This window comes from Carcharodon carcharias, chromosome 1 (assembly GCF_017639515.1).
Source record: "Carcharodon carcharias isolate sCarCar2 chromosome 1, sCarCar2.pri, whole genome shotgun sequence".
Lineage (NCBI taxonomy): Eukaryota > Metazoa > Chordata > Chondrichthyes > Lamniformes > Lamnidae > Carcharodon > Carcharodon carcharias.
In genome coordinates this window covers 232503594-232647772 of record NC_054467.1, presented here as the reverse complement: position 1 = coordinate 232647772, position 144179 = coordinate 232503594, and the positions used below count along the sequence as shown (strand labels likewise).

At 45.8% G+C, this 144179-nt stretch overlaps 2 protein-coding genes across 4 annotated transcripts; both read right to left on the bottom strand.

The window, feature by feature from the left end:
* Positions 1–28915: 28915 nt before the first annotated feature.
* On the bottom strand, positions 28916–45712 carry LOC121275862 (transmembrane emp24 domain-containing protein 11-like). The gene is made up of 5 exons (XM_041183611.1): positions 45583–45712; positions 44096–44196; positions 42965–43090; positions 31545–31691; positions 28916–29065 (listed from the first exon to the last, which is right to left on the bottom strand). The coding sequence occupies exons 1-5, from the start codon at positions 45710–45712 to the stop codon at positions 28916–28918; spliced, it is 654 nt and encodes a 217-aa protein (XP_041039545.1).
* A 7298-nt stretch (positions 45713–53010) lies between these two features.
* spon2b (spondin 2b, extracellular matrix protein) lies at positions 53011–88492 on the bottom strand. Of its 3 annotated transcripts, none has more exons than XM_041192008.1 (6): positions 88409–88492; positions 85790–86008; positions 81267–81490; positions 56670–56861; positions 55513–55690; positions 53011–53787 (listed from the first exon to the last, which is right to left on the bottom strand). In XM_041192008.1, exons 1-6 carry the CDS (start codon positions 88473–88475, stop codon positions 53609–53611), a joined length of 1059 nt encoding a protein of 352 aa, XP_041047942.1. In that variant the 5' UTR covers positions 88476–88492; the 3' UTR covers positions 53011–53608. The 3 variants fall into 3 exon arrangements, with proteins under 3 accessions (XP_041047942.1, XP_041047959.1, XP_041047949.1); XM_041192025.1 differs by lacking the exon at positions 88409–88492 and adding an exon at positions 86780–86799; XM_041192015.1 differs by lacking the exon at positions 88409–88492 and adding an exon at positions 86492–86653.
* Between the last annotated feature and the right edge of the window lie 55687 nt (positions 88493–144179).

The window sequence follows — 144179 nt, the reverse complement described above, 5'->3', positions numbered from 1 at the left end:
TAGAGCGCTTTTCTGTTTGTTTTGTTCTTTTTAGCTTTTCCTCATACATTACTTCTTCTGGCTGAATAGTGCACAATTTTTTTTTCTCCTTTTCTTTCATAATTATTGTTTGTCTGTTTAAATAAAAAAGTGGTAAATACTTAACATTTTGTAAAGATTCCAATTAAGGATTAAGGAAAGGAAGAAAAATTCACAAGGGGCACAACTGCACCTGAGACATTTTCTTGGCATCCACCGTTAGCCTGTGATCAATATTTATAAATCTGTACCTAGACAAGTCATGAGGCCTATTAACGGCCTCGACTTCACATGGATCACAGAGCTGTGATATCTGCTGCAAATTAGCAGGCAGGCATTATATGGCCTCGAATGGAGTCTTGTGTCCAGTTCAGGGCATCATACTTTAAGAAGAACATGAAGGCATTACAGAGGCTGCAGAAAAGATTCACAAGTATGGTTCCAAGGATGAGAAACCTCAGTTATGTGGACAGACTGGAGAAGCTGGGTGGTTGGAGGGGAGAAGATTTTTAAAAAGTTCGATAGGGGCGTTCAAAATCATGAGGGTTCTGGACAGAGTTGTTAGCAAGAAAATGTTTCTGTTGGCAGAACGATCCACTGATTTAAGGGGATTGGCAAAGATGCAACGGCAACAGGAGGGAAATCTTTTTTATGCAGTGAATTGTTAGGATCTGGAATGCACTGCCTGGAAGTGCGGTGAAGGCAGATTCAATTAATGCCTTCAAAAGAGAATTAGATAGTTACCTGAAGAGCAAATAATGTCAGGGCTAAGAGGGGATGGGAGTAGGTGAGCCAGCATGGACATGATGGGCTGAATGACCTCCTTCTGTGCTGCAATCATTCTATGACTGAACTAGTAAAGGGACAATTCCTTTAAAAGGAAAGTTTACCATAGCTTGAAGTTTTTGTGCAATTGCACAATTGCAATGTTACAGAGTGACCATCAGCCCCATCAGGCACATCTATATCGAAAAAGTGACGTTACAATTGCTAAGGCAAGGCCTTCATCACATTTCCTGTGAAAAGAAGACATTAGCTGATATGGCACACAGTAATGTAGATAGCACCTATGCGGTCATCAGGGTTCTTCATATCAACCACATGGCTACATGAATGGAAATGGTTGAACTCAATTACTGTTCTGCTGGTATCGACTCCAGTCTTGAGGTCCAATGATTGAACAGCTCACACAACAGAAACAAAGCACTGGCAGAGTTAAAATAGTTGCAGTGAATTTATTGCCTTGTTCCCGCTCCATATTTAAAGGGATCTTCCTTAGGGCATCACAGGTGCCCACCTGAATCAGGTAGCAGCCTCATTACTGTATGCAAAGCAAGGTCCTATGATACAGGAACATAGGAGTAGCCAGGTGGGAGTAGGAGTAGGCTATTTGGCCTCTTCAGTCCGCTTCGCCATTCAATTAGATCATGACATTACCTCCTACTTCAATGCCATTTTCCCACACTATCCCCTTAATGTCTTTACTATCTAGAAATTTATTGATCTCAATCACTGAGCCTCCACAGCCATCTAGGGTAGAGAATTCCAAAGATCTACCATCCTCTGACTGAAGAAATTCCTCCTCACCTCAGTCCTAAATGGTCTATACCTTATTCTGAGACTGTCCCTTAGTTCTACACCAGTCAGCCAAGGGAAACATCTTTCCTGCATCTACAGGCATGGGAAGCGGCTGCAGAGCTAGGGCTGTACTGGGGAAGTGGGGTTTCCCAGGGCGTGTGCATAGGCACATGTTGATCTGTGCAAATGGCCTCAAGACGGTGAGGGTTGAAGAGGCAGTCTCTAGAAGAGATGAGCCCAGATGGAAATGTGAGGGCGTGTGTAAGAGAGAGTGGTGATGTCCCTTGAGCTGGCAGTGAGTGAGATGCCAGTGCCACTTGCTAGTGAATATAGAAACACAGAGATAGAGCAAATAAATGTTTGGGATGGAGGAATGGTGCAGGAGGGAGGGCTTTAGATTTCTGAGGCACTGGGATTGGTTCTGGGGCAGGTGGATCCTGTACAAAATGGACAGATTATACACCTTGGCAGGACCAGGACCAATTTGCTAGTGCTGTTGGGAAGGATTTAAATTACCCGCAGTCACAATGGTAGCTTTTCATGCCGTAGCGTCCTAGTCCCGCCTCATTGAATGTGCAGCGACAGGAAACATGCCATCTCGCTGGCAGGTGCCTTCTGAATTATCCGCCACACCATTACCTCGTCGTTTCCTTACACAGGATGCCATACCTAAACTGCAGCTGTCCACATAGTTCTCAACGCTTGCCGCCCATGACTGCTCCAGTGACGACATAGCCCTGAGAGCCAAGAAGAGTTCAGTGACCTGTCACTTGAATGCCTTTCAGAGGCCTCCTGTGATATCCTCCACCCCCACTCTGACTGCAGGAGATCCAGCAGTCTCACCACTTCAGCTTGGGATGCAGTGGCATTGGTGGTCAGTGTCAACGCTGCACTGAAGAGATTGGCCATCCAGTGAAGAAACAGAATGAACGATCTCACCCGTGCCACTTAGGTAAGGCAACCATTTCAACACTCTAAACTCACACATTCACAAGCCCATTACACATTAACTGGCATCCACATAAGTAATCCGGCACTTGGGCAGGACAAATAAGGCACGGGAATACACGATGAATGGTAGGACCTTGGGAAGTACCGAAGATCAGAGGGACCTTGGTATGCATGCCCATCGGTCCCTTAAGGGAGCAGGACAGGTAGATAAGGTGGTTAAGAAGGCATATAGGGTACTTGCCTTTATTAGCCGAGGCATAGAATATAAGATCAGGGCGGTTATGCTGGAACTGTATAAAACACTTGTTAGGCCACAGCTAGAATATTGCGTGCGGTTCTGGCATTATAGGAAGGATGTGATTGCACTAGAGAGTGCAGACGAAATTTACCAAGCCCGGGCTGGAGAGTTTTAGTTATGAGGAGAGATTGAATAGACTGGGGTTATTTTCCCTGGAGCAGAGGAGATTGAGGGAGGACATGATTGAAGTGTATAATATTATGAGGGGCATAGATAGGGTAGACAAGAAGGAACTTTTCCTCTTAGTGGAGGGATCAATAAACAGGGGGCATAGATTTAAGGTAAGGGGCAGGAATTTGGAGGGGATGTGAGGAAGAATTATTTCATCCAGAGGGTGGTGGGAATCTGGAACTCACTGCCTGAAAGGGTGGTAGGGGCAGATACCCTCATAACATTTAAGAAGTATTTGGATGTGCACTTGCGATGCCATGGCATACAAGGCTACGGGCCTAGTGCTGGAAAATGGGATTAGAATAGTTAGGTACTTGTTTGGCTGGCGCAGACTCAATGGGCCAAAGGGCCTTTTTCTGTGCTGTAGACCTCTATGACTCTATTTTAGTAAACAAAATTAAAATGCAGGGGATTAGGGATAATATACTAATATGGACTGAGAATTGGTTAAGACAGAAAGCAGAGAGAATGAATAAATAGGTCATTCTCAGGATGGCAGGCTGTTAGTAATGGGCTATCACAAGGATCTGTGCTAGGCCCACAGCTGTCACAATCTATCTAAATGATTTGGATGTGGGGACCAAATGTAATATTTCCAAATTTGCTGATGACACAAAACTGGGTGGAAATGTAATTTGTGAGGGGGATGCAAGGAGGCTTCAAGGGGATTTGGACAGGCTAAGTGAGAATGAGCAAGAATATGGAAGATGAAATTTAATGTGATTAAGTGTAAATTTATCCACTTTGGTAGAAGAAACAGAAAGACAACATTTCTTAAATGGTGAGCGGTTGGGAAGTGTGGTATCCAAAGAGATCTGGGTGTCCTTGTTTATGAGTCACTAAGGGCAGAATTTTCATCTCGGCGGGCGGGCGTGTGCCCGACCTGCTTGAGCGTAAAATGATGCGCACTGATGTCAGGCAAGCATCCTGACATCAACACGCAGTCATGCGATAGTTTGATCAATGGGCGCGCGCGGGAATCTGCAGCACGTCCGCTGACAATTAAAAGGCCTATTATGTCCATGAAAAGTATCAATTAGCTTAAATTTTCTGCTGCCCGTCCAACTTTAAGGTTGACGGGCAGGTGAATAGGCCAAGCGGCCTTTGCATTGTTTTGGAAACCTCATCTACATTCAACTAAAAATAAAATAAAACTTCTTAAATTTCACTTATAACATGTCCCTACTCATGTGACAGAGTCACATGAGGGGACATGTTTTACAACATATTTCAAGTCTATTATTTTCTTTGAAAACCCTTCATCGCTCCGAGGTAGCTCTGTGTCTCAGGGAGATTCTCAATCGCGTGCTCGCATGAATGCGCAAAGTTCACACTTGCCCCACTCACCCTCCTCCACCCCCCCACAAAGCACCGTGGATCGCTGCCACTCGTGTTTCACGCTGGGTGGGCCTTAATTGATCAACAGCGTGAAATCGCCTTCCAGCCTCAATTACAGGAGGCGGTTGGCTTCCTAACTGCCGAGGTCAAAATTCTGCCCTACAAGTTAGCATGCAGATGCAGTAATCAATAAGGAACGCAAATGGTACGTTGGCCTTCATTTTCTCTTTACCTGTATTATTTCCAGAAATTCCTCCACCTCTGTTCCCTTTACTCTAATATTATCCCAGCTGATATTTGGGTAACCAAAGTAGCAGTCGTGGGTTTGAAAGGTGCTGTCTATGGAGGCTTGGTGATTTTCTGCAGTGTAGTGCAGGGCCTGGATTTCATGGGGTGCTGTGGTTCCCGCTCCACAGTCCCCAGCTAAAAATTCAGAGGTGAGCTCATCCCAATCCCTGTGGCTGTGCCGCAGCTACTTAGCACTGGGAGCAACGTCAACTGCTCTAAGGACTTCTGCCCCTCACGCAGTAACAAGTCCTGCCTTAGATAACTTCTAGTCAATTGGATGGCTAGCTGGTCTGTAGTCCCAATGGCACCACTGGAAATAGCGGCCTCTGCTAGGACTGCAGGCAGTCCTACCACACTGAGAAGCGCAGGTATATCTGAGGTAGGGGGTCTCCTTGGGGCTTGCCAAGGAGGGTGGTGGGGGAGGCAAGCTCAAGAAGCCGGGGAGTGGGGGTAGGTTAAGTGGGGGAATGATCTTGATGGGGGTTGCCTCCGATGTGCCCAAGGGGGCCACAAAGGAGGATTCCCCCAGCCCTTGCCTAACACCAGCCCATGCAGCTAAAGCTGCCAGGCAATCTGTGTTACGTGGGCATCCCACCACCACCAATATTTTACCTGTAGCCTTTAATTGGCCACTTAAGGGCCTCAATACGCCCAAAAGCTAACCAATGTCTCACCTGCGCCCCCACAAAATTTCAGAATGGTCGGGCGCAGGCAGCCAGATGGCTAGAAGGCCACCATTGGATTTTACATGCCCCTCCCCACCTTCAAACCCACTGGTGAGGGGCATAAAATCCAGCCTAAAATATTTCCTTCCCTAAAGGATATGATTGAGCTAGTTAGATTGTTCTAACAAGATTCTCATCTGGCGTATCAGTTTAAATCTCTGGATTACTAGGTAACAAAATCACTACACAGCCATACCCAAGGAAGCATAGGGAAATCCCACTAGTGTCCTAACAAATATTTATCATTCAACTAACATAATTACAACAAATTAGCTTGTCATCTATCGCATTGCTGAGTTTGGGACCTTGCTGTGTGCAAACTGGCTGCCACATTTGCCTACATCCATAATTTCCAAAGTTGGCCATGAAGTACATTGGAAAGTCCTGAGGAAGTGAAAGCTCTTCTTACGTAACAGTTACCATACTTCCAAAATAATACATTGGATGTGAGATATTCTGGGATGTTTCCGAGGCCTGTAGCTACAATAAATGTTAGTTCACTCTTGACAAAACAAATTTCAAATTTAATTAATATGATAATTAAGAGTTAGTCCTATTTAGATCTGCACATCAACTGTGCATTTCAAACAGTAAACCCCCTCTTGAGAACGTACTTCCGTAATCCATTCCTACCTTTTTTGAGACAGGCTTCACAGACAACATGTCCACAAGTAGTCAGGGAGAATCTGCAGCTATTTGCTTTGGGCTGTTGAAAGCAGTAGTTACAAAAAACCCAGAGGGCCATGTCATCTAGATAGCCTGAAAAAGAAATTTCAAATAACATTTTTGACTTTTTTTATTTTTAAATGTAATAGTGTTTCTTTGACAGGAGCAGCAATATAATGAAATTAAGCTAACTATAAGAAACAAAAAATAAAACATTTAATATAGTTGCTAACAAGATTCTCTCTGATAAAATCTTAATTGGTAAAACCAATTAGAAATGCTTACAATCTATAAGGATCATGGGCTTTTCATGCTGATGAACGCCATGCATTAAACAGCAGTCCAGGATCAAAGAATTCTGCAATTTTATTACCTTATTATATCTCTCAAAGATGTGCCAAGATGCTTCAGGTACAATGGATTGCAGGCATCTGCATGAAGGTAACTGCAGCAACATTTTACACATAGTACTGTCCCACAAATGTAATGAGATGACCAGGGTCAGGATTTTGGGTTTTAGATTAGGGCTAATTGTCCGACCCTTAGATTGCCATAAAAATAGGGCCAGTAGCCTTACTGCCATGCTAACACCAACAAATCAGCATCTGCCAATTTAAAAGGGTGCCCAAAGTGCCACATGCTTTCATGGTAGGTCCCATTTAATATGCAAACTGGGGTTCCATAATGAATTAGGATACTGTGGGTTATGGGTAATAAGGGCACAGATAGGAAAGTGGAGTTGAAATCACAACCAGATCAGTCAAGATCTTATCAAATGGCAGGGCGAGCTCGAAAAGCCAAATGGTATACTCGACCTCTTAGGTCCTATGTTCTTATCCTGTCATGTAAGTTGGGCACTGGTTGAAGACTGCGCAGTGCATGTTTCGCTGTGGTGAGTCTGTAACACCAGTTCCTTGGGCAATGAAGAGGCCCAGCAAAGGCGAGTCTTATTTTTATGGGCTTTGAATTGCTTTTGACAACTCAAATTAGAGTGTCCACCTGCATACCAGAGCTGACATTAAGCTGTTCAAAACTGTGCACCAAGATCAAAGCACATAAAGTCTTAGTACGTGAGTTGCTGTTTGCTGAGGATGCCACGCTGAGATCCCACTCTGACATCCATTTGCAGCAGCATGTAGGTCAATTCTCCTGGGTCTGCAAGGAGTTTGGACTGACAATCACTATCAGGAAGAGCAATATGGGTCAGGATGTAGAGCCTCCACCTTCCATCAACACTGATAATCTGGCTCTGGTGGTCATTCACAGCATCACATACCTATGATCAACAATCAGCAGCAACCTGTCCCTTGATGCTAAAATCAGCACCAGGATTGCCAAGGCCACAGCCGTCAGTTCAAAGTTGAGAAGTCGAGTGTTGACCAACAGCAAACTAACTGAAAATACAAAGCTCTGAGTGCACCAGGTTTGTGTTCTAAGCACCCTCCTATACAGTAGTGACGCATGGACAAGCTAAGAAAAGCAGCTGAACAGCTTCCACCTCCGCTGCCTCAGACAAATATTGGGCATCTCCTGACAGGATAGAGTGTCGAATGTGAAAATATACCAACATGCAGGTATCCCCAGCATGTTTTCCCTCTTGAGTCAGCAGTGACTCTATTGTTTGGGCCATGTGAGCTGAATGGATGACAGCCACATTCACAAAGACATGCCCTATGGTGAGCATGAGACCAACAGGTCACCCATGTCTGTGATACAAGGATGTCTGCAAGCGAGACCTCAAGTTGACCGGGATCAGATTCAATACATGGGAAGTCATCACTGCTGACCAGAGTGCGTGGAGGCAAGCAGTCAGTAAGCGTGTGGAAAATGCAGAGGAGAAATTAAATGACCAGATGGCGGAAAAGAGAGCCTGCTAGAAGGAAAAAACATCAGTCAACCTCCGGCCAAGGCTGTTCATCTGTGCCAGCTGCAGGAGGGACTACTACCCATGAATTGGCCTATACAGCCCAAAGATGATGTTCAACCCAGAAGTGGCATACATCCTGGGCACAGTCCATCATCTCCTGTGACAGATTGATGTTTACTGCTAATTTTCCTACCCTTAGCCTGGTGTAAACAAAAACAGAAAATGCTGGAAAAACTCAGTAGGTCTAACAGCATCTGTGGAGAGAGAAAAAGAGTTAACCTTTCAAGTCCGTATGGCTCTTATTCAGAGCTAAAGAGAAGTAAAATGTGATGAAATTTACACTATTTAAGGGGGGGTGGAGCAGTTGAAGCTGGATAGAAAGCCAGTGATAGGTGGAGGCATCTATCACTTTTATCTTGGATTTGTGTAATTGGCCTCAAAATAGGACAGCAGCCTTACTGCTATGTTAACACCAATGATGGTGTCTGGTGCCAATTTAAAAAGGGGTCCAAAGTGCCACATGTTTTCAGGATAGGCCTGATCTAAAATGCAAATGAGGATTCCATCATGAAATAGGACACTGATTGTCATGTTGGTTGGGCACTTTGTTGGAGACGACATATTGCATGTCTCGTTGTGGTGAATCTACGACACCAGTTCCTCAGGCAATGGAGAAGAGTCCCAGCAAAGTGAATCTTAAATTATTTTCATGGGCTTTGAAGGAATGTACCTCCAGGCTCCACATCGATAATCTGGGCTTCTACAGTCCCCTTTACCCCCACACTCCACAATGGTAAATTCCCGCCCCACAACTTTTCCAGGAGGCAGCTCCAGACCATTTTCCTTTGCTGAATCTGGCAAGCTGCATCAGGAAGCTTGTTTGGGGTGTTGTGAATGTAAATGAGGTGGGAGCCTCAAAATCACAGGGCAGGGGGGACACTTTGCCATTGGAATGGCAACCAATCCATGCACTCTTCTGCCATAAAGTCAAAACAGATTCCAGATTCTCCCCTCTGGGAACCTCATATAATGTCCCTTATGAGCCAGCATGCACCCTTCCATGCCCAATATCAAGATAATGTTTTTAATTCATTCATGGAATATGGCTGTCACTAGTGAAGCCAGCATTTATTATTCAGACCTAATAGTCCCCAAGAAGGTAGTAATGAGGCACTTCTTGAATACAACTGTGTGGCTTGTAGGTGATTTCGGAGGGCATTTAAGAGTTAAGCATATTGCTGTGAGTCTGGAGTTACAGATAGGCTACTGGCCAAGGATAACAGGTTTCCTTTCTTAAAGGACATTAGTAAACTATTTGGGTTTTTAACGACAATCCAGTCATTCCATAGTCATATTAGTGATACTTGCTTTTTATTCCAGATTTTATTTTAATTATTTGAATGATAGTATGACCCAGAGTAGACAAAACCCCTGCTCTGTCCACCAGTTACAGGAATGAATTTTGAATCACAGTATGAATGTTCCTCTTTCTCTGAAAAGAGGACTAGATAAATAATCTTATCACTTCAATTCAAACAAGGAATATGTAACTTGCCTTCACTCCAAACATTGATCTTTAACAGAAGACCACTTATAAACCCGCTCTGGCCAGGTCAGAACTAACTTATAACACTCAGTCATTTTGCCACAATCTTTTTAGCAGTGTCGGTTGAGGGATGTGTGTTGGCACAGCATGAAGTGAGGTCTCAGCTCTTTCTCAAATAACCCCATTTCCTTGTTAACAAACGATGAACCATTGGAAAATTTGTGGCACTATAGGGAAAGATCAGGAAAATGATGAATTGGATAATTTTTTAAAGCACACACATGATGGGCCGAATGGCTGCCTGCTGTGATGTTTGATTCCATAGTTTCAAAGAAAAACGAGGAGGTTATGTTGCAGTTGTATAGAGCATTGGTCTGTACTGGTCTTGGAGGTACATAAAGCAGGTTGGCCACAAAGATACAAGAAGGTTAAATTATGAGGGCAGGTTGCATAAACATGGCTTATAGAATCATAGAAAGTTTACGGTACAGAAAGACGTCACTTGGCCCAAAATGTCTGTGCCGGCCAAAAATCAAGCCACCCAGCCTAATCCTTTTTTCCAGCATTTTGTCTGTAGCCCTGCAGGTTACGGCACTTAAGGTGCATATTCAGACACCTTTTAAATGAGTTGAGGGTTTTCTGCCTCTGTTACCCTTTTAGGCAGTGGGTTCCAGACCCCCACAACACTCTGGGTGAAAAAGCGCTTGCTCATCTGCCCTCTAATCCTTCTACCAATCACTTTAAATCTATGCCTCCTAGTCACTGACCTCTCTGCTAAAGTAATTAGGCGGTTCCCATCCACTCTATCTAGTTCTGTCACAATTTTGTCCATCTCAATCAAATCTCCCCTCAGCCTCCTCTGTTCCAGGGAGCATAACCCCAGCCTGCCCAATCTTTCTTCATAGCTGCAATTTTCCACCCCTGGCAACACCTTCATATATCTCTTCTGTATCCTCTCTAGTGCAATTACGTCCTTTCTGTCATAGGTGACTAGAACTGCATGCAGCACTCAAATTGTGGCCTAACGAATGACTTATACAGTTCCAGCATAATCTCCCTGCTCTTATATTTTACGCCTCAGCTAATAAAAGAAAGGATTCCTTATACCTTCTTAGTCACCTTAACGACCTGTCATGCTACTTTCATGATCTCTGGACATTCAGTTCCAGGTCCTACACTTCACAGAATCACAGTGCAGAAAAGGCCCTTCGGCCCATCAAGTCTGCACCGACACATGAGAAACATCTGACCTACCTACCTAATCCCATTTACCAGCACTTGGCCCTAAGCCTTGAATGTTATGACGTGGCAAGTGCTCATCCAGGTACATTTTAAAGGATGTGAGGCAACTCTCCTCCACCACCCTCCCAGGCAGTGCATTCCAGACCGTCACCATCTGGGTAAAAGAGCTTTTCCTCGCATCCTCCCTAAACCTCCTGCCCTTCACTTTGACCTTATGCCCCCTCGTGACTGACCCTTCAACTAAGGGGAACAGCTGCTCCCTATCCACCCTGTCCATGTCCCTCATAACCTTCCTCTGCACCTCTCAGTATCCTCCCATTTATTGTATATTCCCTTGCCAGTTTGATCTCTCCAACTGCATCACTTTACACTTCCCTGGTTCAATTCCATTTGCCACTTTTCTGCCCACCTGACCAGTCTATTGATACCTTCCTGCAGTTTACAGCAATCCTCCTCCCTATCAATCAGACTGCCAATTTTTGTGTTGTCTGCAAATCTCTTGATCATTCACCCTACATTTACATCCAAATCATTAATATATACCACAAAAAGCAGGGGACCTAGTACTGAGCCCTGTGGAACCGCACTGAAAACTGCCTTCCAGTCACAAAAACACCCATCAACAATTACTCTTTGTTTCCTGGCACCATATTCCCTTGAGTTTAGAAAGAGTGAAAACCAGAAGCACTTTTTCACAGAAAGGTTAGTTGGAACTCTCATCCTCTAAAAGGCTGGGAATACCAGGACAATTGTAGTTTTCAAGACTGCAATAGTACTTTTTTAGTTAAGGGTTCAATGGATATGAACAAAGGCAGGAAAATTGAGCTGATGTGAAAATTACACACAATCTAGCTGAATGGCGTACAGTTCCTGATTCTTATTCATGTTCTAGATATTTTTGCTCTTGCATCACTGGCATCAGAAAATTCAAACTACCCAGACCTTCATGAATATCTATCCTGTGTTAAGTTCTAGGGTAATATGCTTTGAGAATGAACATAGAAACATAGAAATAGGAGCAGAAGTGGGACATTCAGCCCTTCGAGCCTGCTCCGCCATTCAATATGATCTTGGCTGATCTTCTATCTCAATGCCGTACTCCTGAGCTCTCCCCATGCCCCATGACACCTTTAGAGTCCAAAAATCTATTTATTTCCTTCTTAAATATATTCAGTGACTTGGCCTCCACAGCCTTCTGTGGTAGACAATTCCATAGGTTCACCACCCTCATCTTGATCCTAAATGGTCTACCCCATATCCTGATATTATGACCCCTTGTTCTAGACCCCCAACCAGAGGAAATATCCCTGTCAGAATTTTATGTTTCAATGAGATCTCCTCTCTTTCTTCTAAACTCCAGTGAATACAGGCCTAGTTGGCCAAATCTCTCCTCATATGACAATCCTGCCATCCCAGGAATCAGTCTGGTGAACATTCGCTGCACTCCCTCTAGGGCAAGTATAACCTTTCTTAGCAAATACTGTCCAGTAGTTGCTTTTACCTACTGCTTCTACCTATGCTTCAATAAGTTTCCACTCCAATTTTTAAAGGTACAATATCAGACCTTATTTAATTTTAATAGCCCAGGTTTGTGGTAGGAATAACGGTGAAGCAGTCATCTTTCGCCATCATTACTCTACTGAAACTAACAGCAACTTCAGGAATTGCATTTTCGCAAAATAACATGACATAAAGTTTTTACCTCAGCAGGCAAGCGTGTGTCCGAGCCTGCTCAAGCATAAAATGACACACATTGACGTTGGGCAAGCGTCCCGACATCAACGTGTAGTCACACGATATTTCGGTCGACGAGTGCACGCACAGGAATCAGCAGCGCGCCCACTGACAATTAAAAGGCCTGTTAAGGCCAGTGAAGTCTCAATTGACTGAAATTTTTCACTGTCTGTGCAACCCTGCAGTTGGCAGGCAGACGAAAAGGCCAAGCAGCCTTTGCATTTTTTAGGAAACCTCATCCCGCCCTTTTAGGAAACCTCATCCATGGGCAGGATGAGGTTTCCTAAAGCAAATAAAAATAAAAAAATGTTAAATTTAAAAAAGAACATGTCCCTGCTCATGTGACAGAGTTACATCTGGGGACATGTTTTATTACATTTTTCATATTTTTTTTTGAAAATTCTTCATCTCCCTGAGGCATAGTTTGCGCTCGCCCTGTTCGCCCTCCTTCACCCCCCGCCCCCGCCCACCCCCCCGGCTTGCACAGGCAGTGCTGAGGCTGCCACTCATGCTTCATGCTGGGCGGGCCTTAATTCCCCCGCCAGTGTGAAATTGCAACCCAGCCCCGATCGCGGGCAGTGGTCGGCTTCCCAACTGCCCCTGCCCGGTCCCACAGAGCTCGCCCAACAAGGACTAAATTCTGCCCATGGAAATCCAGAAATTGCTGTTTGTGATTCCCCACTCCTGCAGAGGATGCAATATTGAGGTGCCCCAGTGTCCAATTCTAAAGCAGTGAATTGACATAAACTTCCACTTATACACTGTTAGTCTCACGGTGAAAACACCTGGTTACATCTTGTTAATGCAGTGTAACTGAGTCTTTAATGGCACACTAACTTCGTAGTTACCGGTAAAACCCCAATTTCCCTGAAAGGCTAGTTTCATATTTGCAGAATGTCAAATTTTGCCATTATGATAAAAAAAATTCTGAATATTTTTTAAATAATAAATGTTCCTGAAAGATTATTTACGATATTGTAGTCTCTATCTTAATCCAATCATAATCATTTATTTCTCTATTTAAACATACAAATTAGAAGTGAAAGATAGTCAGCATTCTTAACTTCCTGATTTGCAGTTTGTGAGAATACTTCAATAGGCTACTTAGCCTACTTAATAGCATCACTGCTACTGAATGCCTGGAGATCTTCTTGATCTGGCACCAGATTTGAACTGCCAAAGAGAAAGGGGAAATTCATGCCATGGAGATTGCTAGACCTCAATGGGAGGCTTTCTTTAGTGTAAGTGGCAAACGCCATTGCTTTGTCACAGATTGCAATATTCACCCCATTATAGTATAAACATATATAACACAGATGCTGCAACAAGCACAAACGAAGGAAGAGAAATGGAGAAAGAATGAAGAGAGACAGGTGCAAAGGAGTGGAATAACAGGAGGAATCGACTGATAAGGTTAACAATAGAGCTAACATGGGGAAATAAGGCCAAAAGAGATTGTTCTTGAAGTATAAAGCCAGAGGAACATGGTGAACAGAGGCAAGTACAAGTTAAGAAGGTTAAAGAGGGTTAAAATTGAAAATGAAGGTAGGATGACTGGAGATATTAAAAGAAATGCCAGACATATCAATAATTCAGATTACAAAGGACATGTTAGGTCCCTAGAAAATCTTCAAAGATAGCATGATAGTAAGTGACAAAAGGTAGCAAATATTCAAAAAAAACTTATTTATCAAGTTCAACCGTGGATTTTAACCATGGATTTTGAGTCAGCATCCCCATCCAGCATGAAAACTCCGGCATTTCTAGTAGGAACTAGCTAAACTGTTCTTTGCAGAGATGCGGTAGAGACTCAGTGGACCAAATGGCCTCATTCTGTGCTGTAACCATTCTATGATTCTAAGGAGACTTATTTATTGCCTATCCATAATTGCCCTTGTTCAACAACATTGTTGTGAGCTTGAACTCACATGTAGACCAGACCAGGTAAGGTGAACCAATGGGTTTTTACAACAATCAGCAATGGTTTCATGGTGATAAAAACAAAAAACTGCGGATGCTGGAAATCCAAAACAAAAATAGAAACAGAAATACCTGGACAAACTCAGCAGGTCTGGCAGCATCGGCGGAGAAGAGCACAGTTGGCGTTTCGAGTCCTCATGACCCTTCAACAGAATTGAGTAAAAATAGGAAAGGGGTAAAATATAAGCTGGTTTAAGGGGGGAGGGGAGGGGGGGTTGTTGGGACAAGCAGCCCGTGATAGGAGGAGATAACCAAAAGATGTCACAGTCAAAAGAACAAAGAGGTGTTGAAGGTGATGATATTATCTAAAGGAATGTGCTAATTAAGAGAGCAGGACAAGAAAGGTACAGATAGCTCTAGTGGGGGTGGGATGAAATAATACTAAAAGGGCATCAAAGGTCTAGATACACAATGGGTGGAAATACATTTAAAAATAATGGAAATAGGTGGGAAAAGAAAAATCTATATCAATTATTGGAAAAAGCAAAAAGGAGGGGGAAGAAACGGAAAGGGGGTGGGGATGGAGGAGAGAGTTCAAGATCTAAAATTGTTGAACTCAATATTCAGTCCGGAAGGCTGTAAAGTGCCTAGTCGGAAGATGAGGTGCTGTTCCTCCAGTTTGAGTTGAGCTTCACCAGAACAATGCTGCAAGCCAAGGACAGACATGTGAGCTTGAGAGCAGGGTGGAGTGTTGAAATGGCAAACAACAGGGAAGTTTGGGTAATGCTTGCGGACAGACCGAAGGTGTTATGCAAAGCTGTCACCCAGTCTGCGTTTTGTATCTCCAATGTAGAGGAAACCGCATTGGGAGCAATGAATGCAGTAGACTAAGTTGAGGGAAGTGCAAGTGAAATGCAACTTCACTTGAAAGGAGTGCTTGGGCCCTTGGATGGTGAGGAGAGAGGAAATGAAGGGGCAGGTGTTGCATCTTCTGCGTTTGCATGGGGAGGTGCCGTGGGAGTAGGGGGTGATGAAGGAGTGGACCAGGGTGTCACGGTGGGAACAATCCCTATGGAATGCTGCCGGTAAGGGGGAGGGGGGGGGGGGGGGTTGAAGGAAAGATGTGTTTGGTGGTGGCATCATGCTGGAGTTGGCGGAAATGGTGGAGGATGATCCTTTGAATGCGGAGGCTGGTGGGGTGATAAGTGAGGACAGGGGGGACGCTATCATGTTTCTGGGAGGGAGGAGAAGGCGTGAGGGCGGATGCGCGGGAGATGGGTCGGACACGGTTGAGGGCCCTGTCAACTACCGTGGGTGGAAAACCTCGGTTAAGGAAGAAGGAGGACATGTCAGAGGAACTGTTTTTGAAAGTAGCATCATCAGAACAGATGTGATGGAAGCGAAGGAACTGAGAAAATGGGATGGAATCCTTACAGGAAGCGGGGTGTGAGGAGCTTTTATGCAAATGCAGAAGATGCAACACCTGCCCCTTCACTTCCTCTCTCCTCACCATCCAAGGGCCCAAACACTCCTTTCAAATGAAGCAGCATTTCACTTGCACTTCCCTCAACTTAGTCTACTGCATTCGTTGCTCCCAATGCGGTTTCCTTAACATTGGAGAGACCAAATGCAGACTGGGTGACCGCTTTGCAGAACACCTTCGGTCTGTCCACAAGCATTACCCAGACCTCCCTGTCGCTTGCCATTTCAACTCTCCACTCTGCTCTCATGCCCACATGTCTGTCCTTGGCTTGCTGCATTGTTCTGGTGAAGCTCAATGCAAACTGAAGGAACAGCACCTCATCTTCCGACTAGGCACTTTACAGCCTTCTGGACTGAATATTGAGTTCAACAATTTTAGATCTTGAACTCTCTCCTCCATCCCCACCTCCTTTCCGTTTCTTCCCCCTCCTTTTTGATTTTTTCCAATAATTGATATAGATTTTTCTTTTCCCACCTAGTTCCATTATTTTTAAATGTATTTCCACCCATTGTGTATCTAGACCTTTGATACCCTTTTAGTATTATTTCACGCCCCCCCCCCCCCCCCCCCCCACGAGAGCTATCTGTACCTTTCTTGTCCTGCTCTCTTAATTAGCACATTCCTTTAGATAATATCACCACCTTCAACTTTTGTTCTTTTGTCTGACATATTTTGGTTATCTCCTTCTATCACGGGCTGCTTGTCCCAACAACTACACCCAACCCCCCCCCCCCCCCCCCCCCCCCCCCACCCCCCCCCCCACCACCTTCCCCCCTTAAACCAGCTTACATTTCGCCCCTTTCCTATTTTTACTTAGTTCTGTTGAAGGGGCATGAGGACTCGAAATGTCAACTGCGCTCTTCTCCGCAGATGCTGCCAGGCCTGCTGAGTTTTTCCAAGTATTTCTGTTTCTGTTTTTGTTATGGTTTCATGGTCATCATTAAGACTTTAAATTCCAGATTTTTTTTATTGAGTTCAAATTCCACCACCTGCTGTTGGAACCCCGGTCCCCAGAGCTTTACTAGTCCAGCAAAAATATCACAATGCCATCGCCCCCCCCCGTTGCTACTATCTCCAAACAAGATCAAATAGTATTTTAAAATTACAGAGTACAACTACAGATTTTCAGCTCTTGCAGTGTTTTGCTATAACTTCCCGACATCCCTCACAGACACACAGAGCCAGAGGCCCACCTGCCCCTTCCCCAAACTGAGGCTCCATACAGCACACATGTCCTCAATGACTAAATAAGCAAAACAAGCGAATTGATTCAAAGGCACTGATTCCATGCATGAACACCACGCCTCGTTCGCACAATTGTTTGGTTTACCTGCTTCTTCACACCGGCGGTTGCTCTTGGAGACGGTTTCTTCTCACCCTAAGCCACACATGCTCCGTCCAACGCATGTGCGTCTGCTTACGCAGTGCTTCCCCGCCCCCTCAACCAATGTTTGAAATCGCATGCGCAGTCACATGGCCTCGGGCCGCTTACGCAATTCCGTTTCCCTCCAACCGCATGCGCAGTCACACGAAATGCGGGCCCCTGCGCAGTCCTGTACCTCTTCCCCCGCATGCGCGAGCACCACCTAGACCGCATGTGTACACTCACCAAAGCAGGTTCCTGTGGGCACATAAGGACGTCCAGCGGGTACATGGTTATCACCTAGTGGTGTATTTACAGTTCTAGAAGAGTATGAAATTCAATAGAAGCCACTTTGAGAAGGAAGAGCGTACCAGGTAATGTTATTTGCCAAATTATCTGTGTACAATCTTGAAAATTAAAGGTGTGCATTTAAAGTACGCATAGACATTACGGCGTGAAGGCCTTGCAATAATACCTGAACCATAACGTTCCTCAATATGTTTCCTCTTTTTTACAATAAATAATCATATTGACTACTAATGAAGAGAATCATAGAATGGTTGCAGCATAGAAGGAGGCCCTTCAGTACATTGCCTCTGCTGGGTCTCTGAGAGATAAATCTACCCAGTGTCATTGCCCCACTTTCTCCTGTAGCCCTGCACATTCTTCCATTTTAGAGAATAATCCAATTCCCCCTTGAGTGCCATAGACAGTGCAATCCAGAACTGAACTACCTGCTGTGTGTGAAAAAGTTTTTTCCTATGTCGCCATTGCTTCTTTTGCCAATTATCTTAAGTCTGGTTCTCAATCCTTCCACCAATGGGAACAGACTCTCGCTATGCGTTCTGCCCAGGCTCCTCGTAATTTTGAATACCTCTATCAAATAACCTCTCAACCTTCTCTTCTCCAAGGAAAACAATGCCACCTTCTCCAATCTGTCCATCTAACTGAAATTCCTCATCCCTGGAACCACTCTTATGAATCTTTTCTGCACCCCCTCTAATATCTTCACGTTCTTCCTAAAATGTGGTGCATAGAACAGACTCCTTTTGAGGCCAAACCAGTGTTTTATGCAAGTTTAACATGACTTCCTTGCTTTTGTACTCCATGCCCTTCTTGATAAAACCCAGGTTGCTATATGCTTTATTTAGTGCTTTTACTCCTGTCCTGCCACCTTCAATGATGTATGCACGTATACACCAAGGTGCCTCTGCTCTTGTCCCTCTCTCCTTTAGAATTGTACCTGTTATTTTATATTGTATAAGAGAGGAAGCCTTTTTTAAAATTTTAATATAATTTCCCCCCATTTTTAATGACATGCTGCCTCATTCCCACCTCCTGAATGTTGATTGCTTTCTGGATTAAGGCTCCAGTTGTCTTCTGGTTTGTCAGCCAAATACCATCACAATCGCTTAATCCCAGCAGTGGTCAATGGACATCAGTGATAGTAATGAGGAAAAAAACTAGACTATAAGATTACAAATTGTGATGGTATACAGTTCAGCTGCGAATTGCCCACAGTAGTTTTTCACTTCTCGATCTGTCCTTAGTGTATTCTTCTTAGCATAGTGATATTGTTACACTACATAACGGAGGATGTTCCCAGAGTGAAGATAAGACTCTTCATGTGGCTTGTGTCATGGTCACTTCTACCAGTGCTATTGTAGTCCTGTCTTCATCAGGTAAGTTAGTAAAGATTAAACAAACTAAGTCTATTGACGTCCTCAAATAAAGAGACTCAATGCCAGGAGGGCTGTTGATTTGAAAGAGAAACCCCTCAGCAGGATTGGTTTTTGAAATATTTTGTCACTTCTTAACAGTTAAGAATACACACACAGCCATCTGCTTCTGAACTCCAACTTCCTGTATGAAAAATAGAAAGTTCCTTTATTCCTTATTCTTCACCAGGGGACAATACATCCAGGACTTAGCACACCCACGGCAATAATCATGGGTAATTTTAATATGCATATAAACTGGACTAATCAAATTGGCAAAGGTATCCTCAAGGGAGTGTTCATAGAGTTATTAGAGATTGTTTCTTCGGGCAATATGTTGTGGAACCAACCAGGGAGCAAGCTATTCTGGATCTGGTTTTGAGTAATGAGATGGGATTAATTAATAATCTCATAGTAAAGGATCCTTGAGGGAAGAGTGATCATAGCATGCTAAAATTTCAAGTTCAGTTTGAGAGCAAGAAACTTGAGTCTCACATTAGTGCTCTGGAGGTAAACAAAGGTAACTACATTTGGCCCTAGTGGACTGGGCAGGAAGACTACAAGGTAGAACAGTTGATGAACAGTGGCAGATATTTAAGGAGATATTCAATTCCTCCCAATTAAAATATATTCCATAGAGGAAGAAAGATGGTAAGAAGCGGGGGGTGGGGGGGTGGGTGGTGGGGGGAAGCAACCATGGCTAAGCAAGGAAGTTAAAGATAAAATAAAGACAAAAACTAAGTCATACCAAATTGCAAAGGTCAGTGGCAGGCTGGAAGATTGGGAAACTTTTAAAGATCAACAAAGGGTTACTAAAAAAAATAATAAAAAGAGCAAAGGTAAATTATGAAAGAAAACCAGCGCAAAATGTAAAAACTGATAGCGAAAGCTTCTACAAGTATATAAAAGGAAAGAGAGTAGCTAAAGTGAATGTTGGTCCCTTGGAGGATGAGACTGGGGAGTTAATAGTGGGGAATGCAGAAATAGCAGAGATGCTTAATCAATATTTTGCCTCAGTTTTTACAGTGGAATACCACCCCAAAAATAACAGGTAGGGCAAAGGGTATAGAGAAGGAGGAACTTAGAACAATCACCATCAGTAGAGCAAAAGTACTGAGCAAACTACTGGGATTAAAGGGTGACAAGTTCCCAGGACCTGAAAGCCTACATCCCAGAGTCTTAAAGGAAGTGACAGCAGAGATAATGTATGCATTGGCTATAATATTCCAAAATTCCCTGGACTCTGGAAAGGTTCCAGTGGATTGGAAAAATGCTAATATAATGCCCTTATTCAAAAAAGGGGGAGGCAGAAAGTAGGAAACTATAGACCGGTTAGTTTAACGCCTGTCATTGGGAAATTATTGGAAACCATTATTAAGGAAGTAGTACAAGGGCATTTGGAAAGTCAAAATGCAATCCATCAGAGTCAGCATGGTTCTATGAAGAGTAAATAGTGTTTGACTAATTTGCTAGGGTTCTTTGAAGATGTGACAAACAAAGTGGATAATGGGGATCCTGTAGATATAATATATCTGGACTTCCAGAAAGCCTTTGATAAGGTGCCACACAAAAGATTAATACACAAGATAAGATCACACGGAGTTAGGGGTAGTAAATTAGCTTGAATAGCGGATTGGCTAACCAACAGAAAGCAGAGAGTCAGGATAAAAGGGTCTTTTTCTGAATGGAAAGCTGTTACAAGTGAGGTGCCACAGGGTTCAGTCCTTGGGCCCCAACTATTTACAACCTATATTAATGACTTGCATTCAGGGATAGAAGGTACTATAGCTAAATTTGCAGATGACACCAAAATAGGTGGGAAAGTAAGTTGCAATGAAGAAATAAGAAATTTACAAATGGATATGGACAGGTTAGGTGAATGGGCCAAAATTTGGCAGATGGAGTTTAACGTGGATAAGTGTGAGGTTATCCATTTTGGTCAGAAGAATAAAAAGGCGACTTATTATTTAAATGGAGAGAAACTTCAGAATGCTTCAGTGCTGAGGGATCTGGGTGTCCTCGTGCATGAATTGCTGAAAGCTAATATGCAGGTACAGCAAGTAATAAGGAAGGCAAATGGAATTTTAGCATTTATTTCCAAAGGAATAGTGTGTAAAAATAGGAAGTGTTGTTGCAACTGTAAAAGGCATTGTTGAGACTGCACCTGGAGTACTGTGCACAGTTTTGGTCCCCTTACTTCAGGAAGGATGTAGTTGCATTGGAGGCAGTTCAGAGGAGGTTCACTAGATTGATTCCAGAGATGCGGAGCTTGTCTTATAAGGAGAGATTGAGCAGTTTACTCGCTAGAGTTTAGAAGGATGAGAGGAGATCTAATTGAGGTATATAAGATGGTAAAGGGGATAGACAAAGTGGGCATGGAGTGGATGTTTCCCCTTGTGGGGCATTCTAGAACAAGAGGCCATAGTTTTAGGGCATGGGTTGGAAGATTTAAATCAGAGATGAGGAGGAATTACTTTTCCCAAAGGGTCGTGAATCTGTGGGATTCACTATCTCAAAGTGCAATGGTTGCCAGGACACTGAATAAATTTAAGGAGGAGATAGTCAGATGTTTAATTAGTAATGGGTTGAAAGGTTATGGGGAGAGGGCGGAAAATTGGAGTGGAGGCCGAAATGAGAGCAGCCATGATCGTATTGAATGGCGGGGCAGGCTCGAGGGGCTGAATTGCCTACTCCTGCTCCTAGTTCTTATGTTCACCCTGCTGGCAGGTTTTATATAATAATTCTTTTTAACTAAAATACCCTTTATCAAAAAAGCATAAACATTAAACACAAACATCACAGTTTTGGATGTGGTTGTGGCCTTTCATCCCCGTGGACCTGTCACTGGGGCATGGAGCCTCTGGTTCTGATGACCACTCAGCTGGCTGCCAGGATTGAACTGGCAGCCACTGTACAGGGCAGGGGCTGCTCCAATGGAAAGCAAATACCAGCACCATTGTGAAATGGCCCCCAAGCGAGTTGTTAATTGCCTGGCTGCCTCCATGGAGCGGGAAGCCAGCCTGGTTTCCAACCTGCTGTCCTTTGTTTTCTTGGTTGTTCCCCATTCCCACAATGCCCACCCTCCCCCAGCCAAGTTCAACCTTGTCTCCATGGGCCAGGAAAATTCAATCCTATTTGTTTGGTTGCTGGTCGGTTTCTTAAATTTAACAGTCATTTAAATCTTCTTGTTTGGTGGTTCTTTTGAAAGTGTTCAATAACATGTTTTGCTCAAATCTGTGAAGACTGCCTGCAGTTTTCAAACAAACATAGTCAGGCCTGATACCTTCTTTGGCTGATGAAAACATGATTTTTTTCTTATATTAAATATATTATATATTATATTAATAAAACATCAGTGAAATATTTATCGTTCTTTACACAGGGAGATAGCAAAGCCTAACAACTGCTGTAAGAACATTAGTTATGTTTTATCTTTAATGCGTAATAAATTTGTTGAAGCCTAAGTCAAAGTCTAATGCAGTGTTGTCCTGCCACCTTCTGAAGATGAAGAGGATTGCAAAAGGGCAGTCACTGAAATAAATTGGAAGAAGCCTTTGTTTATTCCTGAGCATTGTTAGAGGGCCTTATCATCAGGGAGCTTTCTTTCTTTCACAAACAGCAGTCCTGGATCAATCCAAGTTTTAAGCACCTTCATTTGATACACCTAACACGCAGCAAGATCCCACAAAATGTCTTCTAACTCTTCAACTCCTAGCCTTTACTTCTCCAAAACTCTTCCTTTAGGTGCTTACACTGGCTGGGGAAAGTCTTCTCCCATTCCAGGCATTTCTACTCCAGATGCAACTGTCATTAAAGGGGAGGTTATTAAACAGAACATTACAGGTTTACATAGATACCTGAGCAAGCGAAAACTCTGATGGATATAGGAACTAACTTATGTGAGATACATACCTAGAGTAAAAGAAGAGGAATGAAATTCAGAACTATAACAGTCCCTTTCTATATTATCTCGTTTGTAGTTAAAGCATAGTACTGATCATGCTGGGCATTATGTTAACACAGTCATGTATTAGGTCTTATAAACACTCTATCACATAAAAAAGTATTTTTATTTAGCACAGTCTAAACTGCCAAACAAACAAAGAGTTGTCAGTATTTTTTCCAGAAGTAAAATGCTGTACAGTAATATTGATGTGTTTCGCTCTTAAAGTCCATCCTGCATAGGTTGCTGTAGCTGCTGGCTAGCTTTAGAATTATATCCCTCTGTTCCGCTGCAATTGCTCACTCAATCTATGTCGTTGAATTTCCATGGGGAATTCACCTGATCACCTTCTGGTTTTTCAGGGTTTCTGTACGATTATGTTGTTACATAAAAGACCGATTTTTCAGTCCTAAATCATAGAAACAGATATGCATAAGCAGGAGAATCTTTACAAAGATGCATTCCCCATATATTTACTGCATCTTCTGATCAATTGCATGTTCCATATTCACATATAGCAGGTGGAACTTCCAAATTATAAAACAGTAATTTCCACTCAACAGGACAGATTGCATTTTCTATTCCAAAAAATGTACTAAATGTGTATTATAAGTTTTAAATTTTGTCGTATTAAATTTAATTTAAGATTAAAATACAAAAACATTTCATGATAATATTTCAAAAAAGAGATGGTGGCTAACATAAAAGGGAATCTCAAAGTCCCCCAAAGGTATGTAAATAGTAAAAGGGTGATAAAAGGAGTGGAGCTGATTAGGGACCAAAAAAAAGGGATTTACACATGGAGGCAGGAGGTATAATTGAGGTATTAACTCAATAATTTGCATCTGTCTTTATCAAAGAAGAAGATGTTGTGTAGGATGTTGAAAGTGGAGGTAATTCAGACACTAGAAGAATTTGAAATTGAGGAGGATGTATTGAATAGGCTGTCAATACTTAAAGTTGATAAGGTTATCGAACCAGATGCATCCAGGGATACTGAAGAAAGTGAGTGGAAATTGCGAGGCACTGGCCATGATTTTCCAGTATTCCTTAGGCTCAGGGGTGGTGCCAGAGCACTGGAAAATTGCAACTGTTAAACGCTTGTTCCAAAAAGGGTACAAAGATAAGTCCAGCAACTGCAAACCAGTCAGTTTAGCCTCAGTGGTGGGGAAGCTTCTAGAAAAGATAATTCAGTACAAAATTAAGTCATTTGATCAAATGTTGGTTAATTAAAGAAAGCCGGCATGGATATGTTAAGAGAAAATTATGTTTAATTAATTTGCATGAATTTTTTGATGAGGTAACAGAGAGGGTTGATGAGAGTAATGCTATTTTTTATATTTGTTCAAGGGATGTGGGCATCATTGTTGATGTGGTGTACATGGATTTCCAAAAGGCATTTGATATGATGTCTCAAATGGATTTGTGAAAAAAGTTAGAGCTCATGGAATAAGTAGGAACAGTTGTAACATGGATACGAAATTAGCAGAATACGAAATTGGCTGATTGACGGTAACAGAGAGTAGTAGTTAATGGATATTTTTTGAACTGGAGGAAGGTTTGCTGCAGAGTTCCCCAGGGGTTGTGTTAGGACCCTTGTCCTTCCTGATATATATTAATGACCTACACCTTGGTGTACAGGGTACAATTTCAAAATTGCACACGATACAGAGCTTATAAGTATTGTGAACCATGAGAAGGCTAGTAAAGAGCTTAAAAAGAATATAGACAGGTTGGTGGAATGGGTGAACAAGTGATAGATGAAATTTATGCAGAGGAGCATTAAGTGATTCACTTTGGTCGGAAGAACGTCGGGAGACAATATAAAATAAAGAGCACAACTCTAAAGGGAATGCAAGAGCACAGGAACCTGGGTGTATGTGTGCATAAGTCATTGAAGGTGACAGAACAGGTTTGGCAGAGCGGTTAATAAAGCATACTAAATCCTGAGCTTTATAGACAGGAGCATAGAGTACAAAAGCAAGGAAGTTATGTTGAATTTGTATAAAACATCAGTCCAATATCAACTGGAGTATTGTGTCCAGTTCTGGACAGTACACTTTAGGAAGGATGCAAAGGCATTAGAGAGGGTGCAGAAAAGATTCACGAGGATTATCCCAGGGATGACGAACTTGAGTTACATGGAAAGTTCAGAGAAGCTGAAACTATTCTTCTTGGAGAAGAGAAGGTTGAGAGGAGATTTGATAGAGGTTTCAAAATCATGAGGGGTCTGGACTGAGTAGATATGGAAAAACTGTTCCCATTGTTGGGAGGATCGAGAACCAGCAGGTACACATTTAAGGTAATTGTCAAAAGAAGCAATGGAGACATGACGGGAAACTGTTTTCACATAATAAGTGGTTAGGACCTGGACTGTACTGTCTGAGCATGTGGTAGAGGCAGGGTCAATCCTGGCTTTAAACGAGGAATTGAGTTATTATGTGAAAAGGAAAAAAAATTGCAGGGGTATAGGGAAAAAGTCAGAGAATGGCAATGGGTGAATTGCTCCTTCAGAGAGCCAGGACAGAATGACCAGCTGAATGCCCTCTTTCAGTGCTGTAATCATTTTGTGATTCTGAACAGGCTCACAATTCTTAACATGACCAGGTACTTTTTTCAGATGCATTAATGAGTAAGCTTTGGAACACTGGAGAGAGAGATTTTCTAAACATTGCCTGAAAAAGCATGTTGAGGTTTGGCTTTCTGAAGTTTTGAAATGCAAAGTATATGGTAGAATTGCCATTTCATTTTTAATACAGTTAGAGAATGTATCTATCCACTGGAAACCAAATAATAAAATTACAGAAGACATTAATTATTTTCAGGCCAGTACTGTTTTATATATGTGGTTTATTAAATGTAAATTAAGAAATAAAAACTGTTAACACCTAATCATAATTTTATTTAAATTAGTATAATAAATCCACACAAACAAGCATGTTACATTATTAAAGAATAATTGAAAATGTTACATAATTTATGTTGTTCATTCAGCTATAGGTTTGTATTTTGGAAATATCCAATTTCCATCCACCAGCTGACAATCTGGGATAAAATCTAGAGCAAGCACGGATTTCAATCTTTGCCTTGTATTTCTTGACTGGAAAAGATGTTGATATCCAATTGGTGCAAAAGCCAATTAGCTGCACTTGTTCTGTCTATACCAAGTTAGAAAATATTGTGGTGGTTAGATGTTTCTGATTTGCATTTAAGCGGAAGTGGCACCTAAACTTACACGCATTTTAACACCAATCTTGTCAATTAAAAGTGTTCAGTCGTACATGAGCCATTTATACTTTATTTTAATTTTATTATCTTAACATTTAAAGAAGGGTGATTTACATAATTGGTCTGATATTCAGCTTTAATACCGATCTCATTCAGTCCATATGCACGTGGGGTGAATATTTCAGCCTATTACTTCATAAAATATTTTCTTTTTTCCTATTTTTTAAATCTTCTTTTAACTTCCATCACTGTATTTCTTGAACATAGAGCAGGTAGCCCAGCTTGCCTTTTCTGTAAGTCATGTACCCTGGAATACTTAGTTCACAACTTTGATCACCCCACAACCTCGTCTCAATAATGCTAGTAGATCAGGTAATGGGAAAAAAATGACTTGCTTTTATATAATGTCATTTACAACTTCAGGATATCCCAACATGCTTTATGTTGGCAGGTGAGCACTTCTTATTTATCTTATCTAAACTAATGAATTTCAAACAGGGTAAGCAGGACATGAATTGAAATAATAATATAAGCACAAGCAGGACTGGTGGCATTAATTAAAATTTAATTAAGAAAATAATTAATTTGTTAATTAAAATGCATTAAAATGGCTGGGAAGGTGATGAGGTGCAGCTGCAGTACGTAGGGTCTCATGGACATCTATGTGCTCCATAGCAACCACATCGGCAGTGAGTGTCTTCAGCTCAGAGTTAATGAGCTGAAGGCAGAGCTTCGAACACTGCATTGCATCAGGGAGGGGGAAGGTTACCTCAGCACTTCATTCTAGAAGGCAGGCACACCCCTCAGGCTAGGGTCTCCTAATTTGGTCAATGATCAGGGACAGGAGGGTGTGACTGCGAGTGAAGCAGGTATTTAGATTGAGAAGCTAGAAGCGGAGGAGTCTCAGCCTTTGCAATTGTCATACAGGTTCGAGCTTCTGTGGATAAGAGAGTGGTCACTATGGTAGAGGAAGCCATTCAAGTAGGGAAGGGGACTAAATAGGAATGTAGTGGTAGTAGGGAACAGCTTAGTCAAGAGGATAGAACCAGATCTCTGTAGCTGAGAGCGAGAGCTCTGAAGGCTGTGTTGCCTGCCTGGTACCATGGTTCGGGTCTTCTGCTCAGAGATGAAAAGGAACTTGCAGTGGGAGGCGAAGGATTCCATTGTAGTGGTCCATGTAGTTACCAACAACATAATTAGGACTAGAAGAGAAGTTCTGCTTGGAGAATATGAGCAGCTAGGGGCTCAGTTAAAATGCAGAACCTCAAAGGTAAATCTGTGGATTTTTATCTGATTCATGAGCAAATTGACATAAGTTAAATAAGATCAGGGATTTGAATGCATGGCTAAAAGATTATTGTGGGAGAAATGGGTTTCAATTCATAGGGCACTAGCACCAGTGCTAGAGGAAGTGTGAGCTATATCATTGGGTTGGTCTTCACCAGAACCATGCAGCTACCACACAAATTCACCTATTATCCATCATGGGCAGACCTCAGGAGCCAGTCAAAGATGAGATAAAAATAAAGTTCTATAAAATCAAGTTTTAAGTGTCAATTGCAGAGATCACTATATCGAAAAAAAAAACCTCATTCATAAAAACCCATTTACTACATTTACTAAGTAAAGCCTTATAACAAAAACACTTCATTCAAGTGTACAATCTCTATATAACAATAAGCCTTGGAATTCATAGTGCCACATCAAAGAGCCTATACCCAGCTGTAGCTGTCAATCAAACTATGAAATAGCAGGCACAGGACTGTGATATTGAATGTTGTGAAATCTGCCAGACTTATGTCAACAGACAGAGTGAAATAGCAAGCAATCTTTTTTTTTAAACGCTCCAGATTTCTTTTCAAAGACTTAAAGGGCAAGACATTTAAATGCCTTGACTCTTTTGACAGCTCTCTTTGACAAGTTCCATTGACACTTTTTACAGCCCCCTTTGACAGGTCCCTTTGACCGGGGCTTCTGATGGTTTTGACAGCTGACTTTGACAGGCCTGTTGACAGTTCCAATCAGCTAGTTAGTAATGAGTTTATGCCCTTTTTATGTACAATTTTGCCTACTTTTTAACAGTTCCAAAGGGCACCTGACATCCCCCAAAAGTGTCCCAGAACCAGATCCAAAGGGGTATCCTGGCTATCCAAACAAATCCACCAAGTTTATACCTGCTCTTGCCTGTTTAATCTGCAACACTTCGCAAATCACACTACCAAAATCCCACTTCAGTAGAGGCAGTTGACGATTTACATAGGCAGCTGCCTTCATAAACCTCGCATGAGCAAAACATTCTTGCCCCCAATCGCACTCCCAGGAACATGAGGAGTCCCTTGTTTGGGGGCAGGACTTGCAATTTCCAGGTAGTTCCGCTACTTTTGTCACAATGGAGATGATCAAATGCTGTGGCAAAAATCTGGGCCTTCATGCAGAACCTCCCAGAGTAACAGAAATCAAATCATTCCTCATACCTGACCTTGAAGCGTGCTGAAAGCTACTGGGACATTCTGGGATGAGAATATGCTATTTTTAGTCATTTATAAAAAATGATAAACAGTTTGAAAGAATATCATTTGGGTGGTGAGATCCAGTAATTAACTATTAAGAATAATTAGAAATTAAAATTATTCAATAAATTTCCAAGGGGCATTTCTTATCATCCACTATGACCTTGGTCAAAGATCCACAGAAATCCCAAGAAAATGACAAACTGTATTTACGTTGTTTCGCTATGTTTTCATGGATCTTTTGCAGAAATAAGGGTGGACAATTGTGAATCATTCCCCCTGGGAATTTAATGCCTTATTATACAGGTCCTTTAAGCATACATTCCACTCATACTAGTTTCTTGGCTATCAAGAAATTTTTCATGTGCCTCATTTGCCAAACTCCCATTGAGAAGAGGATAACGGTTTGAATGATTGCCCACGATAAGACACTGCTATTAGTTTCTTCACTCATTTGACGAAATTCTTCTTCACGTGACTAGATCAGAAAGAAAATTTAAAGTTGTTAATTAAATGATCATACCTTTCAGGACTTTATCTGAAAATTCTACTCAATTATCTGAATATCATAAGAGCATTGGTTAAAATGAATTTGTGCAAATAATTTCATTTAAAGTTATGTTTAAAAATAGACTCCAAATAACTTTCAAGTAATCTTTTATATACCATGCTCATCTAAAAATGTAAATTTGATTTAGGAAAAAAAGTTCAAAAACCTCCGTTGGCTAAGCTGCACAATAGATTCCTGTTTTAAGGCTAAATCAGTCAGTGTTTGTGAATTACAGAAGTAGGTGTGTTCTAATACATCATCAAAATAACATAAGGCAAGCACTTTTACATAACTTGGCAGGAAAAAAGTGAGCTAATTTGTTTTGATTCATAATTATCATTTAAAAACTCCATTCAGCAATTCCAGCTGAAGATGGCTTCAAATGTTTCAGCCTTGTCATTTGCACTGATGTGCTGGGCTTCCCCATCATTGAGGATGGGGATGTTTGTGGAGCCTAATCCTCCTGTTAGTTGTTTAATTGTTCACCACCATTCACGACTGGATGTGTCAAGACTGCAGAGCTTAGCTCTGATCAGTTGTTCATGGGATTGCTTAGCTGTTTATCATGTGCTGTTTGTGCTGCTCAGCAAGTAGTCTGTTGTTGTAACTTCAAGTTGACACCTCATTTTTAGGTATGCTTGCTGTTGCTCCTCACATGCTCCTTTGCACACTTCATTGAATCAGGGTTGATCCCTTGGATTGATAGTAATGCTAGAGTAGGAGATATGCCAAGCCATGAGGTTTCAGATTGTGGTTGAATACAATTCTGCTACTGCTGATGGCCCACAGCACCTCATTATACCCAGTTTTGAGCTGTTCTGAATCTGTCCTATTTAGCACGATGGTAGAGCCACACAATACGACGGACAGTATCCTCAGTGTGAAGACAGCACTTTGTCTTCACATGGACTGTGCATTGGTCACTGCTACCAATACTGTCATGGACGGATGCACCTTTCTCAAGTAGATTGATGAGGGTGAGGTCTAATAGGTTTTACCCTCTTGTTAGTTCCCTCACCACCTGCTAAAGACCCAATCTGGCAGACATGTGCTTCAGGACTAATTCAATAGTAGCGCTACTGAGCCACTCTTGATGATGGACATTGAAGTCCCCCTCCCAGAGCATATTGTGTGTGCTTACCACCCTCAGTGCACCCTTCAAATGGTATTCAACATGAAGGAATATTGATCGGAGGGCAGTAGGTGGTAATCAGCAGGATGTTCCTTGCCCATGTCTGATTTGAAGCCATCGGACTTCATGGGATCCTGAGTCAATGTTGAAGTCTCCCAGAGCAACTTCCGCCCAACTGTATACCACTATGCCACCACCACGTCTGGTGTGTCTGTCGTGTTGGTGGGACAGGGCATACCCAGGGATAGTGATGGTGGTGTCTGGGACATTGAATGTGAAGTATGATTCAATGAGTATGACTATGTCCAGGATGTTGCTTGAATAGTCTGTAGGACAGTTCTCCCAATTTTGGCACAAGCCCCCAGATATTGGTAAAAAGGGGCAGCAGGACTGGGCATGCTGTGTCATTTAAGATCATAAAATCAAAATACATAGGAGCATGAATAGGCCGTATGGCACATCAAGCCTACCCTGCCATTCAGTAATACCATGGCTTTAATGGCACTTTCTTCCCTGTCCTTCAAAACCCTTGACTCAAAAATCTGACTAACTCAGCCTCAAATGTTTTCGTGACCCAGCCTCCACTGTTCCCTGTGGAAGACAGTTCCAGAGACTAACAACCCTTTGAGAGAAGAAATCTTTCCTTATTTCTGTCTTAAAAGGGAGACCCTTTATTTTTAAACTGTGCCTCCTAGTTCTAGATTCCCCCAAGAGAGGAAACTTCCTCTCAGTATCTACCCTGTAAAGTGCTCTCAGAATCTTATATGTTTCAATAGGATCGCCTCTCATTCTTTTAAACTCCAGTGAGTATAGCCGTGGGCCTGGAGTCACATGTAGGTAAGGACAACAGATTTCCTTCCCTAAAGGGCATTTGTGACTCAAATGTGTTTTTATGACAATTAATAATAGTTCTGTGGTCACCATCACTAAGAGTAGCTTTCAATTCCTGATTTTTGTTATTAATTAGTTGGTTCCACCAGCCGCCCTAGTGGGATTTGAACCCATGCCCCCAGGGCATTAGCCTGGGCCCCTGGATTACTAGTCCATTGACATTACCATATGCCACAGTCAACTTCTCTCTTGACATGGAAGTATGCCCCATGGGTATGCCACAGCAAAAATCCACCCTCTTTTTTGGCAGCACACACTTGGCCAGAGAGCCCACCTCCAATATAATGAGAAACCCAAAGGTCAGGAGTTCAGTCAGATTAGGAGAGGCATATCTGTAAAGCAGAAAGCCTAGTCATTCTTCTTTGCATATAAATACTAACATACCCTCTGGTAGTTTTGCTGTTTGCTGATGTATTGCATTTGGTATATCAAATACAGGATTCTTTCCTTCAATTCATTTATCTTGTCCTTGGTTTCACCAAAAGACACGTCAATAGGATTTTCACCAACCTGAATATCCAAATTTATGCGCTGTAAAACAGAAACCCACAGTGAACTGAGAGGGAATGGGAATGGTATCAAAAAATGAAAAGTATAGCACCTCCTGAAAAGAAATAGCTTCATGTATTCAGTATTGAGTTTTGAATTAAGCTGAACTTCCATGGAGATCCTGTCAATTTCTCAGTATCGTTATAATAGGTGATTAGTAGAAGTTCCAAAGAAATTCTATATTTTGAGTATGAAGTTATGTTATGGCTACTTAAAGCAGGAACAATATTAAGCAAATCTAGGGCCTGAATTTTCCCGTCGGCGATTTGGGGGCGGGGCCCACCCACCAACCAAGGGCAAAATTCTGCCCTAGGTCTCAGAAAAGAAATGTCATTGCTATGTGATGGTATAATTACACCATATATGCTCCATCTGCACCTACAGTCAGAGAAGGTTTTCTACATTATATCAGTGGTTACACTTAAAAAGTACCTCTTTGGCTACAAAACTTCTTAGAATGCCCTGAGACCAGGAAAAGTGTTTTATAAATGCAAGCTCACCTCCCTGTAAAAATTTACAGCACAGCAGGAAACCATGTAGCCCATTGTGCCTGCCCACTAATTCTACTAATAAATCAAAAATAAAACTATTTCCTTATCCAACACCGTAACTCTGTATCTTCTGCTTCAAATATTTATACTTTTTTTTCTTAAAAGATAAACGATTTTTACAGGAACAACTCTCTGTAGCAAAGTGTGTCATGCTCCAACAACCCTCACCTCTTTTTTCACTCTCCACTTGACAATTTTAAATTAATTCTCCACATTAGGACAATAGGCTTTCCCTGTTTTTTCTATTAGAAACCTTCTTAGTTATAAAACCTGCATTAAATCTCTGCGTCTCCTTCTGTTGTCCTGTGGAAAGTCCTTGGATCAGATTTTTGTCTGCCAGTGGAGGCAGGAATGGAGTTAGAGAAGCAAACAATTTAGGATCTTTGACTTAAAATTCCATTTTGCAGTGCCTTCCTGACCCTGCACTAATTTCATATGGCATTTTCACAGGTTGGGAAGGCCTTGAGTACAAACCCCACACTCACCTCTTCTGAGCTCAGAATCGCCATTGTGAGGACCATAGGAAATTTGCATTTCCTTCCCAAAGCTATTTTCATTTGCTGGCAGGGGTTTTGAAAGCCCTAAAAAAATATCAGGTTTGGAAGTTCATGGCCACTGGGGAAAGCCTGTTCAGGAATTTAGAACATTCTGACAGGAAAGGGTTAGATGTGTTGACACCTTCAAATATCACTATTAAATGTTCACATGTATTACAGTACTTTTCCCAATGGAAAAAGTGATATAATGCATGCAAAATTGTGGAAAATATTCTGGGAATCTCTCCTGTCATGAGCTGGACCGAGATTTAAAGATCCAGTGATGTTTATCTTGGAAAAAAATGGTCCTGTTGTTAAAGGTAAAAATAAGCCTATGCACCTGCTACATTCCATTGATGGGCAGACAATCTGCTTTGAAATGGAAATGAACACCACCTGCGGCTTTAAAAAAAGGCCCTCCGTTGTTTCAATTTCAATGGATTGTATTGTTGATATTTCCCAAGGTTAGTTTTGGTACCTGGGGCTTTTATGAATGCTTCACTGAGTTTCAAAAAGTCCAGAGCCACTTCTCTTAGCAGGGGGGCAGTGTTCACATTTTTATTAACAGGTTTAGCAGGTTATTGAAGAATTATCTGTCTTTGATGTTGTAAGCGAATAAGTGTTTATTTTTACAACATATTGACCACTTGAGAGGATGTACGTTTTCTGAACGGGCTTTATGGAAGAAAGTCTTTTTCAGTATGAAGTGTCTTTGAATATGACAGCTCCATAAGATTGTTAGAAGCATATTTTTTTAATACCCACTTCAAAGATATTATAATGGTTCCTAGGACAGGTTATGGAAAGGGAATGGGGCTATGAGAGGGCATGGGGTTGAAGAGACATAGATGAGGCATTGAGGTAGGTGGGGGTTGAGGGGTAAAGGTTAGGGAACATAAGAGCTATGTTGGAGAGCTGGGCCAATGTACCAGTGAACCTAGGCGGGCTCTAACCAGCCTGCCTGGGCACCCGCACTCCTCCGACACTGCCTTTCGACTCAGAAGATCCAAACCCTGCCTGACCACATCTCCTGGAAGTGAGAATACGGAGGCTACGGGCAGAGGTGACGGGCTCTGGTTTCTGAACTCGTGAAATGGCCTGAGTCACATTTCTCGAACCCAACATGAAAATCCAGCCCTTCCAGTTTCAAATCTCTCCTCATAACTATAGTTTCTCATTTATGAGCTGGACTTTTCTGGCCCCGTTGGCCTTGGGTGTCATGGCGGGCTGCGGGAGAGGGTGGGTACAAAATGGCGAGAAAGCCACAAATCGGTTTTACGTCGTCGTGAAACCATTCGGCTCCACCCATCAATGGCGGGCCGTGTTGCCCACCACTGGACATCGGGAGAACCATTTTAATACATTTGCATCTTATTGTAAGCCCTGTTCACCAGAATCGCCCTCCCCACATCAAAATACTGCCCATGTCGGCATGACTTCAGAACGGCGTGCTTCGTGACTGCCTTTAAAAGGTGTGCACCCAGCGACCAGATCTTCATGAAGAACTCGGAAGTGAGCGTACACAACCTTGTGCAGCACTCATGAGCATCGGCTGTAGGACATCAAGGATGAGGCGCAGCGCATTCGTGGGGGGCACAGGCAAATCTAATTTTTCCAGCTGGCTTTCAGTGTGATGCCAGGGCAAGGGCTCCAGTGTGGGTCAGACCTGGGGTGTAGGGGGCAAGGCAGCACAGACAGACTTAAGGAAATACTCAAGCACATGCCGGGGAAGTAGGGGGGGGGCGGGAGCAGCCATGCACTTGGAAAAGTTTGTCAAAATTATTTTGCTGCATCTCCATTGACATGCTTGGAGTCGGGCCTCTAAAGCTTTTCACTCAGGCAACACAAAAGCATGAAAGTGCCACCAAATGTTCCAGAACCTTTCACCCCTCAGGCACAGACTGCAAATTAATGTGCACTTTAGGGAGCAGCAGAGCAACTGGCCACTGGGCAAGTTGTACAATCCCCTTGTGAGGGGATGCCATGGTGCAGTCACTGGTTGAGGAGCTCACAGCCACTTGCAATGTCTTCATTAAGGTTTGGAACAGTATCCTTAATGATTCAAGCTAACAGAGCAGCCATGCATTGTGGGTTAGAAGAATGCCTGCGCTTGAGCTGAGAGCACAGCATGCAGTCCAGTGGGCAAAGCTGCTGCCAATCAGTCAAGTGGAGTGGGCGGAGGTGCGTGGCATTTCGGACAGCCAATGAGCACACTACACACCAGCCAGCACTCTCCTGCATGCATGCTTAACCAAAAGAGGTTCTTAGTGCACTCTCTCTCTTTGATTCTGCAGGAGGAGAACATCAGGATCATGGACACTAGCGATTTAGCGGTATGCCCCATGGCTTAGAGAGACCAGAGAAGATGAAGAAGGAAGCGGAAGCGGTGCCTTACTCAGCAAAGGGAGGGCACCTCCCTCAAGATGAAGGGGCGGCAAGCCCTGCTGTACATGCAGGTGAAGATCCACAGCGAGCTATTATTCATAGGTGCCTCGCTAGACCTAGGGTCGATAGAAGGTGCTTGTCATTCCTGCAGATGACTGAGAACCAATATCGCCGAAGACTGCACGTTTTGGGAACTGATCGGTCGCTTATGCCACCTGCTGGAAGATTTGGGGACATGGAAGGCATCCACTGCTGGTGGCCGTGAAAGTGACCACAGCACTCAATTTTTATGCCAGTGATCTCTTCCAGGGCTCCACAGGTGACCTTTACGGGATCTCGCAAACTCCCACATCCAACTGTATCCAAGAAGTCATGGATGCCATCTTCACGAAGGCACAGAACTTTGTGCATTGCGCCCTGGATCAGGAAAGCCAGGAAATAAGAGTGCTGGGATTTGGGCACATCTCATTTTCCCACAGGCGCAGGGTGACATTAACTGCACTCACGTGGTGCTTAGATCTCCATTGCAACAAGCAGTCAACTACATCAACTGCAAGGGCTTCCACTTGCTGAATGTTCAGCTGGTGTGTGACCACCACAAATACATCCTTTAGGCCTGTTCACAATTCCAGGCAGCTTCCACAACATCTACATCCTTATCAGGTCTCAGATCCCTGACATCTTCCAGGTTCCAGAAAGGCTGCAGAATTGGCTCCATTGGGACAAGTACTACCCACAGAAGATGTAGCAGGATGATGCAGCAGCCTCAGACAGCAGCAGAGCGACTATACGACGTGGCTCATGGACCTGAACTTTGATGGAGCAAATGATAGGCATTCTGAGAATGAGGTTCTGGTGCCTCTACAGGTCAGCTGGAGCACTGCAATTCAGTCCCTGAGGGTGTCGCGCATCATCGTTGTTTGCAGCGCGCTCCACAACCTGGTGCTACAATGAGGAGAGGACCTGGCTGAGGAGAAGATGGAAGAACTGCACGTCTCCTCCGATGAGGAGGACGTCGAAGGGGATGAGGTCCTCAAAAGCGAGAACGTCGGCGATGAGGCCATCGCACAAGACAATCGAGGCAGGCGTGCTTGGGAGGCCCTCATAGCCACAAGATTCGTGGAGGATGATGACGAGATGCAGAAAGGACAGTCCTGACGTCCTCACCTTGTATCTGTGAATGTTTGACTCCTGTGTGGCTGATGGCAGCGCACATACCCTCAATGCTCAGGCTCATATCATAAAGATGCTGTAGAACCCCTAAAGTTGCTCGATTCCAGGAGGATGATGACAACATACAGTGAGGACACTCCATAGATCTTCACATTGCCTCTGTGAACATCTGACTCCTGTCTGGCTGAAGGCAGCTCGCTTGCACTCTGTGACCAGGATCATATCATAGAGACGCAGCCGTGAAACTTTAAATGCACCTAATCCTTTGTCAGCCTTCAACATTTGACCCCTTCAGGAGCACACCGTCACTGGTCACAGATGCTGAAGAGAAGGGGACCAACCCCACCTCAAAAGGTGTTGAGAGCACACAGAGAGAATGATGGAATTCTATGACACCTGGCCATGACATTCTAGCAGCAATAACAAGCACCATCAAGGTGCGGGCATCGGTGATGTGTCCAGTGAGTGTGAAGCCAGACCATCACTTTGGTCCGACAATTACACACTGCACAGCGAAGAAGCCCTGGACTGAGACACTTGCCTTGATCTTGTGCCAGAACCAAGGGTTCACATCTGAGTGACATGAACACTGCCCATCATAACAAGGAGCCATAGGCAAGGAGACATTCTTGGGAATTTATATACAATAGTGAACATTAAGTACTAGTGATTAATGTCCATGCCCAGGCTGTGCAGCTGCATCTTCTTAACTTCCCTAACCCTGCTGTTACATCTTGGGCCTCCTGTGATAGCCACAGCAGAGGTGAAAGCAGCCTCCTCCTGTCTGTGATGACCTTGATGGGACTCCTCTGGAAGGCCAAGACCTGGATGGCCCCAGCCTGCTTTTAGGGTCCTGCTGTGTGGCAGTTGCACCCTCCTCGGCCTGTGGAGCTGGAGCTGCTGGGGTCATAGGCAGAGGGATTCAAATGGGCTCGCACTCCAAGAATCACCTGGGTAGATGGCCCCAAGGTATGCACCTGTTGTTCCTCCTCCAAGGACCCCTGGCTGACTCCTTGAGGAGAAGGGGAATCTGGAGTCAGATCAAGCTCCCTCTCACCTCTCTCGTGTTGACACTGTCGGAGGTCAATTATGGTATTGGCGATGGAGTTCAGCCCTTGCAGCAATGCTGAACCAATGTCCTGGGCCAAGGCCTCCACGGTGGTGCCATGCTTCCAGTGTTGACCTTGGTGCATTGGCATGCCAGCGCTATCACCTCAGACTGAAGGTGGATGGACTCCTCCATCGTGCCTTGCAATCTGAGGAGTGCAGCAGGCATCTCTTCCTGATGTTCCCATGCTTGCGTTTGCAGCTCTAGTAACTGAGGTATGACCAAGTCCAGAGGTTCCTCATCTGACTCGAACGCAGTAGATTTCTGGCCTCCAGCAGTCTTCCAAGTGCTGGAAACCTGGGAAGTCCCTGCCACCTACTTTGGATTAGGGAGTGTGATGTGCTCACCTGATTGTGACTCCAAGGCTACTCTAGAACTAGGACCCTTTGAGGTGTGTGTCCCTGCGCTGGTGGAGTTGTGAGTGAGCGCTGTGATGGGTCTTCAATTAGGGTGTCATCAGATTCTTCTTCCAAGGTGCCTTTAGGGTTTGAGTCGAGGACCTGGGTCACGGACCGTCTTGGCTGCTTCCCAGATGTGCCTGCAAAAGCAAGGAGACATATTTAGTACATGACAAGGGATTGCAGAACAGGCAAACGGACTCACAGTATGGTTGTCTGATGGATTTTGCTCTGCTGGACCCTCAATTGATTGAGCACTGCCAACCTCACTGTCAGCATGGGAATGGTCCAGATCCTCACTGGCCAGCTGGATGGCTATATTTTCAAAGTCTGTGAGGACCTTGATATCCAGCATTCCTCCAGCAGTCTGCGACCTCTGCCTTTTGTGGTGTTCCAGCTTGTCCTGCATGATTACAGATAGAGGGAGTGGAAGTAGGATGCCTGCCAGGCCAGGTGTTAGAGATGCCTGGCATGTGTGGGTGGTGAGTGGTGCCATGGGCAGGATGAGGACACAATCCGCAGGGCAGATGAAGGTGTGGGTGAGGCGCTGAATGGTGATGTCCCTTGAACTGGCAGTGAGTGAGATCCCTGTGGATTGTGATGTGAGTGTGAGAGTTGAGAGTGATGAGAAGAGTGACTTACCCTAGCATTCATCATCTTTTGGCACAGGGTGGATGTCCACTTTTGCAGGTGTTTACACTGGCCACTGCTGCCACCGCCTCCCATGCTTACTTGCTGATCTTCACACAGAGTGGGGGTTGAGGACTACATGGCGGGCCTCCACAGCATCCAGTAGGTGCCCAAGGGAGGCTTGGCGACCTGGCGTGTTTCCCAGGAATGTATTATTAATGAGGCGGGACACACCAGGGATGGGAACAATAGGATGCAAGAAGCCACCATTGCAGCCAGCAGGTAAAACATCCTTTTTCCCACCCACTACAGCAATCTGTGCAAATCTGGGATGATTCTGCCCCATCCTGTTGAATCCCTGCTGCACACTCTTCATTTAGTGTAACTGTCTGTTGTACTTTAGCTATCTCCTAACCAAAGTATTTCACAAATTTATCATTAATTTACTCTCAAGTTAAATTGTCCTACTTATAAAATACAAACTGTTCTTGATCTTTTTGATGGTTTTATCTACATGTACTCACACTTTCAGGGAATGATATATTCATCGTCCTAAATCTCTCTGTTTATCTATACCAGGGTCTTTTCACGGTGTAAAATCTCATTCTTCAATATTCAATTTAATGTGATTGAATGTGAGGTTTTTTCTAGCTGTATGCCCTTTCCATCAGCTATAATTTCCAGTCATCTTTTACAGCCCTTCTCCCATTTTTCAAAACTTCTGCTTTTGTGTCATCGACAGGTTGTGTTCCTAATCCCAACTCCAAACCGCCTCTTCATACTAAAGCTAGTGACACCTGGGCTATAACAACTCCAACTTTCTCTAATCTGAGAAACACTTGCTTAACTTCACTCTTTGTTTTCTGTCTGTAAATTAGGGGCAGAATATTGAGCTCAGCGGGCAGGCGCGCTCCTGACCCGGCTAAGCATAAAATAATGTGCAATGAAGTCGGGCGAGTGTCTCAGCATCACCATATAGTACCGTGATAGGTCAGTGGGCGCATGCCAGAGCCAGCAGCGCGCCCACCGACAATTAAAAGGCCTATTAAGGCCAGTAAGTTACCAATTGTCCTGAATTTTTCACTGCCCATTCAACCTAACGGTTGATGGGCAGGCAAAAAGGCCCAGCAGCCTTTACATTTTTTTTAGGAAACCTCATCCACGGGCAGGGTGAGGTTTCCTTAAAAAGGAAGAGAGAGGCTGGATAGACTTGGGTTGTTTTTGTTGGAGCAGAGAAGACTGAGGGGCGCCCTGATCGAGGTGTAAAAGATTATGAGGGGCATGGACAGGGTGGATAAGGAGCAGCTGTTCCCCTTAGTTGAAAGGACAATCACAAGGGGACCCAAGTTCACGGTGAGGGGCAGGAGGTTTGGGGGGAAATGAGGAAAAACTTTTTTACTCAGAGGGTGGTGACGGTCTAGAATGCACAGCCTGGGAGGGTGGTGGAGGCGGGTTGCTTCACATCCTTTAAAAAGTACCTGGATGAGCACATAACATTCAAGGTTATGGGCCAAGTGCTGGTAAATGGGATTAGGTAGGTAGGTCAGGTGTTTCTCACGTGTCAGTGCAGACTCAATGGGCTGAAGGGCCTCTTCTGCACTATGTGATTCTGTGAAATAAAGATAAAAATTCAACACTTGAATTAAAAACATGTCCTTGCTCATGTGACAGTGACAGAGTCACATGAGGGGACATGTTTTGTGACATTTTAAATTGTACATTAAGTTTTTTCAAAGAGCACTTCATCTCCTTGAGGTAGCTCCGTGCATCAGGGAGATTGAAGCGTTCTTTCGCGCAAGGCTCACTTGCCCTCCTCCCCTCGCCCGCACAGGCAGCGCTGAGTGCTGCTGCTCGCATTCCATGCTGAGTGGGCCTTAATTGGCCTGCCCACATAAAATCGCGGTGTGGTGCCAATCGTGGCAGCAATCAGCTTCCCGCCCAGCACCGCCCCCCAAAGGCAAAATCCTGCCCCGGGATTCTAAATACATTGTTATATTTCCTCTTACACCGTGCACCTCATTTTTTTCCTAACAAACTTGTCAAACACAAACATCTTCAATAAATCTGTGCTGACTACTGTTGATTAACTCATACATTCCTATACGCTCACTAATTTTAACTTGCACTAAGGATTCTAATGGTTCTCCCTCAAATGATGTTAGGCTAGCTGATCTATGGGCACTATTAGTTTCTCCTTCCCTCCCTACTTGATGAAGGGTGCATGCCAGTCCAGTGTCATAATTATCTATTTAAAATGGCACTAACTGCTTTCTCTTGTCTGACTTTTTTCAATGCCTAAGGTACATGCTATCAGGGCTGGTGATTCATTCAGGGGAAAAAAAATTAGCAATAGTGAGAGTATTTTCTTATTGCGATTTTAATTTCTTTACTGTTTATGTGCAAAACACATTATTAAAAAGTTTCATCTATCAGAATCTCTTAAATCTCAAATATAAATATTTATTATCCTGCGCCCATTTTGATGGTTATTTATATGGATTGAATTGTGCTGCAGCAATAACAGCAAAGCTAACAGCACAGTCATTCATTTATGTGCAAATTGGACAGAATTTACTGCCAGCAACTGCACGTGTGAAGTTAAGTACAGAAATTGACAAGCCTCTGCCTGAGATGCACTGTTTCTCCAAAAACTGAGAAAACGGCACTTTCTCATTTGACTCAAATACATTGAGCAGCGTGAAGTTCCTGCAGTTGGTTGGCTGACAGTGCAAAGCTCTGCTGTGGGGATGTTCAAGCTCAACAAATGGCTGTTATTCATTCGTGCCTCAGAGCAAAATCAGGAGAAATATTTCTAATGAAATAACAAATGCCAGACAATGTAAAAATTAGTAGAAATACAGGACAGAATCTTCTGCTCTGACTGGTGGCGAGCTTGGAGCAGGAAGGTCATGTACTTAGGTGGGATGATGATGAACCAGGACTCTGCCACCTTCCAACCTCTGCCAGAAGTAAGTTCTGGGCGGGAAGGCCCATGGTCGACCTTTCCACCCCGTTGCCAATTGAGGCCCTTAAGTGGCCAATTAATGACCACTTAAGGGTATCTTCCTGCTGCCACTGGCATTAACCTATGGTGAGTGGGCCTATCGCCATGCAGGATGCATGGCAGCTAAAACCATGTGGCCAGCTTGTCATCTCTGGGAGGAGCGGAGGGTTGGTCCTTCAATCAAAGGCACTCAGTGCCTGATCAAGGGACTGGACACAGGAAGTTGGGGTGGGGGTGGGGTGCTCTGCTAAGAACCATCCCCCTGCCCTTACTGCTGATGCCTCTGCACCCTTCTCCACCCCGTAAACCCATCCCCGCCCCCACTGTACTTACTTGTGGCCTGGGGCATTCCACGATCCTGGGGCTCCGATGCCTATCCTTCCAGCAGCAGCTACAGTCTCCCCAGTGGTGCTGAACACCAGCTGCCAACCTCTGATTGCCTGGCAGCTCTTGATAGGCAAGACTTCTGCACCCAGGGTATTGTTTCCAGCAAAAGACCCACCCACTGGCCTCGCCACTGCCTGATTGGCATGTGATCCAATGGGCCTTCACGAAAAACAGCAACGCTAGTCTCGCACCAGCTCTCCATCTGACAGGCGAGATCCCCGATGCCTCAAAAAGATTACACCACAGTTATTAGTCCAGTGGATATCAGTGGCAATAGAATATCATCCACCATAATAGGACTTCATTTTAACATTTCACCCAAAAGGCAGCATCTTTGACAATGCAGCACTGCCTTAGTGCCAAGCTAGATTGTCAGCCTAGATAATACACTGAAATCTCTGGAGTGGGACTTGAACCCACAACTTTTTGATGTAAGGACAAGAGTACTAACACTAAAGCATTTGATTTTGGAAGCCAAGTCTGAATTCTGCTCTCTCTGGCTCCAGCTTTAATGGGCACAAATGTGTAATTTAACAGTATCATTCAAAAAAGCAAAACAAATACTGGTGTGGGAAATAAATTGTTGTAGTGGTACACCCAAAAGGGCTATTTTGCAATCATGTTTATTTGATATTTTTCAGGTTGATTCAATTGGGAGCATTATACTATTCATTCAGAGGCTTTGGATTCAAGCCCTGCGGGACTTGAACATATCTAGTTGACACTGGAGTATATTTTTTGGAATTGCAGCTCTTTAGAAGTGACACTAAGCTAAGGATCCTTCCCAACTATTGTGGTGGGTATTAAAGCTCCAGAACAGAACAGCAGAAAATTCACATTTCTTGACCAACCTGCAGAGATATCACTGAACTTCAAATTAATTGTTTCTGTGAGAAACATTTTCAGACATTTATGGAACATATAATATAACTTTGTGTGAATTTGGTTGTTTTGTGCGCAATTCAGTAATTGAATTAGGAGTCTGCTTGCTGGGCCTATTAAATGCGCATAGCATGTTTGAGCCATTCCACTTTTAAGCTAATATGTATATTCATTCAAAAAATTGTTGATTAACAGCCATACCAGTTTGTTCCTAGCAAACACTGCTATTTTGGTCGAGTTGGATATGAAGCAGATGTGGTGCTCCCCTTGAGAGTGTGATTGAAATGTAAAATAACTTTCTGGTCCATACAAATTATGCAGCAAAACCTGTTTACAAGAAAGTGAGGAAGGTGAAGTGCTTAGTCGTCAATGCATTTTTTTCTGTAGATATTTTTTTAATCTATTGAAAAAGTTCAACTTGAGTGCATATGTGGTATATTAAAATTCTTGATCTGAGTTTTCTGCCATTGTGATACTTGATATCTAGAAATCAATGGGTAACATTGTAGTGGGGCAGAGAATCTCTGCTGCTCTTGGTTCCTCCAGAGGTGGCAATATTACCTCATGGTCACCCATCTGTTGCAGAGCCTGCCCACACCCAAAATACAGGGCCACCTGTTATTCTTGCTTCCTCCAGTGGGGTCACTATAATCACTCTTTACCTTTTAAACAGAGTACAGCAAAAAACAACATACATTTGATCTGACTGTGAGCAATGCTACTTGAAATTTACTTATATATATATATTAAACACTGAAGGTTAGTGAATGTAGTTTAAAGTGTTGTCCATACACTAGAAAACTGGGGTTAACTTTGTCATCAGTAGCGTTCACCGGATCTACTCTAGCCAGTTTCATTCGTCATTTAACAAGCACCACCAAATGAGAATTACAGCGTTCACAGCATTTGCTGTATTTTCTTTCAGTATTACTTATTTTCCTTTAGTTTTACTAATTAATCAATGTGTTGATTGGCTTTTATTAGTTTGAAACATGGCAGCTTTGATCTGGGAATCTGTTGCATAAAATCATGCTGCTGGCTGCTCGATTCAGACACAGCAGGATCGATCACACGGGGGGAACAAATGTTGGAAATCCGCAGCATAAAACAAAAAATGCTGGAAATGCACAGCTGCTCCATCTGCAAGAGGGACAGAAAGATAAGTTCATGTGTTGGGTGTAACTCTTCACCAGCAGTGGTTGGTTCTACTAACATTTACATCCGAAAGATTAACCAACCTATCACACATATTCATAATTTTCTATTTTCATTAAACCATTAATTGTTTGTGCAATAGTTTATTAAAAATGCATAAATTCAAAATTTTTGTACCTGTCCGTCTGAACTTTTGACATTCACAAACATTCCCAAACCTGGGGCAGAAGAAAGAAAGTCTCCTGTGGCCAAATCCCATGATTGGATTTTGTAATGTCCTGAACAGAAGGAGAATGAAAGTCACACTGCGCAATTTAATTACTGTCATATTAATTAACAGCAATTATAGAGAAACAAACTGATGAAAAAATCTAACTGTGAAACAAAAGGCTGCAATGTCAAATAATAAAATTCATGGTCCACAAAATCGTAGATCTCTTTGCTTCCTCAACCTCCCCTTCTGATAATCTGCAAGCTTTTGAAATAGAAATTTAAAGTCACATCACCTAACCAATACTTTTTTGATTACTTTTGCTGTGTTGAAGCTTGGTAGTGCTGTCTTGCATTGCTGGTCCTGACTCAACACCAACATTTCTCATTTAAAAAAAAAATTCCAAGAAACCAATAGCTTTATAAGACAGTTCCTGTAATATTGAAAAGAATGTCATGCCCCTTCATTATGGATAAATCAGTAAAAGTGAATTGTTTGAAGTCAGATAAAATATGAATATTATATGGGATATAGCTCATCATGAACTGGCCTTTATTTCAGTTGAAAGGGTGTCTGGAATTTATCCTCGGCCACATTGAAATATTCAGATTATGAGCTCATTACTTCTCCTGGAGTGTATCTTTGAATGAGATTCTAGAACAGTATCAGGCATTGCCAACATTTCAAAGGAACATTCATTTTAATCCAGAAATAAACTCATATGCAATCAAACCACCAGTGTATTGACTCGAATTCAAATCACCAAAGAAGACTGGTGGTTTCAGAGTTTGAGAAGAAATATTGTACAGTATTCATTAACATCTTCAGTATTTTAAACACCATGAGAAGAAAAATATTTGTGTAACATGCATGTAATTAATTAAGTTTCCAAGGACACTCACAGAACAAACAATACGCACCTTCCTTCATGAGAATGTTGCAGATGGTGTCCAGCGGCTTTTTAATCATAATAGTATGTGGTTGTATTTTCTTAATAGTCTACATAATCTTACCTTTGTGTGCAGAAACCTATAGCATCAATTAGTTTTACGGTAATACAATATTATACATGCTGAGCAACAAAGGGTCCCGATTCCACAGCTGAGGACAGTAAACACACTGTTGTGGATCATTTTAAAAATGATTTTGTGACAAAAAGTAATGTACTTGAACACTAGAAATGCAAATGCAACAATGATAAAAATGTAGATACATAGAGTGTACAATTTAAAGTAGAGGTGTAAAAATATTATAGAGGTATAAAAATATTTATATTAAATGATTTTGGACAGTTGAGGTAAACTTCATGACCATAACTCATAAGACCTAAATCTTCTCCAGTGGTTAAAAAAGTAATTACTTGTTTTATTTTACATCAGTCATTTTGGCTCGTTATAAGTGAGCAAATCTTCATATGGATTTTATTAAAATAGCGACATGAATATCCACTCACCTGTAACCAGAGTGTCACCTGGAATGTCCTCTATGATACACTTTTCTTCTTTCTCCCCCTGATGAAAATAGAGAGAAGAGGCAAGACTCCAGCTCAAAGTGAACAAAAATTCTGAGACTGGATACTTCATTTTAACGTCGGCTGTCTCTTAAGAGTGCCCAGGGGTGAATATACCAAGTGACTCGTCACACAAAATCTCTATTGGTTTCACTGAGGCACTTTCCTATCAGACCAGACTTGACCAGGTACTGTGGAAATGTTGTCACATGATATATGAGCACCACCCAGTGGATGCAAACTTATTAAAATCCCTCGAAATAGACCTTGCAACAGTTATTGCAAAGAATCTGCAAATATTAATTGAAAAGTGATCCTGATGTGTGTGGGACAAATGGTCTCCTTCTATGCTCTAACCATTCTTCAACTCTAAGAATTGCTGCCACTTTCTAACAACCTGATCATTCCTCATGTGATCCTGGACAACAAGAGCCAGCTTTTAACTCTGAGTGAATGTGATTTAAATGAGTTAAATTCTCACCTTGACTGTTTGTGAGCTATTCAACAGTGAGGACATTTCACCAGGTCACGAGTGATCTAACATCAGACATCTGTCATTCTAGTTGGAGTCACTGGGCAAGAATGAGTGGAAACCTAGCTGACTGTTAATTTATAACCCCATTGCCACCCTGACTCAGATCAGCTAACTTAGGTCAGACCACGGGTTGTAATTGGTGCCTTCCTGTTTTGAACAGGACATACCATGTACTACTTAAGCCATTGGGAAGACATTCTTTGCTTGTCAATTTAAAACATGTGGCACTAACCAAAAACTGATGGGCTTTGCTGGCCTTCATGATTTATCCCTGTTCCAAAGTCTTCTACTTATCAATGAGAGATTTTTCCTGAAGGGTAAACGGGTGCCTGGTGGAGATGGTGACTTTGACCAAGCGTCTGCTTTCCTTGTCGGGTCAGAGCATTCGTCAAATTGTGACAAGACAAGCTCACCACAAAACTGGCTCTAACTTTCATGACAAGTATGGAAATGCTTGGGGGAGGATTAGCATTGTGTTGCAGTCTGGAGTTCTGTTGCAACGCAGACTGGGCTCACATGGAACATGTCCCCTGTTGGCAAGATCAGCCCTCAAAATTGGAGGGAAGACTTGAGGAATGGACCAAGTGTTTGCAAGAAATTGAGTACAGATGGGCTGGATTGCAAATTCGCTTCTGGGCTCATGGCTTCTACTGTATTGATTACCTCTGTATATTGGGTCTCATGTTGGACAACAGTGTTTGCTTCAAGAATGTTCATCTCTCGGATATATCATACTTGGTATATCCACTGTATTACAGAATGAGAGAATATGGGCTTTCCCAGTGATTTTTCAAATGGTGATTTCCTAAACAGACCCAGGCTTGTCAGGAAGAATAAAACATCAAATCAAAGCCAACCAGGGCCCACAGAGGCTGGATACGATTTGTTCAGAGATGGGAGGAGATAGTAAGTGGGAGATTGGGGGGTGGTGGTGATGGGAGGCTGTTTTAAGATTGGGAGTGTGGTTTCCTAAATGTCCTGCAGTTTAAGATGTCTTTAAATTTGTTTGTATAGTTTCCCCACCCACAGGCAGCAAGCCTGGCTGCCAGCTGTGTGGCAAATCCTCCAACTTGAGGCCACAGCTGATCTGAACTAAGCAATAGGTGTAGTGGGGCTTGGCATAGGAGATTGATGGTGATGTTGATTCTGCAGGTGGGAGGAGAGCAGGAGGGAACGTGGTAGTCAGAAGGGATACAATCACTTTGTGGAGGGTTTGGTGGGGGGGGGGCGGTGGTTGGGGGAGAGAGGATGGGAGACGGGGGTGGGGGGGGAGGGTAGTGGAGGAGGGGAGGGGGAGGGGGGGGAAACAAAAGACGTGAAGTCCCGTCCTGGCAGGAAGCAGATGGTTGTCAGGGTTTCCAAACACAGTGGGATCTCAGGGGTGGGGATTTACTGGGTTGCTCATTGAGCTTGGATGAAATATTCTTGCTTCTGCTTGCCCACAGGTAGTGCAGTAAAAGGCACTTAAGCTTATGGAATCAGCTCTTTCACCTGCTGGGTTTCCTGTGGCCAGAGAAACTATGGCTAACGATAGAATCACTTAAAATTAAGAGTCATATTAAATATTTAAATAATTGGAGCAGATTGGTTGCCTCATCCATCGCAACCCAAAATTGCCCCCAATTTTTAACTTTTTAACCTCCCACTTGACCCCCAAAGTCCAGCCATTTTGACAGGGGAGGGATAGATGTTAAAGGTCCCAGAATAGAGACTAAAAAGTCCTGAAGAGAAATGGAGATCAGGGATTTCATTGCATGCACAAAAGTGAGCAGGGGAATACTTTAATTTAAAAAATAAAGCCAGAATTAAAACTTTTATCCAGAACATGTATTTACTCAATTTATAACAAGAAAATGTAATTGAAACAATTTTCTCCTTTAATTTGATATGAAAAGTATAAAAAGGTATTAGATTTAGGCAACTAGAGAATTAAGTACAACAATATACAAGCAGTCAACTATTTACAGATGCATGTTCATTGGAAACAATATAGGAAAAAGAGAAGGAACAGTAGCGTAATCCCTTTAGAAGGAGACTATGCACACAGGATATTAGCAATCTATAGCAATATGAGTTAGTAGTCCTTTCGTATTAAAAATGCACAATGCTCAAATTCAAAAATTAATAACCAAGTGCAAGTGTATTTTGTGGATCCCGCTTTACAAAAGTCAGAGCACAGCATACCTCAGGTACTGCTATACATTAATAGTTTAGCTGAATATCAGGTGTATAAATTGGCTATTGAGCTCCTCAACCTTGTACCTGCCATTCAGTTAGATCATGTCTAGTCTTTACCTCAACTTCATGAACCACTTTTCTTCCATATCCTTTACCCCCTTGCTTAACATTCCAGTTGACCCAGCATCCAGTGCTTGGGCATTGAGTTCCAGATTTCAGCTATCTGGTGTGAAAATGTGCTACCAGAATTCACTCCTATATAGCCTAGCTCTAATTTCAGGAGTATGCCTTCTTGTTTGCCCTATCCCATGTACAGGCAGAGTCAGGGAGGGAGAGGAGGAGCTCAGCTGTTGGGGCATGGTGTGAGATCTCAGAGAACCAGGGGATGTGAAGGTACCATTGCACGTAACTGCAATATCACTTTAGCATTTTTATATTCCATTTCCCACCTGGCAGCCAGCCAAATTGACAGCTATCGGGCAGGGAAAGCCGGTGGGAAGAGGCCAGAGCTGGGGACCATCCAGCCCAGTGCCCAGTAATTGCTAAAGGTCAAAAGGTTGGTGGTGGGGTTGGAGTCTGGCAAAGAGGAGGAGAAGATCAGAGGTTCAGGGTGGAGTGGGGTTCACAACCCAACAAGCAGGAGGGAGGGAAAGATCAGAGACTGTGAGGAGTGGCTGATCGCAGCACCAAGTGTTAGAGAGATCAGCAGAAGGTTACCTTGAGGGGATGGGGAAAAAAACACCCCTGCTCCTCCCGGTGTCTCAGGAGATATTTAGAGAACACCTACATTCTGTAGCCACTTTCTCCAAACTTTGTTAAGCTGCCTGGTTTTCTAGACCTTGGGAAACCTGGCTGGAAACCCTCAAATATAAAATCAGGCCCCCAGATGCACTATGGGAGGCTGATTTAAACATTATACTGTCTCCAAGACAGGACACAGGCACGGCCTGCAACTCACTAGAGTAATAATTTCAATTGATCCAGCATCCACAACCTTTTGGGAAGCAAGTTTGAGATTTCCTGTACTCTGAAAAGTGGTTACTGATTTCTCTCCCAAATGGCCTAAGCGCGTTCTGGATTTACACATTAGAAGAAATAATTTCCCTAAGCATTTAAAATACATCCATTAAATCACCCTCAACTTCCTAAACTCAGGCATACAAACCCAGATTTATGCAACATAAGAATTTAACTCTTTTGGTTGTGGTATCATCTGATTCATGTGTACAGCATTCCTTCCAAGGCCTTGAAGGGGGAGATTGGCCTTTCCCTAAGAGGAAATAATATTCAATGCGCATAATATATGCATGTACACATCATCTATACCACATGCTAATGCATACCTGCTTCAAACCAGATTGCTGAACAGGAAGTTATGCAAAGAGATTTAAAAAAGCAACATCTACTGCATGAAGTAGTAATTGTGTTTTAAATGTGGAAAAAGAACACGAGCTAGCTTTATTAAGACCAGCTGTGCTCAAATATAAGATTCACTTGGAACCAAGCGTTTGTGATTTATTTGGTTCACAATCCCTTGATGGTGCATTACTTATAGACCATGGATACTTAGGCCCAGATTTTCATTCTCAAGTCAGGTTATTTCCCAGCTTTGTTATCCCACCTCCTGACTGGCAGTGCCTACCTATGCTATTTTCATGGCGGAGATGAGCCTAAGTCAAGGACGCTGCTTGTGGAAGCAAGCCCCAGGCAGCAATGAAGGTAGGCAGATACTGAGGCAGGTAGATTAGAAGGCACACCTCAGTTCACTGGGACATCTTCCCATTCTGTACAAATGTTAGGGATTCTAGCCCTCACTCCTTATCCCCTCAAGCTCACCGACCACCATCCATGCCCCCTTTATCCAACCCCATGCCAACTCATCCAGTATCCACTATGGACTGAACTTATGAACCATATAAACCATTGGTTGGGAAGTCTTTTAATATGCTCATGAAATTTTCAAGATAAACAAACAGCCATCCAAAAAGCTCTTCAAAAAAAACTTAATCTTATTAACTGCTCAAAAAAAGGCAGTCAAAACAAAGTTCATAGTCCCCTTGACAGCTGTGTCAACCCCTACTGAGCTGAATCCATGAGTTGGTTTGGGAGTTCAGCCAAGCATTCATAATGAGATTTCATTGCAGAGCTGTGTCAACAAAGCCTCCAGAGCTGAATATGTCAAAGCCTTTGAAGTAGTGGAACAGATGGCCATCGGTTGCACTGCTTCAAAGGCTGAACTGTCAAAGAAAAAAATCATGGGAAAATGTGATGCATTAAACCTTAATCTAAATGCTGTTGAGTGCAGAAGAGAACTTTATCCACTGGATGAAGTACTCTAATGCATCTAACACTTGCACAGTGTGGTTAATTTATGGTCATTTACCTTTTCGAAACAAAGCCCCATGACTGTAATAAAATATATTTAAATGTATCAAATGCCATTACATTATGACAGTAAAATTGTCAACACCTTTTGAACATACCTGTTAAAAGGTTCATGACTGCAGGCTAGGGTTCCTGAGGGTTCACTACTCCAAGTTGCCATGAATTACATTGCCTACCATGGAGATTATTGGGGGATGTAAAAGGCCCATCCACAAGGCAGTAGGGAAGGGTGAGATGGTTGTTTGTCGGCTTATGACACACGCCCTTAAAAATCCCACATGATAGGGATTGCAGAGTCAGGTCCCACCCACTAATTTTAAATGCCACCTGCCTCCATTCTGGCACTGACAAAGGGATAAAAATCCAGCCCTTTGTGCACGTTGCTCTGTAATCATGAGATGCTATAGCATTGCTGTTGCACCATTGCACATCCCTAATTGTCCTAGAGTTGGTGGAGGGCCACCTGCTTACATATGACTGAGTGGTTTTCTAGGCCATATCAGAGGACAGTTATGAGTCAGCCACTTTTCTACGGGTCTGAAGTCACATACGGGCCAGATCAGGTAAAAATGGAAGATTTTCTTCCTTAGGGAACATTAGTGAGTCATTTATTTTTATTGCCTTCATGAGAGTGAAAGAACAATAACTTTTATGACCATATCAGTCATAAATGACAAGATCTTCTGGATGACTTAATTCCGTTAAACTTCATTTAGCTGTGACATTTAATTAATCTGGGTTTATTTTTAAGGTGGAAGATTAATGGATATACCTGTCTTTCCTTCTAATTCTTTCTAGTTTTTTTTTTAGCACTGTGTATGATTAAGGGTGCAGCAGTGTGGAGGTCATGTTACTAGATTCAAATCTACTCTATTCAGAAAATGAGATCAGATCCCTGCCTGGCAGTTTGAGAATTTGAATTCAATTTAAAAAGTCAAAATATAAAAGCAGCAAAAATTTCATAAAACCCAATTCATGGATGCCCTTAGAAAACAAACACTGCTTTCCTTACATGGTCTGTATCTGACTCCAATCCTCCAACAACATGGTTGGAACATAATTGCTGTCCAAAGTGGCCTAGCCACCCAGACAATTGCATCAAACTCAAAACAACCAGGATGGTGCTGACCTCAGTAGTCAATATTTTTTTTAAGAAGCACAGAGAATCCAAAATAAAGTTCCACATTTTTGCCTAATCCATTCTGTGGTAGCTTCACTAGTGCTACATAAATTCAGAGAATGACTGTTCCTGAGGTTTTCTTTCCCTTATTGAGAGAGGTGCCAGGTCTTCACTTGATGCTTCCCCACAGGCTTATAGCTGAAATTAATGGTTCATAATATGCATTTTCCTCAGCCTTTACCTTGCACTCCATTCCTATCCATAGCCACACACAATAGTAGATTCCATCAGTTTGTTCACATTGCAATCTATGCAATTTTGAACCTTCGTTGGATCCACCTGACATGTTATTAGTTAGTCGATGAATCCCAGAATGGCTGGTGGATCAGCGCTTCAGTTGCCTAATGACACGCTGTAGAAACACTTCAGTTATACTTCACCAATCTATTTATACTTCTCATTATGCACGTTACAAGCTGTAGCTGGTTGGCATTTGATGCTTCTGATTTTAGCACCTGCGTAACTTCTCTGAAACTGCTTAAAGCTGAAGTCGTTAATGGACCTACCACCTCCCTCCACCCCAACCCACTCTACACATCTATAAACCTGTTCCATGATTTTGTCTTGTAACTTGTGTGTATTTAATCAAAGGGCACAAATAAATCATGTTAAACAGACATCTTCACAAGAAAGCCACTTAGTCAAGAAAAAGAAAACAATTTTTGACAAACATCCTAGCTCCCTGTTCAGCAACAAAGATTTTTAAAGACATTCAAAGAGAAAACTCAGACCAAATTGAAACAGTTCCCTTAATCCAAGCACAATATTGAAATTTTTAATTTTGGTTGTACCCAAAAGGCAGAACTGGGTCAAATAGTACTGCAATTTGTTACATAATGCTTTAAGCCAATATCAAAATGCACCCTCTTTCTCAGGGAATACTTGTGTATGTGGGTAATGTAATCTGTCAGAATGACTAATCATGGCACTGCAATAAAAGTTGATATTCATTGGGGTACAGTGTTTTCAAATAGTATTTTGTCTGCCTAAGAACAGCAATTATGATCTGTTAAGACCACACACTTGCTTGACAAATTTGTGGAACAAGAAAGCTTTTAAATGAGAACACACAAAATACAAAATAACACTGCCATTTTCAAATCAGTTTCCATCATTATTTTCTTAAAGCTATTAATTAGCTACTGCACATAACATGCCAGATAATTAAATTCAGATTATAAAATGTTCATTCTAACTGCTGTTAATCGTCTCTCACAAATACCATCACGGATCAAGAACCTGGAAGGCATTCACATGTTGCCATTCACACCAACACCAAAAGCAGAAAAACTCAAAAGCTTGTGTTAAATTGAAATGTACACGGTATAAATAATGCAAGATGCTAGGCGTGATTTCCAGGCTGCAGTCTAATCTAAGAGTTTACTCAAGAGATTAGTTCACTGCTGAGTATGGTTTTGAATCATTGCTTACAGTAATTGCTGTACACTAAGATATTGATGATAAATGAGGTGGAGGAAAACTTAAGTCTTAATTTAGTAGACATCAAACTGATAGAAAAAGCATTAGCATTTACATGGAATGACTGTCAGCCTAGCTGTCATTTAAAACCCTGAATCAATAACAATTAGTTGTACTAATTAGTATTGCATGGGGATCCATCTTTGGTGAGATCCAGCCCTTCAAATCCAACAAAGGGTGTCAATGCGGTCTATTGTCACCAAGTATCACTGCTAGACACAGTTGTGCAGCACACATGGCTCCTCCTCTTGTAGCTCTGGACACGGATTACCGTTGTTGGCTGGATTCAGCCGGATATAGCGAGTGCGGCGCTTCACCCCCATCTCCGTACATTTCCCCATGCACAGGCCCCAGGAAGACCAGGTGGAAACCTCACAGTCCAAGGGGGTCTCTGCAATGAACATATCAATCAGTTGCAATTATTCGGTTTAGAAAATTTGCTGTTGCAAACAGAGGGAAAAAATAACTCCTACAAATTTTGATATGATATGCAACCAGCTTTGCTTCGAAAAATTATTTTAATTAATTACAAATATTAAACTACAAAGATTTTCATATGTATTACCCAAAGATTTCTCAAGCATTATGGATTGTGCTGAAGTCTTATGCAAGCAAATATGGTAGCCATTTCACACACAATCAAATCCCATGGATAAATATGGTTAATATGCTTTTGGTGATTTTGCCTGAGGGAGTAGTGTTGACCAAACCACCACTGCTCTTTGGATAATGCCATACTGTAGGATCTTTAAAGGCCACCTTAGCAGGTAGATAAAAGAGATAAAGCCTCTCATCCAAAGGACAGCATTTCTGACAATAGAGCATTCTTCTAAGCAGTTGTCTCAGCCTAGGGTTTTCGCTCAGTCATTCTATATTTTTCTTGTACCATTTTGTAATTTAAGAGTGTTATTTTGTCAAGTTGGTTTATGTTTAGTTGAGAGGAAATTTTATTTGGACTGTTATTAAATTCCCAGCAGCTGTAGAAGTGCAGAATTATTAGTGGTCTGTTTTACTATCTTGACCACAAGGTCGAGGATGAATAAAAAATAGTTCACAGTGGAGAAGGGACTAACTCTACCCTCTTGATTCATAATTCTATTTTGATAAATCTTATAAATAATACAATTTAGTTTAGAAGGTGAATTGGAGCTTGAGGTGTTGATGATTGCCCTCCTCCACAAAGGGTATGTGAAGCATGTTGCATGTAATTAATCCTGGATCATTGACAGATTAAAGAATTAAATTGATCAAGCAATAGTTGTTTGGAAAGGGAATTGAGAGTTAAGATATTAATCACTCTGCTTAATATTTGGAGAAGGAAAGAAAGCCCATGATTGAGACAGTCGAATATGGGCTTTTTTTAATTCTTTCATGGGATGTGGGCATCATTTGTTGCCCATCTCTAATTGCCTTTGAAATGAGTGGCTTGCTAGGCCCGCTTCAGAGGGTAGTTAAGTGCCAATCACATTGTTGAGGTTCTGGAGTCACATATAGGTCAGACCAGGTAAGGATGGCAGATTTCCTTCCCTAAAGGACATTAGTGAAGCAGATGGGTTTTATAACAATCCATGATAGTTTCATGGTCACCATTACTGAGAGTAATTTTATATTCCAAATGTATTAATTTAAATTCCATTAGCGGCCATAATGGGATTCAAACCCATGTCACCAGAGTATTAGCTTGGGCTTCTGCATTACTAGTTCAGTGACATTATCACTGTGCCATCATCTCTCCCTACTAACTGAAGAAGCAGCAGCCTTGATAGGTTAGATGATGTATCCTTCCAGGATTTTAAAAAAATATTGATTGTCTTTTTAAAAAGCCAAATAGGACCTGGATAAATAGTTGGCTAAAACTGTATATTAAAACCACAAGGATTAGTAAAGCTATGGCTAATTAAATCACAGACTGATGAAGCACTGAAGGAGGCCATTTGGATCATTATGTCTGTGCTTTTCGAAAGGCTTATTCAATATTAGTCCTATTCCAAGTTTGCTTAGAAATACCGTGGAAATCTACCAGAATGGAGTAATGTAGTCAAAAATAAGACTGTATTGTAAGTCTACTGACATGTAAATTTTAATGGGAAATAATCAAGTGTGTTATACAACTCACCTGACACAGTGTCATCTATTTCATTGCCCATGGGAATGAGATTGGACTGAGCTGGAAAAATCCCAATTAATCGGTTGTCCTTCTGCTTTGTCAGTAGCACTCTGGCTATCGGAGGGAGTTGTTTCAGTCTGGGATAGAAGAATGAGTTTGCAGGGTGGTTTGGTGAGCTTGACGTTATCTGAATGATGAAACATATACAATATGTAAGTCAATATGCAAGAGGTTTTTTTTTAGCTCCAAAGAAGAGTCATATGGACTCAATGTTAACTTTGCCTTTCTCTCCACAGATGCTGTCAGACCTGATGAGTTTTTCCAGCATCCACAGAATTTTGCCTTTATATTACAATATTTAAGTGTTTGATTAGTGGCAATTTTCTTGACCTATATTATAATTACCCAACACATCAATTTCTTTATACTTTACCTTTATACATGAATTGTATTTTTTTTTTCTGGTCTGTTACTACATTTCTTGGTGGCTTAGGTAAAATTGTCTTATGTATTAACACTAAATCATAACCTCTTTACCATCAGTTTAAACCAACACTTTCATGATTCACAGATGGATATTTGTAAACAAAAATAAACTGTACTCTGGTCAAAATTTCTCCCTTTGTATCCTACATAGAATACAGTGCCATTAGTATCCACAGCCCTCATCTCCTACAGGCCTGTGATGGGGTGCAGCACCGTAGGCACATGCTATCCCTTGTCTCCAATAAACACTAAACTGTGATAGATCCAGCTAGTGCTACAGATGTCTGCTGCCCCTCCTTTCCTAGGGACAAAACGGTGTTGGGAAACCTGCAGTCCTACTGTACCTCAAAGTGCTCTTTCCTCATTGACCCTTGACAGTGATTATCAGGTGTTTTTTTTAAATCATAAATGCATCACAGCCAAGATCAATCCTGTCATCAACACACATCACTATGTGGCCAACTTCAGCACCTGAACTACTATGCCAGCTAACTCAGAACATTCCAGGAAGCAAGCCTGCAACCTTCTTGTTCTGTAGCTCACCATATGCTCTATTTATCAACTAAACCACTGGTACATTTAGCAAGATAAACAGCATGGATATTTTTGACCAGAAATACTGGCAACACATTGAATTCATATTTAAGCAGCTATACTTTAATTTTTCACTATATTGTTACCTCAGTGATAGTCTCCTGGGGAATAGTAGCAAAATTTGGAGAAGAAAAGGTGAAACCGCTGTCTGTCCCAGCATCGTAAGGATAAAGATCTACAGACATTTGTTCTTTCCATTTATCTCCTTCACATAGATTAATACTGTCACCACCTACGAACCAATCTGGACTTGGTACAATACGAACTATAAAGGACATCTAGGAATAAGCACAAAGAATTTTGGTTAATTTGTGATAATGTGAGCAGAACAGAGCATCAGTTGGTTGGCAATGCACTACATGACGTTTCAATCATGCACAGTGATTATTTATGGATTTATTTCAAAGTTATACTCAGTAGCTACTTCCCATGCAGTAGAATAAGTAGTAAAGGGGAAATAAAAATGGCAGCAAGATATGATGGGTGAAAGTAAAATATAGCATTTTCTGTTTTTATTTACATTCAGTTCCTTCGTCATTCTCTCTTGTTTTTAAAAAAAAGCGTTTGTATTAGAAAGATGCTGGGTTTACTATCAGCCCCACAATGTACTTGCTGTGTATCAGTGTTGGAAAGATGCTGGGTCCACTAGCTGTCCTGGAGTGAATGTGCCAAATTCACTGAGGCTCACCACTAAGAAAACTGGCTTCCAGAGTTCCAGAAAGTTTGCTTCTGATTATCACTGACTGTGCCAGGGGCAGTGAACCTTTGGTTCCTGTTGCATTGACAACTTGTATTTGTATTTTCCCTTGCCCTGTCACTGCCCCACTTTGTTACTTTTATGTCATTTTATTCTCTGAATGTCTTTATTATGTTTGTGTTGCTGAACATCTCACTGAGATGTTCTTAACACAGTATCACAAACTTCCAGTTCACTGAAAGCATGTAGGTGCAGCAAGCAGTTAAGAAGGTAAATGGTATGTTGGCCTTCATTGCGAGAGGACTTGAGTACAAGAGCAAGGATGCCTTGCTGCAGGAGTACAGGGCCTGGTGAAACCACACCTGGAGTAGTGTGTGCAGTTTTGGTCTCCTTACCTAAGAAAGGATATACTTGCCATAGAGGGAGTGCAGCTAAGGTTCACCCAGCTGAATCCTGGATTGGCAAGATTGTGATATGAGGAGAGATTAGGCCAACTATGTCTGTATTCACTGGAGTTTAGAAGAATGAAAGGAGACCTCATTGAAACGTACAAAATTTTGACAGGGATGGACAGACTGAATGCAGGGATGATATTTCTTCTGGCTGGTGGTCTAGAACAAGGGGTCACCGACTCAGGATACAGGATAGACCATTTAGGACTGAGATGAGGAGAAACCTCTTCACTGAGAGGATGGTGAACCTATGGAATTCTCTACCACAGAAGGCTGTGGAGGTCAAATCACTGAATATATTTAAAGGAGGGGATAGATTTCTGGACTCTAAAGGTGTCAAGGGATATGGGGAGAGCGCGGGAGCATGGCATTGAGATGGAGGAACAGCCATGATCATATCAAACAGCAGAGCAGATTCGAAGGGCTGAATGACCTACTCCTGCTCCTATTTTCTATGTTTCCACAAAATAATTCAACCCATCATCTGTGTGAAAAAATTCAATATTCCCAGCTTGTGATTCCTACTTGCAATTCTCTTTTCCACCTTTATTTTGTTTCATTGCTTAATGGGGTTAGGCAGCATGTGTTTTGACTCAGATCATTCTAGCCTTGAGCAGATTGTTGCATGGACACCCCCTCACTCCTCCAGGAGCAGGCTGGGAGCTGGAGGCCGTATCATTGTGGGAAGGCATGGGATGGAGAGCACAGTGCTAAATTTTAAAATTCCATTTCCTTGCTGATTAAATTATTGTTGCCTCTTCATCCTACTGATGTCAAAAAACAAAGAAAAGTACAGCACAGGAATAGGCCCTTCGGCCCTCCAAGCCTGCGCCGATCATATTGTCTGTCAAACTGCATTCACACATATCCCCAGAGATTAAGTCAGGGCTGGCAAAGGTTAAACTCAGCCTTCCTTAGGCCAATTGAGTCTTTAAGGGCTTCAACCACCAACCCTCACACCCCCCTACAAATGGCAGGGGGAACCCATTTCACCAGAAATGCCCTGGTAGCCTGCCTGCAGCCTCAGTACATCTTTCCTTAGATACGGGGACCAAAACAGTTCACAGTTTTCTAGATGTGATCTCACGAGTGCCTTATACAGTTTTAGCAAAACTTCCCTATTTTTATACTCCATTCCCTTTGAAATAAAGGCAAACATTCCATTTGCCTTCCCTATTACCTACTGAACTTGTATGCTAGCTTTTTGGGATTAATGCACAAGGACTCCCAAATCCCTTTCTGCTGCAGCTTTCTGCAGTCTTTCTCCATCTAAATAATATTCAGCTCCTCTTCTGCCAAAGTGCATAACCTCATATTTTCCCACATTATATTCCATCTGCCAAGCTTTTGCTCACTCACTTAACCTGTCTAAATCCTTCTGTAGGGTCTTTGTGTCATCCTCACTGCTTGCCTCCCCACCTACTTTTGTGTCATCTGCAAATTTGACAATGGTAGATTCACTTCCCTTATCCAAGTTATTAATATATATTGTAAATAACTGTGGCCCCTGTACTGATCCCCATGGCACACCATTAGTTATAGGTTGCCATCTTGAAACTGCACCCTTTATCCCAACTCTGTTGTATATTAGTTAGCCAATCCTCTATCCATGCTAATATACTACCCGCAACACCAGGGGCTCCTATTTTAAGTAGTCTTATTTACAGTACCTCACTGAACTTCTTTTGGAAATCCAAATATATTACATCTACTGGTTCCCCTTTACCCTGCTCGTTACCACCTCAAAGAATTGTAATAAATTTTTCAAGCATGATACCCCCTTCATGAAGCCACGCTGACTCTGCTTGATTATGTTATGCATTTCTAAATGCTTTGCTATTACATCCTTTACAATAGAATAATATTTTCCCAATGACAGATGTTAAGCTAACTGACCTATCATTGGCTGCTTTTTGTCTCCCTTTTTGAATCAGGGTGTTACATTGGCAGTTTTCCAATCCGCTGGGATTTTTACAGAATCTAAGGATTTTTGGAAGTTTACCACCAGTGCATCCACTATCTCTGCAGCTAGTTCCTTTAATATCCTAGGACGCAACCCATCAGATCCAGGCGACTTATCGGCCTTTAGCCCCAATAGTTTCCCTAGTACATTTGTCCTAGTGATAGTCAGTGTATTTATTCCCCCACCCAGCTCCCCCCCCCCCCCGCCCCCCGACCTTTTGCCCCTTGAAATGCTCCATTTTTAACTGCTGTTGACTGGGTTTCCCTGGATGCGACAGGTAACAACTTTTATTTATACAGAATATTTAACGTATAAAACGGGCAGCCAGGTGCCAGGGCAGGCTGTTTAAAAACCTTCCTCAGTTCTCTGGAAATTTGTCTGTTGTTTGCTTATGTTTTAGGCCTGCTAGTCCTAACCTGTCATACCTAACCCCCATGCTGTCTCCATGCCAATTCATGCCCTGACCCAGCCCTCATGGTCCTTCATTCTTTCAATGCCAACTCATCCTCCACCATACCCCATGCCATCCATGCCAATTCATGGCATTTCTCTGCTCATTCATCCAGTATACAGTCTGTACAGAACTTACAAACCCTATGGTAACAATCGCATGTGTGGAACTGCTTAAAAAAAATAATTTTCTTTTTTAAAAAAGTGCTCTTGCTGCAACCCTTGTGGCCACCTGTGATCTGCTTCTGGGGGTAGTAGGCCCAACTCCATCTGTAGCTCCCCACCTCACGTAACAATAATTGGGTCTGATGAGGCACTATCTACTGAGATGGGTTTGCCAAGTTGGGAAAATTCCTGGCTTGACTAGCTGCCACAGTAGTGAAAATACAGCCCCTTGGGCAAGATGACCCAAATCTTCATCAAGAGGATGGTTTTAAGGAGCATCTTAAAGGAGGAAAGTAAGACAAAGAAGTGAAGGGAGTAAAGTACTGTGCAGATCTTGGGGCATAGGCAATTGAAGGCATAGCCACAAATGGTAGAACAATTAAAATCAGGGCTGTTCAAGATGCTAGAATTTGAAGAGCACAGATACCTGAGTTGCGGGATTGAAGGAAATTACAGAAATAGGTAGCAGTGCATCCATGGAAAGATTTGAAAACAAGGATGAGAATTTTAAAATCAATACATTTCTTGACTGAGAACCAATGTAGGCCAGCAAGCACAGGTCTGTTGGGGGAAAAGGGACTTGGTGTGGACTAAGACACAGGCAACAGAATTTTGGATGACTGTAATTTTATGGACAGTAAAATGTGGGAGACCAGCCAGGAGTGCATTGGAATAGTCAATTCTAGAGGCATCAGGAAGGCATATGGCATGCTTGCCTTCATGGCAGTGGTATTGAATATAAAAGCTGGGAAGTCATGCTGCAGCTGTATAGAACCTTGGTTAGGCCACACTTGGAATATTGCGTGCAATTCTGGTCGCCACATTACCAGAAGGATATGGAGGGGTTGGAGAGGGTGCAGAGGAGGTTTACCAGATGCTGCCTGGTCTGGAGGTTATTAGCAATGAGGAGAGGTTGGAGAAACTCACTAGAGTGACGGAGATTGAGGGGCGACTTGATAGAAGTTTACAAAATTATGAGTGGCATGGACAGAGTGGATAGTCAGAAGCTTTTTCCCAGGCAGGAAGAGTTAATTATTAGGGGACATAGATTTAAGGTGAGAGGAGAAAACTATAGAGGAGATGTGCAGGGCAAGTTTTTTTTTTTACGCAGAGGGTAGTGAGTGTCTGGAATTCGCTGCCAAAGGAGATGGTGGAAGCAGGTACGATAGTGATGTTTAAGAGGCAGCTTGACAAATACATGAATAGGATGGGAATAGAGGGATATGGACCCCGGAAGTGCAAAATATTTTAGTTTGACAGGCAATATGATCGGCGCAAGCTTGGAGGGCCGAAGTGCCTGTTCCTGTGCTGTACTTTTCTTTGAATCAGGGTTTTATTAAATTATTTTTTCCAAGGGCTGAGGGCATTGCTGGGTAGGCCAGCATTTTTGTTGCCCATTCCTAATCTCTGGAGGTGGTAGTGATGGGCTGCCTTCTTGAACTACTGCAGTCCGTGGTGCGGGTATAGCCACAGTGCTGTTGGAGAGGAAGTTCCAGGATTTTGAGCCAGCAAGTGGGCGAATGGCGATATAGTTCCATGTTGGGATGGTGAATGGCTTGGAGGGAAACTTGCAGGCTGTGGTTGCCCCATGCATCTGCTGCCCTTGCTATCTAGGTGGTAGAGGTCATGGGTTTGGAAGGTGCTGTTGAAGAAGCCTTGGTGAGCTGCTGCAGTGCAACTTTAGATGGTACAGAGTGCTACCACTGTGCATGGTGGAGGGAGTGGCTGTTGAAAGTGGTGGATGGGGTGTCAGTCAAGTGGGCTGCTTTTTCCTGGATGTTGTCAAGCTTCTTGAAAGTTGTTGCAACTGCATTGATCCAGGCAAGTGGTGGGAATTCCATCACAAACATGACTTCTGCCTTGCAGGTGGTGGACAGACTTTGGGGAGCCAGGAGGTGAGTTATTCGGAATTATACGGCACAGAAACAGGCCCTTCAGCCTACCTTGTCGGTGCCAGCCATCAAGCACCTATCTATTCTAAAACAAAAATAGAATTACCTGGAAAAACTCAGCAGGTCTGGCAGCATCAGCGGAGAAGAGTTGATGTTTCGAGTCCTCATGACCCTTCAACAGAACTGAGTGAATCTTAGGAAAGGGGTGAAATATAAGCTGGTTTAAGGTTGGCGGGGTGGGGGGTGGGGGGGGGTGTGGTAGTACGGACAAGCAAGCAGTGATAGGTGCAGATAATCAAAAGATGTCACAGACAAAAGAACACAGGGGCATTGAAGGTGGTGATATTATCTAAACGAATGTGCTAATTAAGAATGGATGGTAGGGCACTCAAGGTACAGTTCTAGTGGGGGTGGGGTGGAAAGGCTGGCAGGGCATAAAAGATTTAAAAATAATAGAAATAGGTGGGAAAAGAAAAATCTATATAAATTATTGGAAAAAACAAAAGGAAGGGGGAAGAAACAGAAAGGGGGTGGGGATGGAGGAGGGAGTTCAAGATCTAAAGTTGTTGAATTCAATATTCAGTTCGGAAGGCTGTAAAGTGCCTAGTCGGAAGATGGGGTGCTGTTACTCCAGTTTGCGTTGGGCTTCACTGGAAAAATGCAGCAAGCCAAGGACAGACATGTGGGCAAGAGAGCAGGGTGGAGTGTTAAAATGGCAAGCGACAGGGAGGTTTGGGTCATTCTTACGAACAGACCGCAGGTGTTCTGCAAAGCGGTCGCCCAGTTTACGTTTGGTCTCTCCAATGTGCTCAGCAAAGGACTTAGTTTCATACCCTTACGCCCTCAGCTCAATTAATTTCAGGCTCGGCACGATGCTGAACTCTTCTTCCGCCGTCTTCGTCTCCGGGCTCACTTCTTTGGGCAGGAGTCCTTTCCCAGTTCAATGGATCCTTTTACCCATCTCCAATATTCTCCCTCCACCTGGACCCCTCCCATTGGATTCTTACCTTCTCTTGATCTTTTCATTGAGAACTGTCGGCGCAAAATTATTCATCTCAAATTTCTCTGCTCCTCTCACCCATTCTAACCTGTCTCTCTCTGAACTTACTGCACTCCATTCTCTCAGGTCCAATGCTGACATTGTCATCAAACCTGCTGTCAAGGGTGGTGCTGTTGTTGTCTGGCGCACTGACCCCTACCTCGCGGAGGCTGAGCGTCAACTCGCAGACACTTCCTCCTACCTCTCCCTGGACCATGACCCCACCACTGAACATCAAGCCATTGTTTCCAGGACTGTCACTGACCTCATCTCCTCTGGGGATCTTCCTCCCATAGCTTCCAACCTGATAGTCGCCCAACCTCGGACGGCCCGCTTCTATCTCCTACCCAAAATCCACAAACAGAACTGCCCCGGTAGACCAATCATCTCAGCTTGCTCCTGCCCCACAGAACTCATTTCTTGTTATCTTGACTCCCTTCTCTCTCCCCCTGTCCAGTTCCTTCCCACCTACATCCGTGATTCCTCTGACACCTTACGTCACATCAACAATTTCCAGTTCCCTGGCCCCAACCGCTTCCTCTTCACCATTGACGTCCAATCCCTCTACACCTCCATCCCCCACCAGGATGGTCTCAGGGCCCTTGGCTTCTTCCTCGAACAGAGGCCCGAACAATCCCCATCCACCACTACTCTCCTCCGTCTGGCTGAACTTGTTCTCACGCTGAACAATTTCTCCTTCAATCCTCTCACTTCCTCCAAATAAAAGGTGTGGCTATGGGTACCCGCATGGGCCCCAGCTATGCCTGTCTCTTTATGGGGTATGTGGAACATTCCTTGTTCCAGTCCTACTGCGGCCCCCTTCCACAACTCTTTCTCCGGTACATCGATGATTACTTCGGTGCTGCTTCATGCTCTCGTCGGGACTTAGAAAAGTTTATTAATTTTGCTTCCAATCTCCACCCCTCCATCATTTTCACGTGGTCCATCTCTGACACTTCCCTTCCCTTCCTTGACCTCTCTGTCTCAATCTCTGGTGATAGACTGTCCACCAATATCCATTACAAACCCACCAACTCCCACAGCTACCTCGACGGCAGCTCCTCACACCCCGCTTCCTGTAAGGACTCCATCCCATTCTCTCAGTTCCTTCGCCTCCGTCGCATCTGTTCCGATGATGCTACATTCAGAAACAGTTCCTCTGACATGTCCTCCTTCTTCCTTAACCGAGGTTTTCCACCCACGGTCGTTGACAGGGCCCTCAACCATGTCCGGCCCATCTCCTGCGCATCCGCCCTCACGCCTTCTCCTCCCTCCCAGAAACATGATAGGGTCCCCCTTGTCCTCACTTTTCACCCCACCAGCCTCCGCATTCAAAGGATCATCCTCCGCCATTTCCGCCAACTCCAGCATGATGCCACCACCAAACACATCTTCCCTTCAGCCCCCCTATCGGCATTCCGTAGGGATCGTTCCCTCCGGGACACCCTGGTCCACTCCTCCATCACCCCCTACTCGTCAACCCCCTCCTATGGCACCACCCCATGCCCACGCAAAAGATGCAACACCTGCCCCTTCACTTCCTCTCTCCTCACCATCCATGGGCCCAAACACTCCTTTCAAGTAAAGCAGCGCATTTCACTTGCATTTCCCCCAACTTAGTCTACTGCATTCGTTGCTCCCAGTGTGGTCTCCTCTACAATGGAGAGACCAAACGTAAACTGGGCGACCGCTTTGCAGAACACCTGCGGCCTGTCCGCAAGAATGACCCAAACCTCCCTGTCGCTTGCCATTTTAACACTCCACCCTGCTCTCTTGCCCACATGTCTGTCCTTGGCTTGCTGCATTGTTCCAGTGAAGCCCAATGCAAACTGGAGGAACAACACCTCATCTTCCAACTAGGCATTTTACAGCCTTCGGGACTGAATATTGAATTCAACAACTTTAGGTCTTGAGCTCCCTCACCCATCCCCACCCCCTTTCTGTTTCCCCCTTCCTTTTTTTTCCAATAAATTATATAGATTTTTCTTTTCCCACCTATCTCCGTTATTTTTAAATATTTTAAAATCTTTTATGCTCTCCCCACCCCCACTAGAGCTATACCTTGAGTGCCCTACCATCCATTCTTAATTAGCACATTCGTTTAGATAATATCACCAACTTTAACACCTATGTGTTCTTTTGTTCTATTGTTGTTGACATCTTTTGATGATCTGCTTCTATCACTGCTTGTTTGTCCCTACAACCACACCAACCCCCTCCACTTCTCTCTCCACCCCCCCACACACACACCTTAAACCAGCTTATATTTCAACTCTTTCCTGGACTCGAACTCAAGTTCTGTCGAAGGGTCATGAGGACTCGAAACGTCAACTCTTTTCTTCTCCGCCGATGCTACCAGACCTGCTGAGTTTTTCCAGGTAATTCTGGAACAAGGAATGTTCCACATACCCCATAAAGAGACAGGCATAGCTGGGGCCCATGCGAGTACCCATAGCCACACCTTTTATTTGGAGGAAGTGAGAGGAGTTGAAGGAGAAATTGTTCAGTGTGAGAACAAGTTCAGCCAAACGGAGGAGAGTAGTGGTGGATGGGGATTGTTTGGGCCTCTGTTCGAGGAAGAAGCTAAGGCCATCCTGGCGGGGGTTGGAGGTGTAGAGGGATTGGACGTCCATGGTGAAGAGGAAGCGGTTGGGGCCAGGGAACTGGAAATTGTTGATGTGACATAAGGTGTCAGAGGAATCACGGATGTAGGTGGGAAGGGACTGGACAAAGGGAGAGAGAAGGGAGTCAAGATAACGAGAAATGAGTTCTGTGGGGCAGGATCCCATTTTCCAGCACTTGGCCCGTAGCCCTGTATGCTATGGTGTTTCGAGTGCTCATCTAAATACTTCTTAAATGTTTTCAGGGTTCCTGTCTCTACCAGCCCCTCAGGCAGTGTGTTCCAGATTCCAACCACCCTCTAAATATCCTGCCCTTTATCTTAAATCTATGCCCCCTAGTTATCAACACCTCCACTGCAGGGGAAAAGTTTCTCCCTCTCTAGCCTATCGGGTGCACCACCCCCTACTGTACCCCCACTCTATATCCCATCCCCTTGCCAAATTAATTTAAACCACCCCCCAACAGCACTAGCAAACTTCCCTGCAAGGACGTTAGTCCCGTTCCAGTTCAGGTGCAAGCCTGTCCAACTTGTACAGGCCCCACCTTCCCAAGGAACAGACCCAGTGATCCAGGAAACCAAAGCCCTCCCTCCTGCACCATCTCTTCAGCCAATCATTCATCATCTCTATCCTCCTATTCCTACACTTGCTAGCATGTGGCACAGGGAGTAATCCAGCGATTGCAACCTTTGAGGACCTGCTTTTTAATCTGCTACCTAGCTCCCTAATTTCATGTTGCAGGTCCTCCTCCTACCTATGTCACTTGTACCAATATGAACCATGATCTGACTGTTCACTCTCCCCCTTCAGAATGCCCTGCAGCCATTCTGAGCCATCCTTGATCCTGGCAAGAGGGAGGCTACACCATCCTGGAGTCACATCTACAGCCACAGAACCAGCTGTCTGCACCCCTTGCTATTGAGTCCCCTACCACTATTGCTCTTGCGCTCTTACTCCTCCTGCCTTGTGCAGCTGAGCCACCCAGTGCCGTGAACTTAGAAAACGGTAAGGGTGAAGGTTCCTCTGGAGAGTGCAGCCAGAGCCAACACAGAAAAACAATTCTTGAGTGAGACGCACTCTGGGGCTTTCCCGACTACTTGCCTCCCTTCTTCTGACAGGTGCTCACCCATACCCTCTCTGACTACACTTCTTTAAACTGCAGAGTGACCATATCTAAAAATGTGCGATCCAAGTAACCCTCAGCCTCGCGGATGCTCCGCTGTGTCTCCAGCTGACGTTTAAGCTCCAAAACTCTTTGCTCAAGCTGGTCAAGCCGGTGGCACTTCCTGCACGTGTGGTCATCCAGACTACAAGGACTGTCTAAGAATTCCTATGTGCTACAGGCTGTTCAACACATGGGACCAAGCTCCCTTGCCATTCATTTTGTTTGTTTTAAATAAAAGCCAAGTAGAAAACTATTTATTTTTTCTTAAGAGTTTTACCTTCTGTAATGTCGCTTTAAAGTGGGGGAAAAAACACTTACCCACTACCACCTACCAATCAGCTCTCTCCCTTGTCCTGACGTTAGTCCTTTCGAATTCCAGCACCGCCGAGTGTCTGGGTGAGAACCGGCTCCCTCATAGGTAAACTCCGCTCCCACTCTTTATACAGCTGCTCCGCCCCCTCACAGGTAAACTTCTGCTCTTTAGATCCTCCTCTCCCACTCTTTAGGTGCAGCTGACTGCCTGGCTCAGGGTTGTCTTCTCGCACTCTCTAGGTGCTGCTGACTGCCTGTACCAGGGTCATTGCAGGATTCCCAGCCTTTGATCTCCTTTTGTAGCCAGAGAATTTATATGGCTGGTCCAGTTCAGTTTCTGGTCAATGGTTAAACCCCCCCCACCCTCCCCTCCAGTGGTAATACCAATGAATATCATGGGGAGATGGTTAGATTCTCTCTTGTTGGAGATGGTCATTGCCTGGCACTTGTGTGGCACAAATGTTACTTGCCACATATCAGCTTAGGCCTGAATATTGAACAGGTCTTTCTACATATGGGCACGCACCGCTTCAGTATCCAAGGAGTCACAAATAGTGAACATTAGCGAACATCCCCACTTCTGACCTTATGATGGAGGGAAATTCATCGATGAAGCAGCTGAAGGTGGTTGGGCCTAGGACACGACCCTGAGGAACTCCTGCAGCAATTTCCTGGAACGGAGGTGATTGTCCTCCAACAGCCATAACCATCTTTCTTTGTGCTAGGTAGGACTTAAACCAGTGGAGAGCTTTCCCCACCCCGTTCACAGCTAGGGCTCCTTGATGCTACACTCAGTCAGCTACTGCCTTGATGTCATTCTCACTTCATGAGTTCAGGTCTTTTGTTCATGTTTGGACCAATCTGTAATGAAGTCAGAAGCTGAGTGGTCTTGGTGGAACCCAGGGAGCAGGTGCCACTTGATAGCACTGTTGACAACCCCTTCCAGCACTTTGCTGGATGATTGAGAGTAGATTGATGAGGTGCTAACTGGCAGAGTTGAATTTGTCCTGCTTTTTGTCGATAGGACATAACTGGACAGTTTTTCATATCGCTGGATAGATGCCAATGTTGTAGCTGTGCTGGAACAGCTTTGCTAAGGGCACAGAATTGAAGCAGTAGGAGTAGATGAACTAAAACTGGGAGATGTGATGGAGTTGGAATTAGGCGGTCTTAGAGACGTTGCAAATGTATGGTCAAAAGCTCATCTTAAATTCAAATGTGATACCAAGGATTGGGAATAAACTGGATTAATCTCAGACTATTGTCAGGGAAAGAGATGGAGTCAATAACTAGGGAATGGAGTTTGGAGCAGGGACCAAAACAATGGCTTCAGAATTCCCAGTATTTAATTAGAGGAGATTTCTGCTCATCCAGTACTGGATGTTGGATATGCAAGTCTGAGAGTTTAACAACAGTGGAGGAGTTGAGAGATGATCATTAGGTAGAGTTGTCAACTTACTTGTGAAAACTAACACGGTGCTTTTTAATGAGGTGAGAGGGGTTGAATCCATAAGAAATGTGCTTTACAACACTGCTTGCTGGTAAGGAGTGGTAGGAGTTCCTCTCAGCCCAAGCTGCTTACCTATTTCTGCATGGAAGTCTGGGCCATCACACGACAAGTCAAAATGGAAGCTCCAATACTCCAAATGACATCATTATATGTAAGAATCACCAATCTTCAGAACCTTCCACTGTGCTTGGGCTCAACTTTTATGCATCTCTTTTACTTCCACACATTCCATAACAGTCTTAAAAATTAAAACACTGGTTTGACATGCAATATTATCAGTTTCTGGTATTCATGGAAAGAGATTACCCTTTTCCAGGAAAGGGAGAGCTCTCTTCTGATGCTACATTTGTGTCTCAATGTAATGGTCAATTTAATAATCAGCACTAAATTTAACCATATGATTTATGCCATGTTTAATTTTGGGGCATAGACTTGGTAAATTCATCTTCAAAGTCAAGCTTCTTGGCTCCATGTATTCCCATTTAATCTTTGAAAGCTTTCAAAGACTTCAGTAGGAAAACCTATGGTTGCTGCTTCTGCCTCTTAGCCTGTCATGGACAGGGATGAATAAAAATTGAGCCCAAGCACAGTGGATGGTTCTGAAGATGTGATTCTTACATATAATATTGTCATTCGGAGTTCTGGAGCTTCCATTTTGGCTTGTCGTGTGATGGCCCAGACTTCCATGCAGAAATAGATAAGCAGTTTATGATGGTCTTTACTCATTATCCATGAACAGTGCACACATGCAAAAATAAGGTATGGATCATTTTATTATCGGGATGTATTTAAACAAGAACAGAATTATATGCATTTTGCACCAAAAACTTCTACAAAGCAATTTTGTTTTCCGGAAATGCAGTGTATAAAAACATTGCAGTAGCGAGTGAGCAAGGTGATGCCATATCATTTCATTACTGTACTCATCTCTATACAAACATGGTGAAGTGGCCTAGTCCTGCTCCTATGTTCCTTCCCATGTCTGGGAAGTCAAGTTACCATGGTAACAATGGCCCTTTCAAACAAAGAATTCTCATGCTAACATCTCATCCAAAACTGAAAACATGATTTAATTCCTGTTTGTAACTGCAAAGAAAGCAAATCTATTCTATTCAAATCTATATCTATTCCAATTAATCTCTAATTAGTTCTCTTAGAAAAAAATTAAAGACCTGCACTGTGATGTTGGTGGGTTCGAACGACTGAATGTGCACGAATAAAAATAAATAAATTCTGGTACCAGCCTACCTGCCTCCCTTACTGCCCCAGGAAGCTTTTGAGAAAGCAAAAAAAAAAAAATGGGGCCAATTTACCACTTCACAATTGCAGTACAGAATCTCATAACAGGATGCTTTCCATCTATTTTTCCATCTATTAAAATTAGTTCATGTAATGAAGGGCAGAAAGAGCCTGTCAGCAAAAACAAATTTGGGAGCAGACAGGAATTGTGTGAAACAAAAACAGAATTACCTGGAAAAACTCAGCAGGTCTGATAGCATCGGCGGAGAAGAAAAGAGTTGACATTTCGAGTCCTCATGACCCGTCGACAGAACTTGAGTGAATCCAAGAAAGGGGTGAAATATAAGCTGGTTTAAGGTGTTGGTGGGGCGGTGGGGGGGGGAGGTTTGGGTAGGGGGAGAGAAGTGGAGGGGGTTGGTGTGGTTGTAGGGACAAACAAGCAGTAATAGAAGCAGATCATCAAAAGATGTCACAGGCAACAAAACAAAAGAACACATAGGTGTTAAAGTTGGTGATATTATCTAAACGAATGTGCTAATTAAGAATGGATGGTAGGGCACTCAAGGTATAGCTCTAGTGGGGGTGGGGGGGGAGCATAAAAGATTTAAAAATATTTAAAAATAATGGAAATAGGTGGGAAAAGAAAAATTTATATAATTTATTGGAAAAAAACAAAAGGAAGGGGAAAGAAACAGAAAGGGGGTGGGGATGGAGGAGGGAGCTCAAGACCTAAAGTTGTTGAATTCAATATTCAGTCCGGAAAGCTGTAAAGTGCCTAGTCAGAAGATGAGGTGTTGTTCCTCCAGTTTGCGTTGGGCTTCACTGGAACAATTCAGCAAGCCAAGGACAGACATGTGGGCAAGAGAGCAGGGTGGAGTGTTAAAATGACAAGCGACAGGGAGGTTTGGATCATTCTTGCGGACAGACCGCAGGTGTTCTGCAAAGCGGTCGCCCAGTTTACATTTGGTCTCTCCAATGTAGAGGAGACCACATTGGGAGCAACGAATGCAGTAGACTAAGTTGGGGGAAATGCAAGTGAAATGCTGCTTCACTTGAAAGGAGTGTTTGGGCCCTTGGACGGTGAGGAGAGAGGAAGTGAAGGGGCAGGTGTTACATCTTTTGCGTGGGCATGGGGTGGTGCCATAGGAGGGGGTTGAGGAGTAGGGGGTGATGGAGGAGTGGACCAGGGTGTCCCGGAGGGAACGATCCCTACGGAATGCCAATAGGGGGGCTGAAGGGAAGATGTGTTTGATGGTGGCATCATGCTGGAGTTGGCGGAAATGGCGGAGGATGATCCTTTGAATGCGGAGGCTGGTGGGGTGATAATTGAGGACAAGGGGGACCCTATCATGTTTCTGGGAGGGAGGAGAAGGGGTGAGGGTGGATGCATGGGAGATGGGCCGCAAACGGTTGAGAATTGTGTGAACTGGGGAGGGGACAAAGGCCAACTTGAATGGGGATGTGAGGGTGGGGGAAAGGAAGAGGAGCAACAGTGTGACTGAGGAGATGGGGGAGAAAACAACTGCTGTTACTGCGGTATTTAAACATTTTATGTTTAGCAACAAAGCACCAACCACAGTCACAAAATGCCACAACTTCGCCACATGAAACATCAAGGGAAATACCCAGCAATTTATGTCACAATTTTCCACTTTTAAGTGAGGGAATGTTCAGTATATCTGACACTTAAATCTATAACAAACCCATGCCCAACTACACTTCTACCAACCACATCAGCAATTAATATTCAGAACAATTTTTGAGATATCAGTTTCTTTTTGAGACAGCTTTTTTTTTGGAAGCTGGTAGGGCTAGCTGTTTTGCTAGCTTCCATGTTAGTGTTCATGAATCCAAAAGAGATAGGATGCCTTGAAGTGGGCAGACGTTTGAGTCCAAATGATAAAACCTAGTCTCAGTGCTAAAATAAAATGGGGTGTCAATATGTGGATAGATACTACCAAGAGGAAACCAAATCTTTCCTGAAAATTTGAAGGCAAGAGTGATGAACAACATCCTTTGATATTTCTAAGGACTTCTAATGCTAGTTTTTATTGGCAATTTCAAAACCAATAATGTGCATCAGAGGATCAGGAATGAACAGCATAGCTTCATTGATAAGGTTAGTACAATTCATATTTTCCTTTTGATGCATAAGCATTGGAGAGCAGGTTATGTTCTGCAGTTAATCTCACATAAAACGTTATTTAAAATACAGCTTACAAAAAAAGTTCCATTAATAATAGAAATACCATCAGACAAATCTTGCACAAAGCCACAAATAAAACGAAAAATGCATCAACATTTTTTTCCCCCAAAAAGAGACTCAACAGGCGTGCAGAGTAGACAATCTGGTACGGAGGTCAGTGTGACTGATTTATGGTGTCCCAATGCTCTAGTCAAAATCAATGACTGGTTAAACAGGAACAGAGTGTGTTTATTATTGCACCCAGTTCTCCAATTTGTGTAGCCGTCAAGCAAGACTCTGCAATGAGTGGAGCATATCAGAGTATCTGTTGTACTGAACACCAACTTTATCTCCTACTCTCTTTCAAAAGGGCTGATTCATGATGTTAGAATACTGTTTCTCTATAATCCCATGAATATCTTTAAACATATACCCATATATATTTTGTTTTACCTTTGTATTAACCTAAGAAACCATTATGTCCTGCAGGTGCAAATAACATGAGGTAAAGGGTAGTAAGAGAAGCAGGACGATTAAACAACAAGGGAGGTAATGGTGTGGTGGTATAGTCACTGGACTAGTAATGCAGAGACCCAGGGTAATGCCCCAGGGACCCAGGTTCAATCTTATTGTGGCAGATGGTGGAATTTGAATTCAATCAATAAAGATCTGGAATTTTAAAAAGTCTAACGATTGTTGTTAAAAACCCATCATTCAATAATGCCTCTTTAGGGACAGAAATCTGCTGTGACTTCAGGACTATAAGCAATGTGGTTGACTCTTAAATACTCTCTTGAAATAGCCTAGCAAGTCACTCAGTTGTATCAAACTGCTAGAAAGTCTATAAAGGAATGAAAATCGGATGGATCACCACCATCAACTTAGGTACCAGAAACAACACAAACTCAATCAATCATGTCGACACTGCAAAGTCCTCCTTACTAACATCTGGGCGCTTGTGCCAAAATTGGGAGAGCTGTCTCACTGATTATGTCAGACTGTTGCTTGACTAGTATTACTCACAGAAATATACCTTACAGATAATGTCCCAAACACCACAAGAGGTGGCAGCACAGTAGTATACAGTGGGATAGGAGTTGCCCTGGGCATCCTCAACATCGACTCTAAACCCCATGAAGTCTCAGGTCAAACATGGGCAAGGAGACCTCCTGCTGATTATCACATATTACCCACACTCAGCTGATGAGTCAGTACTCAATGTGAGCACCACTTGGAGGAAGTACTGAAGGTGGCAAGAATGTACTCAGGGTAGGGGATTTCAATGTCCATCACCAAGAGTGGCTCAGTAGCACCACTACTGACGGAAGCTAAAGGACATGGCTGCTAAACTGGGTCTGTGGCAGGTGATAAGGAAACCAACAAAGAGCCCAAGTCAATGGGAATTGGGTGGGTTGGTGGGGGGCGCGGTGGTGAGATATTGACTGGTTGGAGTCATACCCAGCACAAAGGAAGATGATTGTGGTTGAAGGTCAATCATAGGTCCAGGACATCACTGCAGGAGTTCCTCAGGGTAGTGTCATAGGCCCAACGATTTTCAGCTTCTTCATCAATGACCTTCCTTCCATCAGAAGGTCAGAAGTGGGGATGTTGACACAATGTTCAGCTGCATTCACAGCTCCTCAGATACTGAAGCAGTCTATGTCCAAATGCGACAAGGCTTGGACAATATCCAGGCATGGACTGACAAGTGGCAAGCAACATTTGCACCACACCAAGTAATGACCATCTCCAGCAAGTGAAAACCTGTCACCTTTTGACATTCAATTGCATTACCATTGCTGACACCTCCAATATCAGCATCCTGGGGGTTACCATTGACTAGAAACTGAACTAGCTATACAAATACAAGAGGTCAGAGGCTCAGAATCCTGCAGCGAGTAACTCACTTCCTGACTCCCCAAAGCTTGTCCACCATCTCCAAGGCACATGTCAGGAGTGTGATGGAATGCTCTCCAGTGGCCTGGATGAGTGCAGCTCCAACAATACTCAAGAAGCTCGACATTACCCAGGACAAAGCAAACTGTTTGATTGGCACCCCATTCACAAACATTCACTCCCTCCACCACCACTATCATGGCAACAGTGCATACCATCTACAAAATGCACTGCAGGAACTCACCAACGCTCCTTAGGCAGCACCTTCCAATCCCACACTTGCTACCATTTATTTTTATTATCCATTTTTGCGATGTGGGCGTCACTGGCTAAACCAGCATTTATTTCCCATCCCTAATTGCCCTCGAACAGGTGGTGGTGAGCTGCCGTCTACATGGTGTAGGTACATTCACAGTGCTGTTAAGGAGAGAGTTCCAGGATTTTAACCCAGCAACAGTGAAAGAACAGCAATATATTTCCATGTCAGGATGGCAAGTGGTTTGGAGGGGAACTTCCAAATCACTTTCCTGATGGAGAGTAGACTGATGGGACCTGGTAATTGGCCAGGTTGGATTTGTCTTTGTGTGTTCACGACATAGCTGGGCAATTTTCCACATAGCTGGGTAGATACCAATGTTGTAGCTGTACTAGAACAGCTTGGCTAAGGGCATGGCAAGTTCTGGAGCAAAATTCTTCAGTATTATTGCCGGTATATTGTTAGGGTCTATAGCCTTTGCAGTATCCACTGCCTTCTGCCATTTCTTGATATCACATGGAGTGAATCAAATTAGCTGAAGACTGGCATCTGTGATGCTGGGGACCTCCTAGTGGATGATCCATCCCTGCCTCCTCTGAAGGACAATGGCATCTGATGCATAGGAACATGACTACCCGAAAGTCCCCCTCCAAGCCACTCACCATCCTGACTTGGAAATATATCGCCGTTCCTTCACTGTCACTGGGTCAAAATCCTGGGATTCCCTCCCTAACAGCACTGTGGGTGCACCTACACCACATGGACTGCACGGTTCAAGCACATAGCTCACCACCATCTCAAAAGGCAATTAGAGATAGGCAATAAATGCTGGCCTGGTGAGCGATGCCCATATCCCATGAACATCCTCACACCCATGAGATGTTCGACACCAGAATGGTGCAAAGGTAGTTCAGGACCTTTTGGAAAGGAATGCTGGAAACGATAGTGATGACTATTTCAAAGAAAATAGGTAAATTTCACTTTAAGTAGCCCTTACAACAGAAGTATGCCTCCCATAGTTACAAGCACTGTCATTACTTCCTGCACAATGAGGTATCATATGCAATCAGTCTTTCCAACTAGGCCTCTGCTATGTAAGATCTCTGACTTCCCATAATTGTTTCAGCCCTTCAGTTGCATTCATCAGTTGCTGTATCCTGTCCAAAGTACTTGAATATGGTTAGCACTGACAAGACGCGTGTCTATTACCCCTTTTTCATTTGGGTCAGATCAGTCCTAATGGCACAGAATTACCAGAGACTCCCTTTTCCGACCCCTTTAAATGATCTGCTGGGCCCTGGCAACACAAACAGCAACAGTAGGCCTTGTCCAATCCACAATCCCTTGCTCCTCCTGTCTTCACCCCTCTGTCCTTCTCAACTGTATAACACGCACAGTAACACTGTCTCTGTTCTATTCTTAGAGACCTGTTCACCACAAGGTTCTGCTCAAAAACTGCCAAAAAGAAAACTGTTCCATTCGGAGAAAACATAGCTTGTTTCCTCTGACAATTCTCAACTGTGTCCTGGACACACTGCCACAAAAAGGCAGAAAAAAAATCCAACACCACTGCAGTTAGCTTTCTGTTTACCCTTTGCTTCTTAGCTATTCATACCCATGAGGTCACATGGGCATTGCTTAGAACCTAATGATGTCAGAACCATGAGACCAATTTACTCTCAGAATACTCCCCAGTCCACTTTGGTCTTAAAGGAGACATTGCACAAAAAGAAAATACACAATGGCCAGGATTTTACAACCCTGCCATGGCATGTCTTGCCCCGGCAGATGTGGCGAGCCATTTAAATCTCCGTTCAGTTTGGTGGCACCGTAATATCCTGCCGGGCAGGAGGATTCATAAAATCCTGGCCAAATTTTCCAAAGCAAATGGGTCATCACAGGCTGAGGGAACAACTGAAAGGAATTTTGACTAAGATGAATGAGGGTGGGTCTGGTCAAGTTAAGAATTATGGGAGGCACTAAAATCAACACTAGATATCATACAGGTTTTCCAGAAATTCCAAAATCTAGAAAAATGAGTCAGTCTACAACATTAGCCAAACAGCCTGAGAGTGCTTGCTTTATTTTAGTGTCAGGTCAAATGCTTGTGTTGATGATTCTAACAATTTTGTTGTGTTACACGCAGTCACTGATTAACAAGCTAGGGACACAGGCCAATAACTTAGAAATGGTTAAGTTAGTCAGGAGCTGATTGTGAGAAGTCAATAAAGTGGGGGATTGTAAGAAACAGTAGCATAAAAGAACTGCAAGCTAGTTAAGGGAGAACTCTTAACAGTCTGCCACTGAACAAGGGCCCATCACATGGCCAAGAATATGTCAAAGAAACTTCTTGTAGGCACCACTGATCTGAAAGAGGAAAGAAGCTTCATGATCCACATATCCAACAATATGTCTGGGAGAAACTAACAAGTGGCAAATTTTCAGATGGCATGTATCCCATCCCACCACATTAAAAAGTCAGCGGGGAATGCATTCCTGCCAATGTCAGCTCTCCCACAACCATTTAGGGAGCATTAATTGGCTGAAAGCTGGATTTCCACCCATCATTCAGAAGGAAGCCCTGCCTCAAGTGCTGCCAGCGAATCAGAGTGGCCGGCAGCTCTGTAGTCCCAGCAATGCCACTGGGAGTGGTGGTCAATGATGGGACCACAGGCATCCCCAGAGTAAAGAGCCAGGAGCTAGGATGGAGGCAAGTGTGGATGGTTGTAGATGCATTGAAGGCAGTTCAGGGTAAGTTTGCTAGATTGATACCTGGAATGAGCAGGTTGTCTTATAAGGATAGGTTGGACAGGCTGGGCTTTTTTCCATTGGAATTTAGAAGAGTGAGGGGTGACTTGATTGAATAATATAAGATCTTGACAAGGTGGACATGGAAAGGATGTTTCCTCTTGTGAGAAGTCCAGACCTAGGGGACACTGTTTTAAAATTTGGGGTTGCACTTATGGGACAGAGAGGAGGATGGTGTTAGAGGCAAGGTACTAGCATGATAAAAGATTGGCTGTCTGGCAGGAGGCAGAGAGTGGGGATAGGGGGTCCTTCTCAGGATGGCGGCCAGTGGAGTTCCATAGGGGTCAGTGTTGGGACCACAACTTTTCACTTTATACATTAATGATCTAGATGAAGGAACTGAGGGCATCGTGGCTAAGTTTGCAGATGATACAAAGATAGGTGGAGGGACAGGTAGTATTGAGGAGGCGGGGAGGCTGCAGAAGGATTTGGACAGGTTAGGAGAATGGGCAAAGAAGTGGCAGATGGAATACAACATGGGGAAGTGCGAGGTCATGCACTTTGGTAGGAAGAATAGAGGCATAGACTGTTTTCTACATGGGGAGTGAATTCAGAAATCTGGAGTGCAAAGGGACTTGGGAGTCCTAGTCCAGGATTCTCTTAAGGTTAACTTGCAAGTTGAGTCGGTAGTTAAGAAGGCAAATGCAATGTTGGCATTTATTTCGAGAGGACTAGAATATAAAAGCAGAGGTGTGCTGCTGAGGCTTTATAAGGCTCTGGTCAGACCACATTTAGAATATTGTGAGCAATTTTGGGCCCCATAACTCAGGAAGGACATGCTGGCCCTGGAGAGGGTCCAGAGGAAGTTTACGAGAATGATCCCAGGAATGAAAGGCTTAACATATGAAGAACATTTGAGGACTCTGGGTCTATATACGATGGAGTTTAGAAGGATGAGGGGGGATCTGATTGAAACTTACAGAATACTGAAAGGCCTGGATAGAGTGGAGGTAGGGAAGATGTTTCCATTAGTAGGAGAGACTAGGACCCGAGGGCACAGCCTCAGAGTAAAGGGAAGACCTTTTAGAACAGAGATGAGGAGAAACTTCATTAGCCAGAGAGTGGTGAATCTATGGAATTCATTGCCACAGAAGGCTGTGGAGGCCAGGTCATTGAGTGTATTTAAGACTGAGATAGATAGGTTCTTGATTGGTAAGAGGATCAAAAGTTACGAAGTTACGGGCCGAAGGTGGGAGAATGGGGTTGAGAAACTTATCAGCCATGATGAATTGCGGAGCAGACTCAATGGGCCGAATGGCCTAATTTCTGCTCCTATTTCTTATGGTCTAACTTTTTCTCTGAGGACTTTGCAACTGTCTGCCTCTGAAGGCAGTGGAGGTGGGGGGGGGGGGGGGGGGGGGGGGAGCGGAGGGAGGGGGGGGGGTCACTGAATATTTTTAAGGCAGAAGTAGATTGATTTCCTTGCCTAACAAGAAACTAAGGTTATAGGGGGTTAGATGGGAATATAGAACTTGAAACACAAACAGATCGGCTAGGTCTTATTGAATGGCAGAGCAGGCTCCTATTTTGTACGGTTCATGGCAGGGACTTGGGAGGCACAAGTGGGACCTTGGAGAGGACTCATGTTCAGGAAAGAGGACCCATGAGGGTGGCACCCCACCTTCCCGCTCAAGACCTGAGCAGGGTAACCAGCCAGACTTCCCACCCCCTTGTTCCTAATCTCCTCCCACCAGCCTCAACTGCAGTTGGGAAAGGAAGCTACCTTTAAGAGACCATTAACTGGTCTATTGTAAAATTTCTGACAGGTCAGGGGCAAGGAGGTAAGTGGTCAGGAAACCACCCAGGGAATTTTATGGGCCCCATCCCCTGCCTGAAGACTCACCAGTGGGGGCCCATAAAATTCTTCCCACGACGTCCATAGAAGCAAAAAGCGAAGGCATGATCTCCTGAGTCGGGAGCCTAAGTTAGGAGGGTATCTACTGAAACATAATTAAATGATTGATGTGCAGTGTCCAATGGTCCTTAAAATAAAGCTGTATAAATGAGGAGTCAAGAAAGGAAGAAAGGCAGGCAGAGGGTAGCTTCCAAAGTGAGGCAGTGGCTGGTAAACCATTCTCATCTGTTACGGGTTATATATCTACTATCATTGTCTGTTTTCTTTGAACTGGTCATTCCTTGATAAAACTCTAACCTCTCTGTGATCCTTGATCAAATCTTACAAGTCGGCACAAGATTCTATTGGTACTGGCCGCCTATGTCATTATTCAATTGCACCTTCAGAACAGGCATTTTCCATAATGGGTGGGCTTTTTGTTTTGACCAGTCAGGTATCTTGCATGCAAAGGAGCTTAGCAAAATGTTTGAGGTGTTCCAAACTGAGCAATTGAAAAATCTACGTCAAATTTCTGTTTGTCCAGTCTCTCTGCCCATAAGACATGCCCCACTTACCAAGCCCAGCAAACCTAGGAGTCAAATGTGGATGTAGGTTATGCTCAGATACTGCATACTAAAACCAGAAGCTTGTTGATGTGGAGTATTGGAAAACTTCCCATTATTGTCCATTAGAGCACTAGTGTGCAGGGTTGACAGGAACCAAATGGAAAGCATTCCAATCCCCAGGGATGATGTAGACTCCAGGTTTTATTAGTGAGTTAGATATTCAATCATCAGCAGTTCTGTGAAGTACTGAGAGTCCGCCTGGTTCTAATAGTTGGCTGCCACATCTACCACAGAAGGTTGGCTTAGGTCAAGTTTTCAATTGGCAGGGTTATTATCTTGGAGCCTATAAAGCCAAAAAGAAATCAACCTATCTTCACTACACCCCCCTCACCTCCCTCCACACTGCCCCCACCACCACCTACCAACGCCCCACAAAAATTGTAACAGCACTGTATCTCACCATCACCCAGTGTCCATTCATTCCCATTTCCAGCAGGGATCAGTGCAAGTGTAGAGCCCCTATCGCCGCCTAGCTTAACTCCGCACAGTCAGCAGAAAAATCCCGTGAACTTTCTGGCCTATATTTCTCCAATAATTTACTGATGAATATCTCTCTTTGATCTGCAAGGACTTCACTCTCCTATTGTAAGGATAGGTTCTGTTTGTCTCCTCATTCCTACTAGAATAAATAGGCCAAGTGATTTGATTCAGTGAGTGATCTTATAAGGAATCCTGGGGAATACATACACTGGGGATAACTAATTGTTCACAATAATGTAAAATGAGTGACATTGAACTGGCCACTCATTATGTACCATGTCTTGTGTTTTTTTTCCTTTATTCTTCTATGGGTCACAGCTATCGCTGGCAAGGCCAGCATTTGTTGCCCATCCCCAATTGCCCTTGAACTGACGGGCTTGCTGGGCCACTTCAGAGGGCATTTAAGAGTCAACCACTGTGGGTTTGGAGTCACATGTAGGCCAGACCAGGTAAGGATGGCAGATTTCCTTCCCTAAAAGGACATTAGTGAGTCAGATGAATTTTTACAACAATCAATGATGGACACCAAATCTGAGACTAGCTTTATTTTGCAGATTTATTAATTGGATTTACATTCCACCAGCTACAATGGTGAGATTTGAACCTCAGAGCATTATCCTGCATCTCTGGCTTCCTAGACCAGTGACATTACCACTACACCACTGCCTCCCCAACCTGGGACTTCCAGGAACAAAAATGACCATGCTGTATAATTTGATGACACCCTTTTTCCACCATCAACCAAAATTATAATTGTTTCCATTGTGTGTAATCCAGTTCTCTGCTTGGTTATACCATTAATAGTTCAATAATTGTCCAAGGAGAAAATAGTTTCAGGGCTGTGAGGGAAAGGGCAAGGGAGTGGGACTAGTGGGTCAGCATGATCACAATGGGCCCAATGGCCTCCTTCTATACTGTTACCATTCTAGGATAAAATTATGTCTCCCAACAATAACACAATTTCTTATTAAGCAAGTTTACATTAATTCAATTGAATGTTTTAATATTAATTCAGAAATGTTGGAACATTTTCCAAGTAGGTTACATTACAGGCCAAGTGATGACTGAGTAACAGAGCTAAGTGGATACTCACAAGAGAATGCCTGGGAAGCACCTCAAATTCAGTTGAGGTCTGTTCTATACCGTTGGGAATAGCTGGTGCCGAGAAAACTCCATAGACACTCTGGATTTTCTCTCCTGATGCTTCCACCTCTCGCATCAAAGACCATGCCTCACTTTTCTCTGCAAATTCCCGTACTCCATTGCTGGCATATTCACCCACTCGCCACATGTGGTAGTCGCTGCTGTGGGTAACCACTGTTTCAGGAAGAAAGGATCATTTTGAAAAAAAATGTGAGTTATTCAATTATGCAAAATAAAGTATTACATGATACTGAACTCCAGAAGAAAAAAAGCATAATTACACCACCACGTGCACAGAGTGAACAATGTGTACAAATAAAATTACTCGATGGTCATTCTGTAAATTTGACACAGGGAGTCTGTGTGATAGATTCAATGCTGTCTCAGCTGTAGTAGAAATATGGGGCTGTGCCAGGCTGTCAATTTGACCTGACTAAGGCTGCCTTTAAGATAAGGGAGAGCAAAAATTGTGGGGGGGGGGGGGGGGGGGGGGGGGTGGGGGTGGGTGCAGTGTGGTGGCAGGCGCCTGAAGGGAGTAACTGGATTATCCAACCTTTTGGTTCATTCACTGAGAACAGCTTTACAAAATAACCACCAATGCTTTATTCCCCGGTATCTAAGACGACTTGTGCTTATGTAACACTTTTCATGACCTCAGCATATCACAAAGCACTTCATGTCTAATGAGTTAATTTTGAAACAATCACTGTTGTCATGTAGAAAAACACAGCAGCCAATTTACACACAGCAAGGCCCCACAAACAGTAATGAAATAAGTGACCAGTTAAACCGCTTCACCTGGAGGGGGCAGATGGAACCGCAGTTTAAAATCTCATCCAAAAGGTGGTACCTCAGACAATGCAGCATCCACTCAGGACTGCACTGAAGTATACCCAAGATTACATCAAGTCCAACACTGAGACAGGGACCTTCTGTGCTGCTACTGAACCAAGGCCAACAACTAAATATTTCCCCAGTGCATTATAATAGCTTCCTTATGGGAATATAAATGAAAACCACAATAAACTGCATTTACTGACATCAGGTAATAACCCTATTACCAAACATCATGTCTTCTCTTCCCCACTCCCACTACTTGGTATCAACTAACTTCGGGACTTAAACAAGTATTTCAGGGTGCACAAATGTTGAGCATAGAGCATTTTCTCTTACCTTAAAAGGCAAAGATACAAAAAATCCATTCAGATGCAAGCAAGATGGAATAATTATTTTCATTGAGCCTCAAGTGTGGATGATATAATTCACAACTGATTTTATGGTCCCCATCGAGAAAATAATCCTGGCCCATTTACGGCCCCACCATACTGAACGGAGATTTAAATTGCTTACCATATCCACCGCGGGAAGACATGCTGTGGCAGGGCCGTAAAATCCTGGCCATGGTGTCTCACTCCACAAACTGTATTTTTTTCCCCCAACCAAATTCTATTTATATCCAACAACAGTTTTTTTGGAAACGAAGGCTGACCATGAACCGAAAGAGATAATCCTGAGAAAAGCTTTGGGATTTGAGAGATTCACTATCCCAATGAGATGCATGCAGAAAGGAGCAAGGGTAGACAAACCATTTCAAATGATAGATTAAAGTAAATTAACAGCAACAATCACAGGGACAAACAAGGTCAGAGAGGGTGAGATAGTCCAAAACAAAGCAAAGTACAAATGCAGCAAGCAAAGGATGGTAATGCATCTAAAAGATTGCCTATCATTACAGTTCTCATCAGAGAGACTGAGTGGAGGTTCTACACGGGAATTCCCAGGAGCAAAAAAGAAAATTACTTGCATTTATACGGTGCCTTTCATGACCTCAGGCATCCAAAAGCACTTTATAGCCAATGAACTACACTTAAAATACAGTCACTGTTGTAGGAAATACAGCGAGTTTGTACACAGCAAGTTCCAACAAACAGTAACATGATGATGACCAGAAAATCTGATTTTTAATGATATTTGAAGGATATTTGAAGGATACAGGTAATAACTAGTGCTCTGTACTGATGATCAGCAGACTCCTGGTGTGATTCTTAGGTCACGTGTACCTGTAATCATCTTCCCTAGATAGACGGCAGTCTTACTCTTGGACTTGCTTTAAACCAGTTTATTAATGCTAGTTGCAGAGTAACTATGTTTCTCCCATTCACAGTGTATTCCATCCTCTCTCTCAAGAGAGTCTACCACATGATGTGACTGATGCATCATCATTACATCACTTATTAGCATATCTGTTCTATTAACCCATTACACTATAGCTAGGAGACCGGGGCTAACTCCCCTGCTCTTTAAAATTGTCCTCAGGACTTTCTGCTGAGCTTGAGTGCCTCTAAAACTAGTCATAGAGTTAACTTTTTAAAAAGAACATTTCCCCTTCCTCATTTTTAATTGAGGGCATTGGCATGTACATTTCACCCAATAATCTCTTCCTTATTAAAATGGATGCTGTTCCATTCAAATGGACTTTAAAACCTGTTTACTAAGCTTGCAGGGAACAAAAAAACTGATTGTAAAAGCTTCTATAGGTATGTAAAGAGAAAAAGATTGGTGAAGATAAATGTAGGTCCCTTACAGTCAGAAACAGGGGAATTTATAATGGGGAACAAAGAAATGGCTGACCAACTAAATACATACTTTGGTTCTGTCTTCACAAAGAAGGACACAAATAACATACCAGAAATGTTGGGGAACACAGGGTTTAGTGAGGGAGGGACTGAAAGAAATCAGTATTAGTCGGGAAATGGTGTTGAGGAAATTGATAGGATTGAAGGCCGATAATCTACATCCCAGAGTACTTAAGGAAGTGGCCCTAGAAATAGCGGGTGCATTGGTGATTATCTTCCGAGATTCTATAGACTCTGGAACGGTTCCTACAGATTGGAGGGTAGCTAATGTAACCCCACTATTTAAAAAGGGAGGTAGAGAGAAAACAGGGAATTATAGACCAGTCAGCCTGATGTTGGAGCGTGGTGAGCCTGTGGAATTCATTACCACAAAGTAGTTGAGACCAAAACATTGTATGTTTCCAAGAAGGAGTTAGATATAGCTCTTGGGGCGAAAGGGATCAAAGGGTACGGGGAGAAAGCGGGAGCAGGTTATTGAGTTGGATGATCAGCCATGATCATAACGAATGGCAGAGCAGGCTTGAATGGCCTACTCCTGCTTCTAGCTTCTATGTTTCTACGTTTAATATTTACATCCACTAGAGAGGGCAGACCGGTCCTTGGTTTTAATGTTTCATCTGAAAGACAGTGCAGCAGTCCAGTCTCTAGTGTTTTTTTTTACAAGTGCTAAAAGCAGTGTTTACTTTCTCAGATTTAGCTAGAAGTTTACAGAAGCAGTCACATCCTATGCCCTGGGGTAATTAGGTTGATGGCTGCACCAAACATTGGTTCCTTCAAGTTTTCTTTTCAAAAAAAAGCCATCCAAAGCCATAAATACGTTTCTCATTGAAAGAAAGCAACTAATGTCATACTACAGCTTGCACCATTGCAACTTGCAGAAAAGATTCATAGGAATAGTTCTGTGGATGAGGAACTTCAGTTAGCTGGAAAAGCTGGGACTTATCTCCTTGAAGAGAAGGTTGAGAGAAAAATTGATAGAGGTACTAAAAAACCACGAGGAATCTGGGCTGAGTAGACAGGGAGAAATTGTTCCCAACGGTGGAAGGATGGAGAACTGGAGAACACAGATTTAAAGTAATTGCCAAAAAGAAGAAATGACTGCATGAGGAAAAAAAATTCTGGAATGCACTGGCTGAGAGTGCGGTGGAGGCAGAGTCAATCAGATCATTATCTGAAAATGAAAAAATTGCAGGGCTACAGGGAAAAGGCAAGGGCACTGACTGAATTGCTCCTTCAGGAGGGCCAGCATAGACACCATGGGTCGAATGCTGTAACCATTTAATTATTTCAAAAGGAACAATTAAAATTACAATATTCTACAAAATGACAAGTGCGGCTGCAAATAAAGGTAAACATTTTCTTTAGAGGCAAGTTCATCTTTCGGAGGCTTAAAGAACACATTAGTTCTCGACATACACGCCCTTTAAAGTAACAAGCCAGCATGCCCCATCATAACGGAGGGCAACTGCCTCTCTTGTCTAAGCCGAAGTGTCCGCCAGGTGGCAGTGCGATCCCCAAACTAAAAAGTTTCAACTAAAAAAAGGAGCAGCGCCCACTTTGTTAGGGGAGGGGAGGGATTATTGGGCGAAATGTTTCAATTAAAATTGAGAAAAAGGGGGGAAAACGTTCCTTATTAAAAACTTAACTTTAAAACTGGTTTTAGAGGCAGTCGAGCCCATCGAAGCCCCGGGCACAATCCATCTGTCTTTTTAGAGCTGAGGGGCTCGGCTCTTTGTCAGTTTAGTGACATTACTGAAGTCTAAAGTGCTTACAGGTCAGACTGAGCACGCAGCATTCGGAGCTGCCGGCGTATACCCTGAAAGGGAGCAACACTTACCCATCAGAGGGGACCACTGCGCCGGGGGCCGGTAGAGCGGGTACTGCTTGGGGAAGGCAGTGCGGCTCCACTTGCCCGTAAAGATGAGGCTGTACTTGGCTCGTCCCCCTGCCGTACAAAGAGGCTCTCCATCCACGGGTAAGCACCGCACGCAGCCCAGCACCGTTACAAAGAGCGTCCCCAAAACTCTACACACTTTACACATCGCCATAACTGTTTCTAGGGTTGCAGGGAAGCAACAAAAGAGACAGGGTTAGTATGATCACAAGGGAGTGTTATTTAAGACATTTTTACATCATCGATTAATTTTATAATTAACACTTCCCGAAAAAGAATTACATTTCACCGTTAAAATTACTGCTGACGCTGACTTCTGTACGGAACGATATTTTAGTATATATTGTGTTACTAAAGTCTAAATTAACTAACAACTCACCCTGTTGAAGAGCAGGGAGACTGGTGTTAATTCACATATTATAAAGATCATTACCAGAGATTAACACAAGGGAGTGTAGGAAAAGAAAACCCTCGCTTCTCGTAAGGTGTGGAATATGTTTTTTCTCAAAAGTACAGAGAATAGATAAGAGAAAAAGAGCTAATGAGGGAGATCTGCTGAAAATACACGGAGTATCTGATAACTGAGCTCTTGTGTCCTTGCACTGTTTTATGTTCTAGTAGAACAGTGCAGCACTGCATACTCACTGAATGCTGAACTGGCAATTGTCACAGCTTGCAGGTGTTGAACAGTGTTGGGACCGGGACCTCTGCAAAAATCGACTGTAACAGACTGGCTATTTATGCTTCAACTGAGTTCTCGTTAGTCGAACGATTATTGTAACCTTTCGACCTCACATTTAAGGGTGGGCACGCCATAATATCCATTTAAAGATACTTAACTATATTAGATAATATTTCTCCCGCTTTGTGCGATGCCTACAGCATCCTTGACACTGATAGGTCTAAACTAGAGATTGTAAAAACGTAAATCACCCAACAGCAATAGATCATCTGTGGTCCAGAGCAGTTAGTTACCGCCTTAAAACTGTTGTAATGCTGTTCTGGAGATGTAGACTTACGAAACTGGCTGCAGGAACTATGAAAGCTAATGAGTTCCATAGTGAGCCTATCAGTAGAGGAGAAACTACACCTACCGCCTATTAAAAAAAATCAATTCTACCAAACGTTAAACCCAATGTGACATCAATTCCAGCAGCCTTGAAGAATTTGGTCTCTGGAGGTTTTGGTCCACTGTCAAGGAGCATTGCGATAATTATTTCTGTAACTAGATTTTCAGCTCATTGTCAATGGGCCGAATGGCCTTCCGAGCTATATCACTCTATGATTCTGTGCCAGTCTATCATTTAGCACCTTTATTCTCTCAAAACTGGACTGAATCTTTTATGAGCAGCCATTTGGCCCCGAAGTAAACCGTACTAACAGCTGTTACTGATATCGAAAGGATTGACTTGTCAAACGTATCCGCGCACCCGGGGGAACGAGACTAAAACGTGTTTTCTTGTCGAAACTGGCTCTCGTGGCAAACGCAGACGCCTGTACTGAGCTTGCATTCACAACCCCTCCAGCAACAGCCCATTATTCAGTTCCTCATAAAGTGGCTTATCGGGGCGTGTACTTCCATCCAGGCCAGCAATCTGAAGCTCACTCGCCTAGCAATTCATCACAAAGGGAACCACATCTGTTTTACCTTTGGCCAACCTTCACAGGTATAGATTTTCCCTGAGAGGAAAGGGGGAGGTGATAATTAGTGACAACCAGGAGCAGGAATCCCGACTCTCCCCCCCGGGCTAATACAGAGTTCCTGAGGCTCATTATAAGACCTTCACTACAGTCCCCGACTGAGACCAGCTAACTGCACAGGAACCAGCGATTAGACTTGGAACTTTCCTGATTGTGAGGGGGAGGGGGCTTTGGGGGTGCTCATTAACACATCAGGCCATTAACTAGCCAGACTTTCGTGGGGTCTTTAATTTATGCTATGTAAAGTTCCACTCTGAATCGCCACTGAGAATATTTGGCCTTTAATTTCATCCTGAATCATTACTGATTACCGATATCCTGAATCACTCCAATATGTAGAGTATAAGCAAATTAAGAGCTAACAAAAAATCTAAGCAACTCTTCCAGCTAAACTCCTGGAAATAAGACAGTATGGATCTCGTCTCTTAAGTTATAAACATAGACGTGTCTCCTCGGAGACGTGACATTCTCACTACGTTCAATAAACATTGAAATTGATCGAAGTGCGTTGCATTTTTGTGCAAGGGAGTGTATGTGTGAGCTATCGTTTTAAAACTACTGCCTGAAGTCGATTTTCACTTTTGGAAAGCAAGCGTTACGTCCTGGAAGGGATTATGTGACACGATTAGGAACTATTAAAATCTCAGCGGATGTCTCTGCTGTGAGTTGTTAACGATGCGGCCGTCCCAAAGCCGTGTTGAGACTTCGCTTCCGCCTTTAACCTGGCCAGTTTCACTCTGTTCCCGTGTCGAGTGACTGTTGTTCAGGTTTAAAGATTTCGCAGGAAGAGGTTTTTAAACCGCTGGTCCCGCCCCGCCCTGCCGTTGTGCCTGAAAGATCGATCGCTTTGCGCTTGTTTACCTGGATTATTGTGTGATCTTTTGCAGAAACCTTTGTTGATACACGACTTCAACCTGGGGAAACGCATTAATTTTAAAACATAAGATAAAATACGGCGGAAATCTGCAAAGGGAAACAGCAAACTCTGGACATACTCATCCGGTCAGGCAGCATCTGTGAAGAGGGAATAAGCGTCAATGACCTTTCATCAGAACTAGAAAAAGTTAAAAGATGTAACAGTTATCCAGGAGCAAACGATCCAAGATGAAGAAGAAAAAGAGAGTTTATGACAGTCACAAAAGATTTAATATGTAGAAAGCCTAGGGGAGTATAAAAAGTATAAGGGTGAAGTAAAAATAGAAATTAGGAAAGCAAAAGAGAGGATACGAAAAAAAAATTGGCAGATAAAATCAAAGAAAATCCTAAGGTGTTTTACCATTACATTAAGAGCCAGAGAATAACTGAGGAAAAGATAGTGCCAATCAAAGATGTACATGATAACTTGTGGGTTGATGCAGAAGATGTGGGCAGGGTTCTCAATGAGTGCTTTGTCTCTGCCTTCACTAAGGAGAAGGATGATGCAGACATTCTGAAGGAAACCAGGGAGGAAAAAGCGGATGCCCTGAGGATCATTTTTCAATCCTCACGAGATACAGGCGCTCATTTTAATCCCACTTTCCAGCACCTGGTCCATAGCTTTGCAGGTTACAGCACTTCAGATGCAGATCCAGGTATCTTTTAAATGAGTTGAGCGTTTCAGCCTCAACCACCAATTTAGGCAGTGAATTCCAGATGCCCACCATCCTCTGGGTGAAAATGTTTCTCCTTATGTCCCCTCTAATCCTTCCACCTTAAATCTGTGTCCCCTGTTAATTGACCCCATAGCCAGGGGAAACAAGTCTTTCCTGTCTACCCTACCTACACCCCTCATAATTTTGTTCACCTCAATTAAGTCACCCTTAGCCTCCTGTGTTCTAAAGAAAACAACCCCAGCCTATCCAATCTTTCTTCAGAGCTGCAATTTTCAAGCCCTGGCACCATTCTTGTGAATCTCCTCCGCAATCTCTCCAGAGCAATTATGTCTTTCCTCTAATGCGGTGACCAGAACTGTACACAAAATTCCAGCTGTGTCCTAACCAGCATTTTATACAGTTCCATTATTATATCCCTGCTTTTGTATTCAATACCTTGCCCAATAAAGGAAAGCATTCCATATGCTTTCTTTATCACCTTATCCACCTGTCCTGCCACCCTCAAGGACATGTGGACATGGACACTAAAGTCTCCTCAACCCCCCCTCAATAACTTCCTGCTTATTGAGTATTCCCTTGCTTTATTTGCCCTCCCCAAAAGTATTACCTCACACTTTTCTGGATTGAATTCCACTTACCACTTTTCTGCCTACTCAACCAAACCATTGATAGCTTTCTGGATTTGACAGCTATCCTCAATTTTTGTGTCATCTGCAAATTTCCCAACCATGCCTCCCACATTTAAGTCTAAATCATTAATATATATAGCAAATAGCAAGGTCCCCAATGATGAGCCCTGTGGAACACCACTGGAAACTGTTTTCTGTTTGCAAAAACACCCATCAACCATTACTCTTTGTTTCCTGTCACTGAGCCAATTTTGGATCCAAACAGCCACCTTCCACTGTATGCCATGAGATCTCACTTTCCTGATCCCACAACATTCTGGCAGCAATGACAAGCACCATTGAGATGCAGGCATCAGTAATGCATTCAGGGAGTGTGAGGTTGGACCATCACTTTGGTCTGAAGACTGCACAAAGCACAGGGAAGAGGCCCTGGATTGAGACACCTGCCTTTATCTTGTGCAGAAAAGTTTCACATCTGAGTGACACGAACATTGCTCATCAGAACAAGGAGCCATAGACAGGGAGACATTCTTGGGAGTTTATTGACAATAGTGAACATTATGTACAAGTGATTAACACCCATGCATGACTACATCTTTCTAACCCTGCCACTATGTCTTGATGCATCCACAGCGGAGGTGGAGGCAGCCTGCTGACTGCTGTGACCTGTCTGTGATGATTTTGGCAGGCATCCTCTGGAAGGCTAAGACCTGGAGGGCCCCAGCCAGCTTTCAGCTGCTTGGCCTGTGGATCTGGAGCTGCTGAGGTCACAGGAAGAGGTGATTCGGATGGGCCGGCGGGGGTACACTGCTGATTCTCCACCGTTTGTGTGCCCAAGGCACCCTGGCTGACTCCTTGAGGAGAAGGAATAGCTGGAGTGAGACTGGGCTGCCCCACACCCTCTTGCATACACACTGTTGGAGGCCAACTATGGCGTCAGCGATGGAGTTCATCCCATCCATCAGTGCAGGAGTGACATCCTGGACCAGGCAGCCGCCATCCTACCTGTGTTGACCTCAATACGTTGCAATGCCGGCGCTATCACCTCAGCCTGAAGGCGGACAGACTCCCCCATCATGCCTTGCAATCGGATGAGTGCAACGGACATTCCCTTCCTGATGCTCCCGAGCTTGCCTTTGCAGCTCCAGCAACTGTGACATGACCGAGTTCAGAGGCTCATCATCTGACTCGGACTCAGCAAATTTCTGGCCTCCAGCAGCCCTCTGAGTGTCAGACATCTGGGAAGTCCCTGCCACTGCCTGCTGTGGATCAGACAGTGCCATGTACTCACAAGATTGTGATCCCACGGTTATTCTAAAGATAGGTCCCACCGAGGTGTGTGTCTATCCGCTGGTGGAGGGTGTGGGTGAGCACTGTGACAGGATTTCAGGGAGGGTTTCAGCGGATTCCTCTTCTAAGCTTCCCTCGGGGCTCGTTTCAAGGCCCTTGATCGACTCTCTTGGCAGTTTCCCAGATGTGCCTGCGAAAGCAAGGGAAGATAATTAGTGCATGGCAGTGGCCTGTGAAACAGGACACATCACTCACAGCTTGGTTATCTGATGGATGTTGCACAGCTGGATCCTCACTTGGTAGAGCATCCCCGACCTCACCATCAACACAGGACTGGCCCAGATCCTCACCGGCCAGCTGGATGGCATTGTTTTCAAATTATGTGAGGAGCTTGATTTCGGGCATTCCTCCACCAGTCTGTGACCTCTCCCTCTTGTTTTGTGTCAGCTTGTCCTGCATGAACAGAGGTGGAAAAAGTGTAAGCAGGATGCCTGCCAGGCCAAATGATAAGTATGCCTGGCATATGTGGGTCATTTATGGTCCCATGAATGGGATCAGGACAATGAAGGTGAGTGTGACAGAGTGAATGGTGATATCCCTTGAACTGGCAGTGTGTGAGGGCCCTGTGGAGATGTTTGCGAGTGTGAGTTGAGAACGATGAGAAGAGTGACTTACCCTGGTGGAACAGAGGAGCTCATTCATCCTCTTGTAGCACTGGATGACTGTCCTCTTTTGCAGGGCTTTGGCACTGGCCCCCACTGCCACCACCTCCCAAGCCGGATTAGTGATGTTGCTGCCCATCCTGCAGCCAGAGCGGAGGTAGAGGACATCATGGCGGGCATCCACTGAGCCCAAAAGGCGCTCGTGGGATGTGTCATTAAACCAGGGGGCTGCACTTTTCTTGCCTTTCATATCTTCTGTGCAGCAGTCATGGACTGGAAGCACTGAGAGGTGTGCACGTGGCTGCACTTTTAAGTATGGCGCCGGCAAGATGAAGCAGCCAGGAGATGGCGTGGTGGGCGAATGAGAGCCCACCCACCATGGAAACTGCATGTTTCCTGGGAATACAAAATTAATGCAGCGTGTTTGGGACGATACCGCATGAAAAAGCCACAATTGCAGCTGACAGGTAAAACATTTCTTTCCCCGCCCAATACTGCACTTAGGGCAAATCTGGGACAATTCCACCCATTGTCTCTAATGTTAGCTGTAACGTTTCATTCTCTCATTTCTCAATCTCACTCAAATTCCAGTGGATTTGCATTGCTTTCCTGTAAATGGGATCCTCAAAATGCATGAAACTATAGGCTAGTTAGCCTAGCATCTGTTATTGGGAAATTGCTGGGATCCATTATTAAGGAAAGTAATAGCAGGACATTTAGAAAATCATAGTGAAATGAAGCAGAGGGAAATTGTGTTTGACAAATTTATTGGCTGTTCTTTGAGGATGTAACAAGAGGGTGGGTAAAGGAGAAGCAGTATTTATAGTATATTTGATTTCCAAAGGGCATTCGATAGATAAGGTGCCACATAAAAGGCTACTGCAAAGTAAAAGTTCATGGTGTTGGGAATAACATATCAGCATAGATAGAGGATTGGCTAACTAACAGGAAACGGAGAATCGGGATAAATGGATCATTTTCAGGCTGGCAAACTAGTGGAGTGCCACAGGGATCAGCGCTGGGGCCTCAACTATTTACAATTTATATTAATGACTTGGATGAAGGAACCGAGCATTTTGTAGCCAAGTATGGTGATGATACAAAGAGAGGGAGGAAAGCAAATCATGAGGAGGATACAAAGGGCAAATTTAATGTTGGTAATAGGGTTCTCACCCACCAGCTGTAAAACTGGCTGGAGCTATGTGTCACCTCTGTTGGTGAAGGCCTGCTGGAGTTCCTACTGAGCATTTAAATGGCCGGCGGTAGGCTTTCCCTAGGGTTAAGGACCCCAGGGTAGAAATTCCGCCCCCTGAGAACTGCCAGCCAATCAGAGGCCAGCAGCTCTCTATTACAGTCAACACCACTGGGAATGGTGTTGGCGATACACCCGCCAGAGGCCTAGGCTCAATGAGTAACCGGAGGCCAGAGGGCACAGGTAGAATCCCTACCCACGCTGCAGGGAGCCCCCAGATGAACCCGACGAGTGTTTGATTTTTTGGCTCCCCATGTGGCATCTCCCCCACCTGCCACGGGTTGAATCCATTGGTGGGATGAGTCCTTTAAGTCAGTATTAATTGCCCAATTGAGGGGCTCAAATAGTGCCCAGGTGAAAGGCTGACCATGAGCCTTCCTGCCCTGGACATAATTGGGATGAGGCAGGAAGGTGGCAGGGCCCCCAACAGGCACCTCCCACCCAATTAAATGCCTCACCCCCCCCCACCCCTCCCGTTCCCAAGACTCACTGAGGAGGGGGACAATAAATTCCACGCAAAGAGTCAGTGATGTGGTATAGATAGGGTAAGAGAGTGGGCAAAAAGTTGGCAGATAGAATATAATGTAGAAAAATGTGAGGTTGTCCACTTTTGTAAGAAGAATAGAAAAACAATATTATTTAAATGAAGAGAGACTGCAGAATGCTGCAGTATGGAACAATCTGGGTGCCCTGGTACAAGAATCACAAAAACTTAACATGCAGGTTCGGCAAGTAATAGGAAGGCAAATAGAATTTTAGCAAAGCGGATGGAATATAAATGCAGGAAAGACTCGCTACAACGGTACAGGGCATTGGTGAGACCACATCTCTGGCATAGAGTTTTGGTCTCCTTATGTAACACTTGCGTTGGAGGCAGTTAAGAGAATGTTCACTTGGTTGATTCCTGAGATGAAGGAGTTGGCTTATGAGGAAAATTTGAGCAGGTTGGGCCTATACTCATTGGAGTTCAGACGAATGAGAGGTAATCTCATTGAAGCATATAAGATGATGAGGGGGCTTCACAGGTAGATGCTGAGAGGACATTTCCCCTTGTGAAGAAACATAGACAATAGGAGCAGGAGTAGGCCATTCGGCCCTTCGAGCCTGCTCCGCCATTCATTATGCTGCTGGTTGATCATCCAACTCAATAGCCTGCTCCCGCTTTCTCCCCATATCCTTTGATCCCTTTCGCCCCAAGAGCTATATCTAACTCCTTCTTGAAAACAATGTTTTGGCCTCTACTACTTTCTGTGGTAGCAAATTCCACAGGCTCACCACTCTCTGTCAAAGAAATTTCTCCTCATCTCAGTTCAAATTTAGAACTTTGTTTTTATTCATTCATGGGATGTGGGCTTCGCTGGCTGGGCCAGCATTTATTGCCGATCCCTAGTTGCCCTTGAGAAGATGGTGGTGAGCTGCCTTCTTAAACCACTGCAGTCCATGTGGTGTAGGTACACCCACAGAGCTGTTAGAAAGGGAGTTCCAGGATTTTGACCCAGCGACAGTGAAGGAACGGCGATATAGTTCCAAGTCAGGATGGTGAGTGACTTGGAGCGGAACTTCCAGTTGGTGATGTTCCCATGTATCTGCTGCCCTTGTCTTTCTAGATAGTAGTGGTCGTGGGTTGGAAGGTGCTGTCAAAGGAGCCTTGGTGAGTGACTACAGTGCACCTTGTAGATGGTACACACTGCTGCTACTGTGCGTCGGTAATGGAGAGAGTGAATGTTTGAGGATGTGGTGCAAATCAAGCTGCTTTGTCCTGGATGGTGTCAATCTTCTTGAGTGTTGCAGGAGCTGCACTCATCAAGGCAAGGGGGGAGTATTCCATCACATTCCTGACTTGTGCCTTGTAGATGGTGGACAGGCTTTGGGGAGTCAGGAGTCCTGATTTGTGCCTTGTAGATGGTGGACAGGCTTTGGGGAATCAGGGGATTACTTGTCGCACAAATCCTAGCCTCTGACCTAGGGGGCACAGTTTCAAAACAAAGATTTACTATGGAGATGAGGAGCAATTTTTTCACTTAGAGGGTTGTTAGTCTTTGGAATTCACTACCCCAGAGAGCAGCAGAGGCTGGTTCATTGAATATATTCGAGGCTGAGTTAGGAGATTTTTGATCTACAAGAGAGTCAAGAGCTATGGGGTACAAGCAGGAAAGTGGAGTTGTGACCACAATCATATCAGCTATGAGCTTATTGAATGGTAGAACAGGCTCGATGGGCTGAATGGCCTACATCTGCTGACAGATTTGAAATGTTAATCCTGTTTCTCTCTTACGCTGCTTGACCTGTTGATTATTTCCAACATTTTCTGGTTTTATTTTAGCTTTCCAGCATCTGCAGTATCTTGCTTCTGCCTTTTCAAAATCTGTGCTGACTGGGCATAATTACTTCATGTCTCACCAAGTGATTTCATCCCCTATTATATGATACATTATTTTTCCAACAACTGAAGTAAGACCAACTGGGATATAAATTCTTGGCGTAAACCTGTCTCCTTTGTTTGGGAGCCATATTTCCCACCTTGCATTCCTCTGGCACTATTTTCCTTTCCAGAGAATTTTGGAAATTTGTCAGACAACCTGTTATTTCTTCTCCAGCTTCTCCAATGATCCTAAAATGCCCTGATGATCTCGCTATGTTAATTTTGATAAACTCCTTTACCACTGTTTTATTAACTATTATACATCCAACTCTAGGTGCTGCAATTTCATTATCTACTCTCTCTTTGAAAACTAAAGCAAAGTGACTTACTTACCTCTGAAATTCCATCGCTCATGGCTTTCAAAAGGGAATTGGATAAATACCTGAAACAAAAAAAAATCAGGACCACGGGAAAAAGTCAGGGAAGTAGTGCTTGCTAAATTTTTAAAAATAAAACATCAAGTTTATTTTTAATTATTTATGCAGTTAAAAATTGAAGAGCAGAAGTTAACCAGAAATGTAGGGTGCTGATTTAACATGTAGAGTATAAACTAAATCACAATGACAGAAATGTTACAGTGCAGAAGGCTGCCATTTGGCCCACCATGTCTGCACTGGCTCTCTGAATGAGCAATTCACCTAGTGCCATTCCCCCCATAACCCTGCATGTTCCTCCTTTTCAGGTAAGTCTAATTCCCTTTTGCCTCGATTGAACCTGCCTCCAATACGCTCAAGCAGTGCATCCCAGACCCCAACCACTTGCTGTGTGGAAAGGTTTTTCCTCATATCTCTTTTTCCAATTAATTTAAATCTGTGTCCTCATGTTCTTGGTCCTTTCATGAGAGCTAACACAGGCTTGAAGGGCTCATTGGCCTTTTTTTTTTCATTCACAGGATGTGGGCTTCGCTTGTTGAGCCAACATTTATTGCCCATCCCTAGTTGCCCTTGAGAAGGTGGTGGTGAGCTGCCATCTTGAACCTCTACAGTCAGTGTGGTGTAGGTACATCCATAGTGCTGTTATGGAGGGAGTTCCAGGATTTTGACCCAGCGACAATGAAGGAACGGCGATATATTTCCAAATCAGGATGGTATATGACATGGAGGGGAACTTCCAGGCGGTGGTGTTCCCATCTATCTGCTGCCCTTCTGGATGGTAGTGGTCGTGGGTTTAGAAGATGCTGTCTACGGAGCAGTGCATCTTGTAGATGATACGCACTGCTGCTACTGTGCGTCAGTGGTGGAGGGAGTGAATGCTCGTGGATGTGGTGCCAATCAAGTGAGCTGCTTTGTCCTGGACAGTGTCAAGTTTCTTCAGTGTTATGGGAGCTGCACTCATCCAGGCAAGTGAAGAGTATTCCATCACACTCCTGAATTGTGCCTTGTAGATGGTGGACAGGCTTTGGGGAGTCAGGAGGTGAGCTACTCATCACACAATTCCTAGCCTTTGACCTGCTGTTGTAGCCACAATATTTATATAACTAGTGCAGTTCAGTTCTTGGTCAGTGGTAACCCCCAGGATGTTGATAGCGGGGATTCAGTGATGGTAATGTCATTGAATGTCAAGGGGCGATGGTTAGATTCTCTCTTGTTGGAGATGGTTATTGCCTGGCACTTGTGTGGCATGAAGTTACTTGCCACTTGCAAGCCCAAGCCTGGATATTGTCCAGGTCTTGCTGCATTTGGACATGGACTGCTTGAGTAATTGAGGAGACGCAAATGATGGTGAACATTGTGCAATCATCAGCAAACATCCCCACCTAACCTTATGTTGGAAGGAAGGTCATTAATGAAACTGCTGAAGATGGTTGAGCCGAGGACACTACCCTGAGGGACTCGTGCAGTGACGTCCTGGAGCTGAGATGACTGACCTCCAACAACCACAATCATCTTCCTTTGTGCTAGATATGACTCCAACCAGTGGAGAGTTTTCCTCCTGACTCCAGTTTTGCTAGGGCTCCTTGATGCCACACTTGGCTTGATGTCAAAGGCAGTCACTCCCACCTCACCTCTACAGTTCAGCTCCTTTGTCCATGTTTGAACCAAGGCTGTAATGAGGTCAGGAGCAGAGTGGCCCTGGCGGAACTCAAACTGGGCATCAGTGATCAGGTTGTTGCTAAGCAAGTGGCTCTGGATAGCACTGTTGCTGACCCCTTCCATTACTTTACTGATGATTGAGAGTAGACTGATGAGGCGGTAATTGGCTGTGTTGGATTTGTCCTGCTTTTTATGTATAGGACATACCTGGGCAATTTTCCACATTGCTGGGTAGATACCAGTGTTGTAGCTTTACTGAAACAGCTTGGCTAGGGCTGTGGCAAGTTCTGGAGCACAAGTCTTCAGTACAATTGCTGGAATATTGTCAGGGCCCATAGCCTTTTCAGTATCCAGTACCTTCAGCCGTTTCTTGATATCACGTGGAGCGAATTGAATTGGCTGAAGACTGGCACCTCTGATGTTGGGGACCTCTGGAGGATGCCGAGATGGATCATCCACTCAGCACTTCTGGCTGAAGATTGTAGCAAATGTTTCAGCCTTGCCTTTTGCATTGATGTGCTGGGCTCTCCTATCATTCAGGATGGGGATATTTGTGAAGCCTCCTCCTCCAATGAGTTGTTTAATTGTCCACCACAATTCATGACTGAATGTGGCAGGACTGCAGATCTTAGATATGATCTGTTGGTTGTGGGTTCGCTTACCTCTGTACATCACTTGCTGTTTATGCTGTTTGGCACGTTAAGTAGTCCTGTGTTATAGCTTCACTGGGTGAAGCTCATTTTTAGGTATGCCTGGTGCTACTCTTGGCATGCCCTCCTGCACACTTCATTGAACCAGGGTTGATCCCCTGGCTTGAAGGTAATGTTAGAGTTGGGGTGCTATTACTATTCTATGATCAAGCTTCTTTTATCTCTTAGCGTTCTAAGAATGCTTGATTGGTCTTTTGCTGCTGAAGTTCACATATAAATTTTTTTTGTCCTTTTTGTTTTTGATAATTATTTTCTGTTGCTGCTTAGCTTTTCCAACTATTGGAAGTTATTTGGGCCCTTTTGGTTTCTCATTGAAGTATCTCCCATTGCTTTTCTACCAGTCGACTTTGAAATGAAAGGGACCTAGTCTGGGTTAAAAATGAAAGGCAAGATTGGCAATGTGGGCATCACTGGCTAAGCCTGCATTTATTGTCAATCCCTAAGTGTCCTTGGGAAGGTGTTGGTGAGCTATTTCCTTGAATTGCTGCAGTCCTTCTGGTACAGGTACACCCAGAGTGCTGTTAGGAAGGGAGTTCCAGCATTTTGACTCAGCAATAGTGAAGACGATATAGTACCTATACCAGAAGGACTGCAACAGTTCAAGGAAATAGCTCACCAACACCTTCCCAAGGATACTTAGGGATTGACAATAAATGCAGGCTTAGCCAGTGATGCCCACATTGCCAATCTTGCCTTTCATTTTTAACCCAGACTTAGGTCCCTTTCATTTGAAAGTCGACTGGTAGAAAAGCAATGGGAAATACTTCAATGAGAAATCAAAAGGGCCCAAATAACAATGTTGAGTGGAAGGAAACTTGCAGGTGGTATTCTCATGTGTCTGCTGACCTTGTCCTTGTAGGTGGAAGTGCGGGTTATGAAAGTGCTGTCAAAGGAGCCTTGGTGGGTCGTGGTTAATAATTACCAATTGTTCTCCTGCTTCCAAGGTTCCAAATTTCTCTGCTTTATTTTCCAGAACTAGTTTAGGTCATGCATCCTTCCTTGTTGAAGGAACAGCAATATTGACTGTGAAAACTGTTCTAAACATACTACAAAAACCAAACCTTCTCCTTTCTTTGTTTAAAAAAAACCTCCTCCATCTCAACCTACTTTTGGATAATTTATTGTCTATAAGTATTATCCTTAATTTCTTTATTCCACAGCCCATAATGTTTCCCAGTAACATGATTTGTTATTCCTCAGCTCATCCCAATGAGCTCTTATTTGGATCACTTCATTGCTCCTCTGTATTCGTTCTATGATATTTAAATCGATTTTACCTGGGGGTGTTGAAGGGCAGGCAGAGAAACACCAGCAGAGAGTTAAATCTGAAGTCCACATTAATTCTCAGGCCTCATTAGCATTTGGCACAGCTGTCTACTACCTGAAACCACACGTAGTTAGCCCTGTGTGTAGATTGAGAGGAGATGCAAATGCTAAGGGTGAGAAATGAGCACCAGGGCTGGGCAGATCCTATTGCCTAGATAAACACAAGCATGTTAGCTAGGCGGGTGGGGGTGAGCAGGAGGGTTAGAGGAGAGAGGGCGAAGTTTCCTCGCATTCACTCCACTGCGTACATCTTATTGTAAGATTTTGATAACGATACCAATTTCTAGGGTTCTATGTTGGTTTGAAGTAGCATTAAAGGATTGCACTTTAGCCATCTATTTAAACAGTTCACTTTGAATTTCTGCTTGTGAGACAATTAGCAGTTAAGGCAGCCTGAGAACAGGAAGGCAGCTGCTTACGAAAAACTGTTCTTGATAAACCAAATGATTTTAAAGATGCCAGAAGGACTGGGTTCAAGCAGTTTTATTTATTTTAATTATGCTATGTGCAATTGAGGGCCTCTTTGTCAGCTTTAAAGAAATAAATGAAACTGAACTTAGCAGCTTGAACTTAGTATGACACCTTATCTTCAAACAAGAACCATGTCTATTCCCCTTACTATCGAGTCTCCTACCACTATTGCTCTTCCCCTCTTTTTCCTCTCCCCCTTGTGCAGCTGAGCCACTCACAGTGCCATGAGTGTGGCTGCAATCCCCAGAGGAACCGTCACTCTCACCGTTTTCCCCAACACAGAAAAACGCTTCTCGAGCGAGATGCACCCTGGGGATTTCCTGATGACCTGCCTGACACTTTTCTTCTGACTGATGGTCACCAATTCCCTCTCTGTCTGCACTTCCGTAAGCTCTGGGGTGACCACTTCTAAAACTATTCACGAAACTGTCAGCCTCACGGATGCACCTCAAGCTTCAAAACTCAGAGCTCAAGTAGCTGCAGCTGGTGGCACTTCCTGCACATGTGGTTGGTCAGAGCGCAAGGAGTGTCTAGGACTTCCCACATGTTGCAGGCGGTACATAACACGGGACTGAGCTGCCCTGCCATGCCTGTAGTTGAAAAAAACGCTTTCTTTAAGTTAAATACAGTTAAAAAAGGTAAATTATTTATGTACTTTAAATAAAAACTAGAACCCTTACCTTTCCTTAGCTTAATCTATGTTAAACTGGAGAAAAACTGGAGAAAAAAACTGAAGAGAAACACTTGCCAACTATTCATCAATCAGCTCTCACCTTTGTACTGATGTCACTATTTGATGATTTGCCGCACTCACGCTGGTTCTGATCTCTCCACTGCTCTCTCGCTGAACTATGCAAACATCTGATCCCAATTTTCCAGTGGGTTTTTAACTGCTTGGACCAGTGGTCCAGTGGCCAGAGTTTGGTCACCTTCTTGGCAGCATTAGTTTGCAGGTTTTCAGGTAGAAAAAATTACTTTAATTTACTGGTATGATAGAATGAGTGCAGCTCCCACAACACTCATGAAGCTTGACACTGTCCAGGAAAAAGCAGCCCACTTGTTTGGCACCCCATCCACAAACATTCATTCCCTGTACCACTGACACAAAGTAGCAGCAGTGTGTACCATCTACAAGATGCACTGCAGGAATTCACTAAGCCTCCTTAGAGACCATCTTCCAAACCCATGACCACTACCATCTAGAAGGACAAGGGCAGCAGATAGATGGGAACACCACCACCTGGAAGTTCCCCTCCAAGCCACTCACCATCCTGACTTGGAAATATATCGCTGTTCCTTCAGTGTCATTGGGTCAAAATCTTGGAACTCCCTTCCTAACAGCACTGTGGGTGTACCTACACCACATGGGCTGCAGTGGTTCAAGAAAGCAGCTCACCATCACCTTCTCAAGGGCAACAAGGGATGGGTAATAAATGCTGGCCCAGCCAACGAAGCCCACATCCCATGAATGAATAAAAAAAAGATTAAACAGCACAGGTTGTGAGTGCACATTGGGAGCACGATACTAACCGCCACACTCCAATCTGATGACCCACCTACCCTAGGCACATTTGGTAGGCTGTGTTAAAATGTTCCCCATTGCTCCTAATTAATATAGTTACCCCTCTTTCTTGACTGCCCCCCCACCCCCTCCCATCCTCGGCTGGGATTGGATGGCTTCCTCTCAGGTTCAGATTTTTACTCATGGCTGGGGATGCTGTTATGGTTCGACGTCAAGGTCAAGGTTCGACGTCAATCCATCCCAACCAGTTCTGACAGTTTTATCACCAGGAAAATTAATTGCCAATCCCAATACAGCAATGACTAAGTTTCAGTGACTTCAACTATGTCATGGTTTTCCATTATGGTTAATGGTTCTAGTGCCCCAAGTTTTTTTTTACTTCATCCTTGGCAGATGTGGGCATCGCTGGCAAGGCCAGCATATTTTGTCCATCCCTAATTTCCCTTGAGAAGATGGTGATGAGCCACTTTCTCAAAACACTGCAGTCTGTGTTGCAAAGGTACTCCCACTGGTTAGGTAAAGAGCAGCAGGATTCTGACCCATAATAACGAGGAAACAGTGATATATGTCCAAGTCGAGATGGTGTGTGGCTTGGAATGGAACTTGAAGGTGATGATTTTCCATGTAGCATTTTATTGCATTTTTTTTTCCTTAACTTAAAATAAATTAAAGAGAAAAACACCCAGTCCAAATCCAGCTGAATGGAAGCACAAATATGCTTGTTTTTGTATAATACTGTAAACCTTAGCAACTAATGTAAACATATTGGTTGCTTCAAATCAGAAAAATATGTAGCAGCCAGATGCCACCATTGGACATGTAATAATGTGCATGACAACCAGAACACCAAATAACATAGCAACTCATAGTAACAAATAGCAATCTAAAAATGTTGGAACCATATTAGCAATTAAATGAATATATTTCTTTGTAAGCAAGTTACACTGTCAATTTTTGGGAGAGCATTTAGCTTTCTCTGACTATAAGTTGCAGGGATATATGACAATGGGCAAGAAAGGAGGAAAGAAAGACTTCAACTGCATAGTGCCATTCACATCCACCAGACATCTCAAAGTGCTTTACACCCAATGAAGTACTTTGCTTTTGAAGAGCAGCCACTGTTATAATGCATGCTTCACTGTACTTTCTTAGGGTGTCAGCCATGACACCGTTGATAGTACTCTCGGCTCTGCGTTGCAAGGTTCAAGTTCCACTCCAGGTCTTGAGGACAAAAATCAAAGCTGACACACCAGTCCAAAACTGAGGGAGCGCTGCACTGTTAGAGGTGCCATCTTTCAGATGAGACGTTACGTTACACCAAGGCCCCATCTGCCTGCTTGCGTGGATTTAAAAGATCCCATGGCACTATTTTGAAGAAGAGCAGGGGAGCTATCCCTGGTATAAAAGCAAAATACTGTGGATGCTAGAAATCTGAAATAAAAACAGAAAATGCTGGAAAAGCTCAGCAGGTCTGACAGCATCTGTGGAGAGAGAAACAGAGTTAATGTTTTGAGTTTGTATGACTCTTCTTCAGAGTCTAAGCACATATGACAGAGTCTGAAGAAGAGTCATACGGACTTGAAACATTAACTATGTTTCTGTCTTCCCTGATGCTGTGAGACCTGCTGAGTTTTTCCAGCATTTTCTGTTTTTATTTGAGATATCCCTGGTATTCCTGCCAAATATTTATCCTTCAATCAACATCACAAAAACAGCTTATCTCGTCTTTATCACATTGTTTGTGTGGGAATTTGCTGTGCACGTGCCGACTGCCATGTTTCTTAATTACAACAGTGACTACACTTCAAAATGTACTTCATTGGTTGTAAAGCACTTTTGAGACATCTGGTGGTTGTGAAAAACATGATATAAGTGCAAGTCTTTGCAACTAATTTGTGTGCAGCAAACTGCCACAAACAGCAATGTGATAATGAGCAGATGATCTGCTTTTTGTGATATTGATTGAGGGATAAATATTGTTTAACATGGTCAAGTGAATCTGTCTCTGAACCTGGACCTTTGGATCTCAGTCTCCATTCCCAAAGATATTTATTGCAGCAGTCAGCTCTCCAGTTATGCCAAGAACTTTTTGGGGAGATGTTTATTTAGACTGGAAACCTGTACTTACTTGCATCAGCCAGAATGTGTCATCAAAAGTCTGAATGGCGATCAACTGGGAGGATTTCGAAACCTCCAAAGAAACCAAATTAACACAATTTAGGCCAATTCTAATTCATGCACAATCTCAAGAGTAATTGTAAAAGTGTCATATTTTTGTATTTTCTGACTACTTTTCCCCCAGAATAAATCTAGCTAAGTTAATTTTTAATGTGTTCTTAAGTTAGAGCATGCTTTATAGAGTTAGATTCACAAGTCTGGCAGGTTTATATTAGGCTTCGAATCAAGCTTCTAAAAACAGTGTCCTGAAGGAAATAAAACACCAATGACTATCCATGTTCATTTTTGTTCCAACAATGTTATTAATTTTGTAGGGATGCTTAAGTACAGAAAGTAATTAGACAACTATGCAGATATGTGGAAGGGTATATAAGTACACAGCAGGCTGGGAGCTTAGTGTAAGGGTGATTCAAGGCTGAGGCTTTAATGCTTTCATTAAAAGCATATTTAATTCAAGCTTAATTCAGAATCTGCTCAGACCCAGAGAGGAGACCTGAGCAGTTTAGCTTCACAAAGAGACATAACCACAATATTGTATGTAGAGACCCAAAACAAAAACAGAATTACCTGGAAAAACTCAGCAGGTCTGGCAGCATCGGCGGAGAAGAAAAGAGTTGATGTTTCGAGTCCTCATGACCCTTCGACCGAGAAGTGACCCATTTAGTTTTACGGAGACATCATTGCTGCGAATGACAATATGGTCACTGTAATGTGAGCGCAACAGGAGCTTTATCAGGTTTACAGAGGAAGTGTTTATTTCAACCAGAGACTGGTTTAGTCTTTTAATGAGACATCGTTACAAGCATCAAGATGTAGCTTGGCTGGTGGTGAGAAAGACCCTCCCCATCAGATCCTACTTATATGCCAGGAGTCTCACCCCCTCTGCGCACGTTGCCCTCGAGGTGGCTGTGAGGGGGAAGAGACCGTTGTTCACCTCCTTGTAGATTGTGCCTTTGCAAAGAAGGTCTGGGGAAAGATGCAGTGCTGTGACACAGGACTCTGTGCTCTACGGGCTGTTCCCAGGGACACATACCGAAACAAACATCAACTGCAGCTGGAGGATCATCAATTCGATGAAAAACGCTCTTTGGTCTGCCCGAAACTTGTTGGTGCAAAGAGTTGTCCCTGACCGAGTGTTGCAGACTGGCACACTCCAAGGTCCAGGACTACATGCTGAGGGACGCACTAATGCTTCGGGCGGCCGCCACAAAGGCGCAATGGGGAAAGGTCGCTGTCTAAGACCTTTCTGCCATAGTGCACTGAGGGGCTGGGAATTATATAGACCCCTCGGGCCGTACGGCTCACAATGAATGTATGCATTGAATACTAATTGTATTATAATTGTATTGAAGCACCTCAGAGAGCAACATGATGTATGTTGATAACTTCAGTTGCCAATACCACTGCATTATCTGACTGCCTGTAATGACCATATTGAAATGACTGTAATATTCATTGATTGTATTGAAGCACCTCGTGATCCATGTGTAAAAGTTGAATCTGATTGCACTTTTTGTGATGGCCATTTAGAAATGTTTTGTAATGTTCTTTCAGAAATTTTATGAATAAAGTATATTTTTCAAAAAAAAAATCATTATTGTGATTGTCTAATACTGTTTATGGTCATGTGACAAACTGGATATCTGAGTAACAAGCACAATTGTAAGGTATGTAAAGGAAACTTCAAAACAAAAACAGAATTACCTGGAAAAACTCAGCAGGTCTGGCAGCATCGGCGGAGAAGAAAAGAGTTGACGTTTCGAGTCCTCATGACCCTTCAATAGAACCGAGTGAATCTTAGGAAAGGGGTGAAATATAAGCTGGTTTAAGGAAACTCCGTTTGTTAAACAGACTCTCTTGGGCTGTATCCCCATAGACATACTGGTAGAATAAAGTCTTTGCCTTGTTTGGACCTTTAACCGCCTTCATGTCAAATGTCGCTTGATACACCACCACAATTTGAACTCAGTATGGGCTAATTGCCAATTTAGGCTGGTGATGTCTGCTTATGTGAGGGTGGTCAATTTTGAATACAATGCTCCACTAAAAAGAAACAACATTTAAAAGTTAGCCTGGTAGTGAAGTGTTAACAGAAGCTTAAAATTAAGACAGTTGGCTGCAAGACAATTCTGCTCTTTTGTGTACAATAGAATCTAGTGGGGTTGTTCTTTTTCAGTCAAATGAGATGACCTGCAAAAGCAGGGGGAGCATCACATGTTCTTTATGACACAAATTTAAGTTGCACCAATTAAAGTCATTGGGTGGAATTTTCCAATCCCACCAGTGGCAGATTTCATGGCGGGCGGGATTGGAAAATTCAGAGAGAGTCAAAGGCTGGAATCCTGCTGGTGGGATTACAAGTTTGAATTTTCCCCTTGCCTGTTGCACGGTGGGCTGAGTGTGGCTCAGATTTCCACTGACCCATGAAAGGAACCCATGCATTAGCATGTCATGAATACTCATTAAACTCGCTGGAATCACATTCACCCTCCTAATTACGTGCCACGCCAGCAGGAAATTAGATCAGTCTAAATCATGACCAGATATAAGTGGCATGCACCAGTCCACCCTCACTTCGCTCATGACTTTGAGGTGAGTGCAACAATCGAACCCTACCTGCAAGAGTGCTGCTCCGGGTCCTCAGCGATGCCAGTGTTAGCACACAGTGGTGGGGGTTAATACTTGTGATGCTCATGGTGGCTGCCTCAGGTGTTGAGCTAGGACAGTCCCGATGGGTGCCCTGGGTGTTGAGCTGGGACACTCACAGTGGGTGCCGCGGCTGTTGAGCTGGGCTGCTTACAGTAGGTGCCTCAGATGTTAAGCTAGGACACTCACGGTGGGTGTCTTGGGTGTTGAGCTGGGATGCTTATGGTGGCTGCCAGGCTACTCCAGGATTGTGTGCTGCAAGCCTCAAGCAGGGCTGTACTGAGAAACAGAGACCAGTATGGTGACTGGTAGTGGGGTGGGGAGGGTGTTGAATGTATGATGGAGACATGAGGGTGAATGTGGTATGGTGGGGGGTGGCAGAGAAGAACACTACGACATGATGGTGAATGGGTTATGGCGGTGTTTGGGCCGGTGGGGGGGGGGCACGATGGCAGACGGAGGGGAAATTGGGGCTGGGAAAGCTGGAGCCCAACATGGACCACGGGAAAGCAGACACAGTGGGGGGATTGATGGGATTCAAATTGCATGAATGTGAGGGGATGCACGCAGACTCTGGTGTAGGAAAAGCAGGGTGGGGGCATGGATTAGTGTGACACGAGAGGGAAGGGTTGCACATATACTCATGAGTGGTGTCCGGGCTGAGGAGGGGGGAAGCTTGCACAAGAGGGACAGGTTGCACAGAGGCTCATGGAGGGGAAACAGTCTTGTGGCCAGTCCTGAAAGGACCAGGGAGCTGAGTGAATGACAGTCATAATCTCTGGATGGGGGCAAAGAGGTCTGCTTGAGGAATTAAAGGCAGTCCTGGGGCTCTGTCAGTCAATTAGTCAGGGTTAGAAATTAAAGGCAGTCCTGGTGCTTTGCAGGCCATGCTCATGCTACAGGGCTATGTATGGCATGCACATCCTCTTTCTGCTCCAGGAAGGGGCAAAGCCTGTATGCTTAATGGGGATCAGGCACAGCTTGGTATGGCATTGTCATAGTCTCACACTCAGAGGTGATGGCAGTGTCTGGCTTAGTACTGAGTTGCAGATGGGATGGTCAGAGGAGGCAACTGCAGCCTGTAAATGGGGAAAACATAATGACGGAAGTGGGGGGGTACTGAAACTTTTCCTGGGAGTGGGGTTGCCTCTGTATCTGACTGTGCACACAGCCTCAAGATGGCGGGGGGTGAGGTCATGAGGCATGAAGACATCAATAGTGATGGGTTCAAGGGGTGGACAGAAATGTCCACCACAATGACAATGGACTCCTGGGCTACTGGGGGAGGCTGGAGAATCACCGGAGGGAGTTCTACCTGCACACCGTGAGGTTTGAAGAAGACTGGGGGGAAACAGACACTGACACGGGGAGGGTCAAAGCTGGTCTTGAAGTTAAAATGCAGCACCACCCAACCTGAAACCTCAAATTTATGGTGCAGTTTAAAATTGAAACTGGAAAAGAATCTGCATGGGCTGGTCTGAGGCTGTGTGGGAGAAGCCCATGGCTATACTCAGGGGCCCTCTCAGGGGGCACTTCCAAACTGCTTAGAGTCACAACATTGAAATTAACTCTGATTTGATAGAAGTCTGGAAAATGCTTTGAGAAAATACAATTGGAACCACTCACTGAGGACACAAAAAAGTAGATTAATTTGAGCGTTAGCAGAGAGGAATGTGAGAATAGAAGATGCAGCCAACCATGAAGGAAGCACAGCTGCTGGATATTTGCAACTTGATCAATGAAAGCCTGTAAGGTGCTTTCTCCAGTTGGCATGGCTAATGGGCCAAAGGGCATCCAGTCATTCCAAAAGTGCTAGTTAGGCATAATCAGTGTACCAGAGCAGAAATAGCAGGAGTACCTTTGGTAAGGTTGAACATATCATGGATGCGCTGAAGCCAAGAATCTGGCATGGCACCTTGGTCATCTAGATCTGTGAGATAGGTGCCTCAGCTTGATCAGGGAAAGGTGAGTATTGCAGACGTAGCTCTCAGGCATGACAGTGCTTTCTGGTTGCGAATGGGAGGTCTACTATAGTTACCAATCATTCATCAACCTGTTGCATTTAGGAAGAAAGAGGTGTGAATAGTGGAGCCTGTGCTCAATGCTGCCTTCTTGATGGCTGTGTCCCAACTGAGGAGGAGAAAAAGGGCCCAGTACAACCTAGCTGAGCTTCAAGATGAGGCCAGAGGATGAGGAGGTCAGACCCATCCCACAGAGACAACTCTCATGACCAAAGGTCCACCGAAGACACATTTCCTATCTGGAGATGAGTGAAAGCCATGCACATATTTAGAGATGTGGTCAAGAGATGTGGTCACTAATATCTGGCACATTCTGCAGGAGGATCTGATCCCCATTAAGCATACAGGCTTTGCCTCTTCCTGGAGCAGGAAGACAATGTGCATGCCATAATAGCTCTGTAGCATGATTCCCTGCCTGTGCCTGTGAAGGTCACCGTCGCATTCAATTTTTATGTATTGGTGGGCAGACTTTGGGGAGTCAGGAGTTGAGTTACTCTCTGCAGAATTCCCAACCCCTGACCTGCTCTGGTAGCCACAGTATTTATATGGCTAGTCCAGTTCAGTTTCTAGTCAATGGTAATCCCCCAGGATATTGATAGTGGGGGATTCAGCAATGGTAATGCCATTGAATGTCAAGGGGAGAAGGTTGGATTCTCTCTTGTTGGAGATGGTCATTGCTGACAATTGTGTGGCATGAATGATATTTGTCACTCATCAGCCTAAGCCTGAATATTGTCCAGGTCTTGCTGCATATGGACATGGACTGCTTCAGTATCTAAGGAGTCACGAATGGTGCTGAACATTGTGTAATCATCAGCGAACATCTCCACTTCTGACCTTATGCTGGAAGGAGGGTCATTGAGGAAGCAGCTGAAGATGGTTGGGCCTATGACACTACCTTGAGGAATTTTTGCAGTGATGTCCTGGGCCTGAAATGATTGACCTCCAACAACTACAACCATCTTCCTTTGTGTTAGGTATGACTCCAGTCAATGAAAAGTTTTCTCCCTGATTCCCATTGACTCCAGTTTTGATAGGGGTCCTTGATGCCACACTCTGTCAAATGCTACCTTGATGTCAAGATCCATCACTCTCACCTCACCTCTTGAGATCAGTTCTTTTGTCCATATTTGAACCACGACTGTAATGAGCTCAGGAACCGTGAGTAAGCTGTTGCTGAGTAAGTGCTGCTTGATAGTACTGTCGATAACACTTCCATCACTCTGGTGTTGATTGAAAGTAGACTGATGAGGTGATAATTGGCTTGATTCAATTTGTCCTGCTTTTTGTGTACAGAACATACCTGGGCAATTTTTCACATTAGATGCCTGTGTTATAGCTTTACTGGAACAGTTTGGTTAGGGGCGTAGCTGGTTCTGGAGCACAAGTCTTCAGTACTATTGCTGGAATAATGTCAGGGGCCATAGCCTTTGCAGTAGCCAGTGCCTTCAGTTGTTTCTTGATATGATGTGGAGTGACTTGAATTGACTGAAGTCTGGCATCTGAGACGCTGGGGACCAATCCTCTGGCCTACCACTAGTTTTTGCCACTTTGTATGCTTAAATGTCTTCCACTGCTCATCCACTGACCTTCCCCTTAGTCTATTTTCCCAACCCACTTTAGGCAACTCTTTCTTCATGCCTCTGTAATTGCCCTTGTTTAAGTTGAGGACACTGGTTTGAGACCCGAGTTGCATGCCCTTAAACTGAATTTGAAATTCTACCATGTTCTGATCGCTAACCCCTACAGGATCCTTAACTACGATATCTCTTATTAATCCCATCTCATTACACATTACTAGATCTAAAGTAGCCTGTTTCTGGGTATGTTCTGCAGCATATTGCTCTAAGAAACAATCCTTGATGCATTCTACAAATTCGTCTTCCATATTACCTCTGCCAATCTGATTTGTCCAGTCAATATGCAGATTAAAATCACTCATGACAATTGTAGCACCCTTCTTCCACAGTTCCATTATTTCCCACTTTATACTTTGCCCTCCAGTAAAGCAATTCTTCGGGAGCCTATAGATGGCTCCCACCCATGACTTCTTCCCCTTGCTATTCCTTACTTTCCACGCAAACTGATTCCACATCATGATCTATTGCACCTATGTCACTACTCACCATCATACCTTCCTTTATTAACAAAGCTACCCCACCGCCTTTTCCTTGTTGCTTATTTTTCCAGAACGTCGAATACCTTGAATATTGAGTTCCCAGTCTTGGTCATCCTGCAACCATGTCTCTGTAATAGCTATCAAGCCATATTCATTTATTTCTACTTGTGCCATCAATTCATCTATCTTGTTACAAATGCTGCATGCATTCAGATAAAGAGCCTTAAGCTTTGACTTTTTAGCGTTATTGCTCATTCTGGTTCTAATTTCTGCTGCACTCTCCTGCTTATATTTTCTGGCCCTTACTGTCACACTTTGATTACCATTCACCTCTTCACTACCCTGCGCCTCTGCTGTCTCATTTCTATTTGACTTTTTAAACTTCGCTTCAATTGAATCCTCCAACCACCCACTAATTAGTTTAAACTCCTATCTACAACCCTAGTTATATGATTTGTCAGGATACCAGTCCCAGCGTGATTCAAATGAGTAGCTCTCTCCTTCCCCAGTACTGGTGCTAGTGCCCCATGAATCAGAACCCATTTCTAACACGTCAGTCTTTGAGCCAAGCATTTACGTATCTAATATTATTTACCCTATGCCAATTTGCACGTGGCTCTGGTAGTAATCCGCATATTATTACCATTCTGGTTCTGTTTTTAATTTGCCACAGTAACCTATCACTCACCAATTGTCTCCTCTGTGCTGAGTCTGGAAAGACGTAAACTTATCACCCAATCAACACACAGGACCCCTGAGATGTCATTTTTAGATTTTTTTTCACCACTCGCCCTGTTTTCAATCACCCGACAGCCTTTCCACTCATGCTGTATTCAATCTCCTGACTGCCTCTCCTCTCGCCCTGTATTCAATCTCCTGACTGCCTCTCCTCTCGCCCTGTATTCAATCTCCTGACAGCCTCTCCTCTCGCCCTGTTTTCAATCTCCCAACTGCCTCTCCTCACGCGTGTTTTCAAACGCCCGACAGCCTCTCCTCTCGCCCTGTTTTCAATCTCCTGACTGCCTCTCCTCTCGCCCTGTTTTCAATCTCCTCACTGCCTCTCCTCTCGCCCTGTTTTCAATCTCCTCACTGCCTCTCCACTCGCCCTGTTTTCAATCTCCTCACTGCCTCTCCACTCGCCCTGTTTTCAATCTCCTCACTGCCTCTCCTCTCACCCTGTTTTCAATCTCCTCACTGCCTCTCCACTCGCCCTGTTTTCAATCTCCTCACTGTCTCTCCTCTCGCCCTGTTTTCAATCTCCCGACAGCCTCCCCTCTCGCTCTGTTTTCAATCTCCCGACAGTCTCTCCTCTCGCTCTGTTTTCAATCTCCCGACAGCCTCTCCTCTCGCTCTGTTTTCAATCTCCCGACAGTCTCTCCTCTCGCCCTGTTTTCAATCTCCCGACAGCCTCTCCTCTCGCTCTGTTTTCAATCTCCCGACAGTCTCTCCTCTCGCCCTGTTTTCAATCTCCCGACAGCCTCTCCTCTCGCCCTGTTTTCAAACTCCCGACTGTCTCTCCTCTCGCCCCGTTTTCAATCTCCTCACTGCCTCTCCTCTCGCCCTGTTTTAAATCTCCCGACAGTCTCTCCTCTCGCCCTGTTTTCAATCTCCCGACAGCCTCTCCTCTCGCCCTGTTTTCAATCTGCCGACAGCCTCTCCTCTCGCGATGTTTTCAATCTCCCGACTGTTTCTCCTCTCACCCTGTTTTCAATCTCCCGACTGTTTCTCCTCTCACCCTGTTTTCAATCTCCTGACTGCCCCTCCACTTGCCCTGTTTTCAATCTCCCGACGCCCTCTTCTCTCGCCCTGTTTTCAATCTCCTGACTGTTTCACCTCTCGCCCTGTTTTCAATCTCCTGACTGCCCCTCCACTTGCCCTGTTTTCAATCTCCCGACGCCCTCTCCTCTCGCCCTGTTTTCAATCTCCTGACAGCCTCTCCTCTCACCCTGTTTTCAATCCCCCGACGCCCTCTTCTCTCGCCCTGTTTTCAATCTCCCGACAGCCTCTCCTCTCGCTCTGTTTTCCAGCTTCCCGCTGTCTCTCCTCTCGCCCTGTTTTCAATCTCCCGACAGCCTCTCCTCTCGCACTGTTTTCAATTTCCCGACAGCCTCTCCTCTCACCCTGTTTTCAATCTCCCGACAGCCTCTCCTCTCGCCCTGTTTTCAATCTCCCGACTGCCTCTCCTCTCGCCCTGTTTTCACTCATCCGACTGCTCTCCCCTCGCTCTCTTTTCAATCTCGTGACTGCTTCCCCTCTCGCCCTTTTTTCCATTCCCCGATTGTCTCTAATCTCGCCCTGTTTTCAATCTCCCAACAGCCTCTCCTCTCGCACTGTTTTCAATTTCCCGACAGCCTCTCCTCTCACCCTGTTTTCGATCTTCCCACTGCCTCTCCTCTTGCGCTGTTTTCAATCTCCCGACAGCCTCTCCCCTCGCCCTGTTTTCAATCTCCCGACAGCCTCTCCTCTCACCCTGTTTTCAATCTCGCGACAGCCTCTCCTCTCACCCTGTTTTCAATCTCCCGACAGCCTCTCCTCTCACCCTGTTTTCAATCTCCCGACAGCCTCTCCTCTCGCCCTGTTTTCCATCCCCCGATTCTCTCTACTCTCACGCTGTTTTCAATCGCCCGACTGCCTCTCCTCTCGTCCTGATTTCAATCTCCCGACTGTTTCTCCACTCACCCTGTTTTCAATATCCCGACAGCCTCTTCTCTCGCCCTGTATTCAATCTCCTGACTACCTCTTCTCTCGCCCTGTTTTCAATCTCCCGACAGCCTCTCCACTCGCCCTGTATTCAATCTCCCGACAGCCTCTCCTCTCGCCCTGTTTTCAATCTCCCGACAGCCTCTCCACTCGCCCTGTTTTCAATCTCCTGACTACCTCTTCTCTCGCCCTGTTTTCAATCTCCCGACAGCCTTTCCACTCGCCCTGTATTCAATCTCCCGACAGCCTCTCCGCTCGCCCTGTTTTCAATCTCCTGACTACCTCTTCTCTCGCCCTGTTTTCAATCTCCCGACAGCCTCTCCTCTCGCTCTGTTTTCAATCTCCCGACAGCCTCTCCACTCGCCCTGTATTCAATCTCCCGACTGTTTCTCCTCTCGCCCTGTTTTCAATCTCCCGACTGCCTCTCTATTCGTCCTGTTTTAAATCACCCGATTGCCTCTCCTCTCGCCCCGTTTTCAATCTCACGACTGCCTCTCCGCTTGGGCTGTTTTCAATGTCCCGACTGCATCTCCACTTCCACTGTTTTCAATCTTCTCACTGCCTCTCCACTCGCCCTGTTTTCAATCTCCCGACAGCCTCTCCTCTCGCGATGTTTTCAATCTCCTGACTGCCTCTCCACACGCCCTGTTTTCAATATCCCGACAGCCTCTCCTCTCGCCCTGTTTTCAATCTCCCGACAGCCTCTCCTCTCGCCCTGTTTTCAATCTCCCGACAGCCTCTCCTCTCACCCTGTTTTCGATCTTCCCACTGCCTCTCCTCTTGCGCTGTTTTCAATCTCCTGATAGCCTCTCCCCTCGCCCTGTTTTCAATCGCCCGATTCCCTCTCCACTCACACTGATTTCAATCTCCCAACAGCCTCTTCCCTCACCCAATTTCAATCTCCCAACTGCCTCTCCTCTCGTGATGTTTTCAATCTCCCGACAGCCTCTCCTCTCGCCCTGTTTTCAATCTCCCAATTACATCTCCTCTTGCCCTGTTTGCAATCTTCCGACTGTCTCTCCTCTCGCCCTGTTTTCAATCTCACGATTGCCTCTCCTCTCACCCTGTTTTCATCTCCCGACAGCCTCTCCTCTCGCCCTGTTTTCAACCTCCCGACAGCCTCTGCACTCGCCCTGTTTTCAATCTCCCGACAGCCTCTCCTCTCGCCCTGTTTTCACTCATCCGACTGGCTCTCCCCTCGCTCTCTTTTCAATCTCCTGACTGCTTCCCCTCTCGCCCTGTTTTCCATCCCCCGATTGTCTCTAATCTCGCCCTGTTTTCAATCTCCCAACAGCCTCTCCTCTCGCGCTATTTTCAATTTCCCGACAGCCTCTCCTCTCACCCTGTTTTCGATCTTCCCACTGCCTCTCCTCTTGCGCTGTTTTCAATCTCCCGACAGCCTCTCCCCTCGCCCTGTTTTCAATCACCCGATTCCCTCTCCACTCACACTGATTTCAATCTCCCAACAGCCTCTCCCCTCGCCCTATTTTCAATCTCCCAACTGCCTCTCCTCTCGCGATGTTTTCAATCTCCCGACAGTCTCTCCTCTCGCCCTGTTTTCAATCTCCCGACAGCCTCTCCTCTCGCCCTGTTTTCAATCTGCCGACAGCCTCTCCTCTCGCGATGTTTTCAATCTCCCGACTGTTTCTCCTCTCACCCTGTTTTCAATCTCCCGACTGTTTCTCCTCTCACCCTGTTTTCAATCTCCTGACTGCCCCTCCACTTGCCCTGTTTTCAATCTCCCGACGCCCTCTTCTCTCGCCCTGTTTTCAATCTCCTGACTGTTTCACCTCTCGCCCTGTTTTCAATCTCCTGACTGCCCCTCCACTTGCCCTGTTTTCAATCTCCCGACGCCCTCTCCTCTCGCCCTGTTTTCAATCTCCTGACAGCCCCTCCTCTCACCCTGTTTTCAATCCCCCGACGCCCTCTTCTCTCGCCCTGTTTTCAATCTCCCGACAGCCTCTCCTCTCGCTCTGTTTTCCAGCTTCCCGCTGTCTCTCCTCTCGCCCTGTTTTCAATCTCCCGACAGCCTCTCCTCTCGCACTGTTTTCAATTTCCCGACAGCCTCTCCTCTCACCCTGTTTTCAATCTCCCGACAGCCTCTCCTCTCGCCCTGTTTTCAATCTCCCGACTGCCTCTCCTCTCGCCCTGTTTTCACTCATCCGACTGCTCTCCCCTCGCTCTCTTTTCAATCTCCTGACTGCTTCCCCTCTCGCCCTTTTTTCCATTCCCCGATTGTCTCTAATCTCGCCCTGTTTTCAATCTCCCAACAGCCTCTCCTCTCGCACTGTTTTCAATTTCCCGACAGCCTCTCCTCTCACCCTGTTTTCGATCTTCCCACTGCCTCTCCTCTTGCGCTGTTTTCAATCTCCCGACAGCCTCTCCCCTCGCCCTGTTTTCAATCTCCCGACAGCCTCTCCTCTCACCCTGTTTTCAATCTCGCGACAGCCTCTCCTCTCACCCTGTTTTCAATCTCCCGACAGCCTCTCCTCTCACCCTGTTTTCAATCTCCCGACAGCCTCTCCTCTCGCCCTGTTTTCCATCCCCCGATTCTCTCTACTCTCACGCTGTTTTCAATCGCCCGACTGCCTCTCCTCTCGTCCTGATTTCAATCTCCCGACTGTTTCTCCACTCACCCTGTTTTCAATATCCCGACAGCCTCTTCTCTCGCGCTGTATTCAATCTCCTGACTACCTCTTCTCTCGCCCTGTTTTCAATCTCCCGACAGCCTCTCCACTCGCCCTGTATTCAATCTCCCGACAGCCTCTCCTCTCGCCCTGTTTTCAATCTCCCGACAGCCTCTCCACTCGCCCTGTTTTCAATCTCCTGACTACCTCTTCTCTCGCCCTGTTTTCAATCTCCCGACAGCCTCTCCACTCGCCCTGTATTCAATCTCCCGACAGCCTCTCCGCTCGCCCTGTTTTCAATCTCCTGACTACCTCTTCTCTCGCCCTGTTTTCAATCTCCCGACAGCCTCTCCTCTCGCTCTGTTTTCAATCTCCCGACAGCCTCTCCACTCGCCCTGTATTCAATCTCCCGACTGTTTCTCCTCTCGCCCTGTTTTCAATCTCCCGACTGCCTCTCTATTCGTCCTGTTTTAAATCACCCGATTGCCTCTCCTCTTGCCCCGTTTTCAATCTCACGACTGCCTCTCCGCTTGGGCTGTTTTCAATGTCCCGACGGAATCTCCACTTCCACTGTTTTCAATCTTCTCACTGCCTCTCCACTCGCCCTGTTTTCAATCTCCCGACAGCCTCTCCTCTCGCGATGTTTTCAATCTCCTGACTGCCTCTCCACTCGCCCTGTTTTCAATATCCCGACAGCCTCTCCTCTCGCCCTGTTTTCAATCTCCCGACAGCCTCTCCTCTCGCCCTGTTTTCAATCTCCCGACAGCCTCTCCTCTCACCCTGTTTTCGATCTTCCCACTGCCTCTCCTCTTGCGCTGTTTTCAATCTCCTGATAGCCTCTCCCCTCGCCCTGTTTTCAATCGCCCGATTCCCTCTCCACTCACACTGATTTCAATCTCCCAACAGCCTCTTCCCTCGCCCAATTTCAATCTCCCAACTGCCTCTCCTCTCGCCCTGTTTTCAATCTCCCAATTACATCTCCTCTTGCCCTGTTTGCAATCTTCCGACTGTCTCTCCTCTCGCCCTGTTTTCAATCTCACGATTGCCTCTCCTCTCACCCTGTTTTCATCTCCCGACAGCCTCTCCTCTCGCCCTGTTTTCAACCTCCCGACAGCCTCTGCACTCGCCCTGTTTTCAATCTCCCGACAGCCTCTCCTCTCGCCCTGTTTTCACTCATCCGACTGGCTCTCCCCTCGCTCTCTTTTCAATCTCCTGACTGCTTCCCCTCTCGCCCTGTTTTCCATCCCCCGATTGTCTCTAATCTCGCCCTGTTTTCAATCTCCCAACAGCCTCTCCTCTCGCGCTGTTTTCAATTTCCCGACAGCCTCTCCTCTCACCCTGTTTTCGATCTTCCCACTGCCTCTCCTCTTGCGCTGTTTTCAATCTCCCGACAGCCTCTCCCCTCGCCCTGTTTTCAATCACCTGATTCCCTCTCCACTCACACTGATTTCAATCTCCCAACAGCCTCTCCCCTCGCCCTATTTTCAATCTCCCAACTGCCTCTCCTCTCGCGATGTTTTCAATCTCCCGACAGCCTCTCCTCTCGTCCTGTTTTCAACCTCCCGACAGCCTCTGCACTCGCCCTGTTTTCAATCTCCCGACAGTCACTCCTCTCGCCCTGTTTTCAATCTCCTGACTGCCTCTCCCCTCGCTCTGTTTTCAATCACCCGACTGCCTCTCCTCTCACGCTGTCTTTCATCTCCCGACTGCCCCTCCACTCGCCCTGTTTTCAATCTCCCGACGCCCTCTTCTCTCGCCCTGTTTTCAATCTCCTGACTGCCTCTTCTCTCGCCCTGTTTTCAATATCCCCACTGCCTCTTCTCTCGCCCTGTTTTCAATATCCCCACTGCCTCTTCTCTCGCCCTGTTTTCAATCCCCCAACTGCCTCTCCTCTCGCCCTGTTTTTAATCTCCCGACTGCCTCTACTCCCGATCTGTTTTCCAGCTTCCCGCTGTCTCTCCTCTCGCCCTGTTTTCAATCTCCCGACAGCCTCTCCTCTCGCCCTGTTTTCAATTTCCCGACAGCCTCTCCTCTCACCCTGTTTTCAATCTCCTGACTGCCTCTCCTCTCGCCCTGTTTTCACTCATCCGACTGGCTCTCCCCTCGCTCTCTTTTCAATCTCCTGACTGCTTCCCCTCTCGCCCTGTTTTCCATCCCCCGATTGTCTCTAATCTCGCCCTGTTTTCAATCTCCCAACAGCCTCTCCTCTCGCACTGTTTTCAATTTCCCGACAGCCTCTCCTCTCACCCTGTTTTCGATCTTCCCACTGCCTCTCCTCTTGCGCTGTTTTCAATCTCCCGACAGCCTCTCCCCTCGCCCTGTTTTCAATCACCCGATTCCCTCTCCACTCACACTGATTTCAATCTCCCAACAGCCTCTCCCCTCGCCCTATTTTCAATCTCCCAACTGCCTCTCCTCTCGCGATGTTTTCAATCTCCCGACAGCCTCTCCTCTCGCCCTGTTTTCAATCTCCCAATTACATTTCCTCTTGCCCTGTTTGCAATCTTCCGACTGTCTCTCCTCTTGCCCTGTTTTCAATCTCCTGATTGCCTCTCCTCTCGCCCTGTTTTCATCTCCCGACAGTCTCTCCTCTCGCCCTGTTTTCAATCTCCCGACAGCCTCTCCACTCGCCCTGTTTTCAACCTCCCGACAGCCTCTCCTCTCGTCCTGTTTTCAACCTCCCGACAGCCTCTCCTCTCGCCCTGTTTTCAATCTCACGATTGCCTCTCCTCTCGCCCTGTTTTCAATCTCCCGATTGCCTCGCCACTCGCACTGATTTCAATCTCCCAACAGCCTCACCTCTCGCCCTGTTTTCAATCTCCCAATTACATCTCCTCTTGCCCTGTTTGCAATCTTCCGACTGTCTCTCCTCTCGCCCTGTTTTCAATCTCACGATTGCCTCTCCTCTCGCCCTGTTTTCATCTCCCGACAGCCTCTCCTCTCGCCCTGTTTTCAACCTCCCGACAGCCTCTCCTCTCGCCCTGTTTTCATCTCCCGACAGCCTCTGCCTCTCGCCCTGTTTTCAACCTCCCGACAGCCTCACCTCTCGCCCTATTTTCAATCTCCTCACTGCCTCTCCGCTTGGGCTGTTTTCAATCTCCCGACAGCCTCTCCTCTTGCGCAGTATTCAATATCCGGACTGTCTCTCCTCTCATTCTGTTTTCAATCTCCTGGCAGCCTCTCCTCTCGCCCTGTTTTCAATATCCCCACTGCCTCTCCGCTCGCCCTGTTTTCAATCTCCTGACTGTTTCTCCTCTCGCCCTGTTTTCAATCTCCTGACTGTTTCTCCTCTCGCCCTGTATTCAATATCCCGACAGCCTCTCCTCTCGCTCTGTTTTCAATCTCCCGATGGCCTCTCCTCTCGCCGTGTTTTCAATCTCCCGACTGTTTCACCTCTTGCGCTGTTTTCAATCTCCCGACTGCCTCTCCACTCGCGCTGTATTCAATATCCCGACAGCCTCTCCTCTCGCTCTGTTTTCAATCTCCCGACGGCCTCTCCTCTCGCCCTGTTTTCAATCTCCCGACTGCCTCTCCACTCGCGCTGTATTCAATCTCCCGACAGCCTCTCCTCTCACGCTGTATTCAATATCCCGACTGCCTCTCCTCTCGCTCTGTTTTCAATCTTCCCACTGCCTCTCCTCTTGCGCTGTTTTCAATCTCCCGACAGCCTCTCCCCTCGCCCTGTTTTCAATCACCCGATTCCCTCTCCACTCACACTGATTTCAATCTCCCAACAGCCTCTCCCCTCAACAAAAACAGAATTACCTGGAAAAACTCTCCTCTCGGCTGTTTTCAATCTCCTGACCCTCTCCTCAGAACTTGTTTCAGTCCAGGAAAGACTGAAATATCCTTTCGCGGTGTGTTTCGAGAGATAGAGAGACAGAGAGGTGGAGGGGGTTGGTGTGGTTGTAGCGACAAACAAGCAGTGATAGAAGCAGATCATCAAAAGATGTCAACAACAATAGTACAATAGAACACATAGGTGTTAAAGTTAAAGTTGGTGATATTATCTAAACGAATGTGCTAATTAAGAATGGGTGATGTCACTCAACTCTAGTGGGTTTTTTTTTAATAATGGAATAGGTCTTAAAGGAAAGTTTTCAATATTGAGACAGAAGGGGGAAACGCTGTTTTCAATTCCCGAGGGGACTCACCCTAAAGTTGTTGAATTCAATATTCTCCGGAAGGCTGGTCCCTAGTCGAAATGTGTTGTTCCTCCAGACAGCGTCTTTCTCACTGTTTTCAATCAAAAGACAGGGCAAGAGAGCAGGGTGGAGTGTTAAAATGGCAAGCGACAGCGAGGTTTTCAATCTTGCGGACAGTCCTCTGGCTGCGGTCGCCCGCTACGTTTGGTCTCTCCAATGTTTTCAGACCACATTGGGAGCAACGAATGCACTAGCTAAGTTTTCAATGCAAGTGACAGCTGCTCCTTGAAAGGAGTGTTTTCCTTGTGAGGAGAGAGGAAGTGAAGGGGCAGGTGTTGCATCTTTTGCGTGGACAGGTTGTGCATAGCCTGGGTTGAATCTAGGGGGTGATGGAGGAGTGGACCAGGTTGTCCCCGACAGGAGCACCTCTGCGATGTTTTGAAGGGGGAGTGCAAGTCATCTGCTGTTTCAATATCCCGAGGATGTCCTTTCCTGCGGACTGGTGTGATAAGTGAGGACAAGGGGGCCTATCATCTTTCGCTGTTTTCAAAGGAGTGTGCCATCGCCCTCTTCCTGAGTTTCAATCCCCTGTCAGCCTGTGGGTGGAAAACCTCGGTTAAAGAAGAAGGAGGACATGTCAGAGGAACTGTTTTGAAAGGGACAGATGTGTTTGAACTGTTTCAATCTCCACAGCCTCGGAAATGGCCCTGTGATCCTTTGAATTCCTGGGTCTCGGTGGGTTTTCAATCTCCGACAGCCTCTCCCTCTCCTGTTTCAATAGGGAGGAAGGCCTGTCAGAGATGGGCGGGAATATTGGACAGCTTTGAGGGCCCTGTCAATACTGTGGGTGGAAAACCTCGTTTTAATAGAAGACATGCCTGTCGGCTGTTTTCAACGCCGGACAGATGCCGGAGGCGAAGTTTTCAAGAATGGGATGGACTCCTTACAGGAATGGGTTGTGAAGCTGTAGTCGAGATAGCTGTGGTGTCGTGCTGTTTGTAAATATTGGTGGACAGTCTCTCACCAGAGATTGAGACAGAATCAAGGAAGGGAAGGGAAGTGTCAGAGATGGACCACGTGAAAATGATGGAGGGGTGACTGGGCCTCTCCACTAAATGTATTCAATATCCCGACTGCCTCTCCTCTCGCTCTGTTTTCAATCGCCCGACAGCCTCTCCTCTCACCCTGTTTTCAATCTCCCGACAGCCTCTGCAGTCGCCCTGTTTTCAATCTCCCGACAGCCTCTGCAGTCGCCCTGTTTTCAATCTCCCGACAGCCTCTGCAGTTGCCCTGTTTTCAATCTCCCGACAGCCTCTGCAGTCGCCCTGTTTTCAACCTCCCGACAGCCTCTGCAGTCGCCCTGTTTTCAATCTCCCGACAGCCTCTCCTCTCGCGATGTTTTCAATCTCCTGACTGCCTCTCCTCTCACCCTGTTTTCATTCTCCCGACAGCCTCTCCTCTCGCCCTGTTTTCAACCTCCCGACAGCCTCTCCACTCGCCCTGTTTTCAATCTCCCGACTGTTTCTCCACTCTTCCTGTTTTCATTCTCACGACAGCCTCTCCTCTCGCCCTGTTTTCAATATCCCGACAGCCTCTCCTCTCGCGCTGTTTTCAATCTCCCGACAGCCTCTGCACTCGCCCTGTTTTCAATCTCCCGACAGCCTCTCCTCTCGCCCTGTTTTCAATCTCCTGACTGCCTCTCCACTGGCGCTGTATTCAATATCCCGACTGCCTCTCCTCTCGCTCTGTTTTCAATCGCCCGACAGCCTCTCCTCTCACCCTGTTTTCAATCTCCCGACAGCCTCTGCAGTCGCCCTGTTTTCAATCTCCCGACAGCCTCTGCAGTCGCCCTGTTTTCAATCTCCCGACAGCCTCTGCAGTTGCCCTGTTTTCAATCTCCCGACAGCCTCTGCAGTCGCCCTGTTTTCAACCTCCCGACAGCCTCTGCAGTCGCCCTGTTTTCAATCTCCCGACAGCCTCTCCTCTCGCGATGTTTTCAATCTCCTGACTGCCTCTCCTCTCACCCTGTTTTCATTCTCCCGACAGCCTCTCCTCTCGCCCTGTTTTCAACCTCCCGACAGCTTCTCCACTCGCCCTGTTTTCAATCTCCCGACTGTTTCTCCACTCTTCCTGTTTTCATTCTCACGACAGCCTCTCCTCTCGCCCTGTTTTCAACCTCCCGACAGTCTCTGCACTCGCCCTGTTTTCAATATCCCGACAGCCTCTGCACTCGCCCTGTTTTCAATCTCCTGACAGCCTCTCCACTCGCCCTGTTTTCAACCTCCCGACAGCTCTGCACTCGCCCTGTTTTCAATCGCCCGACAGCCTCTCCACTCGCTCTGTTTTCAATCTCCCGACAACCTCTCCTCTCACCCTGTTTTCCGTACCCCGATTGTCTCTACTCTCGCCCTGTTTTCAATATCCCGACAGCCTCTCCTCTCGCGATGTTTTCAGTCTCCCGACTGTCTCCCATCATATCCTGATTTAAATCTCCCGACTGCCTCTCCTCTCGCGCTGTTTTCAATCTCCCGACAGCCTCTCCTCTCGCCCTGTTTTCAAACTCCCGACTGTTTCTCCTCCCGCTCTGTTTTCAATCTCCCGGCAACCTCTACTCTCACCTGTTTTTCATTCCCCGATTGCCTCTCCTCTCGCCCTGTTTTCAATTTCCCAACTGTCTCTCCACTCGCGCTGTATTCAATATCCCGACATCCTCTCCTCTCGTCCTGTTTTCAATCTCCCAACTGTCTCTCCACTCGCGCTGTATTCAATATCCCGACAGCCTCTCCACTCACCCTGTCTTCAAACTCCCAACTGTCTCACCACTCACGCTGTATTCAATATCCCGACATCCTCTCCTCTCGTCCTGTTTTCAATCTCCCGACTGACACTCCTCTAGTCTTGTTTTCAATCTCCCGACTGTTTCTTCTCTCCCTCTGTTTTCAACCCCCCGACTGCCTCTCCAATCGTCCTGTTTTCAACCTTCCCATTGGCTCTCCTTTCGCCCTGTTTTCAATCTCCCGATTGCCTCTCCTCTCACCCTGTTATCAATCACCCGATTGCCTCTCCTCTCACTCTGTTTTCAAACGCCCGACAGCCTCTCCTCTCGCTCTGTTTTCAACCTCCCGACAGCCTCTCCTCTCGCCCTGTTTTCAATCTCCCGACTGTTTCTCCTCTCGCCCTGTTTTCAATCTCCTGACAGCCTCTCCTCTCGCCCTGTTTTCAATCTCCCGACTGCCTCTTCTCTCGCCCTGTTTTCAATCTCCTGACAGCCTCTCCACTCGCCCTGTTTTCAATATCCCGACAGCCTCTCCTCTCGCTCTGTTTTCAATCTCCTGACTGCCTCTCGTCTCGCCCTGTTTTCAATCTCCTGACTGCCTCTCCTCTCGCGCTGTTTTCAATCTCCCGACAGCCTCTGCACTCGCCCTGTTTTCAATCTCCCGACAGCCTCTGCACTCACCCTGTTTTCAATATCCCGACTGCCTCTCCTCTCGCTCTGTTTTCAATCTCCCGACTGTTTGTCCCCTCGCTCTGTTTTCAATCTCCCGACAGCTTCTCCTCTCGCCCTGTTTTCAATCTCCTGACTGCCTCTCCTTTCACCCTGTTTTCAATATCCCGACAGCCTCTCCTCTCGCGCTGTTTTCAATATCCCGACAGCCTCTCCTCTCACCCTGTTTTCAATATCCCGACAGCCTCTCCTCTCGCGATGTTTACAATCGCCCGACTGCATCTCCTCTCGCGCAGTTTTCAATATCAGGACTGTCTCTCCTCTCACTCTGTTTTCAATCTCCCGACAGCCTCTCCTCTCGCCCTGTTTTCAATCTCCTGACTGCCTCTCCACTGGCGCTGTATTCAATATCCCGACTGCCTCTCCTCTCGCTCTGTTTTCAATCGCCCGACAGCCTCTCCTCTCACCCTGTTTTCAATCTCCCGACTGCCTCTCCTTTCACCCTGTTTTCAACCTCCCGACAGCCTCTCCTCTCGCCCTGTTTTCAATCTCCCGACTGTTTCTCCCCTCGCTCTGTTTTCAATCTCCCGACAGCTTCTCCTCTCGCCCTGTTTTCCATCTCCCGACTGCCTCTCCTCTCGTCCTGATTTCAATATCCCGACTGCCTCTCCTCTCACCCTGTTTTCAATCTCCTGACTGCCTCTCCTCTCGCCCTGTTTTCAATCTCCTGACTGCCTCTCCACTGGCGCTGTATTCAATATCCCGACAGCCTCTGCACTCGCCCTGTTTTCAATCTCCCGACTACCTCTCCTCTCGCCCTGTATTCAATATCCCGACAGCCTCTGCACTCGCCCTGTTTTCAATCTCCCGACTACCTCTCCTCTCGCGCTGTATTCAATCTCCCGACTACCTTTCCTCTCGCGCTGTAATCAATCTCCTGACAGCCTCTCCTCTCGCGCTGTATTCAATCTCCCGACTGCCTCTCCTCTCGCGCTGTATTCAATCTCCTGACAGCCTCTCCTCTCGCCCTGTTTTCAATCTCCCAACTGCCTCTCCTCTCGCGCTGTTTTCAAACGCCCGACAGCCTCTCCTCTCGCCCTGTTTTCAATCTACCGTCTCTCCTCTCGCCCTGTTTTCAATCTCCCGACAGCTTCTCCTCTCGCCCTGTTTTCAATCGCCCGACAGCCTCTCCTCTCGCCCTGTTTTCAATCTCCTGACTGCCTCTCCTTTCACCCTGTTTTCAATATCCCGACAGCCTCTCCTCTCGCGCTGTTTTCAATATCCCGACAGCCTCTCCTCTCACCCTGTTTTCAATATCCCGACAGCCTCTCCTCTCGCGATGTTTACAATCGCCCGACTGCATCTCCTCTCGCGCAGTTTTCAATATCAGGACTGTCTCTCCTCTCACTCTGTTTTCAATCTCCCGACAGCCTCTCCTCTCGCCCTGTTTTCAATCTCCTGACTGCCTCTCCACTGGCGCTGTATTCAATATCCCGACTGCCTCTCCTCTCGCTCTGTTTTCAATCGCCCGACAGCCTCTCCTCTCACCCTGTTTTCAATCTCCCGACTGCCTCTCCTTTCACCCTGTTTTCAACCTCCCGACAGCCTCTCCTCTCGCCCTGTTTTCAATCTCCCGACTGTTTCTCCCCTCGCTCTGTTTTCAATCTCCCGACAGCCTCTCCTCTCGCCCTGTTTTCAATCTCCCGACTGCCTCTCCTCTCGTCCTGATTTCAATATCCCGACTGCCTCTCCTCTCACCCTGTTTTCAATCTCCTGACTGCCTCTCCTCTCGCCCTGTTTTCAATCTCCTGACTGCCTCTCCACTGGCGCTGTATTCAATATCCCGACAGCCTCTGCACTCGCCCTGTTTTCAATCTCCCGACTACCTCTCCTCTCGCCCTGTATTCAATATCCCGACAGCCTCTGCACTCGCCCTGTTTTCAATCTCCCGACTACCTCTCCTCTCGCGCTGTATTCAATCTCCCGACTACCTTTCCTCTCGCGCTGTAATCAATCTCCTGACAGCCTCTCCTCTCGCGCTGTATTCAATCTCCCGACTGCCTCTCCTCTCGCGCTGTATTCAATCTCCTGACAGCCTCTCCTCTCGCCCTGTTTTCAATCTCCCAACTGCCTCTCCTCTCGCGCTGTTTTCAAACGCCCGACAGCCTCTCCTCTCGCCCTGTTTTCAATCTACCGTCTCTCCACTCGCCCTGTTTTCAATCTCCCGACAGCCTCTCCACTCGCCCTGTTTTCAATCTCCGGACTGCCCCTCCTCTCACCCTGTTTTCCATCCCCCGATTGTTCCTCTACTCTCGCGCTGTTTTCAATCACCCGACTGCCTCTCCTCTCGTCCAGATTTCAATATCCCGACTGCCTCTTCTCTCGCCCTGTTTTCAATCTCCCGACAGCCTCTCCTCTCGCCCTGTTTTCAACCTCCCGACAGCCTCTCCTCTCGCCCTGTTTTCAACCTCCCGACAGCCTCTCCTCTCGCCCTGTTTTCAATCTCCCGACAGCCTCTCCTCTCGCTCTGTTTTCAATCACCCGACAGCCTCTGCACTCGCCCTGTTTTCAATCTCCCGACTACCTCTCCTCTCGCGCTGTATTCAATCTCCTGACTGCCTCTCCTCTCGCGCTGTTTTCAATCTCCCGACTGCCTCTCCTCTCGCCCTGTTTTCAACCTCTCGACAGCCTCTGCACTCGCCCTGTTTTCAATCTCCTGACAGCCTCTCCTCTCGCTCTGTTTTCAATCGCCCGACAGCCTCTCCTCTCACCCTGTTTTCAATCTCCCGACAGCCTCTGCACTCGCCCTGTTTTCAATCTCCCGACTGCCTCTCCTCTCGCCCTGCTTTCAATATCCCGACAGCCTCTCCTCTCGCGATGTTTTCAATCGCCCGACTGCGTCTCCTCTCGCGCAGTTTTCAATATCAGGACTGTCTCTCCTCTCACTCTGTTTTCAATCTCCCAATTGCCTCTCCTCTTGCGCTGTTTTCAAACGCCCGACTGCCTCTCCTCTCGTCCTGATTTCAATCTCCCGACAGCCTCTCCTCTCACCTTGTTTTCAATCTCCCAACTGCTTCTCCTCTCGCCCTGTTTTCAACCTCCCGACAGCCTCTCCTCTCGCTCTGTTTTCAATCTCCCGACAGCCTCTCCTCTCGCCCTGTTTTCAATTGCCCGACAGCTTCTCCTCTCGCCCTGTTTTCAATCGCCCGACAGCCTCTCCTCTCGTCCTGATTTCAATATCCCGACTGCCTCTCCTCTCGCTCTGTTTTCAATTGCCCGACAGCTTCTCCTCTCACCCTGTTTTCAATCACCTGATTGCCTCTCCTCTCGCCCTGTTTTCAATATCCCGACAGCCTCTCCTCTCGCGATGTTTTCAATCGCCCGACTGCGTCTCCTCTCGCGCAGTTTTCAATATCAGGACTGTCTCTCCTCTCACTCTGTTTTCAATCTCCCGACTTTTTCTCCTCTCGCGCTGTTTTCAATATCCCGACAGCCTCTTCTCTCACCCTGTTTTCAATCTCCCAACTGCCTCTCCTCTCGCCCTGTTTTCAATCTCCTGACTGCCTCTCCACTGGCGCTGTATTCAATATCCCGACTGCCTCTCCTCTCGCTCTGTTTTCAATCGCCCGACAGCCTCTCCTCTCACCCTGTTTTCAATCTCCCGACAGCCTCTGCAGTCGCCCTGTTTTCAATCTCCCGACAGCCTCTGCAGTCGCCCTGTTTTCAATCTCCCGACAGCCTCTGCAGTTGCCCTGTTTTCAATCTCCCGACAGCCTCTGCAGTCGCCCTGTTTTCAACCTCCCGACAGCCTCTGCAGTCGCCCTGTTTTCAATCTCCCGACAGCCTCTCCTCTCGCGATGTTTTCAATCTCCTGACTGCCTCTCCTCTCACCCTGTTTTCATTCTCCCGACAGCCTCTCCTCTCGCCCTGTTTTCAACCTCCCGACAGCCTCTCCACTCGCCCTGTTTTCAATCTCCCGACTGTTTCTCCACTCTTCCTGTTTTCATTCTCACGACAGCCTCTCCTCTCGCCCTGTTTTCAACCTCCCGACAGTCTCTGCACTCGCCCTGTTTTCAATATCCCGACAGCCTCTGCACTCGCCCTGTTTTCAATCTCCTGACTGCCTCTCCTCTCGCCCTGTTTTCAATCTCCTGACTGCCTCTCCACTGGCGCTGTATTCAATATCCCGACTGCCTCTCCTCTCGCTCTGTTTTCAATCGCCCGACAGCCTCTCCTCTCACCCTGTTTTCAATCTCCCGACAGCCTCTGCAGTCGCCCTGTTTTCAATCTCCCGACAGCCTCTGCAGTCGCCCTGTTTTCAATCTCCCGACAGCCTCTGCACTTGCCCTGTTTTCAATCTCCCGACAGCCTCTGCAGTCGCCCTGTTTTCAACCTCCCGACAGCCTCTGCAGTCGCCCTGTTTTCAATCTCCCGACAGCCTCTCCTCTCGCGATGTTTTCAATCTCCTGACTGCCTCTCCTCTCACCCTGTTTTCATTCTCCCGACAGCCTCTCCTCTCGCCCTGTTTTCAACCTCCCGACAGCTTCTCCACTCGCCCTGTTTTCAATCTCCCGACTGTTTCTCCACTCTTCCTGTTTTCATTCTCACGACAGCCTCTCCTCTCGCCCTGTTTTCAACCTCCCGACAGTCTCTGCACTCGCCCTGTTTTCAATCTCCCGACAGCCTCGCCTCTCGCCCTGTTTTCAATCTCCTGACTGCCTCTCCTCTCGCCCTGTTTTCAACCTCTCGACAGCTCTGCACTCGCCCTGTTTTCAATCGCCCGACAGCCTCTCCACTCGCTCTGTTTTCAATCTCCCGACAACCTCTCCTCTCACCCTGTTTTCCGTACCCCGATTGTCTCTACTCTCGCCCTGTTTTCAATATCCCGACAGCCTCTCCTCTCGCGATGTTTTCAGTCTCCCGACTGTCTCCCATCATATCCTGATTTAAATCTCCCGACTGCCTCTCCTCTCGCGCTGTTTTCAATCTCCCGACAGCCTCTCCTCTCGCCCTGTTTTCAAACTCCCGACTGTTTCTCCTCCCGCTCTGTTTTCAATCTCCCGGCAACCTCTCCTCTCACCTGTTTTTCATTCCCCGATTGCCTCTCCTCTCGCCCTGTTTTCAATTTCCCAACTGTCTCTCCACTCGCGCTGTATTCAATATCCCGACATCCTCTCCTCTCGTCCTGTTTTCAATCTCCCAACTGTCTCTCCACTCGCGCTGTATTCAATATCCCGACAGCCTCTCCACTCACCCTGTCTTCAAACTCCCAACTGTCTCACCACTCACGCTGTATTCAATATCCCGACATCCTCTCCTCTCGTCCTGTTTTCAATCTCCCGACTGACACTCCTCTAGTCTTGTTTTCAATCTCCCGACTGTTTCTTCTCTCCCTCTGTTTTCAACCCCCCGACTGCCTCTCCAATCGTCCTGTTTTCAACCTTCCCATTGGCTCTCCTTTCGCCCTGTTTTCAATCTCCCGATTGCCTCTCCTCTCACCCTGTTATCAATCACCCGATTGCCTCTCCTCTCACTCTGTTTTCAAACGCCCGACAGCCTCTCCTCTCGCTCTGTTTTCAACCTCCCGACAGCCTCTCCTCTCGCCCTGTTTTCAATCTCCCGACTGTTTCTCCTCTCGCCCTGTTTTCAATCTCCTGACAGCCTCTCCTCTCGCCCTGTTTTCAATCTCCCGACTGCCTCTTCTCTCGCCCTGTTTTCAATCTCCTGACAGCCTCTCCACTCGCCCTGTTTTCAATATCCCGACAGCCTCTCCTCTCGCTCTGTTTTCAATCTCCTGACTGCCTCTCGTCTCGCCCTGTTTTCAATCTCCTGACTGCCTCTCCTCTCGCGCTGTTTTCAATCTCCCGACAGCCTCTGCACTCGCCCTGTTTTCAATCTCCCGACAGCCTCTGCACTCACCCTGTTTTCAATATCCCGACTGCCTCTCCTCTCGCTCTGTTTTCAATCTCCCGACTGTTTGTCCCCTCGCACTGTTTTCAATCTCCCGACAGCTTCTCCTCTCGCCCTGTTTTCAATCTCCTGACTGCCTCTCCTTTCACCCTGTTTTCAATATCCCGACAGCCTCTCCTCTCGCGCTGTTTTCAATATCCCGACAGCCTCTCCTCTCACCCTGTTTTCAATATCCCGACAGCCTCTCCTCTCGCGATGTTTACAATCGCCCGACTGCATCTCCTCTCGCGCAGTTTTCAATATCAGGACTGTCTCTCCTCTCACTCTGTTTTCAATCTCCCGACAGCCTCTCCTCTCGCCCTGTTTTCAATCTCCTGACTGCCTCTCCACTGGCGCTGTATTCAATATCCCGACTGCCTCTCCTCTCGCTCTGTTTTCAATCGCCCAACAGCCTCTCCTCTCACCCTGTTTTCAATCTCCCGACTGCCTCTCCTTTCACCCTGTTTTCAACCTCCCGACAGCCTCTCCTCTCGCCCTGTTTTCAATCTCCCGACTGTTTCTCCCCTCGCTCTGTTTTCAATCTCCCGACAGCTTCTCCTCTCGCCCTGTTTTCCATCTCCTGACTGCCTCTCCTCTCGTCCTGATTTCAATATCCCGACTGCCTCTCCTCTCACCCTGTTTTCAATCTCCTGACTGCCTCTCCTCTCGCCCTGTTTTAATCTCCTGACTGCCTCTCCACTGGCGCTGTATTCAATATCCCGACAGCCTCTGCACTCGCCCTGTTTTCAATCTCCCGACTACCTCTCCTCTCGCCCTGTATTCAATATCCCGACAGCCTCTGCACTCGCCCTGTTTTCAATCTCCCGACTACCTCTCCTCTCGCGCTGTATTCAATCTCCCGACTACCTTTCCTCTCGCGCTGTAATCAATCTCCTGACAGCCTCTCCTCTCGCCCTGTTTTCAATCTCCCAACTGCCTCTCCTCTCGCGCTGTATTCAATCTCCCGACTACCTCTCCTCTCGCGCTGTATTCAATCTCCTGACAGCCTCTCCTCTCGCCCTGTTTTCAATCTCCCAACTGCCTCTCCTCTCGCGCTGTTTTCAAACGCCCGACAGCCTCTCCTCTCGCCCTGTTTTCAATCTACCGTCTCTCCACTCGCCCTGTTTTCAATCTCCCGACAGCCTCTCCACTCGCCCTGTTTTCAATCTCCGGACTGCCCCTCCTCTCACCCTGTTTTCCATCCCCCGATTGTTCCTCTACTCTCGCGCTGTTTTCAATCACCCGACTGCCTCTCCTCTCGTCCAGATTTCAATCTCCCGACTGCCTCTCCTCTCGCTCTGTTTTCAATCTCCCGACAGCCTCTCCTGTCGCCCTGTTTTCAATCTCCCGACAGCCTCTCCTCTCGCCCTGTTTTCAACCTCCCGACAGCCTCTCCTCTCGCCCTGTTTTCAACCTCCCGACAGCCTCTCCTCTCGCCCTGTTTTCAATCTCCCGACAGCCTCTCCTCTCGCTCTGTTTTCAATCACCCGACAGCCTCTGCACTCGCCCTGTTTTCAATCTCCCGACTACCTCTCCTCTCGCGCTGTATTCAATCTCCTGACTGCCTCTCCTCTCGCGCTGTTTTCAATCTCCCGACTGCCTCTCCTCTCGCCCTGTTTTCAACCTCTCGACAGCCTCTGCACTCGCCCTGTTTTCAATCTCCTGACAGCCTCTCCTCTCGCTCTGTTTTCAATCGCCCGACAGCCTCTCCTCTCACCCTGTTTTCAATCTCCCGACAGCCTCTGCACTCGCCCTGTTTTCAATCTCCCGACTGCCTCTCCTCTCGCCCTGCTTTCAATATCCCGACAGCCTCTCCTCTCGCGATGTTTTCAATCGCCCGACTGCGTCTCCTCTCGCGCAGTTTTCAATATCAGGACTGTCTCTCCTCTCACTCTGTTTTCAATCTCCCAATTGCCTCTCCTCTTGCGCTGTTTTCAAACGCCCGACTGCCTCTCCTCTCGTCCTGATTTCAATCTCCCGACAGCCTCTCCTCTCACCTTGTTTTCAATCTCCCAACTGCTTCTCCTCTCGCCCTGTTTTCAACCTCCCGACAGCCTCTCCTCTCGCTCTGTTTTCAATCTCCCGACAGCCTCTCCTCTCGCCCTGTTTTCAATTGCCCGACAGCTTCTCCTCTCGCCCTGTTTTCAATCGCCCGACAGCCTCTCCTCTCGTCCTGATTTCAATATCCCGACTGCCTCTCCTCTCGCTCTGTTTTCAATTGCCCGACAGCTTCTCCTCTCAACCTGTTTTCAATCACCTGATTGCCTCTCCTCTCGCCCTGTTTTCAATATCCCGACAGCCTCTCCTCTCGCGATGTTTTCAATCGCCCGACTGCGTCTCCTCTCGCGCAGTTTTCAATATCAGGACTGTCTCTCCTCTCACTCTGTTTTCAATCTCCCGACTTTTTCTCCTCTCGCGCTGTTTTCAATATCCCGACAGCCTCTCCTCTCGCGATGTTTTCAATCGCCCGACTGCGTCTCCTCTCGCGCAGTTTTCAATATCAGGACTGTCTCTCCTCTCACTCTGTTTTCAATCTCCCGACTTTTTCTCCTCTCGCGCTGTTTTCAATATCCCGACAGCCTCTTCTCTCACCCTGTTTTCAATCTCCCAACTGCCTCTCCTCTCGCCCTGTTTTCAATCTCCTGACTGCCTCTCCACTGGCGCTGTATTCAATATCCCGACTGCCTCTCCTCTCGCTCTGTTTTCAATCGCCCGACAGCCTCTCCTCTCACCCTGTTTTCAATCTCCCGACAGCCTCTGCAGTCGCCCTGTTTTCAATCTCCCGACAGCCTCTGCAGTCGCCCTGTTTTCAATCTCCCGACAGCCTCTGCAGTTGCCCTGTTTTCAATCTCCCGACAGCCTCTGCAGTCGCCCTGTTTTCAACCTCCCGACAGCCTCTGCAGTCGCCCTGTTTTCAATCTCCCGACAGCCTCTCCTCTCGCGATGTTTTCAATCTCCTGACTGCCTCTCCTCTCACCCTGTTTTCATTCTCCCGACAGCCTCTCCTCTCGCCCTGTTTTCAACCTCCCGACAGCCTCTCCACTCGCCCTGTTTTCAATCTCCCGACTGTTTCTCCACTCTTCCTGTTTTCATTCTCACGACAGCCTCTCCTCTCGCCCTGTTTTCAACCTCCCGACAGTCTCTGCACTCGCCCTGTTTTCAATATCCCGACAGCCTCTGCACTCGCCCTGTTTTCAATCTCCTGACTGCCTCTCCTCTCGCCCTGTTTTCAATCTCCTGACTGCCTCTCCACTGGCGCTGTATTCAATATCCCGACTGCCTCTCCTCTCGCTCTGTTTTCAATCGCCCGACAGCCTCTCCTCTCACCCTGTTTTCAATCTCCCGACAGCCTCTGCAGTCGCCCTGTTTTCAATCTCCCGACAGCCTCTGCAGTCGCCCTGTTTTCAATCTCCCGACAGCCTCTGCAGTTGCCCTGTTTTCAATCTCCCGACAGCCTCTGCAGTCGCCCTGTTTTCAATCTCCCGACAGCCTCTGCAGTCGCCCTGTTTTCAATCTCCCGACAGCCTCTCCTCTCGCGATGTTTTCAATCTCCTGACTGCCTCTCCTCTCACCCTGTTTTCAATATCCCGACAGCCTCTCCTCTCGCCCTGTTTTCAATCTCCCGACAGCCTCTCCACTCGCCCTGTTTTCAATCTCCCGACTGTTTCTCCACTCTTCCTGTTTTCATTCTCACGACAGCCTCTCCTCTCGCCCTGTTTTCAATCTCCTGACTGCCTCTCCTCTCGCCCTGTTTTCAATATCCCGACAGCCTCTCCTCTCGCCCTGTTTTCAATCTCCTGACTGCCTCTCCTCTCGCCCTGTTTTCAATCTCACGACTGCCTCTTCTCTCGCCCTGTTTTCAATATCCCGACAGCCTCTCCACTCGCGATGTTTTCAATCTCCCGACTGCCTCTCCTCTCACGCTGTTTTCAATCTCCCGACTGTCTCTCCTCTCGTCCTGATTTCAATCTCCCGACTGCTTCTCCACTCGCCCTGTTTTCATCTCCCGACAGCCTCTCCTCTCGCAATGTTTTCAATCTCCCGACAGCCTCTGCACTCGCCCTGTTTTCAATCTCCTGACTGCCTCTCCTCTCGCCCTGTTTTCAATATCCCGACAGCCTCTGCACTCGCCCTGTTTTAAATCTCCCGACTACCTCTCCTCTCACGCTGTATTCAATCTCCTGACAGCCTCTCCTCTCGCCCTGTTTTCAATCTCCCAACTGCCTCTCCTCTCGCGCTGTTTTCAAACGCCCGACTGTCTCTCCTCTCGCGCTGTTTTCAATCTCCCGAATGCCTCTCCTCTCGCGCAGTTTTCAATATCCGGACTGTCTCTCCTCTCGCCCTGTTTTCAATCTCCCGACAGCCTCTCCTCTCGCGATGTTTTCAATCACCCGATTGCCTCTCCTCTCGCCCTGTTTTCATTCTCCCGACAGCCTCTCCTCTCGCCCTGTTTTCAACCTCCCGACAGCCTCTCCACTCGCCCTGTTTTCAATCTCCCGACTGTTTCTCCTCTCGCCCTGTTTTCATTCTCACGACAGCCTCTCCTCTCGCCCTGTTTTCAACCTCCCGACAGTCTCTGCACTCGCCCTGTTTTCAATATCCCGACAGCCTCTGCACTCGCCCTGTTTTCAATCTCCTGACAGCCTCTCCACTCGCCCTGTTTTCAACCTCCCGACAGCTCTGCACTCGCCCTGTTTTCAATCGCCCGACAGCCTCTCCACTCGCTCTGTTTTCAATCTCCCGACAACCTCTCCTCTCACCCTGTTTTCCGTACCCCGATTGTCTCTACTCTCGCCCTGTTTTCAATATCCCGACAGCCTCTCCTCTCGCGATGTTTTCAGTCTCCCGACTGTCTCCCATCATATCCTGATTTAAATCTCCCGACTGCCTCTCCTCTCGCGCTGTTTTCAATCTCCCGACAGCCTCTCCTCTCGCCCTGTTTTCAAACTCCCGACTGTTTCTCCTCCCGCTCTGTTTTCAATCTCCCGGCAACCTCTCCTCTCACCTGTTTTTCATTCCCCGATTGCCTCTCCTCTCGCCCTGTTTTCAATTTCCCAACTGTCTCTCCACTCGCGCTGTATTCAATATCCCGACATCCTCTCCTCTCGTCCTGTTTTCAATCTCCCAACTGTCTCTCCACTCGCGCTGTATTCAATATCCCGACAGCCTCTCCACTCACCCTGTCTTCAAACTCCCAACTGTCTCACCACTCACGCTGTATTCAATATCCCGACATCCTCTCCTCTCGTCCTGTTTTCAATCTCCCGACTGACACTCCTCTAGTCTTGTTTTCAATCTCCCGACTGTTTCTTCTCTCCCTCTGTTTTCAACCCCCCGACTGCCTCTCCAATCGTCCTGTTTTCAACCTTCCCATTGGCTCTCCTTTCGCCCTGTTTTCAATCTCCCGATTGCCTCTCCTCTCACCCTGTTATCAATCACCCGATTGCCTCTCCTCTCACTCTGTTTTCAAACGCCCGACAGCCTCTCCTCTCGCTCTGTTTTCAACCTCCCGACAGCCTCTCCTCTCGCCCTGTTTTCAATCTCCCGACTGTTTCTCCTCTCGCCCTGTTTTCAATCTCCTGACAGCCTCTCCTCTCGCCCTGTTTTCAATCTCCCGACTGCCTCTTCTCTCGCCCTGTTTTCAATCTCCTGACAGCCTCTCCACTCGCCCTGTTTTCAATATCCCGACAGCCTCTCCTCTCGCTCTGTTTTCAATCTCCTGACTGCCTCTCGTCTCGCCCTGTTTTCAATCTCCTGACTGCCTCTCCTCTCGCGCTGTTTTCAATCTCCCGACAGCCTCTGCACTCGCCCTGTTTTCAATCTCCCGACAGCCTCTGCACTCACCCTGTTTTCAATATCCCGACTGCCTCTCCTCTCGCTCTGTTTTCAATCTCCCGACTGTTTGTCCCCTCGCTCTGTTTTCAATCTCCCGACAGCTTCTCCTCTCGCCCTGTTTTCAATCTCCTGACTGCCTCTCCTTTCACCCTGTTTTCAATATCCCGACAGCCTCTCCTCTCGCGCTGTTTTCAATATCCCGACAGCCTCTCCTCTCACCCTGTTTTCAATATCCCGACAGCCTCTCCTCTCGCGATGTTTACAATCGCCCGACTGCATCTCCTCTCGCGCAGTTTTCAATATCAGGACTGTCTCTCCTCTCACTCTGTTTTCAATCTCCCGACAGCCTCTCCTCTCGCCCTGTTTTCAATCTCCTGACTGCCTCTCCACTGGCGCTGTATTCAATATCCCGACTGCCTCTCCTCTCGCTCTGTTTTCAATCGCCCGACAGCCTCTCCTCTCACCCTGTTTTCAATCTCCCGACTGCCTCTCCTTTCACCCTGTTTTCAACCTCCCGACAGCCTCTCCTCTCGCCCTGTTTTCAATCTCCCGACTGTTTCTCCCCTCGCTCTGTTTTCAATCTCCCGACAGCTTCTCCTCTCGCCCTGTTTTCCATCTCCCGACTGCCTCTCCTCTCGTCCTGATTTCAATATCCCGACTGCCTCTCCTCTCACCCTGTTTTCAATCTCCTGACTGCCTCTCCTCTCGCCCTGTTTTCAATCTCCTGACTGCCTCTCCACTGGCGCTGTATTCAATATCCCGACAGCCTCTGCACTCGCCCTGTTTTCAATCTCCCGACTACCTCTCCTCTCGCCCTGTATTCAATATCCCGACAGCCTCTGCACTCGCCCTGTTTTCAATCTCCCGACTACCTCTCCTCTCGCGCTGTATTCAATCTCCCGACTACCTCTCCTCTCGCGCTGTAATCAATCTCCTGACAGCCTCTCCTCTCGCCCTGTTTTCAATCTCCCAACTGCCTCTCCTCTCGCGCTGTATTCAATCTCCCGACTACCTCTCCTCTCGCGCTGTATTCAATCTCCTGACAGCCTCTCCTCTCGCCCTGTTTTCAATCTCCCAACTGCCTCTCCTCTCGCGCTGTTTTCAAACGCCCGACAGCCTCTCCTCTCGCCCTGTTTTCAATCTACCGTCTCTCCACTCGCCCTGTTTTCAATCTCCCGACAGCCTCTCCACTCGCCCTGTTTTCAATCTCCGGACTGCCCCTCCTCTCACCCTGTTTTCCATCCCCCGATTGTTCCTCTACTCTCGCGCTGTTTTCAATCACCCGACTGCCTCTCCTCTCGTCCAGATTTCAATATCCCGACTGCCTCTTCTCTCGCTCTGTTTTCAATCTCCCGACAGCCTCTCCTGTCGCGCTGTTTTCAATCTCCCGACTGCCTCTCCTCTCGCCCTGTTTTCAACCTCCCGACAGCCTCTCCTCTCGCCCTGTTTTCAACCTCCCGACAGCCTCTCCTCTCGCCCTGTTTTCAATCTCCCGACAGCCTCTCCTCTCGCTCTGTTTTCAATCACCCGACAGCCTCTGCACTCGCCCTGTTTTCAATCTCCCGACTACCTCTCCTCTCGCGCTGTATTCAATCTCCTGACTGCCTCTCCTCTCGCGCTGTTTTCAATCTCCCGACTGCCTCTCCTCTCGCCCTGTTTTCAACCTCTCGACAGCCTCTGCACTCGCCCTGTTTTCAATCTCCTGACAGCCTCTCCTCTCGCTCTGTTTTCAATCGCCCGACAGCCTCTCCTCTCACCCTGTTTTCAATCTCCCGACAGCCTCTGCACTCGCCCTGTTTTCAATCTCCCGACTGCCTCTCCTCTCGCCCTGCTTTCAATATCCCGACAGCCTCTCCTCTCGCGATGTTTTCAATCGCCCGACTGCGTCTCCTCTCGCGCAGTTTTCAATATCAGGACTGTCTCTCCTCTCACTCTGTTTTCAATCTCCCAATTGCCTCTCCTCTTGCGCTGTTTTCAAACGCCCGACTGCCTCTCCTCTCGTCCTGATTTCAATCTCCCGACAGCCTCTCCTCTCACCTTGTTTTCAATCTCCCAACTGCTTCTCCTCTCGCCCTGTTTTCAACCTCCCGACAGCCTCTCCTCTCGCTCTGTTTTCAATCTCCCGACAGCCTCTCCTCTCGCCCTGTTTTCAATTGCCCGACAGCTTCTCCTCTCGCCCTGTTTTCAATCGCCCGACAGCCTCTCCTCTCGTCCTGATTTCAATATCCCGACTGCCTCTCCTCTCGCTCTGTTTTCAATTGCCCGACAGCTTCTCCTCTCAACCTGTTTTCAATCACCTGATTGCCTCTCCTCTCGCCCTGTTTTCAATATCCCGACAGCCTCTCCTCTCGCGATGTTTTCAATCGCCCGACTGCGTCTCCTCTCGCGCAGTTTTCAATATCAGGACTGTCTCTCCTCTCACTCTGTTTTCAATCTCCCGACTTTTTCTCCTCTCGCGCTGTTTTCAATATCCCGACAGCCTCTCCTCTCGCGATGTTTTCAATCGCCCGACTGCGTCTCCTCTCGCGCAGTTTTCAATATCAGGACTGTCTCTCCTCTCACTCTGTTTTCAATCTCCCGACTTTTTCTCCTCTCGCGCTGTTTTCAATATCCCGACAGCCTCTTCTCTCACCCTGTTTTCAATCTCCCAACTGCCTCTCCTCTCGCCCTGTTTTCAATCTCCTGACTGCCTCTCCACTGGCGCTGTATTCAATATCCCGACTGCCTCTCCTCTCGCTCTGTTTTCAATCGCCCGACAGCCTCTCCTCTCACCCTGTTTTCAATCTCCCGACAGCCTCTGCAGTCGCCCTGTTTTCAATCTCCCGACAGCCTCTGCAGTCGCCCTGTTTTCAATCTCCCGACAGCCTCTGCAGTTGCCCTGTTTTCAATCTCCCGACAGCCTCTGCAGTCGCCCTGTTTTCAACCTCCCGACAGCCTCTGCAGTCGCCCTGTTTTCAATCTCCCGACAGCCTCTCCTCTCGCGATGTTTTCAATCTCCTGACTGCCTCTCCTCTCACCCTGTTTTCATTCTCCCGACAGCCTCTCCTCTCGCCCTGTTTTCAACCTCCCGACAGCCTCTCCACTCGCCCTGTTTTCAATCTCCCGACTGTTTCTCCACTCTTCCTGTTTTCATTCTCACGACAGCCTCTCCTCTCGCCCTGTTTTCAACCTCCCGACAGTCTCTGCACTCGCCCTGTTTTCAATATCCCGACAGCCTCTGCACTCGCCCTGTTTTCAATCTCCTGACTGCCTCTCCTCTCGCCCTGTTTTCAATCTCCTGACTGCCTCTCCACTGGCGCTGTATTCAATATCCCGACTGCCTCTCCTCTCGCCCTGTTTTCAATCTCCCAACAGCCTCTCCTCTCACCCTGTTTTCAATCTCCCGACAGCCTCTGCAGTCGCCCTGTTTTCAATCTCCCGACAGCCTCTGCAGTCGCCCTGTTTTCAATCTCCCGACAGCCTCTCCAGTTGCCCTGTTTTCAATCTCCCGACAGCCTCTGCAGTCGCCCTGTTTTCAATCTCCCGACAGCCTCTGCAGTCGCCCTGTTTTCAATCTCCCGACAGCCTCTCCTCTCGCGATGTTTTCAATCTCCTGACTGCCTCTCCTCTCGCTCTGTTTTCAATCACCCGACAGCCTCTCCTCTCGCCCTGTTTTCAACCTCCCGACAGCTTCTCCACTCGCCCTGTTTTCAATCTCCCGACTGTTTCTCCACTCTTCCTGTTTTCATTCTCACGACAGCCTCTCCTCTCGCCCTGTTTTCAACCTCCCGACAGTCTCTGCACTCGCCCTGTTTTCAATATCCCGACAGCCTCTGCACTCGCCCTGTTTTCAATCTCCTGACAGCCTCTCCACTCGCCCTGTTTTCAACCTCCCGACAGCTCTGCAGTCGCCCTGTTTTCAATCTCCCGACAGCCTCTCCTCTCACCCTGTTTTCAATCTCCTGACAGCCTCTCCACTCGCCCTGTTTTCAATCTCCCCACAGCCTCTCCACTCGCCCTGTTTTCAATCGCCTGACTGTTTCACCTCTCGCTCTGTTTTCAATCTCCCGATTGTCTCTACTCTCGCGCTGTTTTCAATCACCCGACTGCCTCTCCTCTCGTCCTGATTTCAATCTCCCGACTGTTTCTCCACTCTTCCTGTTTTCAATATCCCGACTGCCTCTTCTCTCGCAATGTTTTCAATCTCCCGACTGTTTCTCCTCTCGCCCTGTTTTCAATCTCCTGACTGCCTCTCCTCTCGCGCTGTTTTCAATCTCCCGACAGCCTCTCCTCTCGCCCTGTTTTCAATCTCCCGACAGCCTCTCCTCTCGCCCTGTTTTCAATATCCCGACAGCCTCTCCACTCACCCTGTTTTCAAACTCCCGACTGTTTCACCTCTCGCCCTGTTTTCAATCGCCCGACAGCCTCTCCTCTCGCCCTGTTTTCCATCCCCCGATTGTCTCTAGTCTCGCGCTGTTTTCAATCACCCGACTGCCTCTCCTCTCGTCCTGATTTCAATCTCCCGACTGTTTCTCCACTCTTCCTGTTTTCAATCTCCTGACAGCCTCACCTCTCGCTCTGTTTTCAATCACCCGACAGCCTCTCCTCTCGCCCTGTTTTCAATCTCCCGACTGCCTCTCCTCTCACGCTGTTTTCAATCTCCCGACTGTTTCTCCTCTCGTCCTGATTTCAATCTCCCGACTGTTTCTCCACTCGCCCTGTTTTCAATATCCCGACAGCCTCTGCACTCGCCCTGTTTTCAATATCCCGACAGCCTCTTCTCTCGCTCTGTTTTCAACCCCCCGACAGCCTCTCCTCTCGCCCTGTTTTCAATCTCCCGACTCTTTCTCCTCTCGTCCTGATTTCAATCTCCCGACGGCCTCTCCACTCGCCCTGTTTTCAATATCCCGACTGCCTCTTCTCTCGCAATGTTTTCAATCTCCCGACAGCCTCTCCACTCGCTCTGTTTTCAATCTCCCAACAGCTTCTCCTCTCGCCCTGTTTTCAACCTCCCGACAGCCTCTCCTCTCGCCCTGTTTTCAATCTCCCGACTGTTTCTCCTCTCGCCCTGTTTTCAATCTCCTGACAGCCTCTCCTCTCGCCGTGTTTTCAATCTCCCGACTGCCTCTTCTCTCGCCCTGTTTTCAAACTCCTGACAGCCTCTCCACTCGCCCTGTTTTCAATATCCCGACAGCCTCTCCTCTCGCTCTGTTTTCAATCTCCTGACTGCCTCTCGTCTCGCCCTGTTTTCAATCTCCTGACTGCCTCTCCTCTCGCGCTGTTTTCAATCTCCCGACAGCCTCTGCACTCGCCCTGTTTTCAATCTCCCGACAGCCTCTGCACTCATCCTGTTTTCAATATCCCGACTGCCTCTCCTCTCGCTCTGTTTTCAATCTCCTGACTGCCTCTCGTCTCGCCCTGTTTTCAATCTCCTGACTGCCTCTCCTCTCGCCCTGTTTTCAATCTCCTGACTGTCTCTCCACTCGCCCTGTTTTCAATCTCCCGACAGCCTCTCCACTCGCCCTGTTTTCAATCGCCCGACAGCCTCTCCACTCGCCCTGTTTTCAATCTCCCGACAGCCTCTCCACTCGCCCTGTTTTCAATCTCCTGACTGTTTCACCTCTCGCCCTGTTTTCAATCTCCCGACTGCCTCTCCTCTCGCCCTGTTTTCAATCTCCCGACAGCCTCTCCTCTCGTCCTGATTTCAATCTCCCGACTGTTTCTCCACTCGCCCTGTTTTCAATATCCCGACTGCCTCTCCTCTCGCAATGTTTTCAATATCCCGACAGCCTCTGCATTCGCCCTGTTTTCAATCTCCTGACTGTCTCTCCTCTCGCCCTGTTTTCAATCTCCTGACTGCCTCTCCTCTCGCCCTGTTTTCAATCTCCCGACAGCCTCTCCTCTCGCCCTGTTTTCAATATCCCGACAGCCTCTCCACTCACCCTGTTTTCAAACTCCCGACTGTTTCACCTCTCGCCCTGTTTTCAATCGCCCGACAGCCTCTCCTCTCGCCCTGTTTTCCATCCCCCGATTGTCTCTAGTCTCGCGCTGTTTTCAATCACCCGACTGCCTCTCCTCTCGTCCTGATTTCAATCTCCCGACTGTTTCTCCACTCTTCCTGTTTTCAATCTCCTGACAGCCTCACCTCTCGCTCTGTTTTCAATCACCCGACAGCCTCTCCTCTCGCCCTGTTTTCAATCTCCCGACTGCCTCTCCTCTCACGCTGTTTTCAATCTCCCGACTGTTTCTCCTCTCGTCCTGATTTCAATCTCCCGACTGTTTCTCCACTCTTCCTGTTTTCAATATCCCGACAGCCTCTTCTCTCGCCCTGTTTTCAATATCCCGACAGCCTCTTCTCTCGCTCTGTTTTCAACCCCCCGACAGCCTCTCCTCTCGCCCTGTTTTCAATCTCCCGACTGTTTCTCCTCTCGTCCTGATTTCAATCTCCCGACGGCCTCTCCACTCGCCCTGTTTTCAATATCCCGACTGCCTCTTCTCTCGCAATGTTTTCAATCTCCCGACAGCCTCTCCACTCGCTCTGTTTTCAATCTCCCAACAGCTTCTCCTCTCGCCCTGTTTTCAATCTCCCGACAGCCTCTCCTCTCACCCTGTTTTCAATCTCCCAACTGCTTCTCCTCTCACGCTGTTTTCAATCTCCCGACAGCCTCTCCTCTCGCCCTGTTTTCAATCTCCAGACAGCCTCTGCACTCGCCCTGTTTTCAATCTCCCAACTGCCTCTCCTCTCGCGCTGTTTTCAATCTCCCAACTGCCTCTCCTCTCGCGCTGTTTTCAATCTCCCAACTGCCTCTCCTCTCGCGCTGTATTCAATCTCCTGACAGCCTCTCCTCTCGCCCTGTTTTCAATCTCCCGACTACCTCTCCTCTCGCGCTGTATTCAATCTCCTGACAGCCTCTCCTCTCGCCCTGTTTTCAATCTCCCAACTGCCTCTCCTCTCGCGCTGTTTTCAATCTCCCAACTGCCGCTCCTCTCGCGCTGTTTTCAATCGCCCCACTGCCTCTCCTCTCGCGCTGTTTTCAATCGCCCCACTGCCTCTCTTCTCATCCTGTTTTCAGTCGCCCAACTGCCTCTCCTCTCGCACTGTTTTCAATTTCCCAACTGACTCTTCACTTGCTCTGTTTTCAATCTCCCGATTGCCTCCCTTCTCACCCTGTTTTCAATCTCCTGACTGCCTCTCCTCTCGCGCTGTTTTCAATCTCCTCACTGGCTCTCCTCTCACCCTCTTTGCAATCTCCCGATTGCCTCTTCTCTTGCACTGTATTCAATCTCCCCACTGATTCTCCTCTCGCGCTGTTTTCAATCTCCCAACTGCCTCTTCACTTGCTCTGTTTTCAATCACCCGACTACCTCTCTTCTCGCGCTGTTTTCAATCTCCCGACTGCCTCTCCAATCGCCCTGTTTTCAACCTTCCCATTGTCTCTCCAATCGCCCTGTTTTCAATCTCCCGATTGCCTCTCCTCTCGGACTTTTTTCCATCTCCCGACTGCCTCTGCACTCGCCCTGTTTTCAATCTCCCAACTGCCTCTTCACTTGTTCTGTTTTCAATTTCCCCACTGCCTCTCCTCTCGCGCTGTTTACTATCTCCCTCTGCCTCTCCACTCGCCCTGTTTTCAATCTCCCGACAGCCTCTCCTCTCGCCCTGTTTTCAATCTCCCTCTGTCTCTCCACTCGCCCTGTTTTCAATCTCCCCACTGCCTCTCCACTCGTCCTGTTTTCAATCTCCCGACAGCCTCTCCTCTCGCCCTGTTTTCAATCTCCTCACTGTCTCTCCACTCGCCCTGTTTTCAATCTCCTCACTGTCTCTCCACTCGCCCTGTTTTCAATCTCCTCACTGTCTCTCCACTCGCCCTGTTTTCAATCTCCTCACTGTCTCTCCACTCGCCCTGTTTTCAATCTCCTCACTGTCTCTCCACTCGCCCTGTTTTCAATCTCCCCACTGCCTCTCCACTCGCCCTGTTTTCAATCTCCCCACTGCCTCTCCACTCGCCCTGTTTTTAATCTCCCCACAGTCTCTCCACTCGCCCTGTTTTCAATCTCCCGACTGCCTCTCCTCTCGCCCTGTTTTCATCTCCCGACAGCCTCTCCTCTCGCCCTGTTTTCAATCTCCCGACAGCCTCTCCTCTCGCCCTGTTTTCAATCTCCCAACTGCCTATTCACTTGTTCTGTTTTCAATCTCCCGACAGCCTCTTCTCTCACGCTGTTTACTATCTCCCTCTGCCTCTCCACTCGCCCTGTTTTCAATTTCCCCACTGCCTCTCCTCTCGCCCTGTTTTCAACCTTCTCACTGTCTCTCCACTCGCTCTGTTTTCAATCTCCCCACTGCCTCTCTTCTCATCCTGTTTTCAGTCGCCCAACTGCCTCTCCTCTCGCACTGTTTTCAATCTCCTGACTGCCTCTCCTCTGACGCTGTTTTCAATCTCCTGACTGCCTCTCCTCTGACGCTGTTTTCAATCTCCTGACTGCCTCTCCTCTGACACTGTTTTCAATCTCCTGACTGCCTCTCCTCTGACGCTGTTTTCAATCTCCCGACTGACTCTCCTCTCACCCTCTTTGCAATCTCCCGATTGTCTCTTCTCTCGCACTGTATTCAATCTCCCCACACTCTCTCCCCTCGCACTGTTTTCAATCTCCCAACTGCCTCTTCACTTGCTCTGTTTTCAATCTCCCGACTGCCTCTCCTCTCACCCTGTTTTCAATCACCCGACTGCCTCTCCTCTCGCGCTGTTTTCAATCACCCGACTGCCTCTCTTCTCACTCTGTTTTCAATCTCCCGACTGCCACTCCTCTCGCCCTGTTTTCAATATCCTGTCTGCCTCTCCACTCCTGCTGTTTTCAATCTCCCCACTGCCTCTCCTCTCGCGTCATTTTCAATCTTCCAGCTGCCTTGCCACTCTTCTCATGCTGTTTTCAGACTCTCAACTGCCTCTCCACTCACGCTTTTTCAAAAAGGTTTAGCTCCGTGCACTAACTCATAACCTTGAGCTATCTCTGCTGTTTGCCTTAAGCAATAACCTGGCATAATCATACTCACGGAATCATACTATATAGATGGAATGTGCAA

What these genes read in the sequence shown, in the direction of transcription:
- spon2b (XM_041192008.1), bottom strand. Translation starts at nt 88,475, where the DNA reads ATGCGTTTCCCCAGGTTGAAGTCGTGTATCAACAAAGGTTTCTGCAAA. An exon ending in GCAGTGGTCCCCTCTGATGG is followed by an intron (nt 81,491 to 85,789) that starts GTAAGTGTTGCT and finishes TTCCTGAAACAG; the next exon opens with TGGTTACCCACAGCAGCGAC. An exon ending in CCCAGGAGACTATCACTGAG is followed by an intron (nt 55,691 to 56,669) that starts GTAACAATATAG and finishes TTCATCATTCAG; the next exon opens with ATAACGTCAAGCTCACCAAA.
- LOC121275862 (XM_041183611.1), bottom strand. Translation starts at nt 45,712, where the DNA reads ATGAAGTATCCAGTCTCAGAATTTTTGTTCACTTTGAGCTGGAGTCTT. An exon ending in TCAAAAGTTCAGACGGACAG is followed by an intron (nt 43,091 to 44,095) that starts GTACAAAAATTT and finishes TCTTGTAAACAG; the next exon opens with GTTTTGCTGCATAATTTGTA. An exon ending in AACAGCAAAACTACCAGAGG is followed by an intron (nt 29,066 to 31,544) that starts GTATGTTAGTAT and finishes TTTCTGATCTAG; the next exon opens with TCACGTGAAGAAGAATTTCG.